Below are 144,179 nucleotides of genomic sequence, written 5' to 3'. Positions count from 1 at the left end.
GGTTCAGCAATTTGCCTCCTCACAGGTTCCTCAGTGACAGTGACAAATGCTGGAGCATTCAGCCAGGCTGTGTGAGGGGATCCGGGGCTTCCATGCCGAGATGGAGGTTGTGGGTTCACTGCCCTGCTTGGAATTGCCAGGACAAGATACATGTCCTGTTCCACCCTCATTCTTCAGTGAGTCAGAGGAAAATGCCACGCTGCTGCTGAGAGGATTAATGTCTTAAAGGTGTGAACTAATGTGGGAACGGGGACCATGTATTATTAATTAATTATTAAAGATAGTTTGGGAGCCTTCACTGCTGCTGGATGCCAGTACAGCCCCCCATCTGTGCCTTGCCAGAGGGCTCTGTCCCATCCAGCCCTGCTTAGCCACACACACATCACCTCTGGGTGTGAGTGTTCCTGCCCAGACCTGGGAACCAAGCCAAGGGAGAGGTGAGATCTTGCTCTGGTTTATTAACACACTGACAAGAATAAGTGCTTGCCTCGAACTCTAACAGTAAAGAATTCCTACATTGGTGTTTGGTAAATAAAAGCCAGCATGGGAGAAGTAACGGAGATTCAGGAGGAAACAAAAGGTCTTGGGGATTTTTCTATCTGATTCCCGAGTCATGATGGGATATTTTGGGAATGGACAAAATAGTGAAGTGTTAACAGTCTTCACAGCTGAGAACGGTGAGAAGCAGCCAAAAACAACCATTAAATTCTGCACACATTGTTTGTTTATTGAGCTAATACCCTTCACACTCTTCTTTCCCTTTTTACTTTTTTTTTTTTTTTTTTTTTTTTTTTTTTAATTTGGTAAAAGAATTGCTCTGATTGTCCTTATCACAGCTGTGTGTTAGTTTTGTGTTACTTTTCAACTTTGGTGTTCTCAGTCCTCTACCAGGTGGCAGCCATCATGCTCTTTATTCCATGCTTCTTATTGATTTGGTCAAAAGTAATTAAAGAGATAATTTGTTCTCAATTACATTTCCTTGAATTTCCTGAGGCTGGAAACTCTGCTCTCCAGCTGTGTCTTCCCCCAGTTCTTTCTCAAATTAACTTTGCTCTCACTCTGAAATAAAACAGAATAACATGTTCTTTTTTTGTTTGCTGCTTTTGGATTGAATAGAGAGTCTGTGCTGTAGCAGATATCGATCTGATAATTTTATTAGGTACTCCTGCCTTGGTTCACGAACTCTCATGTTTTTAGCATAACATTGCAATAAGAAATCCTGTGTTAGACTAGCAGAAGTAAGAAACCAATTTTTTTTCAAGATGTTTATGGATGTTTCTGCTTTCTGAGTGTCCTTTGTGCCTGAAGGGTTCTTTTCAGCACTTCTGTAATCTATTTTGAACTCTAATAGCAAGGGGCAAGTGAGCAGTATTATGGTGCAGATGAGGTTTTCTTCTTTTCTGTTTAACAGTGATTGCATTAATTTCTAGTAGAATGGGTTTTTGGCAATTGAAAATGGCTTTGGGGCATTTGGTGTTCTGGGAGATTTGGCAAGAACATTTGTAATTTTGACTTAACTGGGGGGAAAATATCTAGAAAACATTAGCTAATGCTGAGCAACATTGTCATTGCCAGTAAGCAACCAAAAATGTGCATAAAGGGCTTTGGGAGAGTTGCAAATATCTAATTTGTCCACACAAATGCACAATGTCCTAAGACCACAAAAAAGAAACAGAAGACAAAGATAGGTGGTACAGAGAGATGTCATATCTAAAAACCGAAGGAAACTTTTTTTTTCCTTCCTTATTTGTATTGACTTCCAAGGACACATTTTAAGATTTTTAAATCATCTGAATGAAAAGAGTTTACAAAGACTATAAGGATGGGAGATCAAATTATGTAGTTGTTTAAAGAGTTCAAAGTTACTGTAGGGTAAATGTGCTGATAGCAACAATATTGCAACTGTGATTCATTTGATCCAGTTATTTTACAAAACTTACCAACCTTGCCAGAACTAGTAGATAATCCTTGGAGACAAGAAAATAAAAAGATTTCTCACAGGAGTATGAGAAATAGAAGCAAATGGATAGAATAAACAATACCAAGATATTCAAGATGGTTTTATTATGAAAACAGGTTTTTTTGGACAGATGCTTTCCATGATATCCATATCAGAATGTTTTTTCTGATATCCATTATATCAGAATCCGTTGTGGATGTCCATGGAAGAGAAGTGTTTTAATTCCCATTTCAGGCACAGGAAGTGGAGGCACGATGAGCTGCGGAATTCATCACAGTCAAGAAAAGGCCTCTGCTAGCTGGAATAAGGTGCTAAATGTTTTATTTAGGGTGTCAGAGGAAATTCCTGACACAGATGAAATTGAATCTATTTATTCCGAGTTTGCTCCTCATGCTCTCGCTAGCAGGCAACCTTTGTCTGACTCCTGGGCTGTCTCCTTCCATTTGGCTGATGTGTCTCCACTGACAGTAACATGTTCATTGGAGTGCAGAGGGACACCCAACAGGACTGGAACTGCTTTACTCATTAAAACTGCCATGGAAAAGCAGTGGGATGAGGCTCCTTTCCGTGGGTGCTGGCACCATTCTGACCAGAGCAGCAACGTGGGAGCTGCTGCAGCAGCTCTTACCAAGTGCTCCCCTTGGCAACTGAGATCCTCAACTGCAAAGTGCTTTGCATTATTGATATGGCACAGCACAGCCTTAACAAATCAGTTGTTTTGTCTTTGTGCAGATTTAGCTATGGCTTTTCTCCCTTTTTTCCTAAGCACTAGAATAGTGTTGCTCTGAAAGAAATCTAAATTTTCTACAGTCTATTCCTTGTCACGTCCTTTGTCTTGGAGCCTCTTGTGTTTAATTGAAAATTCTCTTTTGGTCCTGATGTCTGTTCTGTGTTCCCACTTTCTAGTGAGAGGGCAGGATGGGTCAGTATTGAGCAGCAGCAAGAAAAGAGGAAATAGAAGAAAAACAATCCTGAGTGCTTGGTTAGATCACTGTCTTTAAAATTCAACATTTAGAATCCTGCCTGCAGAACTGCAGCAGCCATCTCTGTATGTGTTGCTTTACAAAAGCTGCCTAAACATTTTCATAAAATCAAAAAACACATTTTTTGAGGTCAGTCTTGCATTTGGGTGACTAAATGTTGTCTCGTGATGAGGCTGTGCTGATTCATTTTCAACAAAAACACATTCAGTTTGCAAATGTTATCATAATATTCCTGGTTGAGTGATATATTGTCAGGAAGGAGAGTGCAATAGGTGTGTCAATCTGCTAGTTTTGACAGTACATATAAACTTAATGAGTTACCCAGAATGAAAAAAAACATCATTAATTCAGAGGAAAGAGGTTCTTTCACCAGCTTAAACAAACAAACAAAAAAATTGGAAAAATCTCAAAACTTACAGAATGACATCTGCAAAGATGACAGGTGTGTGACACGGGGATAATGTTAACAAAAGGATGGATTTGTCAGAATTGAGCAATTTTTAACCTCCAGAATTATCTAGATGAGAAAGTGGAAGTATTTGGGAGTTGTTAGGGTGAAATCTAGAGTCTACAGAAGAGGGGTTTGACTGAAAGAAATAATTTTTTTTGATCCAAAAAAAAAAATTGCGGGAGGCTGCAATTTTCTTTCTAGAGGTGAGGAGGTCAGGGGAGGAATTATTTGAGGCAGGGAGCAGGAATGCCAGGGGTTTCTGTGAGCTCCGGTTGCCTGCAGGTCCTTGGGAGGGCACGGAGCTCCACCTGCTGCAGCAGCAGCACTGCAGCCTGGCTGCCTTCCTTCCTCCCACCTGCACCTGCTCTATCCCAATGCTCAAACATCACCATCATCATTCCCACAGAAAACTTTCAGGTCATTTCCTTATCTAATCTCTCTTTATGATAATGTCTCCTGTATTACTTTATGATTTTTTTTAAATTTATTGTTTCTCACATATGGAGCTGTACAAGCTTTTTTAATATATATATCAGGAAATGATCACTGCAACAGGCTTGAACGAAATTAGATGAGCTATAATGAAAGTCTTCTTAAGCTGAAGACACTTTAAGTTGAAGACACTAAAAAGAACCCCACCAATACCCAAGCTGCAAAGACTGCTCAGATTGTCACAATAATGTATTGTTGAGTTTAACAAACGAGACACTCCAGCAGCGTTCTCTGGCTTTATAACTGCACGGCAAATTAAAAAGAGAGAGTTCTACTGTTCTATAATTATGTCCCATTTTAAGCTGGGATTACACCTTTCCAATTCATGCCACTGTAATGACAGATATTATTGAGGAAAATAAGTTTTTTCCCTTCTGTTTCCTCAGAGGAAGGCGATGGAATCGCCCCCTCAGGGCCTGAGGGGGGGCACGGAGCGAGGGACCCTCCCTGAGGGAGGCCGGGGCGGTCACAGCTCTCTCCCCTTACCCAAGGCCTAGCAGATCTCGCTGGCCAGAGGCAGGAGAAAAGGAAATATTGAGCCTGAGAGAACAAAATTTCGATTTTTGTGGCATTAAACACTTTAAATGATTGCAATTAAACATCTCCAGCCCGTGCCCGTGGTCACCGGTACTTTCCCGCCATTGAAAACTGAGGGCTCCGTTGCGACCCACCCTCAGCCCCTCAGTGGGGAGCGAGCCTGACAGATTCTTAATTTGTATTAATTGTGTCATCAGGGAGAACTAATGGTACCTGGCTGCTGGCAACACTTAGCTGCTTCTGGAAAACAAAACAGAAAAATGGGGAAAAAAACCCAAAGTAGGTGTCATGAACAGAGCAGACTGGAAATTTCCTGTTCGTGAGTATCCAAGTCTGGTGTCTTCTAATATTTTCTTTAAATACAAGGTGTGTGGTTAAAAAACCCCCACAAAACTCAAAAAGAACACAACAAAATAACCAGTGCTGTGAGTGTCACTCTGTTCCATGCTGTTCCTGGAGCAGAGGTGATGAAAAAGTTGGCACAAGCTCATGGATTTTTGGGGGTGTTGTTACATTTTGTGCTGTGGGATGGGGCTGAGGAGGTGCTGTTCCTGATTACAGACATGCTAGGGAAGACAGCCTTAAGGAAATGGTAACTGAAAAGGAGAAAAAAGATCAAAGGGTGTTCAAATACTTAGAATTTATTGGATTTTTGACTGAACTCTCAAAAGCCATGTCCCCTGATAAAAGTTGAATATTACTCAAAATATGGAAACTTCCGTTTTTAAAACCAATTTGCTTCTGAAGCAACTTCTCTGAAGGTGTTCCACCTGCAAAGTCTGTTCCATCCATCTGGCACCTTTCTACCTTCAAAAGTGCTGTGAAATTTAGGAGGGCTTATCAGAGGAAATAATTATTTGTCTTTTAGCATTATTTATGGGTAGATCAGTTGTGTTCATGAGTGTACAGGAATGAAGTTACAAACATTTATGTTTTTATGCTGGAAATAATTTTTTTAAGTGCTTTGTCTAGTAACTAATTTCTAAAATCCAGTCTACTTTTGAAAGCCTATTTCCACAGATTAGGACATTTAATATTCAAAACCTGCTTTTTATTACAAATTGTTACAATAAATATCTTTGATCCTTGGGGGAAAAAAAAGTCAAATTGTGATTATTAAATTTATGTAATGACAAATACTTAAATTTTTTTTCTTACAGTTCAGTGTAAGAGATTTTCCATGCTGAATGTGTCCAGTAATCTCTGATTGGCATTTCCAGCAGGTGAAGGCTGGGTACCCAAGCCACTGCTCCTTACATTTTTAACATTTGTTCTGCTGAAATCTTAGATAGGAACACGATTTTTAAAACTTTTGTGCCTTCTTAAGCCAAGATTCCAAAAAGCAAAATGTTCTCCTTCATTTTTTTTTAAAGTACCTGAATGTTCTTAAGTTTTGCTCTGTTGTGCAAAAGCTACACAGCAGAGCAAATGTTCCAGCCACAGCTCTGAGTCTGCTGGGCCCTTTTTTGTGCATTTACTCTACCTGGAGTACATGGATGAAAGTTCTGAGGGCCAGGAGCTTTGGATTGCTTAGAATCAGTGAATGAGCCCTTTGATCTAAAACTAGTGCAGGAAGGAATTACTGTTTTCATGCTCTTTTTAGCCTGAACTCCAGGCACAGCTGAGTGATCTGAAGTCTTTTTTTATTAATCTACCTATATAATTTTTTTTAATAGGCAGAAATGTGTCTTTTTTTTTTTCCACTTGAAGAAACTGATGGTTGAGGGAGTTCCAAAATTGTGCTTGTGTCTGACTTGAGGGCTTTTTATGGGTCTGTGCCTTTCTTGGGGGTGAAGCACAGACCCAGAGTAGAGGTTTATGACAGAGTGCACCTTCAGGGAAAAGCAGCTACAAGTAAGTAATTTTCTATTCCCAGGTTTGGAAATTGGATATTCTTTTTATGTCAGACAGAGTAGTCTATATAATAGACTCTCAAGAGAAAAGTTACATTTCTTAAGCATTTAAGCATAAAAATTTATAAAGCATACATGCATTTTGCACAGCTACTTCCTATGTGAATCTATTTGTGCACCAAAGACACTTCCTGGCATACAAAGTTTCCTACACCAGACTTGTGGAGACACTTTTGCTCTAGTTTGCATCTCGGTAGAAAAATTTATTTGCACCACTTAGTTTTGAAAATTATGTGTAACTTTTGTAGTTTGTTAATCCATGAGCGCTCAGAGCAGCCATTCTTCAAGTCCAGGGCATTGAACAAGCTCTTCTCCCTGCCTGGTATTTTAATGAAGGTCGTGGTTGCTCAACTTCCTGCAAAGTCTCTGTCAAACTTGAGCTCAGACTTGTTCCCATGCTGGTGAGATGACACAATGCTGTCACAGGTGATGACCAGCTCAGAAAATATTTGGAACCCTGAGACTGCACATACCTTCTCTGTGCTGAGCTGTCCTTAATTAATGCTGTCATGTTTATTTTCAGTTTGGTGACTTTCAGTCTGATCCACAGGAACCAGGGAAGATGCTCTTCCCATAGAGAATTGGGAATGGATCTGAGTCAAGGGAAGGAACCCAAAGCACACAGAAACTTTAGTCAGCCAGGGCTGTATAAGGTTTACATTCTTTTCCTAGAAACCATCTTCTATTGCCACTAGACACAAGAAACCTCTGGTCCAGCAGGACATTTCTTGTGATGTCATTTCAATAAATAAATAAACATTAGAAACCAAGCAAATGAAACAAAACAAAACACCCACAAGCAGGGGGGTCTGTTGAGAGAGGCTTTGGCAGAGTAAACTCTCATTTAGGCACTGGTACTCTTAATATATAAAAATCTGTTGTCACCCAGGTGTCACCATTGTCACTACAGGTGGGGCTTAAGCTGAGGTTTCATTCTGCTTTTCTGTGGCACTCATAAGTTCTGCTTGCACTCCAAACTTCCCTACAGAGACCACTCACCCTGTTTTCTCAGAATTACCTTAAACACTTGCTAAACTGCATAATAAGCCTTAGAGTAGGTGACTCCAGGGTTTTTGAAATTTTTCTAGAAACTTCTGACTCCCATCAATGGATGGGAGTGTTAATCTAGGGAAAGAGATTCAATTGCAATTGAACAGCAAAGAGTACAAAAAGATGATTTACATCTGGCAGGGTTTACTTACAGCCTGCTGCAAATAAAACTGACAAATTACCCCTGCCAGCCCCAGCAGGGTACAAATTACATGAGTGTTTACAAGCTTCTGAGACTTAAAGTCTTTGAAGAGCATTCACTAGGGTGAAAAATTTGAATTAAAGCAAGCAGCAATAAGACAGACATCTATATAAAGGCTTAATAATTAGGTTAAATCTAAGCAAATGTGGCAGTCGAGACAACGTGGGATATTGTAGCAGCATAAGTTGGAGAAAAATTAAGCTCTTGCATTGTTTGAGATTAACTGAATAAAAGTCAGGAAAGTTAAACCAGTTTCTTTGCATGTACTACTGTAGAGAAACCAGAGCTTTACATTTCACAATAAAGTGAAATTTAGGTGGTTTAATTGTTCTAAAATTTTTATGTGAGAACAATTTCTAATTTTCATAATGTTTACTTGTGGTAACATTAGATTTCACATACTTCCCTTTCCCTTCTCTGCCCCCAATTATTTTTATTATTCACTTAGTCAACTGAATCAGTTTTAGTGGATTTTCCCTTGATAAACGTAACTGAAAATAGTAATAAACTGTAAACAAAATAATAAATCCTATGTATTTTGAAGGCTGGATAAGCCATTTTAGTAAAGCATGACTTGGTTTTGCCATAAATGCACTGTTAGTTATGTTTGCCTTCAGTCATTATTCTCTGCTAAGTTTCAGAGGGATTGTCTCCTTGAGGACAAGTTAAAGTTCTTTTGATGATAACCTGCCAAAGATCACTTTACTTCTTGATCTACGAGTTGCAGGTGCTTGGAGCTTGCTTTTGGTTGCTTTGCATTCTTTATTTTCAAATTAGTAGGAAGAGAAATAGCTGCAAGTGTTCTGTAGGATGCAAATTCCCCTCATTTAATTGGTATTAAAAGACCTGCTCAGCTTAAATAGTAACACATTGATTTGTAGGCATTTACATGCAGCAAGATGGACCCCTCATTTGAATGCAAGTTACAGGGTTTTTACACATAGGTAATACTTGTTATCACTATTTTAATTGAATTATTTCTCTTTTTAAAATCTTAAACTTTATGAGTGCTAATCTGATAAATCTTATAATGCCTAGTATTCAACTATGTGCAGGCATTGTCCTGTTCACCTCTGCAGCACTGATAGGTATTAGGTGGATAAATATTATTAATCTTATGGCTAAATTAAGGAAGTCAAATTGGGGATGTGAGATTAATTGTCACTTTTACAGCTGCAATTGGAACTTTGGGTGTCTCAGGGAAGTAAATACCCAACTCACCTTACTAATTCCTCTATACTTCAGTGCTGCCTCAGCTTCTCTGATTTTATTTCTAATTTCAAAGTTGACCTGCTAAATTAGAATCTCCAGGGAAAGACTTTTTGTGAGCTGCAGCCCATTACTCTGGAGGAGTGCTGTTGTTCTCTCTAACAGCTGGACTGTTTAGCCTGGTTTTACTGAGGACATTTGTTTCCTAGGCCACATTATAATAAATGCAGGCCCACCTTCCACTGAATTTTTAATGGTAATGCAATCTGCAAAATTATGTTAAACGTATATTTTTTAATGATGTGAATAGATTTGATCTTAATGTGTTTTGATGTCATCTTTTAGGACATATTTAAAGGACTGTGGTCCTTTATGTACATTATCAGCAGAATTGTCTGTTCAGTCCTGACCAGACCTGTCCTCCAACCCACAGAAGACCATGGGTTTTGTGAAGCTGTTCTTGGCTATAAAATTTGGGTTGCAGAATCCCTTTTATTCCTGATGCAGAAGATGGAAAGAGCCCAATTTAATTTTAACATCCCAAGCAGAGTTTGCAAGGCTGGTAAGTAAGAAACCCCCTACCTGTTAAACATCCCTTGGCCATCTTCTTCTAGTCCCACAAATTTAACTTGCAGCTGCATTTAAAACTAAGTCCACATGCCTGGGTGGAAACATTTCACAGTGAAATCATGTTAGCCATTCATCTTAAGGGTTTGTTACTTTGGCTAAATCTAGAAAAAAAAAGAAAGAGTAAGAATGGCAAAGAAATCAAACCCCACAGACATTTTAACCAAATATTGAAATAGGAAGTTGCAGAAGAAGGTAATTTCAAATAAGAATGACTATGCTGCTGGTTTGGATCAAAGGCCATGTCAGCAATGCTTCTTGTAATAATTTCAGACATTAAAAAGGAGAATGGAAAGTGCAAGAAATAAAGAAGAAAACTGGAGTTTTCTTCTCCAGGGCAGCAACTTTTAATCTCAATTAAAGCAGTCAGGCTAGCAGAGCAGCATGCTAATACTTACTACAGAGAGTCAGTGAATACAAATGACCTTCGTGGATTTGGTTTTTGCTGCTTTTCCTCCTGATTGAAAAGGACACCCAGCAGTTGTCTTAATTGGATGTTAATTGATACATATTCACAGGAAGTAGAGTCTGTGATCTTGCAGCTTGTTTGTATGAAAGAGTATAATGGAACGAAGTGTGAGGAAGTTTTTTAAATGATCACAGTGACATAGCAGAGTAGTAGGAATTATTTTTAAATTATCTCAGAAATGTTTGAGGAGTCATTACCGGAACAGACTTAGCTGCATTCGCGCAGCTTTAATATTCTGCCTTACACATTAAAAACATAATTAAACTAAAGATAAACCTTATAATTATGACCTCATACCTCCTGTCAGTAATATTCTCTTCCAGTTTCTTGAGTCCTCATGATGATATAAAAGAGGATGATGAGACAGGATGCAAGCTACTCATCTTTCAAAACTATCAGTCACTATTCCCAGGTATGAAGCATTCCCTGATGATGGGCACAGTCACTCCAGGAGACCCCTGTTCCCTCTTGGGTATCCTTCTACCCCCACACAGCATGGAAATATGGGAAGGAATTTGCTAAGTACTTCCCAGTGTTGGATTCAGTGGGTTGAATACAGTGTGGCAGGAAAGACACCACCTTTGTCCTTGAGCATTCAAATATCTGTGGCTTTGAGCTAAGAATTATGTTTTCATTTCTATTTTTACTAGAATTGAGTCAACTCAAACAGCACAGCCCCTTCAAAATGCCATTGAGCTCTGAGGGAGATCCTGTCTTATTGCTTTGTTCCAGTGACACCTGTAAATGGATCCAGAAATAATGTTAAGTAATCCCTGCTTGCATGAGGATGTACTGTATGAGAACCAAGAAAATAAAAATTTTTCTAATTAACAAATTGCAGAAGCATTAAGAACTGCTACACAACAAGAGAGACTACAAAACTATTGGAAACTTGTAGTGGTTAATCCATAAATAAAAGCAGGTTGCCATAAACCACTTCTGAGACCAACTCAGCCCACTAAGACTGTGCAAGTGTATTGGACATACTCCTGTTCACAAAAACTAGTATTTAAAATTAAGCATATTGCTTCAAATGAGACTGGCTGAAAACACCTTTTTTGTGTGTGTAACTGGAAACTTTGCAAGGACAGTCATCTAAGCACAGGTGCCATGTAAAAACGACAAATTGTGGTCATCCTCAGTGTCTAAGAATTGACCCTTTTAAGCTGCAAGCCCAAAGGGGAAGTGTCTGTGCTATTCCATGAGCCAGCCAAGCCCTGCAAAGGGCACACAGAACCTCTGAATGGAATTAGCCAGAGTCAGGGAAATGCCTCCTGTGCTCCTGTTTCCCTGGGCTGTGCTGGTTAGATAAAGTGAAATGTCAAACTGCTGGAAGTTCAACAGTGTTCAACCAGCTGCTTTTTCTGGTTTAAATTAGGAACTGGATTGCTGTTTAAAATGGTTTAAGTTTCCTGAAGGCAGATCTCTAAAAGTCACTCTGCATGCAGAAAGCCCAGCCTCTCCTAATCCTTCCTTTCTGCCTGGAACAACAGACTGACTGCAACCTGAAGAGCAGTTTCTCCTATTTCCTTTCCTGATAGTGGCTGTGGATCTCCCTTTAGTACAAAACCATTTCAATGGGATTGAAATGGCAGCCTGTACTGACAGACTTTAATGTGTTATTTTTGGAGTTCTAGTTACGACCTTGTCTGTCCTTACCTGTGAATCTGTCCCAGTGCTACTCTAATATATGCAGACAGAAGATGTTTAATGTTTAGGAGTGTGATAAGCTGGCATCCCTTAGTGCATATATTTACTGGAAGGTACAGTGGAGTCTATAGGAGCAGGCAGGAAAGCAAAAGGGAGAGCGAGGCAGTGCTGAGAAGGTGAAGTGTTTATCTGCCAATTTTAGTTTCCAGTGTATTTAATACTTTATAATGTCAGTTGCTTGGAAACCAGTGTTTTGTGCCCTTTTGCTGCTTGGCAGAAATCACTCTAATTGGCATGTTTCTAGCACTGTCACTGCTAGCAGTTTGCAGCATTTTTTTTTTCTCCAGAAGCAAAATTTTTCTTTTACATGAATGATGGCTCACATTAATTAGACAGCAGTCATGGGGAAAGAAAGCCATTTAAGTGTATGGATGTATGAACCATTATCTCTATCATCAATCACTGGGAAAGACTGCTATTCCTATCAGCATTTCTGCCTTTCCAGAGGCTGTTCCTTTGAGTCTCAATTCCTTTCCTTTTAGGCAAAAATACTTGTTTATGTTTGAGATTTCTTGAGTGGAAATAGTTCATCCTTATTAGATTTCACTACTTATCTAAACACAACAGTGTAATTCCACATTTCTGGTACCCCAATGACACGTTGTCACTGGATGCTAGAACACTGCTGACATGTAAAATGAGGTTTCCATTATTTAGCAGTAAAATGTCATTGCTCTGTAAATACCTTAATGTAGTAAAGCAAGACATTAAGTCATGAGAATTGTTTTCTACTTTCATATGAAAATCTTGAAGCAGCATTATTTCCTGGTGGAGGATCAGGGTTCTCACTGAAATTCTGCTTAACAAGAAGTGAGTTTTTATTGATAATATGAACATAAGGTCACTATTGTACATTATTACAGCTAGAAAATGGAAACCCCAGAAATTGCCTCGTGATTTTTTATTTCTTTTGAAGTTTTGGTAATAGCTTACCCACAGCTTTATTGAGAAAAAATTAAAGCTCTGAAATATCACAGGTTTATTATTTTTATGCCCCTCATCAATACAAAACTGACTTTTTGGTGCTCCTCTGGAAGCACTTCACCCACTCACCTTTGTTTATGTACTCCTCCTGAGACAGGTTTTGTATAACTCCTAGAAACCAAATGTCTTCTCAGTGTTAAGAGAACCTCCTCATTTTCCAGTGAGAGGTTCTGTCTCATTTCACAATGGAAGCAGCATCTATGTTTTAACATCTTTGTAGTTAATTGAAAACCACTCTGAGACACTTTAAATATGCAGCACTACGTGAATGCATCTACCTGTGACATCTCCTGTCACAGTGTGGGTGGTGTTTTGACTATTGAAGATCTTTATTTCCTGCCACACAACCTTCTGTGACTGTACCACAAATTTGCTCATGTCTTATTTGAACTTGTTTCTTGACTTATTTCCCAGTCAGATTTCCATGGATAATGTGCATCTTTCCCATTATGCAAATCCTGGTTTTATTTTTTAAACAGACACCTGAGTACAGAATATTGTACTTATCTGCAGGAGAATAAAATGGGAGTCAACATCTGAAACAATGTGGGTATTCCAGATTGTTTGTCTGTCTTCAACTATTCCACACAGATGTTGATGTGCTGCTACTTGAGTTCCTTGGCAGAATCATCAGTGGTTCAGCCTGGTAAATGATCACAGATGTCTGAGTTTCTGGGGGCTGGTACCTGCATTTAATAGAGTTTTAATGTTGTTATCATCTGGTCTTCACCAAATTAAAGAAAAGTGGGAGGATGAATGTTTACCCATTTGGTTCTTAGCGTGTAATTCTTCAAGCACTGATTGGGTGCAGTCCCCACTGTGTTCCTGATTCCTTGTGTGGGCATCTCTAACTTGGCTGTGAACACTACCAAACCAGAATTTTAAATTAATTTGCCTTAGTGTCTACATTTGAACTGGGAGTAGTTGCAAGCTTTTTCTGTCCACATGCTGAGCTTTGAGCATGACCCAAATGCAGAGCTCAGTAGTAGGACTTGCTGGCTCAGGCTCACTGCCACGTAAATTCAACTTCAGGGCTTTTGGTAATTTCAGAAATAAATTTCAGGATAATGTGTGTGCCCTGTAATAACTCACTGAATAATTTTAAAGTGAGCAATGCCCTAATTCTCCTTTACAATGAGACTGCCTTACACTGCTCAGGAAAGGTGATAGAACAGCCCTAATATAAATAAATTTGGGACATACTGGCATGGATATAAATTACAATGCTGAATGTAAGGCCCTGCACTACTGAGTGAAATGGTCAGCAGCTCCAGTATTTGCTGATAAGAGAATGGAACTGGTGTAAATCAGTATCACTGTTGACAGTTTACAAGAAATGCAGGGTTTGCTCTCCCATTGTTCTGTGCATGCTCTGTAAATAAGAAAAGCACTATGTACATATGGATTTTCTTTTACCTTGGCAATTCCTGCAGTTTCATAATTATTTGCTATTTAGCTGTTACAGCACCTTGTCAGAAAGTTAAGGGACCTGGAAGAATTGTTTTAGCCATTGGAATGCAGCAACAGCTCCACTGGAGTCTGATGTGTTCTAAAGCAGATACATTCAACACATATTTTGGGGACTGAAAGGATTAAAAATAAAAAGTGTCCTATTAAAAGTGAAACAGCAGTGAGGGCAGTGGTGTGTAATGAATTGAAATCTGATTAATGCAGTGTTAACACTTGTGCTCCTGCCGAGAATAGCCATGACATCCTGAATCCTTCAGCTTGTCAGAACTTCCATTTTAATATATGTTCAAAAAAACCAGGCCCTCCAGTACCATGCTGCCCCCAAAACTACAGAAGGGTGTGTAGATTTCAAGTTTAATCCAAATGAAGTCAGCTTTCTGCTCTCCCTGCTTCCTTCCCTGGATATCGCTTTGAAATCTTCAGAGTCCAGATGCTCACTGTCCTCATTTGAGATTTGTGATGGGATCACAGCTCATGATGGCACGGCTGCAAATGATGCAAAGTCCTCATTTAGAAGATTTGTAGTGGGTTTTAATACAGTTTTAGTCTGCTCAGGAAACAGTTCAGCTGTATTTGCTGTAGTTTCAAAGTTGCTGCCTCCTGCCCTTTCTGGTTTATAACAAAATGGATTGTTGTACTACATTTTCTGCCACAGAAAACACTTACGGGCAATGGTGGAAGTTGCAGTGTGGATTAAATTGCACTTGTTGTTCACCTGGGAAGCTCCTCTCCAGTTTGCCACTCCTTCAGCAAGCCAGACAGTGCCCAGCAGGGCCTGGCCTGGTGCCCAAAGAGGAGCTTTTATGGCTCCAGCAGGGAATGGCTGCAGATGCACACTGAAATGCTTTTATGAAAATAAAGGAAATGGCCTTAGCCTGTGCTCCCAGTGGCTTTCAGAGCAGTGACACACAGGTTTCATTTATATTTACAATTGGCTGTAAGCCTCTGGAAAAGGCTGGATTCTTTCTAACAGTGTCTGGAGCAGGAGATGTTGTATCATTAGCTTTGTTGATATAAAGGCTGATTCCATTAAAGAAAGAAAATTGAATAAGACATTTTATGAAATGGTGGCTAAAAATTTCCATGATCAGAGAAATACCTATGTATGCGTTGCTTGATAGCTACCTAATGACTTTATTTACTGCTTAAAATATTTGTTCACCAGGAATCTTCAGCCTTAGAGAGAGAATCAAGCTGGTGTAAATTGTCTGCAACTCCAGCCTTGGGGAATGGGGCAGAGGGAGATGAGCAGGAAGAGTGAGAGGCTGAAGCACCTGGTGACACCAGGATTGCATCAAACAGTGGAGCAGCTAAGGGCTTTGCAATTTTCTTCCCATTTTCCTGGCTAATCTGTTCAGGCTGGAGCCAAACCAGCCGAGCAAGGGGTTGGCATCACATCAGTCCTTTAATAACTATCTCTGCATTTGTTTCGGCACGCCGTAGATCTGACATTATCAACTATAAAATTTGATCTTTTGCAACAAATACAACCTTCCTGTGATTCCTGTGAAGGCACTGAAGATGACCCAGGGTACTTAAACAAGTGGAAACTATGTAAAAAATAAAAGGTAAATATCTAGCTTGTCCTTACCCTAATGAAAAAGTTTCTGACATTGCTATCACAGCTTCCTAATATTTTACCAGCATTTAAATGATAATGAAGACAAATTTAGTATTTCCTTTTATTTTTATGAGTAATTTCTTAATCAAAAGCACCAAGAATCTGAAATCTTAGCAGTAAAAGTTCAATTCCCCAACACTTTAATGGTCAATTAACTGATGACCTTGAGTCTCTAAAGGATTTACAGAGTAATTTGGGAAGTGCATAGTTATACCAAGCTCTGAAAATACTTGCAACCAATTTTCTGTATGTGCAGTACACTGCTGGGTCACTCCTTTGTGCATATCTTTGACCCTTATCTGTAATAATGTATTCCTGCAGAGAAAACTGGAGTTATTCCACAGTACATTATTAGTGCTCAGAAAACTCTTTTAATGTTCATGCTGATAAAGATATTAATGTGGAAGAATTAGACATATCCTTTTGTCTGAACGGCACTTGAAAATCTGTGTTGTGACTACAGTTGACTGAAGCTCAATTACTTTAATAAATGTATTCCAAATTTCACCTTGATTACATTTGCATTTTAATGAAGGATTCTCGCCTACTTGTCAAATAGGCAGCCCAGCTAAATTTATTAAGTTATTGTATAAACAGGTTATTGTGATGCCCAAATTTAAATGGAGAAATATTTGATGTCATGTTCCAGCAATATGTGGTAAATCTACAGTGTAGAAGAGTGCATTGGTTATCTCTGTATTTTAATTTTGAGTTTATTTTACTGGGGTTTTTAAACAGCCCATGAACCTTTAGGATAATTCATAAATACCCCAAAAAGATGAAATTATTGGTAGGTATTTTGGTGTATTTAATCCAGATGGTTATTACAGCTCTTTTATATGCTGCATTGCTGTTAAATGTTCTGGTTTTTATTTCTTTTGCTATAGTTGAGACGGAAGGAGGGAGTAAACTGCTTCCTTTGAGAACTGGGGAATTTAGTGCCTGAAATTGCAGAATCACAGAACGTGCTGAGTTGGAAGGGACCCACAGGGATCACAGAGTCCAACTCCTGGCCCTGCACAGGAGCATCAGACCATCATCATATCCTGTGCCCAGGAGTGATGAGCACCTTGTGGCCTTTGGGTGCTCTAACTCCTCTGGTAAGAAAAGAGAGTTATTACTTGTCAGTAAAACAAATGAGGCCCAACTTTCGAGCCTGGATTGTGTTTAAAATAATCAATACAGTCTGATGGCATCTGATTCAAAAGTCAGCAGCACAGTGTCTGCCGGGGATGTGTCCTGTAGTGTGGGGTAAGATGCTCCTTGGACTTGGATCTGCTGCTACATCCTTACTACTATTTTACTCTGAGGCTGCAGAGTACCTGTGTGCCAAATCCCTTTCACTGCCATCATCTATTGCTTGTTCTACTTCTGTTATTTTTGTAACCTGGGTTGTTATCCCACAGGCAGCACAGCATGGTCATTTCTTTATTTCCTTCTCCAGCAGAAATGCCCTGCCTGTTCCCTCCAGCTCACTGACAGGCTGCACTGGCACCTTCCCTTTTCCTCAACACTGCAGCCTTCCAAGAGCATGTGGAATTCAGCAGTGAGCAGGCAGCTGCAGGGCAGTGACAGCTGAGCTCACACAGTGAGGCCAGTACTGCCAGAAATTAGAATTAGGCAGGGTGGTTTTGGACCAAGGACTGGACAAAGTGATGCCAAGCTCAAGACATCCAATAGTTCTCCTGTGTGATGCTGAAAGAGATAAGGGAAAGTTCTCCCAGTTCATCTGGGGCATTGTTGTCCTTTGTTATCATAGTGCAGAGGGAGAAACTAATGTTGAACTCTTGAATATAGAAGAATGTGAAATCCCCTTTAAAAATTAGGTTGGTGGGCAACAGAGAAACCAATTAATTTAATAGTGTGTGATCAGAGCCCTGCCCAAGCTGTGATGAATTTTGGCAGGCTCCACCTCAGTTCTGTGAAGCAAGGTGGAGAATACTTTCATATCCTTGGTCAGGAATCGCTGAGGAGGAAGAGCACACAGAAAGCACCCAGCAGGCTTGGGGCACGTGAGAAAGAACTGAAGTCCAGCCACCCAAATATTCCTCTGATGTGGAGGAGTCAAAGGAACAAATAAACATGTAAGTCAGCTCAGAGGCCTTTGGGTGATCTGAGGGCAGTGGTTTTCAAAAGCAAGTTTCCAGTTTCTGTCATTCCTTGCTATTGAGGCAGTTCCCCTGGATGGACTTGAAAGGGATAATGCTTAAAGTCTGGGTAAGTGAGCAGCTGTAAACTTGGCAAGCGTGGGGGGAAAGTGCTTGAAGTGGTTTTAAAAAGACCTTTAGAAGGCAGGAGGAAGATGAGTGAACTCTGGAGAGGTTTCATAGCTACCTCAGAAATGAAGAAAAACCTGGTGAGCTTGTGCCATGCTTTTGTTTCCCCAGTGTGGGACCCCACAGCACTAAGAATAAAATAGAATTATACTCAGCAGAAGTAACTGGGTTTCTTCATGACACCACACCTTTTGCTTACAACCTTCTTCAGTTTTCTCTCCATTTGATCACTGAATTGTCTTCAGTCCTTTGGCTCCCACTGCACCTCTAATGCCCACTGTAACACTGGAGTTGTCCTCCACCTGCCAGCCCTCACTGGGTGATGATTAAATCCTTGCTCAGCAGCACAGGGGGACTCTTCTGGAGGTTATAGACCTTTGGGGCTTTGGTGCCTCAAAAGCTCATCCATCTCCAGCAGTCTTTGCTCATCACTTTGCTGTGGCTTTTGTCACGCCCAAGTACCACCTTCCTCTCATGAACTGACTCTCACCTTGGAAAACTGACTCTCAACTTGGAAAACTCACTCTCCACAGTCATCAGAGATGCCATTATGCTCTAGTCATGAACTGAGACAACAATATGTAGCCATTAATAAAAAATAAGAAATAAAATCTCTCCTGAGAGTACAAAAACAAAAAAAACAACCCAAAACAAAACAAACAAACAAAAAACCTGACAAAAACCAGCTCAAAAAACCAGTCTAGCAGTACAGACAGGCTGAATACTTCTCAGCAGAAAAGTATCATATTTACTAGAGTGACACTGAGTATCCAGTGTGCCAAATTGGTCCCTAATTGAACAGTTAGAAAAGGTGGGAAAGGAACAAAGTGTTCCTGAGAGACAGTGTGATGGAAGGAGAAAACAGGTCAAAGAGCCTCATGCAGTGAATGAGCAGCACCCACAGCCTGTAAAAATCTCAGCTTTCTGTTACACTCCTTTGGCCAAGACTCTTCTCACTGGGGTGAATCTTTTCAACTTAATATTTACTATTTCTGTGCTGACAATATGGTAACCCAGGAAAAACTGAACAGAATTTGAAGCACATCTTGAAACCCTGGCCTCAGGTATATAATCCTACCACCTCCAGTGGCATGATTCCAACAGAAAACAAGTGAAAACAAAAATGGAATGCCAGCAGTGTGTCAGCATTTGTTCTCAAACAAATCAGTCACATTATTTCCTCTGCCTCCAAATGTGATTTCACATAAATGCTTAATTGCAAATAATAAGCAGTAGTATAAATTTGTGGATACAAATAATACTGTATTATAATTTATAAAGTACTGTAAGCATATTAGAAATAAATTAAAATTATATATTGTGATAAACATAGAACTATCCAACTCTCAATATTAATAAATGCTAATAAGTGCAGTCACTAACAATTTAGAAATGCATCTAAGTATTCTTTGAAAAGCTAAGAAGGGGAGGAGGTGTGATGAAAACAATACACAGTTTTATTGGCTCTGCCTTCATTTCACATACCACTTTTTTAACTTCAGTTTTTCTTCTTTCCCACAGGAGACAGCCACATGAGGAAGTCAGGAAAGAAGACAAAAAATGACTTTACAGTGGTTTATTACTGTTTATGCCAATGTCTGGACTCCAAACCACCCTGGAGCATAAAGGTAAGTTTGAAGGAAGATTCATGTCCTGCCCTCCATGGTATGACATGAGTGAAACCCACAGTGACACAAACCCATCACAGGTACACCCAGAGCTGCTGCTCAGCTGCTGAAATTGTATTCTTAGAATTTCAGGACTTGGTGGGGATACAGTTTGTCTTTACTGGCAGCAACTGTCAAATTTTAACATTAAATGATTGAATCCTGAAGAGCACCTTGTGTGTGCACATGTGCAGAAGCACAATCACATCATTTGCCTTGCTGCCACTCACTCAGCAAGTTCTAAACTGCATAAGGTGTTTTATGTGGTAAAGCTTTCAGGATTGGGCTCATTTTGAGCAAAGGCTGTGAAAATTAAAATTTAATCAGCCAAGGTAAAAGTGGGCCTATGAAAGAGAGAGAGGAAAGTGCTTGTACCATGTTTGTTTCTCTGTACTTTGGATTAGTCACTAACACACAATCTGGTCTGTTCTAAGTTCATTAACCCAATTGCTCAGCAAATGTGTCTTTACATATTTACATGGAACAAGCTGAATGCCAAAGATAATCTTGGTTTGGAAAAAGATGAGCTCAACGTTTTAAATTTGCACACTGTTATTACTTAAATGCAAACCTTAGAAGCTCCTGTAGCATCCAAACCCCCAAAAATCCACAGCATAATGGGATAAATGTCAGAATTCTCCTAAGTTTGAAAGCACTGGGCATGTCATCATAAGCCCATTGGAAATTTCACATCCCAAAATATTCTTTGAGGACACAGAGTTATGTATCAGGACTAGAAAAAACCTTGAGAGGTGCCTAGAACCCACTGGGACAATTAAAGCTCCTGCTACAGAAATAATTGGATGTGTCTGTTTAAGCCCACATGGTGCCAGCTGGGCTTTTTCCCTGCCTAGAATGTAACATGTTGGTTTCTCCTCTTTCCACTGAACACCTTCTCCAGCAGCTCTGTGCCACATGCTGGCTTTTGGAAGCTTTGGCTCTCAAATCCAACACTTTGACCCATTCCATACTGACCTACTGGAATCCAAGGGGAAGGAATGAGGTACTGGGGATCTTTTGTCCTTTGTATGTTGTTGTTTCTCTCCTTCCAAGAAATAATAACCATTTCAGTGGAGTGTTATTAATTCAGTACTATGCACCAGAAACAAATCCTGGATTGGCTCTGTCCCTGTGCAGTCAGCAGGGAGTGGTACAGTCAGACCTGCAGCACAGCATCCTCCTCTCTTATTGCAGCTTGCAGAACCAGGAGAAAACACTGAGATCCCTGCCAAATCTGTGTTTTCTTCCCTTTTTCTCTTTTGGCTAATAAATATGCAAATTAAATACATTTAGTAATAGATGTATGTATATTCCCACAGCCTTCCCTTGAAGGGTTATCCCACTGAACTCAACAGGAATTCCATATACATTATCATTACAGAACAAAGCCAGCTATTAGGTGATATTTAGTAGCTGATTTTATTCTATCAATTATGTATGACAGTGATGGGTATTTTGTAAAAGATCTCTTGCTTCTGAACTTTTATACTGCCAAAAGTAAATAGTAATTTAGATTTTCAACATTTTTTTAGTCAATACAATAGTGTTGACATAACGTGTATTTAAATTATTCATGAGTGGTTGGTAAGAACAGTGAACAGTGTATGCTCTGACTTGCAGGGTAAAGCTCTCCAAAGCTGTTGTGTTTTCTGTCTGTGTTCTCAGCCAAGACAAAATGTGTCTGTGTATAAGAGAGGCATAAGAGCAGCATTATGCAGAATTAGCCTGATAAATTGGAGGACAGAGGCAATCCTGGTGTGTGTGGTGAATGGCTTTTTGACCCCTTTACATATGGGGACCAACCAATAGACTGGGAGAAAGGAGAGTTTGTCAGCAAGACTCCCAGGTACAGGCAGGCAGCAGGGTATAAATGCACAGAGCCCTGGATTTTCCCCAGGTTTTCCAGTTCTGCAGCTTCTGCTTGCAAAATTCCTTTTGCCTCTGACCACTTGAGAGACCTGACAGAGTCTTTATCTGTTGGCTCTCAATGCAGCTCACTACAAAACCAGATAATCTTAAATCTTTTTGTTTCCTTCCAAGTCAAACTGGACCAGAAAGGCACGTTTACCATTTAGTACTACTAATTCCTTTTTAATTGATATTTATATTATCATTATTAGGCTGACAGCATGCTCTACTACGCTCTAAATTACCACTCAGGAAGGAGCTCTTGGAGCCATTTGGGGAGAGTTCTGGGACTGTTCAGGAGCTGTCAAAAAGGCAAGAAGAACACTAAGAACAAAGAGGAGGCAAAAAAAAGAAAGTATTTATAGCAAAAAGAGAAATATTTTTAAGTGCTTTATCAGTTCCCATCCTTCCCATTCACCCAGGCTGGTTTCACAAGTAGTAAAGTTTGATTGAAAAAAAAGTGGTGAGATGTTACAGATTTGAAATGACTTCAACATGAGAAGCACTTATTCTGAGGCTCTTCAGGGCAGGAGAGAAATGGCTGGAGACAAGGTTATGACAGATCTCTCTAATGTCATGGAGTGCATGGAAAAAAAGTGATTAGAGTGGTTATTCACAAGTTCCCTTGACACCAGATTTATTGCACACCAAATTAAATTATCTGGCAGAAAATTTAAAGCAATGGGAAGTGTTTTCAAGCATGATTAAATTTAGGAACTCATTGCTACAATATATTGCTCAAAGTACATTCAAGTGCAAACACAGTTTAACAGAATAGAAGGGAAAACAATTAATGGATTACAAGTACAGCTGCCTTGTATCCTCATACCCCAAATTCACAGATCTTCATGTAGCTCATAATTTTGAGAGCACACACAACCCTAACCCACATGGGCACATATTTATATTTCAAAGCTGGGAAAGAGATTCTGCAGCAGGCAGATAATCTGTAGATACAGCTGAGCGTGACTCCAACAGAAAGATTTCTTTTAAGAATTCATGACTCAATACAAAGCCTTTTGTCCAGTGGAACCTTTGCTTATACAAATTGGATTTTTCAGTGCTTGGTGGCTGAGTGAGGAGCTGCATTAGTGCAAAGGGTAAAATGTTACATCATGCTGACAGAGGTAAATGTTGAAGCTGCAGTGGTGGCAGCTGTGCTAGAACAACAGGTCACTGCTGAGGAAGTATCATTTATCACTCAGCCCCCACCCAATCAGTCACAGGTTTTACAGAGCAGATTAGAGTTCTGAGCTTGCTTTCTTCACCCCATTTTAAGAAAAAATAAAAATCTCATTTTCCATAGACAGGGAGTATGTGATCCAAATGTACAAAATGCAAGCCTAATTTTTCATGGCTCCTGTGTAATAAGCAATGTGTGTGTGCAGACCAGTTCAGATGACACACATTTCCTTCACAATGCAAAGGAAAATGTGGGACTTGTATGAGAGATTAAACACTAACTGCATATATTTTCCCCAAAGCTTTCTAGACAGCAGTTTAGCTTCGCCTTCTCTGTAAAACATGTATTTTTAAAAGGAGGATATAAGTATTGTGCAAAGGATCTTCCTTCTAAAACTTATTCCTGAACTTGGGGCTTTTCTTTGGGGTTGATCAATGCCTTTTGAACTGATTTATCACTGTTAGATCTCTGCAGAACAGGTAAATATAGTACCCCATTTCACAGATGATTAACTAAGGCACAGAAATCAAAGGCAGGTGAAATTACTGAATCCTTCTTTGCTTTTTTCTCTTTTCTAATTAATGTCTGATTACCTCACAGCTATGGAAGTTAATATTTCAAAAATATTATTATTAATACAGACAAGCTTGATTATTTGCATTTAGTTTCTCCAGGTGGAGATGAATGAAGGGACTGGGGTCTTCCCAGCAAGGTCCTGACTTTTCCCATGTAGAAATAGCTTGGGCTGCTATTTAACACAGCCACCATTTCCCTTCTGTATGCAGTCCTTCCCAAAAAGAGAGGAAAAAGACTTTTTGAATTTGGGGATTACAACTTCAAGGTGTTGTGTGTTCAGGGAAATGTTACTTATTGCCATGTGGGACACACCAGGCACCTCGGAGGATGATTTAGGATTTGACAGCTGACACTGGGATTTCTGCCAAGGAGCCTGACAGGTGTTTTACTGCACGAGTGATTGGAGGGGATAAAACAGAGAAAATGGGTGTGTCTGTCTCTCCAGGGGATTGGCACCAAAGCAGCAATGAAACAGCAGTGGGAAGGACAACAAAGATGTTAATTTGAAGGAAAGCAGTGAGTTAAATTAACTTTGCAAGTGTTCCGGGGATGGAGAAGAAAAGCATTCACCTTACAGTGGGAGGCAAAAGCAGTAAAGGGTATTTTTGGAGAGAGATCTGCTCAAAGAGGGGGAGTCTGGAAACTGCAGCCAGTGAAGGACTGCTTGAGGGTGTCTGGAGTGGTGGTGGAAGCTGATAAGGAGACACAGAGATGTAATTAGATACCTGATGGTGTTAAATGCATTAAATTCCACATGACATTTAAAAGAAGAATGGCAAAGTGATACAGTGGGTTTAGGAATTCACCAGGCTTGACAGTTATGCCACTATCACAGCATGGCACTGAAAACAGACTTTCTTCATAATTTGTTCAAATCTACCTTATTTTCTGATACACTATTTTTATAAGCATCTAATGTGCAAAATATTTAGTGTCTTCTGCTTAATGGCTGGGTCTTTTCACAGCTGAAAGAACAAAGCTTATCTTTTCAACAGTGATTAATGAATTGGGTGTATTTGTATTTGGGTACCTATCTTGAAACCTCTCTAAAAATCTGCTTTTCTTTGAAGAAACTTTAATTTTCAGGAATACTAAGTAGCAGTTTATTTAGGATGTCTCATTCGGGGCAGCATAAGTGGCATCCTCTCTGGAAGGGAGAGAGCAATCACTACTGAGTTGGCAAGGTTTTACAGAATAGTTTTTGTCATCCCTACAGGTAAAACATGAAGAGGTGTCAAAAGGTGTCCATAAACAAAAAGTTGGTTAAGAAGGTTGGACTGCAGGTATGTTACCTGATGGGTTTCTGCAGGACAAGGGAAAACAACTAATCAGAATAGTTTATGTCTGTTTTTCTTTTCTTTCTTTTCTTTTCTTTTCTTTTCTTTTCTTTTCTTTTCTTTTCTTTTCTTTTCTTTTCTTTTCTTTTCTTTTCTTTTCTTTTCTTTTCTTTTCTTTCTCCCCCCAAATAACCTAATTCAGCATTCAGTAAATTCAGATAATATGTGCAATTTTTTTTGCACGGGTAGCAGAATAACCATTTTGCTGCTGTGCAAGCAGGATGTGCTTTCTGGAAAATACTCCATAAATCTTGCCTTTGCAAATGGAAGAAATCCTGTGCTCCAGCAGCTTTGTAGAAAAAGCAATGTTCTATCTTATTCCTGTGGAATTGTTTCTATTTCCACCAGTGCTTTTTCTCTGTAGTCTCTCTATAACATTTCCAGCTAACATGAGGTGTGTTCCCTCATCACTCAGCTCTGTGTTGGTTTCCATTGCTATAAAATCAACATGACAAACCATTCTTACAAACAGACTTTGCTGGAGGTTTTTTTTCCCCCTAGAGGTCAAGAGAAATAAATTTTACACCTGGATAGCCCCCATCAAGTGTGCAATATTAATAGGGTTTTACCAGAATGTCTCACTCCTGGAGAAGGCACAGTGTGCATTATTTTAAAGGTGGTTATGTCCTAGGGTCTGCTGCCAGAAGAACTGCAGGGTGAACTTTCCATTCATTAAGGACCATGAGAGTGTAGCACCAGGGAAGCAGAGGCCCAGAAGGGAGGGTGAGGGCACAGAACTGGTTCTGAAGCACATCATGTGCTCTACAAACTCAGCCCTCTCCATGCAAAGCACTTGGCATGCAAATGTCAGGGAGCATTTTCTGACACGAGAGCAGCACAGGCCACGGAAACCTTGCAGCACTTTTAGTACATCCCAGTGCAATGTGAGGGCACTTCCCTGCCAGGATGTGATTGGGGTGAAAGATGATAGCAATCCAAATTCAATATAATTTGCCTTTTTTTAATACCTCAAATTATTTCATAAATTTGAGTTTAAAAGCCCCACCTGTACATTATATTAAATTTCAATTTTTAGTGAGAATAAGAGGTCTTGCTGTATGCTCTGACCAACACTGGTGCTTGCCACAAAATGGTTACTACAGGATGTCGATTTCTTGCTTTAGCTGTCCTGAAAGCTCTTCCATTAAAAGCAAATCCATCTCATTGCCAATATGAGGCAGAAGATCATGAAGAAGCAGCTGGATCCTTACATGACACCCCAGTGAGCCTTGGGAGGTAGGAAGAGATTGTTTTTGTAACTCTTGTAACACAACTCAGCTTCCTTTTCACCAGATTTTGTTTTCATGCCTTTTAAAGATGAAGTTATGTGATTTGACATTAAAATAAAAATACAGGAATGATGATGGACAGTTTTATGACTGTACAAAATACATTACAGGTTAACTGTAATGTATTACGGCAGTGGTTTAGGGTTATTTTTGAATGATTTTTTGGGCATATACAGTGGATATATTTACTCTGGACACTGTAATCCTTTTCACACAAAACCTGAGTAATAAATTCAGCCCACACACAGTCTGCAGTTTGACTCTGAAGATTTCCTTACCTACAGATATAAAATGTAAACACTTTTAATATATTTGTAAAATGGGGATGTGTACAGGATACTGCAAAATCTGGTAGTAATGCCCACAGGCAGAACATAAAATATGTTCTTCATTGTTTTCTGCCTTCCTTAGTGTCTTCCCAGTTAACTCTGCAGAAGTATGAGCATGTTTAAAACACAGCTTGTTTTTGGTTGGTCGGGCTGGTTCGGTTTTTTGCAGCAGGCAGGAAGGGTGATATTGACAGGAATAACAGGCTCTGAAACAAATGAAGGTTTTTGGAAGTGACACGGAAAGATTAAGACAGCTGGGCATGAGAACTGAAAGAGAACGTGATGAAGATGGACAGAACTGATAAGGAGGCGCAGAACCCCCGGGTAGCTTTGACTTTGCAGCAGAGCACAGACGTGTTCAGCTCCCTGCGCAGCCCTGCCCTGCCGAGGGCTGCCTGTGAGGGCTGGAATCCTGTTCCTGCTCCGACAAGGCTGGTCACCCCTCTCGTGGAGACACAAAGCCATGACAGAGGCGCTGCTTTCCCCAGGCACTTGTCTCGTTTACAATGGGGCTGGTTTTTCCATGCTCTGCCTGCCAAGGAAGCTGAATCACAGAGGAACACTTGACTGCTGCGTGCTGCTTGTCTTGGCTCTCTCGTGAAGTGAGAAAAACAAACAAATATGAGCAGTGCAGTGTAAGAATGCACAGAGCAGAACTTCCCTTCTCAAAATAGTGCATGGAGGGGCTATAAAAGGGCTGTGTGTGACATGATTCCAGTTACCTGGATAATCCAGCCAGGGATAATAAGGATTTTGCTGTACATCCACACCAGCAGGACACTACTAAGTGTAGAACTGGCCCAGCTGAAGCTGAGAACCATGAGTTTCCTTTTCTACTGCTTTAATGAGGAAATTTCTCACCCCTTTCCTCCTATCCCAGTAACATGTATCCTAAACTGGTGGGAGGCAGCTCTTCCTCATGATGTGCTGCCAAATCCTGTGCCTGTGCAATGGAAGCCACAGCCCAGTCATGCACAGACTAGAAAGGTTTGGAACATTAGTCTTCAGGACTGTCAAAGCAGCACTGCAGAATTTAGACAGAACATTTAAAAATGGCAGTCTTTTCACAAGAGTTTTATTTTTATTGTAAGCTGTAATTCTCCTCCTGTATCTCTGCATTCAGAGTGAAATGGTAAAGGCTGCGTATTGCAGAGCCCTTACATCAGTGAGATTTATCTCAGCACATGGAGAGAGGAGAATGATGATAGCACAGGGAAAAGGGATAGTAAAGACAATCAGAAAGTGTGGCAGAACAGGCACTGATTGCACTGGGAAATCCATAGAGGCCAAACAAAATAAATAGAGAAAAATGAAGAGGACAAATCTGTAGTAAAATGAAAGCATTTGTTGGGATTTTATTATTTCCTTTCATACCCAAGTTTGTCATCCAGAATTTGATGAACAATGAAGAAGCCCTGATTTCAATGCTCAGCAAAGGGAATTGGTGCTCAAGTCCAATAAAGTAAAGCTCTTTGGCATTACTTGCTTTAGAGGTGCCTTCCAACCCAAAACATTCTATGATTCATTCAGAATTACAGAGTGCTGCATTCCCCAAAGAGCCATTTTTTCTGTGGAACTTATGGAGGCTGTGAAGTGGCAGAAATGCCAGGCAAACTCTGAGTTATTAATCAGACATGCATTTGTTCCCCAAATCTTCTCTTTTATTGCTGCTCTTTCTGTTAAAGGTTTCTTGCATTGCTTGCCTGACTCCCAGAGCGTGTGAAGGGTGACAAATATGTACAGAAAGACTGGAAAAATATGGAATAATCCTGATTTGAAAATTCACCCAGACGCCTTTTTTAAGGTTCCTGACTGGAAGAATTCTGACTTGAAAATTCACCCAGACACCTTTTTTAAGGCTCTGGCTGCCTTGCAGGTGTGTTCTCCAGATCTCCTGCAGCTGTGGAGGTGAGAGGAGCCCAGTTCTTGATTCCCTGTGATATGAGGGTGGGGAGAGCAGGCACCTGTGGGTGAAATCCCTGCACTGAAAAGTCACCAGATTAAATAATTTAGGATCTCATTAAATGAAAAATAAATTTTTACAGTACATCTTGAACTCTTCAGAGGAAAGACGTTATGACAACCACTGGCTTAATAATCAGTATCATTTGGTTGTTATGTCATTGTTGATTTATTTACCACCTCAGTGTAAGTGACATCTGTCATAAAGTGTTAGGACACTCGTGGAGAAACATTACCTTGAGCTCTGAGAAGGGGAGCTGTTCCCAGTCATCCATGAGCTAGTCAGGTTCTGCAAATTGTCCAGACACCTTTTGCTTCAGCAACGCTGAAAACAACAACAGCTCCTTCTCAAGACCTTAAGTTGGGCTCAATTCTTTTTGTGGAAGTTATTGTCCGGCGAGGAAGGACATAGGGAAGGGAGGAGAGCGCACCGACAGTGAGATGTACCCAGGCACCTCTGACCAAATGGCAACGATGCCACCTCGTGTTTGCTGTTCTCATCACAGCTGTTCTGTTCCCCTGGCTGCGGGACCGAGAGAAATCTCTCACCGGCAGCAGTTTATTCTGCATTTTACACATACCGAGTGTCATCGTGCCTTACAAAGGCAAACTGTTAGCACCCAACACATCCAGATCAGTTTCTCTGCATTGTCTTGATGTTTTACAACGTTCCTGTAACAATACCTACAGTATAGGAAGCATCTGCTCAGTACAGATATCACGATTTCCATCTCTAAACAGCATTGACTCTATCTGCTCTTCAGTTTTGCTCTCCTTTATACAAACACAGGGTAGCTGTAAGATTTAAGGCAATTTTTTTTCTGCATTAATTATTTTATTTTTGTTATTCAGATGGAGGGGGCAGTTGGCATTGAGTTTATTCTGGAGTTATTTCCTGATTATGGATTAATTCTTGCCTTACATCAGTATTGAAACACCAAGCATCATTAGATGCATCTCCCGGGTTTCCAGCTGAAGGTACATTTTACATTTTCCCCTGATTACCTCAGCATATGTTTGCCATCACTGTGCAGGGAAAGGCAGTAGAATGACGCACCTGAACTTGTAGACAGTGATAAATATGTGATATTATGAACCTGTCTGGGCTCAAATGTGTATTTCCTGGTGGGTCACAGTTGCTGGATGATGGAATTGGTGACCTAGTGATTTTCTTAGCTGATAATTTTAATGAACTGCTTCCCTGCCTGTCAAAGCTTCCTGAGGGCACACTGGGAAGAAATGCTGCTTATCCTTCAGCCACAATAAGGGGAAACAAGGCCAGGTGAGCACAGTGACCACTGATGTGTAATATTTTACTGATTAATGGCCTTATTTTGTCCTTCCTCATTATCAAGAGGTAATTGTTTCTCAGGGAAAAGAACCAAGAGCACAGATTTCTTTGACTTACAGACATTAAAGACAAGTAAGTTCTTAAAGTTCTGTACAGCTCCTGCTTTCCTCTTTTGTATATGGCAGTGATAAATTAGCACTTGTACAGGTAAAGAAATCATATTTTCCCCTGTCCATGCTTTTCCTCCATCTCAAAATCCAGTGGAAAAGCTTCCCTCCACAAACTCTGTGGGCCTGATCTGGTGCTCAGAGAAATCAACTGCAGTGATTCTGGCAGATAAGCATGACCAGGTCTCCTGATCTCTGAAACCCCAATTCCAGCATTTGTTTCTATTTCTTTAAACTTTCTTGCAGCCCTCAGCAGGTTTTGAGAGCCCCCAGTTCTGTTGTTCTTCTGGGATTGTTTCACCATGGTCTGGGTCAAGTTTCATTGACAGGGCTGTTGTGTTACCCTGTGGCCAACAAAAAGAAATCTTAATTTAGCAGCTTGGAAGCTCCAGGTTAAACTGTGGTTACAGAGGGTGAAACCTTCATCTCAGTCCTTCCTCACTGTGTGCAGGCAGAGTTTGTGAAATTTCATTAATAAATGAGATTTATTTATATATCACATATAAAAATAATGGAAACAAAGGGGCTTGTCCTCAGCTAGAAGGCACGAGCCATGCTGCCAAAATCCAAACTTTACACCAGCTAAGGAGGCAACCTAATGTGTCTGCCTGCATGTAAGATGAGAGGATTGTGCCAAATGTAATTAGCTAAAGTCTGAGCAGCCCTGTGAGCTCCCAGAACAGGATGCCAGTGTGAATGTTAGGAGTTTCTAATGGTTTTCTCTTATGTATGCTTTTGCTTGATGATGGCTCTTCTCTCTCCTATTGCCACCAGGTTTTTCTCTAAAAAGAAAGCAGATTGTCTTTTTTGTTTCTCCAGCATCAGCATAATGAAAAATTTTCTGCTTCTTTCACTCTGATGTGACAAAGAGCTCCTCTGGAGCAAAAATGCAGCTTTCCTTTCCCTGCTTCCTGAAAAGCTTGATTTCCTCAGGCAAGATCCTCAGCTCTAGTGAAGTCTTCATCTGCCAATTTAAAGGACTGAAACAGAACACTGAGAGGGCCATACCCAGATAAAAGAGGATCTGAGCTCTTTAAACTTCAGAGGGCTTTTCCCTGCAGATATCTTGGATTCTCCCAAATACTTCCATGAACAATCTCACAGCCTTAGACTCTCAATTTCAGCAGCCCCTTGCAAGGGAGGTTCAGAGTAACCCATTTAACACCTGGAGATGCACCAGGAGCCCAAGCAGCTTGCTAAAGGTCACCAGAGTGTGTGGTGGAGCTGCTCAGATCAGAGTTCTGTCCCATCCTGCTCTGACCCTCTGCAATTTCAGCTGATGGAGCAGTCACTAACAAATTCCATTAGCCAAAACAAGCCATGAAAACCTGGGTTGGTCACTTGCTTGGAGGGGATTCAGACAATGAACTCTTTCCTGCTGTCCATTCCCAGTGTCACCCAAACCCTTCCCTCCTCAGGTTCCTCCTGTGACACTGAAATAAGATTTACCTGGGTGGCACTGGGCAGAAAGCTCTGGTTCCATGAGAATTTCCTGGGTTTTAGGCTGGCAACTGCTACAGGAAAACTCATCAATTCAAAGAGTAAATAATGCTTCTTTCAGCACTCACCCTTCCCTTCTGCTTCACAAGGGTTCTGAAATTGTCATCTCTATTCTCTTTTCCTAGGAAAGATTTCACTATGGTAGAAAATAAGCCAACCATCCTATTCCATCAACAATAGTCCCTCTGTGTTTTATAAACATAAAAAGCAGCATCTTATAAACAGGGATTATAAAAGAAACATCTCTGTCTTGGAGATAAGCTGTTTTATGGGAAAGAAATGTCACTGGAGGGGTATTCACAAACTGGGGTGCAAGTAATCAGAATTTCAAGTTTATATATCACCCCTCTGTTCTGCTGTCTTGTAAGTTAATGGTACCACACCAGCACGTTAAAGAGATGGAATTATATTTAGCCTGGCATACTAATAACAACAATTCTCTCTGCTAAGTTTCAATCAATATCACTGCTGTAGCATTGCAGAAGATGGAAAACTCAGGCTTACCACCTCCAGGATATTTGGGATCTGCTCCAGCTCCTGTTAAGGTCAGTGGAAAGATTCTTGTTTACCCTGATGAGTGTTGATGACTGTAAAATCAGAATAGATTATTATCACAAGTGCCATGGCTGATCTTGTAACCAGCAGCTTGATCTGATAACTGGGTCTGTGTGGGCACAATCCTACACACAGAATACATTTCCCAGTAGGAAAACTGACCCACCACATGAAGAAAATTATCAAAGACAGACAAAGATGGGACCAAATGCAGCTGGGAAGAATTCTCAGCTGCCCCAAGCTTAATTTTCTTATTTTGAATCAAAACCAGCTGATCATGAGAAGCTGGGAGGAGGTACCAGGGCCTGAAATACCCTGAAATTGCCCTGGTTTTGTACTCTTCTTAATCATCTGTACATCAAAAAGGGGCTGTAGATGCATTTTGATCTACCTGATGTAGTATAACTCATTGATTATTCTGCAGTCAAAAAGGGAAATAAAGGGTCAATTCCACCCGAAGGGAAAAACTCACTTTTGCACAAAGTACAGCAACCTTGAAACTCTTTCCCCTCAGAAGGTGCCTCCCCAAGGAGCTGGAATGCTCCAGCTACACAAACCTCCTGCAGCCTTTGGGCTGATGGCTGCAACAATCCCACTCTACAACATTATTTTTAGTGGTGTCAGTCCTGATTAACAATGCCCATTTTCAAGATTCTGATTTTCCATTGTTGATGCAGATTTCTGCAGTGCACTTCACAGGGGCAAGATCAGACCTGAAGTAGGGGAAGGCTGAAAAGAAATCCTTTTCTCATTGTTGACATCCTAATTTTTTTCCCCCCCTGGCAAATGGTTGTTTCTTTCCCATGTAAATTATATGGCTTGTTATTAGGGTGGCTGTATTTTAGTACATTACATTGTAAATTACACCCTACCATTACATGATAGATTTGGTCATTGTGCCATTATTTTAGCAGATTTTTAAAAGAAGTTGACCACTCCAGCATCTAATGTATTTCCAGATTGCTGTAACAGTCATCAAAACATTGAACACAGAGAGTTCATTAGGACATTTCTCAGAATATTCCAGCAAATCCTTGCCTTTCAAAGGCTGCTGTTCCTTACCTGTGGCCCTTCAAACCATGCTTACAGAGGAGGGCAGGTTGAAGCTAAGGGAAACACACACATTTTGTAATGAAAACTTTGCATTAAAACAATGTCCAGCTGTTCCCATTTCTTGTAGGAAAGGAGGAAGAGCTGTGACACACATAACCTAAGTGGCTGAGAGAAAAATGGCAGAAAACCAAGCTTTTGCTCCTGTAAAAAAACAGACTTGATTAGCACAGGCTTCTTTTTGAATCCAGGGCTTGAGCAAGGACTGAAAGTTGTTCAACTTTTTGGAAGCCCTCTACAAATTCCACAGAGTTATCAGATTTTCTCGCACATGAAGTGTCAAAGGAAAATACTGGAATTATTAAACAAGACAACCATTGAGCATGGAAGCTCTGTGGGGATGAGCAGTGGGCAGTCAGACTCCTCAGTCATGGACAAGGAGCTGTTAATCTTCCCCTACAATTGCAGTTTCTATATCCAAAGGGGAGCAACTGCCCCTCGCCCTCAAATTCTTACAAATTCTAAAAGCTCCAAGGAGCTTTTACCCTATGACAACTGCACCTGTATTTTTGACAGTCATGCAGCACAGCATGGCAATTCTGTCCCAAACCAGAATGTTTTGGCATGTTATTTATAAATTTGATTTGCTGATGTCTGTACCACAGCTTGTCTTGGTATCAGAGGGCAAACACACTGAATTCATGCATTTGAACTTTTTAAAATTGTGATAAATGTATAAATGAGGAAAATAATCAAGGTCCCGTTATGTTTACAGGCAGGTTATTTCCTGGTGGGTTCCTATCCCACAAAATGTCTCACTTGCTTTTTCCTCATTAAATGATCTCTGGCACAATAATTACCTGAGCCCTGGGCCATGTTCACCAGTGCAGCCAAGGCCACTGCAATTACATTGAAATAGAGCTGGAGTGGCACTGATCAGCCAGATGCAAATTTGATGACTGCTCTAATTACTGTATTTGGGAACCCTTAATGAAAGAAGAGTACTGGTGTGTGTGAGAGAGAAGGAAAGATGCCTCCTTTGGGATGCCACACAATGGGAAAGTGCTAGGTATATTAAATATTTATAGAACAATTAGTATTCAGCTCGTCCCACAGGTTCAGATGTGAGTCCAGATCCAGACTTTCCCTAATGGGTGTATTTAGCCTTTTGTTCAAGATTTATCCTGCTTGTAACATAGCTATGCACTGCCCTGCCTGTGTGTTCCTGTTGCTTGTGTTGTGTGAAGCTGGAGCTGACCCAGAGAAGTTCATGAGAAGATTCCAGGCTGACTGTGGAGTGGGAACTAATTAAATTAATTGTCTGTGTCAAATACCTTTATTAATGGAATATGAGATAATATTAAATAACCCCAAAATATTTCCATAAACACTTGAATTTTTGAAAAACATTCAAAAGAGTAATGTTTCAATATTTGCCTCTACAAATCAGTTTGTAATTTCTTTAATGATAGAAATACCACTCAAGTTGGCATAATTGTTCAAATTCTTAAACTAACAAGTTTGTTATGAATGGTTTTTATGAACTCATAGACAATTAATGGTCAGTAATATTTCCAAAAAGGCTGAATTCACAGCACTGCATTGCACAGCCACATCTGAAATTAATCCTCATAGCAGGAAATCTGGAAAATTAGGTGTCCAGTGTAAAAAAAGCATATAAATGAGAAGGTATCTGCTATTAAACTCCCTGGTAGTAACTTTCCACATAGATTCTGAAGGAAATTTGACTGAGCTGGGCTTTGATGCTCTGTTTTCAGAGCATTAAAGTGAGGTAAGATAAACTCCTGCCCTTTCAGTACTACGACAGACTGTCTTGGCAGTCACAAGGAGAAAAAACTTTGAAGAACATGAACTGGTTTGCAGGGAAGTGGAGCAGTGAGGTGAAACCAGGGCTCCTCCCAGCACAGCACAGGTCACCCACAGCACTGAGCAGATGCCCACACTGCCTGAGCTGCTGGAACTGATCCTCTAATGTTGATATCTGACTTCATCACACAGGTCAGAAACCAGGAGACAGCATGGAAAAGGACAGATCATGGAAAACACCCAAAGACCTCTTCACATGTGTTTGAGCTCTTGCACAGTCAACTTATTTATTGACTTCAAATTGTGATAGAATTCCAGAAGGTTATCACAGGATGAAAAAGCAATCTCAGACCGTGAAGGTAAATTTCATTTTTATCTGAACATTTCACTGGTCGCATATTTATTTGCCATGAATAATTTAGCATAGTTAACAGCTCATGACAAATCTTTGGTGTTTCCAAAGCCACAGCCCTCAGCTGTGGCCCACAATGAAAAAGGGGAATCTGCAGCTGCGAGGGTAAAATTGCAAAGTTTGGTTTAAACTAGGAAAAGCATTTATCTCACAATACCTGTTAGAGCATCAGTGTACAAGGTAGAGCCCCACAGCCACTGCTGAGTCAGTAACACAGAAATACAACAGCAAAACCAGTCCTGATCCATAATTTTTAAGGAAAGGAATGTGCATCCTTCCAGTCATTACAGTTTCCACTGCTTATTATGCCACATATTAAACTCTGTCCACATCAAGCGCAGGAACAAGGAGCTGTTTCCTTTGCATAGTGTTGACAAGCAATTTGATTCATATATTCATTTGGAATTATCAAATGAGAAGTAGTTTAAGCAGCCTCCCAAACCTCTTCCTTTTCATTTCTCCTCATGCTTCAGTTTAGTGCTCTCAACATGTCTGAGCAAAATGCTTCTATCTACAAGCTTCCCTTTACAAACAATATCATCACCTGAAGAGCAGCTAAAACACCTAAAACCAAAGTCATAGTGGCTATTTTCCAAAGTCTGCCAGTAAACAAAACTTTAACAAACCAAATTGTGAAGGTATTTGTGTTTAATACCTCAGGGGAAGAAAAAGGAGGGTGGGATGGAATGTTTTCTGCAGCTGAAGTTCAGGCAGAAGTTAAAGACAGTTCACCTCAGTTCACTATAAATAGAGGCTTCCAAGCAAAGACCTATCAGTGCAAAGCAAATTTGGGCACCAAAATGTACCAAGGAAAAGACTGATTTAGCAGGAGACCTGCAAAGAGGAAAAGCTGGAGACAGTGGTGGCTGCCTGGGGACAGACAGGGAGCCATTTCTCTCCAGTGGCTCCTGGGGTGGCACAGATTTCCCTCCAACTTCACAGCACTAAGAACCAAAATTGCAGCTCTGGCTGTGCTCCTTGATAGCCACAGTCCCTGAGTTTGGGAAGTGCTGCTGAGGGGCCTGGCAGTCCTGAGGATGGGCAGCAGAGGAGGGAGGTTCCCACACTCCCCCACATTCTGGCAAGACAAGAATGACTGGATACAGATTTGTCTTTGAAAAGAGAAGGGTGGGTTAGTTTTCCACTGCTCCCCTGCCGAATATTTCTGTAGAAGGACGTAATAAACCAAGCCAAAATACTACTTTTTGGAATATGGGAGGCCTCCATCCAACCAACCTCCTGTGTACCATCTCCAGGTGATCCCCTTTTGGGTAAGGGGAAGTTATATTGAGCTATGTGACAGAAGGAACAGCCCTGCTGTGTATGCATATTTCAAACCCCATGGGCTTTCCTCCAAAATGGATCTTACTATCATGAGATACTGTGATGAAGTATATAACAACTTTAAATTACTGTGCAATGGATGCAGTATGAGAATTTTAGGCACTGACTTACTTAATTTCCAGTTTATATTTTTTTCTTCCCTTTGAAGGCAGGGAGGTTCTCTGTTCTCTCAGGAAGACAAAGCATGGCTAATGTTGGAAGTTGGTGAGAGTACTTTTTTTTTCAGGTAAGTAGAACTCAGCTTGGAGCCTGATGTGCCCTTTGGCTGTTACTGTTTCGTGTCTGGACATACATGTTAGCCCCAAAGAACCCCTGGGCATTAAACTGCCATTTTTGGTGTTTATGTGGACTTGTGTGCAGACACTGGAACTTCTCAGCAGGGCCACTCTGGGCTGTGAACATGCCTTTGAGAAGAGTCCTCCCAGCCAGGAATACAGCAAAATGTGGAGACACCATATTCCACCGTACAATAAATCCTGCTGGGAAGCCACAGCATCTGAAATCAGGAGACCTTTACAAAAAAACCATTTTGCAACTGTCATGTCTCTGGCCCATCTGCTTTGCCCATCGTGATAAGCAATTTATCCATGATCTTGCCTTACTCATATCCCTGGAAAAAATTGCAGAGTGATCAGTTTCTCTTTCAAGTTTCAGCATGAAGTGCAAGGCTGTAAGCAGCAATATTGGGTACTCTGACTCATTCCCTTGGAAGGCTATTTTTATGATTGTTCATGGAACTATATCTTAAAACTCTCAGGCCACGTTCTTAAATCACTTTCACAGCTGCCGAGCCATCCCAGCACAGCGGTTCTCTCCTCTGAGGTTACAGCCTCTCCAAGGGCTGGAACTGCCCTCCCTCTGCAGCCCGAGAACCCAAAATGTTGGCTGAGGACCTCCTTCCTTCTCCTCACCTCGGTAAGTGGCTACAAGTCAGTGCCGTTTAAAATTTAATTAGTCTCGTCCTAACAGGACACAGTTCTTGGATTTTAACCCATCTTCTACACAAACCACTAAATTCAGCCACACTAACTGCCTCTTGACAGAACCTTTATCTCAAGAACCTCTTAATGAGCTCTCATTAGCACAAATTGGCCCTGAATATCTCACCACTTCCTATCTCCTGCTTTCTCTGCAATCCATTAGCATCTGTTAGCAGCCTCGTTTGAACAATTAAACTTTACGGTTTCTAGAAACACACAAGAAACACCAGGTTCTACTGTTAGACCTGTGACTTTGAGAGACCTGGGAAGGGATTCACACGGCCCAGCTTAACGGAGCCCAAATTCCACCTCCACTTCATTGTCCTCAGAGGAAGATTTAACACAGGTTGTTATGTCACTGGTGACTCTGCCAGTCTCTGGATCACTCTCTTGGAGGTCCCCTGGAAAAGCACTAAAACTCGATGTCTGGTGTTAAACAGTAAGAATCTACATCTTTTCCTCACAGCCCAGGGTCATGTTTCTCTGGCTGATCTCTGCACACACCTTTGCCTTCTCCTTAGAATTGATTTGCCACAGCTTTTTGCTGTCCTTGTTTATGTCCACCTTGAATGGCTCAAACTGCCCTAAGCAGCTGGATTTTCACAGTCATGAGATAACAAATTCTTATTAACTGTGTTTCAACCACCAGCAGGCAAACTCAAGCTCAAACCATTCTAAGCCATTACAATGGGTCCTGAAAGTGTGCCCCTGGATTAAAGGCTTGAGGGGCTCAGAAGATGCTGCTCCCTGGCAGAGGATATGGACTCCATCCCTACTGAAATCAGCCCCAGCAGTAATTGTGTGGTGTGATGTGAATTGTTTTTCCTGCACTTGTCTGGTGACTGTGTTTAAAGTCCCCTGAGAACAAACAGATCAGAGAGTTTACAGCTGCACAGAGCTTGTGCCTGAACATTAATGGCTACGTTGGCAAGCAGATGGGAGCTGGTCTTTCTTACTCTTTCCCAAAGATGTACTGTCTTTTCTTTTGACATTTTGATAGATCAGCAGATTCTCACTCTGTGTTATATTCCAGGCATGCAGCTGAGAGACGATTAATGCCTATGAAAGTGAAAACACTGCACCTTTATTCCTTATAAAAGTCTCTAATGTGTCACACGTTGTAGGATAACATCCAGAACAGGGAAACGGTGGCTCCATTCAAGTCTATTGCAAAACTCCCAGGGATAAAAGTCTCTCATTCATAAAGCTGTAAGCACACCTTACTATTTTTTAAAACTTTAATTAATGAAATGCTCTCAGGACAAGCCAGTGAGAGCAAAATCTCAACTTCAGCCTTCATCTGACCAAAAGTCTCTAATTTACTGATACAGGTGTGAAGATTTTTCTAGGACCACATAGCATAAACAGCCTGTTCCTTTCTCAGTGTAGGCTGCCGTGTCACTCCTCAGTAAATTGAAAACCATTATGGAAATAGATCTTTATTTACTTGGGGTAAATAAAGATCTATTTCCATAATGGTTTACTTGGGGTAAATAAAGATCTATTTATTTTGGGGGTTTTTCCCCCCTATGTTGTTTTAGAGATAATACTGATTTCCTGGCTCTCTTTCAGGCTTCCCCACAGTAGGTTTCACCTTACAGATGTCATGTTCAGTAATAACGGAATAATTTGCTAAAAAATTGACCCTAATGTTTTAAATTCGTTAGTTTCTGCTGCTCTTCAATGCTTTGGCTAAGTTCAGCAAGAGGCTGAGACGGCAAATTCAGTCCAGGTGCGAGGAAATGGCTTTGCGGGCTTTCCCCCGCTTGCTGAAGCGGCTCGGGCACTTGGGAACGCGAGTTTAGGAGCGCAGCGCGGTTCTGCCGGGGGCTGTGCAAACTCGGCTCAAGCCCTTTAACTGCAGCAGCAGGAGTCGTTCCACAGGGGCCGGACCAGGCGCGGGTTTCGCTGCCCGGGGCGCTCCCGGGGCCGGGGCGCTGGGAGCCTCGGCGGGCGGGCGGGCGGCGTCGGGCTGGGCGCTCTCCCATCACCGCAGCCCGTGCTCGCAGGGCCCCGCGGCAGCCCCCCCGCCCCGCCCGGCCCCGGCCCCGGCCCGGGGCGGCTCCCTTGGCTCGGCGCCGCTCGGTCCCGCCTGCCCGGAGCGCTGGGCTTTCCGCGCCGCCCGCCCGCCGCAGCGCAGCCCCATGTCCGCGCTCCCCGCCGGCGCCGACATCAAGCGGGCTCTGGAGAACAGCCCCGAGACCAACATCGAGGATGAGCTGCCCGACGAGCCGCCGCCGCCGCGGCCCAAGAACTACCTGCTCCTCAGCATCCTCTCCTGCTTCTGTCCCGCCTATCCCGTCAACATCGTCGCCTTCGTGTTCGCCGTCATGGTGAGTAGCACCTCCGGCTCGGGCTCCGAGCGGCCCCGGCAGGGACAGGGGCATCGGCCGCCCTGGAGCCGCTTGTCCCGGAGCCTGCGGACACCGGGCGAGGCAGCGAGCCTGGGAGCATCCGCAGGCGCGGGCAGGGGCACCGCCGAGCTATCCCAGCAGCGATGGAAAGCGTGGAGTGAAAGGCAGCTTCCAACAAGTTCGCACTGTCAGGTGGCGGGTTTATTCCAGTTAGCGGGGTTTGTTACATCAACTAAGGCGCACGCTGAACTGGACAGAGTATCTGTGTGAAAGTGTCAGCTGGAGAACAGAAATCAGATTTGGTTTCTGCTTTAGCTAATCAAATATAATAGGAGTGCCTTTTTCCAGTAAACAGGCTCTTTGATACTATTTGTTAGAATAATACAGATTATGATAACGATTGGCAATTGCCCGTGTAAATTGAGTATCAAACACATTGAGAGAACAGCCTTACTCCTACAATCTGAAATTGATACACGTTGTCCTTAATAAACCAGCAATCCCCTTAACTTCCAAAGGATTGTTGGAACAGAATCTCCTTCTCTGGGTTAAAAGTTGCAGAGTCAGATCCAGAGTTTTCTCGTTCATATACATGATCGGTGTTATCAGTAACACTGCAATGTATTTCTGTTGTTTAGGAGCTGAAAAAGGTTTAAAACATGTTGTGTATTTTCATCCTTTTCTCTGACAGCCAAGCTGAGAAGGTAAGTAAAAATGTAGTTATTTCTTTTTGCAATTAAGTATAAGAATAGCTAACTATGTCTAAAATATCCCAAAACACACTCTTGTAAAGAGTGATGAGTAAAGATTGATGAGAAATCACATTGCTGAAGTTTGAAAACTACTATTCTAAAGCCATTGTTTAAGTTTTTGGGGTTTTGTGTGGTTTTTTGTTTTGGTTTGGTTTTTTTTTTTTGCCTTTTTTTTTTTTTTTGTGGTTAAGTATTAGCTGTCTTGTTTCTTTCTTCTTCTTTTTTTTTTTTTTAATTTTCTTCCTTCTGCATTTATTTCCTTTGTTTTTACCTGAACTATACAGTATGCTTTTTTCCTTATTTTGGGAAGGTTTGGTTCTGCTGGTACTCAGCATCCTTTCCGTCCATGGGCACAGAGGGTGCTATATAAAGTAATGAGAGCTGGTGATCTGGGGCTGGGAGCGTCTGTTCCCTGTGACACTGCTTTCATCAAGGTGCTGGGGCTGTACAGAAGTTAACTGTCAAGGACAGAATTTGGCCTCTAAAGATTTTTGCACCCCATATGGAGAAATCTCCACCCCCAGCCTGGTTGAAGTTCATGCAGGCTTCTGGAGTCAGGCATCAGTAGCTGTTAGCAGGGGGTTTGAAGGAACCAGGGTGGGAAGAGCACTTCCTGAATGCTGAACAGCCTGTGCAGGTCTCAGCTGCCCACTCCCTTACAGGGGAAACAAAAACCAGACCAGTGACCTCCCCTGTCTGGGAATAGCTTCTGTTTCAACACATCCTACCTAAAACCTCTCCTTTTCTATAAAAATAGCATGTCCAACTTCTTTTCCACAGCCTGACCCCCCTGCCTTTCCAAGCTGCAACCTGTAACTGCTGCATTATCTTCAGCTGCAGGTTCTGCATTTTAGCCTGGGCTGGTTTTATTTCCACTTCTGCTGGGATCTGCACCTCCCTCCCTTTCTCAGCTGGAGCTGCCAAGGGTTAACACTGAGATACAAGGGTGGGTTATTTTCTTTTCTTACAGAAGACACCTTTACGGTCTGCAGAGCTTACCTGAGACTCTGGGTCAGATTTAAAGACCCTCAAAAGTGGATTTTCTACAAATTTCCACTTCATAAAATGGACCTAAAGGGAAAAGACCTACTGGCTTCTAGAGGGGGCATGGTTCAGCACCCTGTGTACCTGTGTCATGCCCTCCTTAACTGTTCTAAATTCAGACAATGTTTTCACTCTAAAAGTAGAGTCTGGGCTCTAACACACCCCCAAAATAAGTGACAGATTTGTCTTCAGTCTCTTCTGTCTCTTCTGCTGCCCCATTTACAACTCCAGCACTGGTTTCCTCACTCCTTTCTCACCTTTGGAGGCTCAAACCTCACCGTTACAGATCTTACCTCCTTTACTTTATTTTTAGAATAAACCTTTTGCAAGTTCTCCTTATTGCAATAATAACTTTCCTTGCTCCTTACCTGTTTCTCATGGCAGGGGTCAGAGGAGAGCTTGTAGAAAGGGCATTATTGCCATCACTGTGTTGCCATATTGGCATTACAAGAGCACCCCTGGCCACTTGCAGGGTGAGCACTGCTCAGCATTTCTGGCAAATGGAGTTCTGTTTTCCCCAAGACTCCTGGCTGTAGGATCACTGCTCTCAATAGCTTTGTGCAGCCCCAGATGCCATCATTTCTGCTCCTTGTTGCTTCCAGCAGCTGTGTCACTGTGAGCAGCTGTGTCACACTGCTCTGCCATCAGTTGGCTCAGTCAGCCCCAGGGACACCTCCCTCAGCTCTGCCCTCTTCTTTCCCATACAAGTGTAATAACCACAGGCAAGAGTTTTGGGGCAGGACCAGGTCAGGAGGCTTCTTGTGGCTCAGGAGATTTCTCTGGTGTGGGGCTGGGGCTGGGCACTGTCACTGAGCTCTTTGGCTCCTTCTCTGCAGTGGTGAGCCCAAAGAGCTCTCAGTGAGCTGCCAGCTGTGCCTGAGACCTGGCTGGGTGGACTGGCTGTGTCTGGCTCATGGGGTCACAGCTAGAGGGGGGCTGTGGAATAACTCTGGGAAATGAATCAGATATTTTCAATGCCAGCACTGAGGTCTGACAATTGAACACGTTTTGTTGGCCCTTCTCATTGCCCCCCTTCAGCTGTCTTCATTTCAGAGATCTCTCACCTGAGAGATGTCAGACTAGTTCTGTAATTCCATCGGGCTTTACATTTGTAACAACCTCCAAACAGTCTCTCCAAAGCTATTTCTCACTGATTTTTGCTCCAAACTCCCTTTTGCTGTTGACACATTTGTGTTTAATCATTTCCATGCTTCAAACAACATATGTGGTCAAGCTGTGACAATCTTGGCTCATCTGCCTCTGATAGTAACAAGTTCTTTGTCTGCATTTGTTGCTGTGGGATTCAGATGCCTTGTCTTTATATGGGTTTCCCTAAGCAGAGACAACAAATTAGAGGGTGGTGGAAGCCTTAGGGACAGGAAAGGATGGACCTTGCTTTCTCACCTCTTTTAATTGGGATCCTAAGGAGCCATGTGCAGTGTGTTGGCTGTGGCCAGCTCAGTGACCAGCAGTGACCAATGTTTCTGTATTTAGAAAGTTTGCTTGCAGAGTTTATTATTTATACACCCCTTGTTAGGTAGCTTGTAGGTACCTGGATATCTAACACCATATGGGACAGCCTGAACTCACTTCAGGAATATTAAACAGCATATTTAATATTCAGGAATATTAAACAGCAGGGCTCAGCAGCTGCTGTTAAGGCATTTTTGCACGGCCCTGCCTTTGCAAACTGGAAGGTTTTTGCTCTTCCTCAGCAGCACCCTGCAGAGCCAGCTCCCCTTTCACTCCCCTGCTCAGCACCTGCCTGTTCTGAACTGCTCCCCAAGCGCCCCCTCTCCTTTGTGTTTCCCTGGGAGCTGTTCCTACAGTGAGGAGTCACCCTGAGTCAGCAGGTCTGGTTCTTCCTTAGCTCTGAACTAGAGAGTGTCTCCTTTCCAGGCACAGCCAATTGAGGTTCACCCAGCCTGCCTTACAGAGCCTAGAAAATGCTGATCAGAGAACCTCAGTCTGCTCTGCCCAGATCTGTAAAAAAGTAGAGGAAGATTTCTGAAGTAACTCAGTGTTCTTTCATGGTTTTGCCATGGTCAGTGCTCTGGGGGTGTGGAACAAGAAATACACATAAAAAGGGATTAATATTTTATAGCTAATTCAGACCATTTCTGTTCACATGAGTTTAAGTCACTTTATTGTTGAACTGAGAATGTTTTATAAATAGATGTGTGTGAACCTGGTGAAGTCACTGAGATTACTCAAGTAAATAAACAACTGCAGAACTGTGGCTTTAATTTACATTATGACTTCATAGCCAGTGAGGTAGCAGAAACCTGAGAAATCATATGGTGTTAGGCTGAAAAGGGCTGAAATTTGTTTTAAAAGTTGGACAGACCTCATACAGATGTTGTGTTTTCAATATATTGCCAAGCCCTTGGAAATAAATAGATGTAACAGTTAAAGCTTTAACAGTTGTTGTTATCTCTGTCTAATATTGAAAACTGGAAACTTGACCAGGAGCCCTTTGAAGCAGATGGAAGTAATGAATTTCAGAAAGCTTTACATCAGACCCCAACCACTCCCTCAAACCTCTTATTTTTTTATTGAATGCTTTCTAAGTTATTTCATTTAATTTAAACCTCTTCATAGAGAAACTTTGGTCTCCTTCCTGACTCTCCCAAATCCTATTCTTTATCATTAATGTTGTTTTCCTCCTCTTCATCGTGGATTTATATTAAAATGGCATTATTTATTAAAGTTTGTATGGTGAATTATTTATGCAGTACCTGCAAAAATCACATGGACATTTTCCAGACTTCCTAAATACATTAGTAAAATGACCCAGAACTGCAAGCTGATGCTGTCAGGTCTTGCTTACAACTCTGTCTCACTTTTGAGACCACAAGCTGGGGAGCTGAGTCGATGGTGTCTGCAGAACCCCCCTGCAGATGCCGTGCCAGGGGAGTGCTTTGATAAGAGGTGAGCACAAAGTCAGGGCCAGGGTGTCTGTGCTGCTTCTCTGTTTCTCCCTGCAGCCACAGTGGCATTGGTGGGTGTTGGCACACACAGGAGGAGGTCAGTCTGCTCAAGGCCAGCTGAGCTGTGTTTCTCCTCATAATCCTTTTAAAGACCTTTCCAAATGTACTTGGAGAAAGCTCTTCTGCAGCCAGGTCTGCTGGGGACAGTGGAGTGGCTTTGGTGACAGGACAGTGCCAGCCCCTTTGTAGCACGATCAGGGCTGGCACTGTCCTGTCTGACCATGTGCTCGTGTCCATCTCTCATTTCCATCTCTTCCCTCTTTCCCCATTACGTGCTTTCCAACCTCAATGAAATCTGACAGCAGAGCAGAGGTTTTAGTGATATTCTTTGGGGACACAAACCAGAGAAATGTTTAGGCATGTGGGCTTCCAGGAAGGGAAGAAATGTATCAGTGCTCTCTTTAAGGACATGAGTGCATCAGCATCTCAGCCTTTTGTAGGCTCCAGAGAATAAGTACCTGCACTTATCCTTGAGATGCAGTTCTAGGAACGCAGGCTGTGTTGCTTTGGGACTGTCTGGGCTGGGCTGATGCTCCTGCAGTGCTGACACCACGGGTGCACCCAGCCCATTAGCTCTGCGTGCTCACTAATTGACACAGCACACACATCATGCCCCTCATTGCTTTCCTGCTTGGGAGAAATGGCTCTACAGCAGTGCTTGGTGTGCTCTGAACTTCATCCCTTTCCTGCCCTCCACAGTCTCAGCTCTTCACTCTGTTGTTCTGTTTGCTGCAAAAAGTGATTTATAGCTGAAGCACTTTCATTTTGGCACTTGGTGATACCTCATACAGTTGTTTTCTAGAGACATCTGAATTCTCTAGTCCAGAGAGCAGTTAATTTGATCAGGTCCCCATATCTCTCCCCCTACTCTTCCCATTTCTCTGATACCTCCTGAAATATATACAAGATACTAAAAACCATGTTGTGACTAATCTGATTCCCTGAGGAAGTATGCTGAGTTCAATAGTGAAATCTGATCTAGAAATCTGGACTCAGTGTTATGGCTTATGAACTCAAACTCTCATGATTTTACAAAAGAATTCTTAGGAATAATGCCCTTTTTAATGCTTTGATAGCATATCATTCTTGGGAAAAAATTCTACAAACTGTGTTTAGACTCCTATGCTACAGCACTTTGTGTGGTTCACTGAATCTTTTCCTTTAGAAATGGTTTGGTTAAACCAAAAATTAATTCAGAAAATCCTACAGTCTGTCTCACAGAAGTGTAGAGGGTCAGAGTGGTCCTATCACACATTGCAATCTGAGCATGTAATGAATGTACAGCATCTGCTAAGCCATGGGTGGGTAGAGAGAAACTCGAGTCTCTTGAGATAATATAGGGATAGCTGATGCACACCTCTGGATGGATATGATCATAATTATCAGTGTCTATGATCATAATTATCAGTGTCTATGATCATAATTATCAGTGTCTTCCAGAATGCAAAGGAACACAACTTCTAGCCCATGATGATGGCACTCAGATGTTTTGTTCAGATGCCCTATATTTTTTCAGTCTGTATTTTTCCCACCACTAGCAAACTACCCATTAATTCTTCAAACTTTGTTTGGAAAAGTAAAATATTGGAAAAATAGGTAATTAGTAAGCCTTTTAGAGTTTTGCTGAAACTTTCTCTCAAAATGCAGCCTGTTTATGCTCTTTTTTATGCTTATATCTTGTAAAGCATAAGAATTTATCTCACTGCTAGTGAAGTGGCAAATAATAATTCCCATATACCACAAAACTATTTCCAAAAATAAAAGCCACTGGTTTATGCAAGTGGGTTGATGTTGGTTTGACAGCTTTTATGCTGGTGTGTGTGGTATTTTTTGGGTCCCACGTCATTGGGAGGAAAGATGAATCTGACTTCATGTTCTTAGAAGGCTAATTTATTATTTTATGATATTATATTATATTAAAATACTATACTAAACTAAACTAAAGAATATAGAGAGGATATTTACAGAAGGCTAGAAGATACTAATGAAAAACTTGTGACTCTCTCCAGAGCCTCAACACAGCTGGCTGTGATTAGCCATTCAATTAAAACAATTCACATATTGGATAAACAATCTCCAACCACATTCCAAAGCAGCAAAACACAGGAGAAGCAAATCAGATAATTATTGTTTTCTTTTTTTCTCTGAGGCATCTCACCTTCTCAGGAGAAGAATCCTGGGCAAGGGAATTTTTCAGAAAATATTACAGTGACAGGTGTGTATCATATAAACAAAGGCCCACCACTGAACAAAAAACAAACAAACCACAAAACAAACAAACAAACAAAAAAGAGCTGTAGCTTCAATGAAAGTTACTGAAAATTGTCGGCAATGGAGAGAGATGGGGAGACTGACTTGGTGATCAGAATTCAATTTTATTGTGGGATACAAATGCTTATATACTATTTCAGGGAGACTAGTAATGTGTACTACAATGATTAGGTTAAAATCACATACACAAACTTATGCATATAACAGCATCTCTTGCTTGCAGAGTTTAATGGGATTTTCTTTTTCTGGTAAACTGTTTGATTTCATCTTCTTGCAATCCAGGTCTAATTTTCAAAGTCCTGTTTGCTTTTGCCAAAGCATCCTGTTATCAAATCTCTTATGTTTACCAGGTCCAAAGTCCATCATCTGTCCTGTGTCCCCCAACATTCCAACAGAAAATGAGTGGAACAGAAAATTGGACTCCCTGCTTACCCTGACAGCGGACATTGATTTGTTCTGTTGGTTCAGCGCTGCCGTGCTGCTTTGCCTACAGGTTTGTGTTTGAAGGGCAGAGTGTGATTCCCTGTTTGCCCCCTGCAGGCTCTGAACAGTTACAACCAGGGGGACATAGAAGGCTCCAAGCGGCTGGGTCGCAACGCGCTCTGGGTGGCCGTGGCCTCCATCATCATCGGCCTCATCATCATCGGCATCTACTGCGCGGTTCACTTCACAACGGTGAGCAAGGGCTCCCACAGCCCTCCCTCAGGCACTGAGGGCTGCCACAGCCACCTCTCTTTATCTATCTGGGGATGCATGTATGCTTTCCAAAAGGATTTTATTGTATTCTACACCTTAGAAAATTCTGTTGTCTGTGGTTAAACACAAGCGGCTCTGTCTTGGCAGCAGGTGGTTTTCTAGAAGCTCTTGCAGCTCCAATATATTTTTCCGATTTTGGCCAGTTGGTTTTGGGTTTTCTCCTCCTCAGCTTCACCATCTTTCATACCAAGTGACCTGAGATCTTTAAATTTCAGGTAACAGAGTCCCCAGGTGCTAATTTTCAGTCTCATGGTCTGGCCAACAGATCTTTTAGCTCTGCAAGGAGGAGACAACAGTCAGTTACTCCTCTACTGTTTGACAGTAAAATAGATGACCAGAACTATATCAAAAGTGATCAAAAATGTCATTCTGACTTGTGTCTCTGTGGGGTAAGGCCCTTCACTCTCTATGCTGTGTTATTGTCCTCCCACACCTGCAATAATAGAAACAAACAAATTAATCTCTGGGGTTACCCAAATGGATTACTGGAAAAGAGAACAAAAGCAATTGAGGGTATTGATAATCTTTCTTAAGGTTGTGCAACAATGTATTCTTTTCTCCACAGTACTGTGCACTTCCCATTAAAATAACCAATTTAAATGAATTTATTATTGGCTGGTTTGGTTGGAGGGCATTTCAGTGCACTGCACAAACTTATGCATAAGCTATAAACAGAGAACACCCCATTTACCACTGAAATGAAGACATCTCTGAGGAGTGGAATGCAGTAACTGGTTAAACGTGTACAGCATTTTCATACAAAAATTGAAATACAACATATTGAGCTGCAGGGAAGTTACTGGACAGGGGGTCCAGCTCTGTGGGACATTATTAGATGTTGTTTCAGACTCTAAGTGTCCTGTGCATTCATTAATTTTCTGTGCATTTTGCAAGCAGGAGTCTTGGTTCAGCTTGTGTTCAGCTCATTCAGCACTGGCAGATTCAAACCCAAGGCTCTTCAGGCTGGGGGTGCCAAGTTTTGTAACTGACAGCAGCAGTAAATTCCACCTCCTTACTCATCATTTCTCAGGCAAGGAGAGCAGCTCAGTTATTTTTTCAAAGTAGGGGAGGGAAGGGCAGTGTGAGGAGTGGCAGACAGCACTGGCCAGAAGCATTCACAGTGACCAGGCAGCAGTAAACCAGTATATTACAACTTTGTTTTTCCTTTGAGGACTTTTTAATTTGATTTTGGTTCTGGGAGGTTTTTTTTTAAGAGAAAACTCTCTATTGGGTAGAAGGTGCCTGGGAACCCTCAGAACACTGCTGAGATATTAATTTCTGTACATAGTTTCCACAGAGCTTCCTTGGCCAAATGGTACCATGACTTTTGTGAGGAGTTCAGGTTCACTGGATTCACTCTGCTCTCTTACCCTTCCAGCCTCTTCACTGCTCCCCTTCTCCCTCTCACTTGTCATCCTCCAAAGAGCCTTTGCTTCTAGGAAAGGATTTGATGGCAACAACAATCTTTTGATGTGAAAATGAGTGAACAGAAGCATCCAGCTGGTCTTTCGACTCTCCATGCTTACCTGGGTCCCCTCTGTTACCTTACTCTTGGACCTTTTTACTTTATACTAAATTGTCTTAGTCTGACATTCCACTGCTGTGAATGGCTTTTCACACTCCATTCAGTGACCTCACACCCATTTGTGCCTTTCTCATGATTATTTACTGACAGCCACTCTGCTGGAGTGATTGTAAATTAGTTCTATGCTAACTTTAATATATGTTTCAATATTAGTAAGGTAGCACAAAATAGCCTTGATACAATAATATGGCAGATTTATTTGATCACCATTAAGCACAGATTTAATGTTTCCATGACCTACACATGCATTTTTCCTGGAAGTTAGACTTTAGCAGTATGTATGAAAAGCTTGACCCTTCCAAGATTAATTCCTGTACTTTATCCACTTGAAATTAATCAGATACCACCGTACCCAGTTCTTTCTGCTGACATTCCTTGTGGCTTCTTTTGGTCTTCAAGGGATAACAAATCTCACTGCAAATTACCTTGGGGAGATACTGCTGCCAGCATCAAAAATGCTAAGTGTACTGAGAACTTAAGTTCTCTTCCACAACATCCAGCCTCTGAGAGGCAACAAAAGTGAGACATCCAAGTCAGGTTGGCAGGGGGGAATCTCCATCAATTGTTACACAACTTTTCTTATAGATACAGGAACTTGAGTCAGGCTCAGCTGGCTCTGAAGCCTCCTTCAAAACAACTCCACATGCCCCAGCCAGGAGAAGAATATCTAGTCAGGTGTGCTGAGGGCAGAAATGGTAGAAGTTGCAGAGAGAGGAAGAGCAGGAAATTCCTGCTTTGAGCAAACAATGATTTTATACCACCAATAATACCCCCAAATGTACTCCCAATAATAGTGCCAGACTTGGGAAGAGGAAGACCCTTTCACTTTTCAGCAAACCCCCACTTGCAAGTGTCCTCATGTGCCGTCCTTGGTTGGTTCAGTCACAGAGCAGCAGTAGCACAGGAGTAACAGCAGCCAACACCTACACATCTACTGCAGGGAAGAAACAGCCTTGACTTCTCATTTTGAGGATTTACTCAGAGCTAAGTCAGTTTGGGGCTTCTCCTGCTGCCTCAGAGAGCCTCCTTTGTCTCAAACACTGGCATGTTATCTTTAGCTAACATATATTAAGATATGTAGTGATACATATTTATATCCTGGAGTAGGGCCCACCCAACACTTGGGAACCATCTATGATCTGCAGCCATGGCCCCAAATGTAGGCAAGGGGAAGCCATCACTTGCATCACTGGAGCTGACAGCCCAGCAACAGAACTTGTGTGTCCTGATCAGTGTGAAGTGGCATGTCCCTCATCCTGCTGAGGGCTCTGAGTGCAGAGCTGTGCTGTGTGTGAGATCAGGGCTGGGCCTCATTCCACACTGGGCCAAATTTATCCTTACTCTTCCCCATTTGCTTTTAGCCTCCCCTGTCAGCTTCCCTTGTGCCCCTGCCTCGCCAGTCCCGAGGGCTGAGTTACATTTCCAGGGCTTGCTCAGATGTAACTTTAGCTGGCATTTGTGTCACCACAGTCTGGCCCTGCATGTGTGCCTCAGGCATGTTGTCCATCAAGGACTGCAGTGAGAAATGGGATGTATTTGCCTTCCCTGAGGGGACAGCACCGTGACCTGGAGCAGGGCAGGGCTGTGTGCCACAGCCTGTGTGTGCCATACCCTGTTTGCTCCCACCCAGTGCCCCTGTTATCATCATGCTCCTCTCAGAAACCTTTCCCCAGACTTGCACAGGCTTGCAGTCAGCCCTCCCACCTGTGGGCATTTTGTTCAGCAAAAGGTGGTGATCTTGTCAGTCATTGAGGGCTCTCAAGTCATTTACAATCTGTTTTCAGAGCAGCACCAACGTTTTTGAAGCAGATTCCAAATTCTGTTTTGGTTTGGGTTTTGCTGACATGAGACACCCTTGCATTACATTTGAGTTCTGCTGGCAGGGTTCAGGGAAACAAGAGCCTGGGCTGGATCCTCCTTACTTAAGTGAAGGAGATCCTAGATATCCCAAACCCTATTCTTAAATGTATCTAAACATGTCATGTTCTACTTCATGCTGCCATGTGAGTAGTTCAGAACACTAGTCAGCTCCCCACAGCGCCTTACTAGACCACCTCTAGTGTCTGAGTGACACTTTGCTCACATGAGTTTTGCCACCCAGCTGAGCCACGAGGCATTTCATGTACAGCCCACATCTTCTGTGCTCCTCTCTTGTGGACTTCTGCAGTCTGGACAAGTAGGAGTGAGCCAAGCAGAAATGTGGAGGGTGAGTGAGAGGTGTTAGAGAGAAGTAAAAACTCCAGTAGACTGAGACAGCAACAGTTTTGCTCTGAGGAAGGAAGCCAAAACGCTGTGAGTTTGGAATTTTATGCAAACCATTATGGTATTTCAGTGCTTTCGTAGAGGAGCCTGAACTTCTGACCCCTTCTTTAATCTCACTTGATTTAGAACTTCACCCCAGGGAAGCCACAGAAATGCCACCTGTCAGCATGGCTTCCAAGGAACACAGAGCCAGCCAGGCTGTGAGGAAAGCACCAGCTTGCACTGCTCAGAATCAGAAGGGTTTTAAATCAAGCTCATGTGCAGTAATGCAGCATTGGTAATTCCAGGTAGGAGGAAAAGGAGAAGTGTTTAGACTGTGCAGCTGTGACAGATGTACACATACAGTTTCCTCACTGACTTAGAAATAATTCTTCAGGAGGAAAAGGAGTGCAAGTTTATTTTTAGTATCTGTGCTGTCCTGTTCCTGAAGCTCTCAGAAGCCTTGAAGGCATTCCACTCAGTGACTGCCTGTCTTTCAGAGACAGGACAAGATGAAGACCAGCACGAGGACAGGGATTACTCAGCCAGCCTCCAGATCTTTACACTGGCCATCCTGTCCTCTGCACCTTACCATAAAAATAAACGAGTCAGGGTCTTGTGCTGCAGGGACTGGCCTGCCAGTAAGGGATAGAGCTCCAAGCCTGAAGTCAGGGCATTCCTGCTCTATAATTCTTGGTGTCCATCCAGCCAGGGAGCTCATACTGCTGCTTTTCTGTGGTAAGGGCACATACTGGTTATTTCCTTGATCCTTACCTTGTTTCACTGGATTTGTGAAAACATAGGAGCCTAAAGTCCTCTACCTGTTTCTCAAAGTGTTTGCTCCCTCAGCTGGAAGGCTGAGTAGTGGCACAGTGTGCAGGTGCACAGACAGTGTGGTTACATCAGCCTGACTTCCTTAGCAAACCACATGAAGAATCCTGGTCCAGAAAGAGCTGTTTCATCTGTGCACAGAGGAGATGTTCCCACAATGGATTCTACCCAGTGGAGCCATGAGTAGCATCCAAGAGACAGTCAGCAAAGTCATCAATGCTGTCTGCAGGATATATTTACTGGGCAGTGCCTTGAGTACCAAATCCCTCCTTGAGGAGCTGCTAGAGTGTATCTGCCTGATGAGGAGATCCCTCAGACTCCAGCAGAACCCAGAATCCAGGGAGATTTCAGGGCATCCATGGCTATTGACTGAGAGCTTTCCCCTACACAGGAATTTGAGGGAACTCCTCAGATCTTTGCTCTCCTAGTGCACATGCACAGGACAGGTTTCCCAGTCCTTTTAAAGCATGTTGAGTGTTACTGTGGGATTTACCAAGTTCTCCACTGCCGGAGGGTTGTTCTTGTCTGACTGCTTTATGTACCACTCCAAGGAAGCAGAGATGCTGTTGACCTCATGAATCTTTGTCAAGTGAGAGCCCATTTCCTGGAATGGAAGGCCCTGATTTGCATTGATTCAGGTAACCCAGTTTAAAAATTCAGTTTGGATTGACAGATGACCAATGCCATTAGAAACTCAGCTCTTTGACTCAAAACTGTATTGAGCTGCTAGTCTAGAGGGATGTTTGTTAAGAGAACAAGTACCACTAATGTGGCATAATGTATCCATTAGATCTGTAGAATTAATAATTTAAACTCACAGGGCAAACTCTCTGTCTTCTCCTCCTTTAAACACACATATTTCTGTGTCCTTGCAGCATGCTATCTGAAGACCAGGACTGCACTTGGATGATATCAACATGTAAACCTCTGAAGGGGGGAAAAAGAAGAGATGGAAACCATTCCAGACTGTTAGCTCTGACCCTACACGTCTGCAGAGGCATGTTGCTGGTGAATGAACTGATAGCCCAGTTAGTTAATCAGCATGGCGTGACCAGGTTTTCAAAACTATTTATTTATAAGACATCTCAGTATAAAGCAGCATTTTTTCTTTTACCCTAATGTATAATGAGATCTTGCCCTAAAACAAAATCCCTTTTCTTTCTCTTTTCCATGGAATGTATGCTGGATCTGTGATGTTCCCTGGCTGACCCCAGCCACACAAAGCCAACATATCCAGACTGTTTATGGTGCACAGTGTAAGATCTGATGCACAGCCCACTGAAGCTAGTAGGAGAACTCCTGTTACTTCTGGCAGATTTTGGATCAGGCCATTAAGGATTTGTCCATTACTTTAAAATAGTCTCAACATGACACAACTGTACCCATGGGTTTGTGATTTTACCCTGCTCTGTGATTTTATAATGCTGTGGGCGCACTCTGACTCAGCAGCTGCTTTCTTTTGTCATCCTCAGCTTTTAGAACTTTACCTTGGATTTTTAAACACCTGGGACCGATTTCAATCACTTGATTATTGAGAGAGACTCTTGTTCCATTGCATCCATGTTTTTCTTAATAATTTATTTTTGTTTTGTTGTCTTTCATTGTTGCACTCCCTTGACTTAGCTCCTGTCCCGCATTAAATTTGCACTGATCATATTTTCCTCTTTAAACCTCACATATGTAAAAAGTTCCTATTTTTTTATCTGACAAAAGATCTTCTTTTTAAACAGATGTCCTTCATCCCTTTGTTGTTGTGCTTCCAGCAAGGCACATAGTTTCATTGTGTTCTGCTTTGTTCATGTGGGTTTTGTTTGGCTCATCCTCTCATCTCTATGACTGGTCTGTGTATCACTGCAGTTAGAGATGGACAGACTTCTGCACCTCTGCCTAGTTACAGACACACTTCCTGATCCTTAGACACTACTCAGCAAGCAGCCTCAGGTTCCAGAATGGATGGCCTCTAAATTACTGCAGTTTCTTGATACCTTGTGAAAATCTAGCATGGGACAGCTGTTTTCATTAGCTGTTTCACAGAATACAATTGTTTTGTCACACAAATATTCTACGTTAAAAGGAGTGAGCTCTGGTGAGCATTAAGATGTGGCTACACCCTCAGCAGCTGCTGAGAGCTTCTGAGCAGCTTCAAGAGAGCTGTGCCAACTTCCACTCCCTCTCCCTGCACCAACATCAACCTGGAGCGACTGCCCAGAAATCCAGGGAGTTCTGCAGGTGCAGGTGAGACAAGAATCATCTGTCAGGAGTTCAACAGCCTATTAAAAACGAAAAAAAAAATCCTCCCAGAAACCTTTACCTGTTAAAGCATATGCCTGGAAGTAGCATGTATTTTTTGTGCCTTGATATTATATTTTCAATGTGCTTTTTCGCTTTCCTTCCTGCCAAATTCTGTTTTTCATTGAAGTCAGTGAAGCATTACCTCTCCTTAATTGCTGCAGTATTAAACTTCACAAACACTGGTGAAGTCAGCTGATTTATTAAACATTTACACTGATCAGATTTGTCCACATGGGAATCTTGCCACTGATTTTGATGATCCCAAGAATTGGCTGTTCTGTGAACTCCTCTTTGGTTTTTGAATACTATTTTAATGGTCTGATATGTCTTGTGGGACTTTTAGTAGCTTGCCTTATTATCAGATATTATAGAAATGTCATTGACAAGTGAAATAAAATTACTTTTAATTCATGTCTATTCTGGTATGTGGGAAGTGTCTTTTCCTAAGTTTTGTTGCCTCTTCTATTGGAAAGAGTAATATCCCTTTTTCTAAGCCCTTGGACAGTTTCAGAATGAGGTGAATCACAGCAAAAGGAGGTTTCCAAAGTTGTGTGGGCACCAGAGGATAGGGATAGGCAACTTGAAGTATCTTTTAAACTGCCTGACAAGGGTTGAGATCAATAGGAGCTAGGCACCCGACTTGTTCAGAAGCTTTTGAAAACCATACTGGAAATCTAACTTGCATCTTGTTCCTCATAAATATCTTTGAAGTCTCACTCTTAATACAATTGAGAATTGAGCCATTGTACCTTCAGTGCTTCTGAAGATAAATGTTGGTACCTTACAGTGCTATTGATTGGTATAAAAATAAAGGCTTTATATTAAACCACTTAATGTGACAGAGAGGAGAGAATGCAGCAATTCCTCTAATGTCCTTAGTGCTTCTGTGTCATAGGTAATCTTATTTTTGCTTTACTAATGTATTGGTATTGGTTCTCTTCATTTATTTATGTTTACATAAATTTTCAACCATGTTTGGGAAGTGCAGCTTGTGCTGGAAAGAGGTCTGGTCCTTGTACAACCACATTGTTCTGGCATGTTCAGGATGGCAGAGACATCCCAAAGCAGGCAGCAAACACAGGGAGCATAAATGACATTTTAGTGCCCAAATCAGCAAGGCCCTAGTGCCAGCAGTGGATGTGGAAGGCAGAATGCAGGTGTCTGACTGAGGAATTTGTGCCTGCTCCATATTTAGAGGGGCATGTATACAAATTCCATTATCTCTGAAATTCATTGTTACACATCTAGATTTGGATTTGATCCATTATTCTGCATTGGACCCTCCTTATTTGGTAGGAAAAAAACCCCTGTTATATTATATATGTGCTGAATGATGTTATTTGATGAAACAGAGGGAGATGGGAAGCAGTAAGATGTATTTCAACTCAATATCTGTGTCCTGGGTGCATGAACAGAGTCTTCCTTCTGCAAAGCTGCTTCAGGCTTCCATTTTTTGGACACAGTGTCCTCGCACACTGAAGGCACCAACTAATGCCTCAAGTGCAGCTCCCTTTTCTTTCCTGCACATATTACAGGCAGAGACAGATGGCAATTTGAAATTGCTGGCCTCAGCTCCTGGATCATGTTGGCACCTTTGGCTTCTTACAAGGCAGCTGCATTCTGCAAAACAGCCCAGTGCACGTATCTTGATATGTAATCCTAGAAGAGGCTTCTAAATATAAGTGGGGGTTCTTTGCTGCTGTATGAAGGGGGTCAGCCAGATACTCAAAACGTGGTGTAAGTTTCTTCAGATTGCATAAAAAACAAATTATCTCGGGGATAATATGAAATTAAATTCTTGGGGTGCCTTCCTGCAGGCACAGCCAGGAGTTTACAGCCTTCCCCAGAAGATCAGCACTGGCTCTTCAATTTATGTTGTTGCAGCCAGGGTCCAGGAGTGGTGAGGTTCCAGAAGTTGTAGCTTTTGGACCTCTATCTTTGGATATGTGCTCACAGTGTGTTCTGCCTCTCAGCCTGGAAATAGGTTGTATCTGTTTGCTGCCACAGTGTCCCTCACTCTCAGCATCTGTTCAGGTGCCTCTGCTGAAACAGTGGGCAAACATCTCTCTCTAGGCTCATTTCCTCTCCTGCACCTTAACTTGATCTGCCAGTTATTTATTTCTGATTGCCTCAGAAGGGGGAAGATGGAGTCATCTCCCCCCTTAGTTTTTACTTTGTGTGTTTGTGTGTGCACACATGCAAGAAGAGTTGAAGGGTTGAATTCCCAAAGGCCAGTAAGATCTAAATACAAGGAAAATTCACTGGATTGATGGGGGCCAAGCTGGTTAGAAGCATCCTGGTTACCTGACAGCTGCTCAGGAGCCTTTGTGGAAGGTGGAGTCCATATCACCAAACCTTGAACAGATGTGGAACCTACCCTGGCTTTGTAGGAGACAGCTCCAGGCAAGGCTGGAGCCCTCAGGGCTCTGCAGGGCTGCTGCCTGACCCCCCCCCCTTTCTGAGACAGCCCTCAGTCTCCACAGGCAGCACCTTCAGGCTCAAAAACTACCTAAATGTTGGTTTCCTCTTACAATCCTCCCCCCTCCAACCTCATTTTGATTTAGCAGGTCTCAGGAGGTGTGCAGTGTGGGAGCAGAGGAGGGATGCAGTGGTGTGTGAGGGATTTCTTCTGTGCACTCCCAGTTTTCCATTTCCCAAGCACAACATCACGTTCTGCAGCTCAGCAGGACACGTGTCCCTGAGAGGGGACTGAGCCTCTGAGGAGGCTGCCCAACCTCCTCTGCTGCACTCCCTGCCAGCCTAAGGGGGCTAAACCCACAAGGGACCTAAAAGGAGGAGGGGGCCTGCAAACATCAATCAGCCACTGCAAAGATGGAGGAATAAATTTGGGACTCCAAGACAGCAAGAAATTTACCCTGTCTGGAACTCTGGGTAAGTTCTGTTCTGCTCCCACACAGCTCACTCTCCACAGCACTCAAGCTGCAAGAAGCACTTGCTCATGTGTCCTTTATAATGTGATTTATGGCATGTGTGAATCTGATCTCCCAGCTCACGTCTGAGGATGGCTCCTCTGCGTTTGTCATCTCTCGCTGGAGGGCTGAGTCAGCTTCCACACCACTTGCAGTGACTTCTCTCTGGCTAAATAAGCTTGCATCATATCAAGGGAAAAGAACTTTGCCAGATTTCAATGGATTCTTCAGGACTTTGAACTGCACAGCATGAGGCTGAAGGCAATTCTTTTTTGACACCTACTCTGAGGTAAGAGAAGGGGAAACTCCACTGGAAGTGAAGTATCCAGACCAAAGCAGGCTCTGTGGTCATGGTGAGCTGTGGCAGCCTCGTGTTCACTTTTCAACCAGTATTGAGTGGAGGCTTAATTGCCTTTTGATTTTAATCAAATAACAAGAGAGATAATCTAAATAGTGAAAATGAGAGCTTCTGGCCTAGAGCATGGTGTTTGGTGAGTGCCATCCCTGACTTCTGGGCCTGAAAAGCTTGTAATGTCACTCTTCACTCCATCTAATCCAAGACATGCATTCTCCTAACACAGGTCTGTCCTGACCTCACACCTCTCCTCTTTGGTCCTTCCTCTCTTTTAAAATGAGTCAGCTGATAGAGAGGGATGGTAAGTGATATCTCCAAGGGGGTAGAGTGACTCAGTAGCAAAGATGTCACTTCACTTGACCCCTCAGCCTGTACAGCACCCAAAGTGCTCTGTAATGATTCCCAGAACTTTGACCAGCTCTGCTGAGTCTCATCATTTTAAGAGCCAAGAACCAAACTACCTTAAAGTTAACTTCTGACTAAGAAGATTTAATAGTCAGGCCAGGTCTAGCTCATGTTTACTAAAAAAGGTAGGTGTGAGGGGAGGAAAAAGGACCTGAGCTTTGCTTGTGGCTACTGACATGGCAACTAACAGAGACCACAGAGCTCTTCATATCCTGCAGGTCTTTTACAAGCCTCTGCTTTTAAAACTTCACATTGTCCTAGGAGGTGTTGTGGCACAGTCATGACACCAGATGAAACATTTCATCATTACTGTTATCTTGTTTTATGGGCTGTGAACAGTCTGAAAGAGAAATTTGGTTTTGTTTGTTTTGGGGATATTTTGTTTGTTTTTTTAAGGGAATTTCTTATTCAGAATTAGTCACTTGTGTTTTCCCCTGCTCCTTTTACCCCAACGGGGGCAGAGGTAGAAAAGGTATTTTGTAGTCTTCCTTTGGAATGTGGAGGCTGGTTCAGATGGGGTGGAACAGGGGGAGTTTTTATGCCCTTCAGGCTGCAGAGCATAAAAGGAGGCAAAAGTCACAGATGCTGTTAAAGGGAGGAGCAGAACTCCAGGGTTCCAGAGAATCAGTGGGAGGCTGAGCTCTGCCAGGGCCTGTGGCTTGTCTTTAGCTAATCCCTCACTTCCCACATCTCCTGCACCAACAGCTGTGAGGGAATGGGGCTCCCACTCAGGCTGAGGGGAGAAAACAACACTCCAGTGAACGCAAGGACTTGCACACAGGCGTGTGTGAGGAGGTGGGGGATGATTTAGGTGTTCATGGTGGGATGTCATCCAGCCCTCTCAGGGAGCAGCACCTGACAGAGTGAGTTACAGCTGAGTGCTCCAGGAGTGTGCTACACCCACCTGTCAGGGTGAGGAGAGATAAGAACCAGTCCTGAAAGGGAGCAGACACAGGGAAAACAGGGAGAAGGCACAGTGAGGCTGAGATGCCTTGTCCATGGCCTCTGTCCTGTCCACAGGCCAGCAGTTCCCAGAGCTTTTGGCATGGAGCACACCCACGGATGGCTCATTGTCGGGTTTTCAGGCTGTTGCTGTTTAGGTGGCCTGGAAAGGCCCAGGGATGGCCTTGGAGAGCCGACGCTTCAAAGAACGAGGAGAGACTTCTGATCTTGTCTCGGTCTCGGTGTTTATTAATTGTTTATCTAAAAGATTTTCTTTCAGCCCGACAGAGGTCTGCACAGCAAGTCAGCCATGGGCACACTGCAAGCCCCCTGGGCGGTCACTTATCTTTATACTCAAAGTTGCGTATACAATATTTACTATTTCTCCCCAATACCTTCTACTCTTATTAACCGGTGCACTTTTAATAATGACCAATCCCAAAGTGCCACCACCACCACAGAAGATGGAGGCCAAGAAGAAGAAGAAGAAGGACAGGACACGCCCCAATTCCTCCATCTTACTTCTTTAGACCCCCCTGTACCAAAATCCTAAACCCTGTGTTCTACACTTTAACTAACTTATCCCTTCACCATTCACCCAGTGAATTCCTCCCAGCCCTCATACAGGTCTCATCTCCTGTGTAGGATCAAAATCCTGCCACCAGACACTTCTGGCAACATTCCAGGATTCCCGAGCCCCCCAAGGGTGGTCTCGGCCTCTCTGCACCTCCATCCTGAGGTGCTGAGATCCCACAGCTCATCACCATGGAAGGGGGAACCATCACATTTTAACACCAGACTTTAAAATGAATGCTTGTACCTACCACAGAGTAGTTACCACAGCCTTATGATCTGCTAGCAGGCCTTACCCTGCAGTTTGTTACCACTCTGCGGTTTCTAGAAAAACAAAAATCATTGCAAAGGCCAGGCCCCAGATGAAGGTACTGTGGCCTGTAGTGGGTCTATGTGGCTGCTGTGCAGATCATCACAATGGTCCTGGATGGGCAAATGGTGGGCAAGACAAGGTACCCTGTGCTGCAAACAGTGCTGGCCAAGAAAACTGGGGAGAACAAAACAATTGGGGTTGGAGACAAGAATTCAGGAGGACTAAAAGTGTGAAATGTCAAAATAACAGCAGCTGCATTTTACAGCAGGGGCTGTGTGCAGGGCTGGGGAAGAGCTGCCTGCACACACTGCCCTGGCAGCCTTGGCAGCCTGTCCTGGGCAGGGTGTTCGACCCCAGGGGCAAAAAGGGAGCAGCTGTACCCCGAAACACAGCGGGAGCCAGCGCTGCACTGGCACAGCCATCCCGGCAGAACTCATCCCACAATGGTACAGTGTGTGGATGCTTCCATTTGGTAGGAGTCCTTCTGTCTCTGTGCAGGTTGCTTCTATTTGTAATGTCAAAAAAGCAATTTACCTGTAAAGAGAAGGGTGACACACCTGCAGGCCGCAGCACTGTAGCAGTGAGGAAAGGGGAATAAAAAACCAGTAACAGCTGGGGGAAAGCCAAGGGTAAAACCAGACAGTGTGAGTGGGGAATGCTTTGAGAAATGTATCAGTGTCATTTCAGTTGGGAAACATTTATCATTTAAGGACTTGGCCTTCCATCTGTACCTCCTCAGACGCCAGAGCTGACTGTTCCTGCGTGCTCTGACCGCCCTCAGGGACGCACCATTGCCCGAGGCTCCCACACTGCCCTCAGGCACTGCCCGGGGCACAGCGGCTCCCGGGGCGGGCACGGAGCCGTGCCCGGCAGCACTGGGGGCTGAGGAGGCGCGGGGGTAGCCTGGCCTGGAGCTGACCATGGAGCCTGCCCTGGGGCACCCCATGGAGCCCCCCATGGAGCACCCCATGGAGCTCACCATGGAGTTCACCATAGAGCTCCCCATGGAGCTGACCATGGAGCCCCCCATGGAGCCCCCATGGAGTTCACCATGGAGCTGACCATGGAGCCCGCCCTGGAGCGCGGGCCAGCCCGGAACGGCAACGCCGGGCTCGGTTCCCCCCGGCGGGCGCGGGCCGGGCCCGGCGGAAGCGGAAGCGCGGCGGCGGCGGCGGGAGCGCGGCGGGCGGTGGGTGCGGGCCCGGCGGGGCTGGGCAGGGCAGCGGCGGCTCCCGGGGTCGCGCTCCCGGGGCTGCCAGGCCGGGCTGGGCCCCCGTGCCCCGCGGGAGTCCCGGTGCGCCCGCGGCCCCCTCCGTGCACACCCAGGCGGGGCTGGGTCTCTGCAGGCGCTGCCGCTCCCGGAGGAGAGCGGGGACAGAGCGGGACTGAGCCGTCCCAGGGAGCGGTCACAGCCCCCAGGCTGCCAGAGCTCCAGGAGCGCTGGGACACCGCTCTCAGGCACTGGGTGGGAGCGTTGGGTGTCTGTGCAGGGCCAGGAGCTGGCCCGGGTGGTCCCTGTGGGCCCTTCAGCACGGGACATCCATTCTGTGATTATTTGTTTAGAGCCCCCCTCAGCTGCTCTCAGCATCCTCAACAGGGTGAGATAACTTACTCGAGAGCGGTCACATTTCAGGCTGGCTGCTTTTGGAGCAGAAAGTTCCCCTGGTGTTGCAGCTGGCGAGGTGCAGCGCTGTGTGCGCGGGGGGCAGGAGGCAAAGATCGAGCCCTTGGCTTGCGGGGGCACAGCAGCTCCGTGCTGTGTGCCAGGGACCTGCTGGGTCAGCTCCCTGCCTGGCTGGCTCCGGTAGAGCTGCTCATGTAGAACATCAGCAGCAGAGGCTAAAAACTGTCAGTGCCTTTGTTCAGAGCGTGGTGTCACTTCACAATGGGTTAATCACGTTTCTGAGGCTGTTCAACTCAAAAGCACAGCCCAAGGCTACTGATGAGTTTCCTTTCCTGCCTGCTGGTGTTCCAGCTGTGGGAGTGCTGTGCTGATCCGGCTTTCCCTGCTCCTTTAGATCCACGGAAATGGGGAACACGAGCAGCGAGCGCGCGGGGCTGGAGCGCCATGGGCACAAAGGCACCCGAGGGGACAGCTCAGGAGGAGCCACCAAGGAGGGAGACAGACCCAAAATCCTCATGGACAGCCCTGAAGATGCAGACTTGTTCCATCCAGAGGAAATGAAGGTATTGCTGGTTTGTTCTCCCAGCACTGCTTGCTTGGAATGGGGCTGTTTGGAACCTGCAGGGATTTGTCATTGAGTTTACACAGAGCTGTCCATCCCCCTTCCTTCCCATGCCAAGGAGAGAGTGAATTGGTGTTCAAGCAGGTATAATTGGAGGGAAGAGCATTATTTTGCCTTCCACTCTTCCTGCAGATTTGGAAGGCTTCAACACCTTTGCAGAATTTGTGCAAATGAACTTGTGAACAGTATCTAGAAATGCATTTTGTATTCTGCATCTGACAAAACCTGCTTGTAGTAAACTTAGAGAATCCTGCCTGAGGGCAAAAAAAGCTTTCAGTACAGCACAGGTTCTCTGAGTCTGGCAGGAAAGAACCTTTTTTGATTGAGACATTGTGCTTGCAGGCTCCATTGGAGAAAGAGGAATTTCTAGCTTGGCAGCAGGACCTGGAGGTGAATGACAAAACCCCCACTCAAGCTCGGCCTACGGTGTTCCGCTGGACTGGAGGGGGGAAGGAGGTTTATTTGTCAGGGTCCTTCAACAACTGGAGTAAGATTCCTCTGACAAGGAGGTAAGGGAGTGCTGCTGCAGCGTGTTCCCCATGGACTGGCAGTGCTCAGAGCCATGAGGGAGGTGGGCAGCTCAGAGATGGGATTGGGCTGGGTTTACCACTGTCCTGCCTCTCTCCTCTGCCCCTGATGACAGAGTGGCTTCTCCATTCTTGGATGGCACAGGGTGGAAGCTGAGCTGTGTCAGTTCACTGGGCACAGCACACAGATAACCCCAAACTGTCCCTGCTGTGAGCCTGGAGCAGGGAAAGGAGAGCTGGTTCCATCACACACAGTGTCTGTGACACATCCTTGCCATGTCAGTGGCTTTTGCCCAGCTCAGAGGGCCCAGAGGCCTGTTGGAGCAGCATCAAGTGTTACTCAGCTTTTCTGAGATGCTTCTAAAGCCTTCTGAAGAATCAGGGACTTCACAGCCCTGATTCCTCACAGAGTTTGGAAATTGCCAAGCAGCAGCTCTGCAGACCCAAAGTAACCCAGAAGTATTGAGTTGCTGCTTTTATCTGCTCATTGTTCATTTATTTCATGGGCATTTGGGAAATGCAATTTATGATGGCAAATACTGAAAGGCAGGGAAATATGAGAAAGCTGATCTTATTCCATCAGCAGATAAATGAGGTCTCCCGTGCTAACAAGTAACATGAAGATGTGAGAGTGACTTTACAAAAGCTCAGTGCCAGTTATGGGATGTCAGGAGTGTGGGGGGACTCACTGTCACAGAGGAAATTATCATGAGCATTAATCATCATTTGATTCCTTGCCTTTGGATTGCATCAGAGATTCTCTGCCTGTTTAAGGTTTTGCATGAGGAGGCTTCTGCTCTGTGTCACAGTGTGTGTCACAGCTTAGAGACCAAGGCACTGCTCAGAATTCTGCAGGGCTGATTGTTTGTCTTGAATTCCAGTCACAATAACTTTGTGGCAATCCTGGACCTGCCAGAAGGAGAGCACCAGTACAAGTTCCTCGTGGATGGGCAGTGGACACACGATCCTGCAGAGGTGAAGTTTGCTTTGAGTCTCTGCTTATTGATTGAGGCATCTGAAGAGGAGAAGGGGGCTGTTCAGGCTGGTGACAGAGAGGTTTCTGCTGGCCTGGGTGGCAGCATCAGCCTGAGCTCAGAGGGCAGGAGATGCAACGAGGGACAGGATCTCTTGGCCACTGGTTCATAAGTGATGCCAAGCTTTGCTTGCCCAGTGCCAAACTGCCTTTTAGAGCATTGCAGCACTCCTGGCAGCCCAGAGCTTGCTGTGCCTTCCTGGCTCTCTGTGCCAGCATGTTGCTGTTGCTGCTCTAGATCTTTTCACAGTCCAGTAATTGTGCCAAAATCTACCAGGCCTGTTTTTCCTCCTCTGCTATAAAAAGAGCTTTAACCCCAGCCTGCCCAGTAGTTCCCCACGTGCTCAATGTCCAGAGCTGGAGTTACTCCAGGTGACTCCAGCCCAGACTGACCCCTGCCTTGTCTGGAGCCCTGTGGGCTTGGCAGGTTCAGTTGGCATTTTCCCCTCCCAGCCCTGAAAATCCTGCACTTCCTCTTAACCTAACACTCATTGAGCTCTTCTCACATCTGGTTCTGTCACATTTCAAAATTAATTGTACCTCATTCTTGGTAATGTTAATTGTGCAGTTCTGAGAATCTATTAGTCCCACAGGCTTTTTTTATTCTGGTTTTTCTGTCTTGTCTTTTGGCAGCCAGTAGTAACCAGCCAGCTGGGTACTGTCAACAACATCATCCAGGTGAAGAAAACTGACTTTGAAGTGTTTGATGCTTTGATGGTGGACTCCCAAAAGTGTTCAGACATGTCTGGTATGAGCTCACTGGTAACTTTGCATCACATTTTTTAGAGCTGTTCAAAATTGCATTTTCCCTTTTTATCTGAGTTAAAGCTCCAGCAGAGATTAATCTCCACTTGTGTCAGGCCCTGGGATGTGTGCAGGAATCACGAATGCCCAAAGGAAGAAAGTGGAATGCACAGAGGAGGAAGCCTGTGACAAAGCAGCACAGACCTGATGAGGAGGAAGCCCTGGGTGCTCAGTAACTTTGTTTGCCCCTGCTGTGTGCATGGCTGGGTTTAGGGCAGTCACTGGTGCATCAGTCTCTGCTTTACCCCATCAAACCAACGTTGACAGCCTGCACGGCTCCTAATTCAGTCTTCTCTGCTGAGGAGGTGGCTGAGGGGGTCAGGGGTTGCACTTTAGCAGGGAGAAATTAGATGCATCTCAGTCATAACACAGGCTGGGGAGTATCCTCACAGTGTAGTGTAAATTATCTACCTAAGAATAATACAAAAATGCCTTCAGTTTCACGTTCCAGTGTAATAGGAGGGAGGTGGGGTTTAGCTTGAGCCATGTCTGAGGTCAGCCCTGCCCTGTTGGCTGCTGAGCTCTGTAGGGATGGAGGCCATGACTGAGGCAGCACCTTCCACCCTCCTTCAGCAGACCTTTGAGCCTGGGGCAGGAGGTGTGCTTGGGTGTGTTTGCTCTGTGTGACTTTGCCCTGGACAAAGCCTTTTTGGAGGAAGTGTTGTGTGATTGTGGGGCAGGCCAGGAGGAGATTCTAGCAGATGCCTTCCCCCACAGGCTGTAGCAGTGTTTCCTTTCCCTGATCAGACTTGGAAGGGCCCTTCCCACAGCCCAGCCTGCAGGGGGGAGCAGTTGCCTTTCTCAGGTGCTTCCCATGTCCTTGCCCTTGTAGGGCAGCCTGCATTGTGGGCTGCTAGCAGAAGTGCTGGGCAGAGGTGACAGAGAAGTTCTGAAGTGCAGTTGTGCCCTCAGAACTCTGCTGCCCAGAACCTCACAGCTCCTTCCAAGTCAGACTTTGGGCACCTTAAATCCCCCTTGGGCAGTGACTGATCCTCTGGCACTGCACCAGCTGCTGCAGTTGTACTTAAGTGCCATTGATTCCTTTAGGCTGCATGTACCTATAAAGAGCAGATGTTCTCACAAAGCATTCAGGATGAAATATTTACCATATTTACCATTTGATCTCTGGCAGAGCTGTCCAGTTCACCCCCAGGACCATACCACCAGGAGCCCTATGTCTGCAAGGCAGAGGAGCGCTTTAAATCCCCCCCCATTCTCCCCCCACACCTGTTGCAGGTCATCCTGAACAAGGACACAGGCATTTCTGTGAGTGCATCACTTTGGTTCGCTAAATAATGCCCTTGAGGGTGGAAACAGGTGGGGAAAAATCTGGATATGGGCATGGGACAGCTTAGGAAAAACCTTAGGAGAAGTTATTATGCTGGTGAGTTCCTTATTATATATGTCCACAAGGATTCATCTGAAGTAATTCTATTTTTCTCGTTGACTGTCTTTAAAATGGAAAACTAGAATGTCCAAAAGCTTAATCTTGGTAACTGTTAAGACACCAGAAGCACATGAGGGATAATCAGTCTGATTCATGGTGCTGGTGAGGATGCAGAGGGTTTTACCCTGGGGTTGTTCTGAAATGGTGACTGTGTTTGTGATGGACTCAGTGGCTGGTCACAGATGCTGCTTGTCACCCCTCAGCTGTGAGGAGTGAACTGTCACGCTGTCTGTCACACTGTTACTGTCACACTGTCCCTGTTCTCTGCAGTGTGACCCCGCTCTGCTCCCTGAGCCCAACCACGTCATGTTGAACCACCTGTATGCACTTTCCATCAAGGTGAGAGCCAGGGCATGTCGTGCCCAGGGGCAGCCTGGGTGTCTGGCCGTGGCACTTGCTCACTTGTTTTCCCTCCCCTGTAGGATGGAGTGATGGTGCTCAGTGCTACACACCGTTACAAGAAGAAATACGTGACCACTTTGCTGTACAAGCCAATATGAGCATCACAGTCATTTGTGACCAATTGTTCTGGGCCAGTGCAGTCTCAGAAAAAAATGCTTCACTTAACCAAATGTACTTCTGCTCTGTGCTGTAGCAAACAAACTCTGATTTCATATTTTTCCTGAGACTTCCAGGTTCTCCTGTATTTGCCTTATTTTGTTAGCCCCACCGCGGAAGTTCTTGGAAATGGCAGCTTCACAGCACCCAGACAGGTGGCCAAGGTGTCAGTGCCCCTTGTCAGCTGAGTTAAAAAACCACCAATTTAATTAGGCTGAATAATGTCAGGGCAGCAAGAGATCAAAGAGCTTTAGCAGCAAGGCAGACTGGGAGTCTGCCAGCCCAAAGTCTGGAAAGTTCAGGATTCTTGGGGAATCTGATTTGAGCATAACACTCAGCAAAAGCAGGCTCATTACTGCTTCCATTGCTCATCAAACACTATTTCAGTAGCAAGTTCCAAACTTGCCTGGCTGAAGTAAGTGTGAATATTGATGATCATTTTGTAGCAGCCTTTTCTGGGCAAAATCAGCAACATAATCATCACTACAAGCTCATTATTATTTTACGGTAGAGTGGGGTGCACTGTTTCTACTGTGAATAGCTCTGTAGTTTTTTCTCTTCATGAGAACTGAAATACATCTTTTCCCCTGTGGAATTTCTGGTAAAGACAATTGTTTTTAATGGCTGGATTTTTCTGTAAATCATAACTGTGTCTTGCAGTAATCTGCTTTTGGAAAACTGGTTTCTCTTGCTGTCACTGATGAGGACTTCCTTAAGCTGAGAGAGGAAGGAGATAGATGGATTCAGTTTAGGGATGAGTCCCTCAGTAACAGCCTGAGGGTGACTGTAAGTCTCCTGTGTCCAGTGGCCAAACTCACCCCTCAGTGTCAGCAGAGTGCTGGATGCAGCACCCTCTGTGCCCAGGGCTGGAGCCAGGCAACTTTTTATTCTGTTTCTGTTTTCTAAGTGATTCTAGTAATGCCAGGCTGCCTGTCCTTGGTGCTGACAGCCTGTTTTATCCCAAAACAAATGCAACATTAATGCAAACCTGCTGCCAGTGTGCTTGTTGTGGTGCCTGGGGCACCGTGCCTGTGCCAATGACAAGCAGCCCCTCCCAGCGTGGGGGAAGCACTTTGCACAAGTCTGTGAGGCCTCAGAGTGGGGACAGAGCTGCAGCAGCCAGCGTGGGGTGAGCCACAGTGGGAGGGTGCCTTGCCAGCCTGGGGTCTGTTCACCAGCCTTGTTGCAATATCTTCAGTAGCTGAGTAGATCTGGGTCTAGTGCAATGGTTTTCTCTGAAAACTCTTTCTTCATTCTGTGCTATGGATAGTATTTAGTATTCTGAACTACAGAATTGCTTGTTTTCAACCTCTTTAGAAACAAATAAAACATTTTCAAGAGATGTGGGTGACTTGTCTTGTTACTACCCTTCCCTCCTGTGGTAACCTTGCCTCAGTGAGTTATTTTGTTATTACATGTGATTTCCTGATTGCAGTTTTATGCCTTGGTGGGTTGTACAAGCTTTTCATTAAATGATGCAGACTGAAACACTTTCTCCTCTTGCACTCAGTCAGTGAACAAGACCAAGGTGTTCATGCTTATTTCTGATGTAAAGTTTAGAGGAAGGACAAGAGTCCAGTTATTTAAAAGCTCCAGCAGCAGAGCTGGAAAGCTTGGGATGGTTCTTAAGCCTCCTGTCAGCTTCTCTTTGTTCCAGCAGCCACTTCAAGCAGACCTTTTTCCCCAAGCCTTTGTCCTCACCAGGGTGACTCTGCAGGTCCAGCTGTGTGAGGGACAATCTGTGACAGTTTGTATTTCTGCAGTGTCCAGGGAATGCCAAGGCTGTGGGGTGTGTGCTCAGTGCTGGTACCTGCAGAGCATTCCATCTTCTTCAACAGTGCACCAGTTATGGTGGAACCCCAGGACAGGAAAAATTGCTGTATAGAAAGCTTGAGGATTTTTAATTTTGATTTTTTGTTTGTAACCCCTGGCCCTGTGTCAGCTGGCAGAGGGCTCAGTACAGAGACTGCAGCCACCACTGCACCATCAGCTTTTGCAGCCCCAAAGGTTGGGAGCCCAGGGTGGGCCCCAGGCTGTGGAGGGCCTGCAGGAGGGACCCTCCCTCTGCTCCACCCTTCCCTCCCCACAGGGACCAAGCCCAGCTGTCCCCAGGCCTCCCCAGCCACAAGCAGCAGTGACAGAGGTGAGCTGGCACCCCAAGTGACAGTGCCAGGAGCCACAGATCTCCTCAGGTAAGCCTCTGCCACCCTCAGCCCCCCAAAGCCCTTTCTCTCCAGCAGGATGAAGAAGAGGAAAGGTGGTTGGTTTGGTTTTTGCTGGGGGGTGGGTTTTGGGGTGTTGCATTAGGGTTTTTTGCTGGGTCATTTTCTGCTTGACAGGTGAATGAATTAATCACTTTGTGTTCCCTTATTGCTATGGGATGAATCAAATCCCTCCAAAGGCAGAAGCTGGATCAAGAGTTGGATTTATTAGCTCACTTACATTCCCCACCCACAGCTCACAGTCTGTGCTGTTATGTTTATTCTTGGCTGTTGCTAGGAGAGCACATTTTTTTAAAGGTAGATGCAGACGCTTTTGTTACAGTCACTTTTGGGGACCCTGGAGTAAACCAGTACAGGAATAACAAGAGCTCCCTGCCCTCCCCAACCCCCTGAATTTCAGCACAGCATGTGGGGGTCAAGCTGACATGGATTTGTGTAGGGTTCTTGGGAATCAGAAAGCTCAATAAATAATTTTTTTTTACTCCACCAGTTTCTGGATTAATTTAGTTTTGTTACAATTCGGATCATGCATCATAGGACTGCAACAATGAGCTTTAAATAAGTATTGTTTGTGCACAGTAAAAGAAATAAAGGAACATTGAACAAGTCAGCATTTCATCATATACATCATAGTAGGCACAATAGATAAATCAAGCAGCTCAGGGTTGATGGAGAGCATGTTCATGGAGAATGTCATGTAGACCAAATTGTAAGAGGAGCCATTGGGTACCCACCCCCAGAGCCTCCACCAAGCCCTTTCTCAGGGCTGAGGGGGTGGGTATGTGCACAGAACCAAAAACACTCAACAGTAGGAGGACAAATTAAGTTACTGTAGGCAGCAGTGTGAATATTAAAAACCTCTTCCTGTGAAAGAATACTTCAGCCCCTGTAAAAACTAGTTCAGTTAAAAATAGATGTATTTACATTTAAGTCTGATCTAGCAAGTTTTCCCAGCAGGTGTAAGTTGAGCTGTACAGTAACTGCAGGTTGTACTCAATCTGACTGGATTTGTGAATGGTCTTTTTTTAAAGTTGCAGCTATTAGGCCTTAAAGCACCAGCATTTTACAGCAGTGGGATGAGGAACTGCCTCCCTCCACTTTGCTCCCAGTACACTGCTGGGATAAGTCCCAAACCTGTCATTAGATCACACTCTTGTTAATTAAGAAGCCTTTTTTCCAGCTCAAGATGTGTGGGGTCACTTACCAGGGCAAGACTGTTTTCCCAGACACTCACAGGTGCTTCAGCTCTGCCCCTGTCACAGGTGAGGCAGGACTGAGTGTGGGTGCTTGCAGTGACTGCTGCTCTAGTGAAGCACCTGGAAAAACCCACCTGGGTCCGTGCATGTGAACATGCCTGGGGTTTGTGAAGCCACTTATGCTACTGTTCAGGGAATGAAGAGTATTAAATGCTGAATATTGCCAGGGTTTGCTCTGGGGTCAGCTGTGACACCGAGGATTCCCCAGAGCCAGGGAAGGGGCAGGAGGGGCAGGGGCACTCCAGAGAGAAGGAAGCCGTCATTTCACCATGCCAGGTAAGATAGTTATTTGTTTTATTTGGTTATTGTTCAACAACAAAGTTCAATACTTTCCCGGTGGAGCTTTGAACTGTCCCTCTGGTTCCCTCCCTTGTCAATAATAAAAAGGTAATGAAGAAAAATCCTGTACTTTTAGAGACCTAAAACCTCATTTATGCTAACAAGCTTCAATTGCAATTTAATGTTACAATATTTCTTCATGGGAGCAGGAGGACTGAGGCGAGGCCCCTCCAGTGTCTGAGGATGGCTGTCCACAACCACCAGTAAAACAAAAAGCCAGTGTTGAAAAACGCACAGTTTACAATAAAAAAGTAGAAACCAATTCAATTCCCTTTTGTTACGAATATAAAGTTTCTTGTAAATATGTACAGTCCTTTGAGCTATTTCTATAGCAGGAAGCATTTCACGAACAAGACACAAGATATACACTTTCAGGACTCAACAAGCCCATTTCTGAGGTCTTGAAGATCTTCCATGAGATGCAAAGATTTAAAGACTGATCTCAGTGACCTTTCGAAATATTCAGACCAGGAGACAAAAACTTTCAGCAAATTTCCTGCCAAATCATCTGACTGAAAATAACCCAACAGACAAGAGAACAGAATACAATATTCATGAAACTCGCCAAGGGACACTGACAAGGCATTGGAATTTTGATGGGTTTCTAGAACAGGTTAGCACAGGCTTGCAAGGGACTAGCAGAAGTTTTAAGTGTGGCGCCAAGGGACGAAGACTGGATGCAGTTTTGCTCTTTCCAGTTGTAAAGAACATGGTTGTTCACTTAGAATGTTGCTATTGCAGAGTGAATGGTCAAAACCTGCTTTGAAAATCATTTGCTCTCTGCTTCATGTTCACAGCAAAAGAGAATAGGAAGCAATAAAAGGCTCGAGGTCAGACACGGGGAAGCCAAGGTGTGTCAGCAACTGCCAAAGCTGCTCCCTGTGGGTGTCCTGTGCCAAGACACCAGATCTGATTGCACCACAAGCCACAGCTCACGGGAGGAGCCAGCCCGGGCTGCTCCCCCTGGGGAGCTGAGGCTGGCAGGACTCATTGCTGAAGAGACCATGTCCAGTGCTGAGAGGAGAACACAAGTGTGACTGTGATTCTTGTCATAGAATAAGGCTTGTTAACTCTTCGGTGCCAAATTTCCAGAGTAATTAACGGCTATTTGCAGCGTAATCTAAAGGTTTCAGTTAATTTACAAGTGAGGTACAATACACTACTCAGCAAAGCAACCTAAAAGGAGAGAGCCAGTGATGGTGCAGCAGCATGCAGTGAACTGTCATGCAGAAGACCTGGATAAAGTCTTACAACCCAGTAGCTTATAGGTAATGCACTTTGTCTCAGGGCCGGGCAGGGGGCTTGGTTAAAGCAGGGTTCTTCCCTCCCCATCAGAGCTGCTCTAAAGCGATTTTAGTGAGAACAAAATAACTTTCAGAAGTGGCAGGTGAACAGGCTAATCAGAAGAAATTTTTCATGTGTTCTGTGGAGAACATCCAACCACAGCTCCTATTGAAAGACTCACTCACCTTGGCCCTTCTGTTTCCAGGCCATCAGGGGCTCCCAGCACATCTCAGAACTTTGACCAACTCTCTGTTAAGGGGTGCTAACCACAGTGATGACCTGGGGTAGGACACAAGTCCCATTTCCTGGATGAACTACTAGGGACTAAAGTGGATACAAAAAGTTCATGAACTGCTTGAAAGAGTAACAGTAGTACAAAGTGCAAAAACAGGAGTGCAGGAAAGTGCAGAGAAATTAACTGAGCTGCGAACGGTCTTGGAAAGCGTCACGGCTCCCGCTGCGGAGCGAGCTTTGGCCCAGGAATGCTGTTTGGGAGCTGGGCTGCAGACAGATGGAGTGCATATACTCAGTATATTTCCTTTTTTTCCTGCAGGTCAAGACGAGTAACTTTGTCTAGCTGAGACTTACACTGAAGACTGGTCCCAGACCTGGCAGGGAAATAAAAGGACAAGTTACAAGTCACAGGTGCTTCTCTTCCAGGCAGGAGGTGGTGGGAGCAGTACATTCATCACCTGCTGCTGCCACAGAGCCAGGGCTCCTGTCATCCACAAACACTGACATGGCTAATAGGAAGAGTAGGCCTAGGTTAAGGTCTGCTAAGGGGAATGGAAGGGGCAATGGGGTTCAGGTTGAGATTGCTAGAAGTAAGGCTTGTATTGGGGTTGTGATAAATAAGATTGGGGAGGATGTTGATGGTCGAATAGGTTCTTTGATAGTTTTACTCCATCTGCTAGAGGTTGTAGGAGCCTGAATGGGCCAACAATGTTTGGGCCCTTTCGGCCTTGTACGTAGCTTAGCACAGCAGGCTCCCACGTTCCCTGCTGCAGCTATTATTCCCCTTCAAGCCCTCTATCACTTGCTAGTAAATGCCCAATTGCTTTCATCCCCTTCTAGGGTCAAGCAGCTTTTGCAGTGCCAGAACCAGCCTAGGGCTGGTGGTCACAGGGCCAGTAAATGACTGACACCATGTGGGCTGTGCTCCAACAGAATTTGAGGAGCAGGAGGGTGAGATCTGATCTGCTCTTGAGCTTTCCAGTGCCACCAGCCCTTCTGCACTACACCTCCAAGCCCTTCCCTGAGAGCAGACATTCCTGCAGGCTCCTGCCTTACCTTATTGACTTGAGCAAGAGGAGTCCTGGCCCCGCTCACAGGCACCCTGCCTCGGCCGCTGTCCTCGAAGAGCCGTCCCGGGGAGCGCTCCCTGCGCGTGCTCAGCAGCCGCCCCGGCGACTTCTCCCTCTCCAGGGGCCGCCCCGGGGACTTGTCCCTGCGCAGCTCCGTGCGGCCCTCGCGGTACCGGTGCGGGGTGCTGGGCTCCCGGGGGTGGCTGGGCCCTTCGGGGGGCCCCGGGCTGGAGGCCACGCGCTTGGTGATGTGCTCGTTGTACGTGGGGGGGCCTCTCTTGTTCGGGCTGCTGTCATTCAAAAATAATTGACGCGAACCGCTGAGTGACAAAAACCTCCTGTCACGTTTTCTTTTAGCAAAAATGTAACTTTTCCCCCAGCACCCTTCAGGTGAGGAGCATCAGCCCCTCCCTGAGGCAAGATGGAAAATGCAGAGGTATTTTGGCAGCTGGAGTATCCATCACGTGAGCCACGCTGGCAATGTGCCTTAATGAATTGCCAGTGTAAGTCATGTTCTCTGGCCTGTTCTGTACACAACACCTTCTCATACACTCCAGCCATATGCTTTTCCATATAAAAATACACTAAAATTTGATAAATGTGTTTTCACACAATTTTCTGTAGCTCAGGGATGTTTAGGCCAGGCTGGGATGAACTACAAGCCTCAATTTCAGTTTCCTGTGCACACAGTGGCACCATCAGCCCAAGCATTTAATTACCTGTATATCACATCACAATTTACCAGCACTAATCTCTCTAAGGCAGACCCATTATTTGATAGAAAGGGGCTCTTGCTTTACATCTTGTTACAGCCAAGCCGTGTTTAGTGTCATATCAACAGTATCTGAGCTCAAAAAGCTTTGAAGCCAGAGCTCTATCACAACATCAAAGCAAACCAGCGCAAGGTCACAAAGCATTTGTGGAGATTATCCCCATCTAGAGCTGATGTTTGTTTCCTTGTGGATATTAAGCCATTAGTGACTCTATTACAGCATTACAGTAACAGTCACTAGGCTCTAAGAACAGAACAAGGGCAGCCCACCACAAAAGGCATCAGGAGGGAAGTTTGCTCTTGAGGCACCCAGGGACTGTAACACCCCAACACTGTCACCATGACACGCGATGTCCCCATACCTGCGCGTGGCAGAGGAGCCTCTGTGGTGCTGTGGTGGCTGCTGCTGCTCATTGTTGGTCTCCTTCACCAGGTTGCCCTTACAGCAGATCACCCTTAGCTTGTCCTGGTAGGAGGAGGCCAAGTAGATGGCTCCTGAGGAAATGGCAGGCCCCAGGTACCGCGGGTTCGGGATCTCCAAGTGGGCTCGTGCCGGAGTCCTGGGGAAAATTGCAGCAAAAAGTCTTTACAGTGGCAGCACAGTACTACCTTTTCCTGGCAAGTCCATATATTTCTGCAAAACAGGCTGCTCAAAGAGATGAAAAGAGAACCACTTACCCTATAGAAGCTCGTGCCTGAATCTCAATCACTTCAAGGGAATTGAAGTGGGTCACAAACAGATAGGGCTCCCTGTAGGCTGGAGGAGCAGTGCAAAGGCAGGAAAAATCACAAAATACAGTCTCTATTAAAAACTTCTAAAACACAACAGCAAGCACAAGAGAGGCTGACAGCCCTGTGGGAAAACTAAGGAATACATTATATGTAATGACACAGACACCATCAGTATAGGGGGAGATGCAAGTTTAAAGAATTGGTGCTTTGAAACTGTATCTCAAGGACTTTACTAACCAAAGTATCATGAAAAAGGCATTAAAGCCAGGCTATTAACTGAACAAAATCCCATTAAGCAGTGCAAAAGGCCTGAGGGAGCCATGCTGCCCTCATATACTCTTCACTGTTTCAGAAACTTAGAGCATTGATAAAAATTCCAATAGCCAGTGTCGGACCAGGAACATAGAGGAAATGGAATTCAGTTTAGTTTTCCTTAAATTGCTTATATTTCAGAGGGTTTGCCATCTGGATTTAGAATAAGCTTAAATAGTGGGAAAAAGCTCTATAGTTTCTGGAATAATTGGGAAGGGAAAAGAAGACAGAAGGGCTGAGTGCAGAGTACCCATTCCACAGGGATTTTTCCTGTTTCAATAATCTCCACAATCCAAGGGGTTTTCCCTCAACACTTACCAAAAGCTAAGGGCAAGCGGTTCCATTTCAGGTCGTCTGTCCTACTGCGTCTTCCATAGGAATCCACAAAGACACCAAACTCTGCCAAGAGAAGCCACATCAGGTCATGAGCATCTGCCTGAGTTTTATTCATTTATTTCAGAAGGGACAAAGGCAGTTGTTCCCATGCTTTTTATCAGGGATATCTTACAAATCCCAGATTGCCATGAATTACTCTAAATGCCATGGAAGTGGTTGGATGTAGGAATACTGCCAGGCCAAAAGGTGCTGTGATTCCATGTCTCTGTTCCAGCTAAACTAAGGTCATTATTTAATCTACAGTTGGGCAGGTGATGACATTCCTCCCATTACTCACCCAAAATTACTGCTAGAGGGCTTTAGAAGGTTTGTGCATTCCCATGACAGTATACAAGAGGGCAACAGAAGCAGCTATCCAAAAAAATAACACCCTCTCTTATTTAATCACCAGAAGGTTAAAAAGTCTCATCTGTCTGCACAGAAACCAGACAAAACCCAAGCCTGAGAGCCCCTGAACATCTTATCAGGGTAATCAAGCACCTGTTTGCACTTTACACACTACCTGCAGTCCTTCCCTTAGGCACAGAAATCTTGTGCAAAAACTGATCCACCAGGCATGGAGAACTTTTAAACCAAAGCAGGTTGTCCAAAATTCAACAGCATTTGGGTACCTTCTGCAGCTCAGAGAACAGGAGTAGTGCAACACCTGCACATCCATGCACCACTTACCATGGAAACACAGCAGATACTCCTCCCTCTGCCCTGCTGGGTTCACTTGGATGATACTGACTGGGAAACTGTTGGTGGAAGCAGCAAACACAGCAGAGGCCAAAGTGTGGTCATTTTTATCCAAAAACTCTGCAAAGAGAATGGAGAAAGGCTTTGATTTGCACCAACTTTTTTCAAAACTGCTTTCAAAAAGCTTTACAAAAGAACCTGTGGAGCCACTTGGAGCATTCTCAGGAATTATCTCCTACCCTCCAGTGTGTACTGCTTCATCTCAATTTCATAGAACTTGTTGGTTCCAATGATGATGCTGTAAGTGGTCAAATGGATGCAGCTGCAAGGCTCAGAGGTTTCAATCTCCTGCAAAAAAGGACAGCATAGACAGATATTAGTCCCCTGTACCAGCTTACAGATAACACTGAGTCTGGAAAGTTGGATATTGCTACATTTATCTTTACAAAAGGGAGAGGTGGCAATCTCAAAGACCCAGCAGTCTTTCAAAAGCATGTGAACAAAAACTCTTCCTAGAAGAAAGTTTTGTTTTGTTGGAAGAGATGCTTGAATGTAGACTTGTATATCAACTCGCCTCTGGAGAGATTCTCTTCCTTTTGGAAGAATACACTGTTCTGGAAGATATTCTTCTGCTCTGCAGCTCAGATTTCTGGAGCAGCAATGAGCAGCTCCCTTGTAGACCACAGCCAATCTTCCTTCCTTCCTTCCTTCTTTGTACATGATAGAGAGATGCTGTCCACCAGGACCTGCCTTTTGACTGAAGAGCTGGGATACTCTGCAGGTTCGCCTGACACAATGCTCAGATTCCCAGATCTTCTGAGGACAAGATTCCTTACATAAATCCTACTTTATCTGGAAATTTTGCTGGCAGAAAAGAAAGCATATTCTGGGCTTGCTGCCATCTTGTTAGGATCTAAATTCAGTTGTCTGGATTAGTGGAGATAAGGAAAACCTGCCCTCTAAAACATGCCTTTGCATGTTGTGCATGTAAGCCCTTGTCAGAGGAAGGGCTGCAGACCCTCAGTGTGAGCACAAGTTGGTGTCAGCTGCAGTGCTTGTAGAAATTCCAGGTGTGCCCAGATCTCTGTCAGTCATGCCTTTCCTCCTGAGGAGGCCAGATCTGCATGGCTGTGCCCACTGCTCCCTCCAGCAGCCTCAGTCACACTGGAAAATGAAGAGGTGCCTGCAAAGTCACCTGCAGGGGCTTTCACCCAGGGAGGTGTAGTTTGACTGGAACATCCTTTAGTTTGTGCATAGGAGAGAACACGAGTTTCTGGGTCCCAGATGTTTTAAGGCAGCTGGTGTTTAAACTTTTTGTCCTGAGGAGAGATCTCTGAGGGTATGGTTACAGCTCAGCCCAATATCTCAAAGAAATCACAGTTCTGTTCTGCATCTCTCCAAAAATGCCAACTCTTTTAAAGGAAATTGCTGCCTACTCCACTTTGAGTCAGTGCACAGTGCAATTTGTTATCATTTTAGCTAGCAAACGAATTTTCTCATGCTCACAGAAAGGTTTTAGATGTTTGCTCCAAAGCAAAGGCTTAGAGCACAATGTGAATTAACCTCAACTAGAGCAGGGAGTTACTAAACTCACCTTTCTGATACAGAACTTGCTCAAGCTCTCGTTGTATCGCAGAACCACCACTTTATTGGGCATGGCTGCACAGATACAAAGACTGTTCTCAACCTGTGAGGAAGATAAAAAGCATAGTTCAGGACAGCAATAAAATAAATTCTATTGCTGAGCATGTGAAACAGATCTGAGAACCTCTTGCCACAAAAAGAACTTTGCAGAGATAAGCAAGTACATTTTATTAATAGGGTAATTATTGTGAATGCATGAAATAATGAAAAGCCTCTTCACATTCTCAAAAAAGAACGTGAATTTAAATGGCTTCTATGATTTCTTTTATGCTTGAAAGACGTTAATAAAATATGAGAAGGTTTTGCACAGAAAAGGGATTGACAAATTGAAATAGGTTAGGTCTACATTTTAACCCCTGAAACTTATCTTAAGCATCACTTTGAAATGAGTGGTGCTCAGTTTGTTACCAAAGTAGTCCAGAGAAGTTATTGTTAATGAGAATTTTTGCTGTGGTTAAATGCTCCATACTAAAACCAGTAATTTGTGTAAATGTTTAGAATTAAAGTGACAAAAACACCTAAGGAAATTTACTAACCTGGAAGCATGATATTCAAGAACAAAGACTGGACATAATTCACTAATTAAAAACTTCAAAACTGTAGTCAATAGTGAGGAGGCAGTAGTATCATGCTATGCTGGATTTCTTACTGTCTAGCAGTTTAGGCTATACCACCATGGCATCCTGGCTGAACTGATCCAAATTAACAGCAAATCCCCCATTCTGTCTCCAGCTCAGCCTCTCTTCAGCCCATACATTCTTATTTGAAGAAAAATATTCAGAGCAAGAATACAGACCTTGGATGTGTTGCCAGTGGAGTAAAGATGCTGATTTGTTAATATTAAACTCAGAGCAGTCTAAGGGGTGGTCTGGGGGCACGAGGGAGCTGTGACTTACTTTGCCAGCAGCAAAAAGGTGACATCCTTTGACAGCCTCAAAGACATTTGGTGAGACATCAGGCTGGGCTGGGAGGTGAGACTGGGCTAGGGACTGCTTCACTTTCTTTACATCAACAAGACACAGAGCCCTCTCCTCTCCTGGAAACAAAAAAAGGGTGCATTTCATCAAGGGAGAACTCCCTATTCACTACAAAAGTCTTACCTAAGCAGCAGCTCATTGTTACAGGCTGTTACTGTGGAAACAGTCACAAGGTACCAAGCAGAATTCATTCCATATTATTCCTATTCAAACTGAAACAGAAAAATTACAAAATCCCAACCCTACAACAGGCAGCAAATCCACCAGGAGAGCAATCATTCCCTGTGTGGATTATTAGTGTTGCTGAAGTCTAGCAGTACACAGTAATTGTGGCCTCATTAAGACATTATTCAAAATTAGCCAGGAAGTTTCATTTTGCCCTTCAGAACTTCTTCAAGTACAAGATGTTTTAATCACTCTGTGCCAACAAAACTGGCAAGGGATTTCCAAGAACTGCCCTAATGAATTGCATTACAGCCCAAGGTCACTTCCTTTCAGAAGCCCAGTGACAGACTAACACAGCTTTCTCATTATGTGTGAGATTTGCTTTGTTCTCTACTACCCTGGCACAAATAGACCATGGACATCTTAAACCTTTACCAGGAAAAACCCACAAAACTAGCAGAACAGGAAAGAATTTGTTTTTCATTCCCTGCAAATGTCATATAGACACTTGATAATTTGGGCTTTCAGATGAAGATACAGCCTAATGTTCAGCATGCCTACATCCGTGTGGGAAGGATTATCTCTGGAAAACCACAGATGGAGAGATTAAAGCTGGTATTCCTTTCATAAAGAAATCTTAAATCATGACAGGAGTCCCAGCTTTGTTACAGGGCAAGAGAGGGTAAAAGTTGGCCCTATGCCCCAGTGATCACATAGTGGTCCTCAAATGGTTAATTACATTAAAAAGGTTATGCAATAATTAGGAAGAGATGTTCACTGGTTAGCTCAGCACTTTTTAAAGTGAACTTAAAATGACAACTGACCTCTAACCTAGAAATGTTTTGTCTCTGGTTGTTCCCTCCCTCAGCTCTGAAATCAGTTTCTTGTGAAGGTTTAACTGAGTGCTCATTCACACCATCCCTTACCAGCCAGCCTCAGACAGGACTGTGTTAACCACAGCAAGGCATTCCTGCCAATTTGCTGATTAAAAAAAAAAAAACAGACAAAAGCCTGGAACAAACCCAAAGGCAAGCAGGACCTGGCAGCACAGAGCCACTGCAGGGCCAGAGGGGACACACAGCCCTGTACCTGCTATCATGAGCAGCTTCTCCAGATCCTTGATGAGGTGAATTTGGAAGACAGCTCCCATTCCTGGGATGTGTGTTAAGGAATTCTTCAGTACATTCAGGGCATAGAGACCTTCTTCAGCACCCACCAGCACTACCTACAATAGGGGAAAAAATAGCTCTATGTGAGGAGAACAAGGAATGCTCCAACAGCAGCTTGGGTGATACTCTTCAGCAATGAAGAGAAAAATCAAACCCACAAACAAGTGCATAATTACACATATTGCAATCAAGATACCATTTCCCTGAATCAATTATCCACTTCTGAGAAAGACCAAGTGCACATGAACATTACCTGGTCACTGAAGGGCATTGTGCAATTGATATCCAAACGGTCTTCACCCTCCAGCTTCAGCAGCGAGTTCCCCAGCAGTTTCTGTAAATGACAAAAATAATTTTTTTCTTGTTGAGTTAATCTTCATCTCTTTATCTGTGGGTATTTTAACAATGTAAGGTCATCATTTCAGACAGGCAAAGAGATTGGCATAGATTTCTTTTTCTCAGAAAGCTAAAAGTTGCAGGGATGCCTCCTACAAAAGAATTAGTAAACTTTTATCTACTTTAGACACAGTAAGGCAAACTGATCAGAATTATCCTAAATTCAGGCAGAACCTATTGTTGTCTCTATCCTTTCCATTTTCCCCAACCTCCTAAAACAGAGCAGTGGAATTTTCCAAGGGGAAGGATTAAAGAAAAGTATAAATGTTGGTGGGAGCATGTTTTTTTCTCAGATACAAAAGAAATGTGAGCCTGAGGAAAAAAGAGTATTTCCTGCAGTCAGATATTCCCTACCTCCACAGCTAATTCTCTTATGCAATGCCACAGAATCCAACCTCCCTTTGTCAGAAAATAGAGTTATCAGTGTAACAGTGTGAGAAAGGCTATCCAAAACCTAAACAAATCTGTATAACCTCTTATTAGGAATAAAACTTAAATTAAAAAGTACACACCCACACACACCTCCCCCCAGCAAGAAACATAAAACCTCTGGCTCTCTAAGAATGGGAGGGGAGGGAGTTTTTGCTTCTTTTAAGGTTTGCTAGTTCCATGTGGTACCTTATGAGCAATGTCCTAACTGCTCTTCCTTCCTCTGCTGGAATTACAGAGATATTTTGGGATTCTCTTACTACACTCCCCAAGTCTAAAGAAGGGTATTGTAATACACAGCATCATTCTCACAGTGAACTGGCTTCTGGTGCTCAAATCATAAAGGCAGAAGCAATAACTTACCTTCAGTTAAACCTCAGTATGTCAAATACCGAAAAAATATTTTTCAAAACTCTGCTCCCTCCCAGAATATTTTATTATTAAATGAAACTTTTATACTCACAGCATCAGCCTCAGCTTTTTCTCTGGAAACTCTCCCACCTGCCACTATTGATTCCAGTGCTGTGACCCAGCGCTGTTTGTCAGGGAAGCTGGGTGCTAACAGGTAGAGTGTTCTACCAGGCCAGCAAGTGGTGTGTGGATGAGACTCCAATTTTAGGATATATGGCACATCTGAGATGTTATATAGATAGAATAAGACTTAGATTAGTTTTTGGAATATTGTCAGTGGACTTAAAATCAACACCTTTCAGCCTCATTGGAGAGAAGTTGTATTTATCATGACGTACCATGGCAATTTACACATTGGTTTCTCCTTTACAGGTCCTGCACAGGCTAGCTACTTACACCTAAATATTAGCTGGATGTATGCAATCCATACATACAAGGCTGTCTTTAACTCAACAAAAATAATTTCTTGCCTTTTATTCAAAAGAGAAAGAAATTCCATTGTGGGGAAAAAAAAACAAAACAAAACCAAAACAAAACCAGCCACTTGACTAAAGTTTTCCCTGTACTGATTAAGGAAAATCTGTAAAAACTGGTTATGGAAACCTTTGTTTTTAACAGTCTGTATCCTTTAATGTAACAGTCAAGACATACAGAATCTTATCCATCAGTTCTCTTCAGTACATACAAATCAACACATCAACATTTTTTCATAATAAGAGACTGTATACACCCCACAGCATTTCTAAGTTAATGGCTTTGTGGTCAGAGCACAATGGTGGAAGAAGTTATGATACATCACAGTTAATAGAGAAGAAATTTAAATAAAGTGAGTGTTTATGCTACAGATCTCTTAAGATTTACTTCCATTTGGCTTGATGACTATATTAACCACAGTTCTACCACGACAGAAGCAACAGCCTGGGTGTAACTAGGTCTGGAGTGCTCAGCTACTCCCTTAATTCAGATGGAGGTAAATTACAGCATTACACAATGAAAGCTCGAGGGAGGAAATTCTGTTCAGCCAAACAAGGCTAACTGATGGCAAGCCAGATGAAATCCATTTGACCTGATCTACGTAATATTCTCACCTGTCTTTGCTGTATTGGTAAGCTCAGTAGCTCCTACAGCTCCATGAACAGTTACATCACCATCAGGAAGGCAGAGCTCAAATTCCTCCAGAGGCCTCTGTCCAGCTGCAGCAGAATAGGGAGACAGATTAGGAACAGACAAACAGGCAGCAAGAAAATAATTGTGATAGCAAAAGGAAGTGGATGCACACTGGATGTTTTCACAGCTGGATTATTATGACATGCCAACCAATAAAATGGCTAAGAGTCTAGGAAAAAAAAATGTTGCTTTATCACTGAAGATTTAGCTAAATTTGGTACAGCGATAGGAAACAATAATAATCTTTAGGCCTCTCAACCCACCAAACAATATCTGAAGATTAAAATATATGTTCTTGCTAGAAATTCTAAGTTACCTTCTCTTGCTTCTGCATCATAAATGAGCACTTTGGTTCCTTCCAGGACAATATACTTCCTGTCCCAGCCCTGTTGCCCACGTTTATTATTCCTGAGGAAAATAAGCACAAAGCCATGTTGGACTTTCTGCTTGGATTCTATATAAAGCAAGCATGCAACTCCTATAAAAGAGAAATTTCAGCAGTAGCAACTGTAATTATAGTGGTGGTAATTGCAATGCCCATGTAATGGGCCTTTCTTAATTATCTCATTGTAAGAGCCAGGGTAATATCAGGCCAAATATTTCAGCACCTGACATAGCACCAAGAGTCCTGTTTGTACCTTGGCACTTTCATCCACCCTTCCAGACGCAGACTGGTGCTTGGCTCCTTCAGCTGCAGGCCAGGGGAATTCATCTTATCCCGGCAGAACGCTTCCGAGAAGTGTGTGGCATATTCTGCTGGCAGCCCACAAGTAGCTGGCAAGCAAGTTGAGCATTTTGGGTGACACATCACCTGGCATTCTGACAAGAGGACAGGGAAAAACTTCTGTTAAATGACAAAAAAAAGAAAACAATCATGACACAGCTGCCTCAACTTCTAACACACAAATCCCAGCTTCTCCAAGGTTCCCCTTCCACTCCAAATCATGATGTTTTCTCAATGTTTGCATCAAGTAGTTTCAGAGTCTTCACACTGTCATTTCTTTCCCTGCTCTAGATGGGTGATGCTCTCTGAACTCAGAACATCCCTCTGGGTGTCCCAGAGTTTCCAGGACCCCTGCCAGTGGGCTCAGAGACCCTGGCACACAGTCCAGAACACCTGTGAGTTTGATTATGGCCCATGGAGCAAATTACCAGCTTTGTATGAAGACCTGAAATCCACAGAAGTTTAAATAGTGTAATAATAAAATTATCACTAGGTGAAAAAGTAGATTTTGGGGTTTTTAGAATGAGGGTTTTGGGGACAAGATGGAGGGACTTGGGTGTGTCCAGCCTTTCTTCTTCTTCTTCTTCTTCTTCTTCTCTACCTCCATCTTCTGCTGTGATGGTGGCACTTTTGGATTGGTTTAGAGTAGACACTCACTGTTTAACATAGGTGATAGGTATTGGAAAGTAATTGTAAACATGTTATACATAATTTGTAGTATAAAGAGATAACATCGCCCCAGGGGCAAGCAGTGTGCCTGGAACTGTCCTGCTGGACGGACCTCGGCAGGGCAGGAGAAAAATTTTTATAGATAAGAAACAATAAACAACTCTGAGACCAAGAACTAAAGAACTCCAACTCATTCTTCAAATGTGCAGGCCAAAACAGAAACTTTTCACGTGAATCAGGACTGCAATAAACTGCAACCTTCCGAGATGATGCCTCTCCTCCCCCCGAGCTGTGCTGAGTTTTGCCCTTACCCAGACACTTGGAGGCCTGCCTGCCGAAGTGCACGGTGTCCAGGCACACGGCACACTTGGTGGCCCTCATGTTGAGCCCCACGTTGAAGCGATGGGGGATGTTGTGGTGCATCCGCTCCTTCAGGCGCCGGCTGTACTCTGCGAGGGACACAGATCATCAGCAGGGTGAAAACTACATCAGTAAAGAGATGGCGTTGCAGGGGAAGAAGAAGAGGAGGTGAGCAGAAGCCTACCCTCAGGTGTGGAGGATTCCTTCCGGCGGCTGGAGGGTGGAGCCAGCAGGCTGATGGGCGTGGGCTGGTGCTCAGGGGAGCGCACTATGGCAGACATGATGATCTGCTGCCTGGCTGTGGCCGGCGTGGAGGGGTGAGGGTGGTCCGATATTTTCCGATGAGCAGCTACAGACAAGACAAATGTCCCTGGTTAATGTGACCAACGTGGCACTCTGGTTCCTAGCAGGGCTCTGTGTGACCAGTCTGCAGTTACAGCCCACAGAATCAAGTGTAGCTTTATTGTAACATCACAGCAGTGGTAATAACATATGTTGTTTAATTATTGCTAGAGTGGCACACAATTAAAGGCACATTTTCAGACCAAGAACGTGTGCCTCCTTCCAGATCCACCTTTTCTGTTAACCCCTACCTTCTTCACGAGCAGATCTGAGTTCAATGCGTGTTTTCTGTAGAGCCTCCTCCAGCTCAGCAGAACGAGCCTTCTCCTTCTCCAGTGCCACTTTCAGCTCATTGTATTGCAGGGGAACCTGTGTGGGTAAAGAAGGGTCCTCTTTCCGCCGACTAAACAGGCCCTAGCAACAGAAACACACAGACAACTCCTAACTCCTAGCAAGAGATGGCTTAACCTAGGCAAAGTGACACTAGCTAGTGGCAGTCCGGCCAGAGGGCCTAATGGCAACTCTGTTATGTGTAAGGATGGATTTTTAGTTCATATTGGCACTGGAGAGAAAAATGTCAAGATATGGATTAATTTAAAGAGGAACATACATTACCTGTTAGTACTCACACCTGGAGTCTCTGAAAGCATCTAAACAGAGGATCTCAAAATATGTGGTTAAAATTAAATTACTTCATTCAAAGTGACAGAACAGCTTATGACAAAGATGTGACACGAGTCACGTTGCCTGACTGCTCCATCCTATGCTGTGACTAAAGGACAACCACTCTTGGTACACAATAAGTTTGTACACATATACATACTTAGCATTAAAAAAACATGCTTAAAATTCTGTATTCCTACAGCTTCACTGAGGTGTAGCTACTGGGTTGTAACCTAAATGTTGTAGGAATAACTAAATACCAGAAAAGCCACAAAGAACACATTCTGCCTAGTAAAGTTTGTGTTCACCAACTCAGAATGGTCTTAAATGAGGACAACATTTTGTTACACAAAGGAAGATAAAACAGAATATTAAGAATACACAGCACATAACTAATTACAAAACCATTCACTTCCATGCCTCTCAAACCTTCTTCACCCACCTTTTTCTTTTTTGCTGGTTGGTCCATCTTTGCCTGCAGGAAATCAATGAGTTTAGTTTGCTGAGAAATAGTGCCCTCCATTTTCACTTTTTCATGGGAATAGAGAACCTGTGAATCACACACAGATGCAAGAAATTTCATCTTAACAGAAGAAACAAACAAACAACTTGATAGCAAAACAGAACTAAAAAATACCCTAAAGAAAGTATCACACAAACTGTAAATCACATCCTAAAGCCTCACAGGGAATGAGGCAGAGCACTGCCCTGCTTCCTCACCCTCACCTGAATGTTTTCCAGCTGATATTCCAGGTCACTTCTCTCAGTCTTCAGAAGATCTGCTCGGTCCAGAGCCTCCTGCAGACCTTGAGTCAGGCGGAAGATGTGATTCTTCTGCAGATCCATTTGCTGCTGCAGCTTTGCCTGCTGTTGAAAGGAAAACAAAGGCCAGGGTTTTGGGTTTGTTGTCTTCTTGTTTGCAAGGAAAAGCTATTAAATGTTGTCACTCTTGTAAAATAATCATCATTGCAGAACTTATAAATAAACATACAATTCTTCAAGAACTGGAAAATGACAATACTCTAGAAGATTCTTCTTCTTTCAGACTGCATTATGACTAAACAAGCATTTCTGTGTATTTATATTAATCTGTAGCAACACCATTTTCTCAAGCTCTCTGTACAACCACCAGAAGTCACCTCAGTACTATGTAAAAGTAAATTAAAACTACAATCTTTACTATAAACCAGGACAGTCATAGTCACATGAGATAAGGAAAATAATGGCCAGCTGTTTGCATCTTTCTCTCCAATTAACACCAAAGGAGGGCACATGACAAAATACTCCTACTTCCTTTAGAATTTACACTTTCTTGACAAGGTCCCTGACTAGGAAAACCATGAATGCTTGCTCCTATGTTACAAAGTAAGAGCCAGGAATCTTTCCTGGTGGTGCACAAAGGAGTAGGCAACCTGTCAGTACCCCAAGAATACCAGAAGGCTCTAAATGCCCTAATTGTCCCTGAAATCCTCCTCTGGAGCCTCTTCCCCCACCACCCACAACTGGTTGCCTGCATTCAGTTACTCTCTGATATGATGCAGGTGTGTGACCTTGTATCAAAACCTGTGACCCAAATCAATGATGACAAGAGCTGTGAGAGAAGCCTCACCTGTGGCCTCCAGGTGTGCACTGTCAGCATGTTGGCTCCAGAGCTGGTTTTAAGCTATGGCCCTTGGCCTGGTCAGAGCTATGCCTGGGGACAGACCTGGCCTTGCAGGGCTGACTTAGGAGCTGCCTTGTGACTAGAGGCTTCCATAATGATCACTGGTATCTTCACTGGTCCTCTTGTTCAGGTGCTGTGGGTGTGAGCTTGCAGGCTGCAAGGTCCTGTCCTTGCCTGGCACGCTGTCCCCCTTGGCTGCCATCTCCCCTGCCCCTGAGGAGCAGCTCACTTTTATTGCTCCCTGACATGGCCACACACTCTGCAAACTTTAGTGAAAACAACTCCCCCAACTCGATTAATCTCCCTAGTTATATAGAAGAAGGATGGATGTGTAACTCTTATTCACACAACCTCCCCTCCTCAAGATGTGGAACCTTCTGAAGTTCTAACATGAATCTCCAAGGTTACCTCCTCCAGAAGCCTCTGCTTGAGCTCCCTTTCTGTCTCAAGCTTCTGCTGTAAACTGCGGGCGTTCATCTCCAGCATGGCATGCTTCTTCTCCAGGTCATTGAGCTGGGAAAGAGGGTCAGAGTAACATTGAACACTAATAAATATAATTCCACAGTCTTAAATCCAACTTCACCAAGCACATGTTGAAGAAAAATGATACAATTAGCCTTTGGTTGCTGGGGAAAAACCAGGCAAAAGATATTTTGGCTTGTTCAAATGCAGATACCAAGTTATTGAAGGACTTCATTCCAGGCATCATAGCCTGCTGTCTGCTTTAGTCTTTTTCAAAGAAAATTTGAGGTCTTTGGTTTGCAGATAGAATTCTATTCTATGCCCTCCGGTCTTTTTAATTTGTCTCTATAACATCTTGAAAAAAGCTGCTGAAGGCCACATTTCTAAAAGTAATATCAGTGGAAAAATATTTCATCTCATTATGAAAGTCTAGGATTGAAAGTTACTTACCTTATCAGAAAGGCTCTCTGCTTTGAGTTTTTGTTCCTTGAGTGCTTGCTGCAGGGCCAGAATCTCTGCCTTGTGTTCCTTGACAGCCAGTTCTACCACCTGGCGAGACTCAGTAATACGCTGATCTGCTCTCACTCTGCATTAAAATGGAAAATAATGTTACCTAACTCCTTGACCTCTCCCTAGCAGGCAGTGGCATCAATAACTCTTTCAGAGGTTGCCTCAAATTCAAGATGTTACATTAGAAAGCCAGACTGTTTGCTGCAACACTTTTATATTATATAATCCTGTTCCTGCCCCTGCTAGAACTACAGCCTTAAAAATTTCAAGACCCCACAGGAACAGTCAGGAGCAAAGACTATTTTTTCCATAAAATAAAATAGAAGATAATAAATCAGGACATTTTATAAGTTACAATGATAAATACCACTCCCCTTGAATCTTTCACTTGCAAAGAAACAAAAGGAACAATATCAGTGATGACTATTAACTAATAAACCATTTTTAGAACTACCTCACAAGATTTTATATTTAGCTCCAACTCCCATATCCTATGCTAAATATAATTTTTGTACTAGCTTCTATAGAGAATTTTCATAAAAGTTCATAAAAGGGAAGGAAGAGACAGAGAGAGACCTGCTCTGTTTCTCAGTATCCAGCATCCTCTGCAGCTCTCTAACTCGACATTCAAACTGGGACTTCTCATCCCCTAGAACATTTCTCCACGCTTCCCACTGGCGCTCTTTCTCCAGGAGTTCATCATTCAGGGCCTCCAAGTCCATTACTTGCTCTTCCAGCATCGTACATGTTGTCTTCAAGGCCTCCATAGTCTAAAAATAAATCCTCCTATCAATTCTCACATCCCACATCAAGCGTGCACTCTCAGCTTCAGCCGTAGCATTTCGATTACAGTACATGCAAATCAGCAGCCAGCAGGAGCTGGGAAATCACAGCCCATTTATTTCAAGGCTCCTGTACATTCACTTGTGATCCCTGATAATGTCAGGTCGAGCTCATTATGAACATTTTGAGATTTCCAGAGCCACAAAATTAAAATGAGTAATTCTAAATGACAATGCCTTCAGAGTGCAGGATTGCTAAATAAAATGTTGTAAAAACACGATGGGAAATACCAAAAATTTCCATTCACTCAACCGCCTTGGGAAGGAAGGCTTAAATGCCACTGCCCTTGGAAGCATCATCACTTCTCATGGGTTCCCAGATGTAAAAGGAGTTTTTGCCAGCTCCCACCAAGGCTGCTGGGCAGACCTAGAGAGCCTTACTTGTTTCTGGCTGGTGAGCTGCATCTCCCTCTCGGTGATCTCCCGGCGGAGATGATCGACCTCGCTCCGCAGCTGCACCACCTCGTCGTTGGCCCCCGAGGCCTCGTCCAGTTGTTTGGACAGGAAGAAATTCTGGTTGTTCAGCTCTGCATTGTCTTCAGTGAGCTGGTTCAGCTGCTCTTCCAAATCTGAAATCACCTAGAAAGAAAAATAAATTACACGTGAGTAAGCACAGGTTTTTGAAATCATCCATTCTTCTATATAACTGGGGAGATTAATCAATTCACACAGAATTATTTATTTCCAAGCTTTTACATTTTTTCTAATTCAAAAAAGGGCAGCATTATAGTGGTAGGTATTTTTGCATAGTAATGTACTTGGATTAGTAGTAAAGTTTTGTGTCTTAGAGAAAATAGCTTTATTTTTTTAAATCTGGTTCAGAGCATAAATATGCTGCAATGTAATTTATTATTTGAGTGACCTGCCATAGTTAAAGCATTGGATTGGGAGCCAGGAGTTCTGGCTGGATTCTCAGCTCTGCTGCTGACTTACAGTGACCTTTTTTTGCCTCAATCTCCCCTAAGTGCAATGAGGCTAATCACTCTCAGAAAGCCTTTCAAAGTGTGGTACTGAAGAAAACAGACCAAGAGGTGCAGTGCAGGCAGTGCAACCTGATGGATATCCCTGGGAATTGCTTATATTATTGTTTATAACACTGGGTATAACCAGGAAAGGCAGAAAAATGTTCAGAAATGCATTCTATCAAAGTAACAGCATTATGGATGGCAGCTGGGTACACAGGAGGGAAGAAACCAGTGTGGTAACACAATATGGAAAATCAGTGAAAAGCAAAAACTCAACAAGGCCTTTGCCAAAGTGGGAGCATCCATTTGTTCAGTCAGCACTAACTAAAAGCTTTCAACCACAGTCCCCTCCAACTGAAGGACAACTATAAACAACAGTGGGCCATTTTCACAGTTGGTTTTATGAATGAAAGGCCTGAACACCGGGTGGATGAATTTGTACCTCCTAACTCAAAACCAATATCACCACAACAGAAGAGAAAGAAACCTCAGTAATTTTGAAATCAGCTTAATAAAAAGAATTTCAGAAACTGGTAAACTCTATACAATTCACATTCAACTCTTAAAAATATGTTCTAGAGGCTCTTTTGCCTGGATGTCAAAGAAAAGTGAATAAGATACTTCATTAAATGGGAAAAAATAAAATCTCAGAGCACAGTTGGCCACACATTCAAATGTAAATGTTCCAATTTCCTACAGAAGCCAAGGACTTAAATATCTAAAGCAGTAGAGGATAGAGCACACAGCTCTTCTCAGCTCTCTGGAAAGATGACAACCACTTCTTTTTGAAGAATCTGTAATGCATATTTTGGCAGCCTTTTACCATGCCTCTCCTAGACCTAAATTAACAGTATTTGGTTTTTAAACTGTGAGCAGGAAAAGTCCAACAGCCATTACTCCCTGCTGGGTGAAGGGGAGTTCCTGCCACCCATATGTTCAGGGTCAAATCAAGATGATTCACACTTCAAAACACAACATTTCTGAAGAAATCTGATCATGTGCTTGTTTCTGAGCACTCTCCCTGCCCTATTGAAAATACACATTTTCCCCTGCATTGTTTGCACCAAGCTTTCAAAGAGCAGCCTGGGTTGTAAGGACATGTTAGTGCCTATAGTGCTACAAAAATAAGGACTTAGATTTGTTTATACAAACAAAAAGGAGCAAAAGAACATTTGTTTTCACAGTGCTTTACCTACTGCTCTTACAACAGCTGATATCTCTACCAGATCAGAAACTCACTTTTTCTTCCATTTATTTTAATTTTATGTTTAACCACACCATGTATCTAGGCAGTTTCAAGATATATTTTATACATTCACTAGTACAAGTAATTTCTATTAAAAAATATTAAGCTAGTTTTGAAATACAAGAAAATTGAGATGAGGGAAACACAAAATGGATAAAGTAATATGCAGAGTTAATATGTCCAACTACTTAATTAATTATTAAAACTGGCTGTATTTCAAGTTGATTTTATTCCTTAAGGGCTGGAAGTTGAGCTCGCATTTTCTTTTATTCTAGGTTCTGAGATTTTGACTTCTTTCCCTGAATACAACTAAAATTAAACCAGATCATATTATATTTCACTGCTATATTTTATCTAGTAGGATATTTCTGGAAAACTTCAGACAAATAACAAAGCAGTTAACAAAGAAAGGTTCCAGAAGACGTGACATGATTTCTTTCCTTCTTCTAACAGTGTAGTTACTGACAATTCCAAAATACATTGGCTTAAATTCCAGCTATATTAAAACCTAGATAATGTAATCTAGATAGATACAATTTTTTTTCCACAGGAGAAAATTTATTCCTCTTGCTACAATCTTCCATTTTTTCATGGGGAAAGGGGATGGTTTTTAACACATCCAATAGCTATCTACAGCTATGTATAACCCAACAGGATTAGAGAGTTTATTAACACTAAAAGCCTAAAGAGTAATAGGTAATGCTGACACAGGAAAATGGGATGTAGTGTGATATAAATGCCTTTCCTGGTTATCAACAACAACAACAAAAAAACCACAGATTAAAAACCCCCCAGATTTAATTGGAAATACTGGCTTGGGCATCCATACAACCTATATCAGAATCCTGTACCTGGAAAGATTTAATAGCTTTAGATATTTTTCTTTTCAGTTAAGGAAATCCCCAGGTAAAAAAAGCCCCAAAAAGTCCCAAACAAGTCAACCAATTCTGAGCTATTCTCGAGTAAATGGGAAGTATATTAATGGGAAGTCAGTAAGAAAATGCCATTATATCCTTTAGAAACCCATAATATAATTAGAAAAATCTTCACATTTTAAGTTTATAAATTAAGCAAACACTTGAAACCTTGGAAAAGCAATTCTAGACAGCCACTGTATCTGTGCCACTGCATCACCACTCAGAGCAACTGGAATTTTCTCCTCTATTTATGCACATCTTCACCACAACTAATCCATAAACCAGAGATATCATCTAACTACACAGATTCTTCACTGCACACCACATCTAAGGACACAGCTTATCTTTATCCTGATGCAGAGGACTGTATCTCATTTTTAAATATTGCAGAGCAGCCCAAGCACAGCAGCTCCTCAGCAGAAGGGGCCATATCCAGCATAATTCCCTCTCCACTGAATAATCTGAGGAAAGCAAAGTATTCCTCTGGTGAGGCTGAGCAGATTCACAGCTGTTACCCCTGGTCCTACAGACCTCTCCAGCCATGGATTAAATCAAATATCAGAGCAACAGACAGTCAGGGCCTTGATGATTTGGTTTGCACACCAGATAAAATGTACTAAATTTAATCCATATGCTCCACATACCAAAACCATAGGCACAATAATGAGGAAAAGGATAAAAATAAGGAGTTTTATTTATATACCAATAATTGCAGCTTGCAAACTTCCCCACACCCTATTCCTTCATAAAAGTATCTCAGTTTTCAGATGCCATCAACAAACATGCAGGAAAATGCAAGGACACAACAAGGGAAACTGTTTTGGGATGCTATCAACAGTGTTTTACTTGGAGTTTAATGTAATTCCAGACTAATAGTGTTGCTCTATCCATTACCACTGCTCCCCATCCCCACTAATCTTTACCAGAAAGCTACCTGTCAGAAGTAAATAGGAAACAAGAAAAAGCTGTCTCTCAGCCCCAAATTATTGTGAGGAGGAAGTGAGAGCAGAAATCAGACTCCTTTTGTCTTCACCTACTCTCTGAGACAAAGCTTTTCAGGCAGAGAAATCCCAACACTGGGAGGCTGAGGCTCTCACACAGGGCTGCAGACAGATTGTATCTCTGACTGTTCCATCAATACCTCACAATAAATCCCTCACTTTCCTCCCTCCCCATAGTCAGACAACATCTGTGCCTTGAAACACACCTTAGACATGGATCTCAGTCTCCAAAAACTCTTCATGGTTTATCTTGAGGGACATTGCCCATTGGACACTGCCCAGACTGCATTCCTCTCCTCCCCACAGCAAGGCAGGATTAAAACACTCAGTTCCTGTGTTCCTATCCTAGGCCCCAGAAGATGAGCTGCCTCTCCCAAACAACAGCCTCTTCCTCAAATGCTGGTGATGTTACCCACAGTGAAGGTCTCATTAACCTCTCACAGCAACGCCTCAAAAGTCTCTGATTTTTTGTCAGGCTACAAAAAATACAAAACTCCATTTCTGCCTGTAACTGGTATCTGCCATCATATTTTCTGTGAAATGGGAATCAAGGATAACTCCTTCCACCCAACAGGAATTTTTCTTTTCAAAAAAAAATTAAGAAAGCCATATAAAAATTTTTGCCTGGGTATTAGCCTTGTCATAGTGGGCAAGATTCCTTTACTCCGAAAGACAGTTTAGCATCAAAGTAACATCCCTGAGTATTATTTTGGAAGCTCACAAGAATACAACTTATGTCAACTAATGAAGCAAATGTGGAATCAGGAACTTAGACTGAATTCAGCAGGAATTCACACATCAGATAGGTATAATTTATGGGCTCACAGATTTAATGCCTCAGTATCCAATCTCTTGCAGATCAAGCCTGTTAATGTTTAAGACTGGAACACAAGATGATGACAAAAGAAACTCAAGAAGGGAAGATAAACTTTCTTTTATAGGGGAAAACTTGAATAAATGGAAATGCAATATCCAATTAGGAATAAGAAATGCCACTCATTGCTAGAGTAAAAGCAACAGCCTGTACCTGAAAAACCCAGGTGGCTCAGATGGTTGTTCTCTGGCATTTTACTAATCTGAGTGCAAGGCTTTTATAGGACTATTTCCTGCTAAATATTTAAAGACTTTTATACCTGCTTAATGGAAGTTTCCTTTTGGAAACAGTTCTATTATTATTTAGATAACTTAGTTGTATTTTTAAGTTTAAACATGCTGCTGATCTCAGAACAAGCCACAGTTTGCAGGTATCTGGAGACAACTGACAAATATGTACATTTTCCTATTTAAGAATGCCTTTTATTTCTAGATCTTGCTTGATTGCCTGGAAAATACTTTTAACACTCAAATGGGCCATTTATTTCATAGAATAAATGTAGGGAAGTAGTTTTTCTCCCTCAGCAGATTTGCTGGATGAGCCATCATTGTGAGAAGGTTGTGATAAGATACGACTCTGTGTGTGCCCACAAGCACATGTGTGTTCAGCAGGTAGCACAAGCTACAATTTTTGCTGTAATTATGTATTCTTTTATTTCTTGCTCAATTGAGTGAAAGAAAGCATGAAAAAGGGGAAGCTAAAAATGCCTCCTTGGTCAGAGACCTCAGCAAAAGGAAGACCAAGTGTGCAATGAGGATACAAGGAAAGCAGACACAGCCTTCTCTACAATCAGAAGTTGTGACCTTTGTGAAGCTAGAGAAACAGGAACAATACCAAAGAAAGTAGATTAAGTATTTTTATTTATCTTTTGAAGACTGCAAAAGTACTGAACTAATTCAATTTTTTAATATTTTTTTCCTGTCTAATCTTATTTTTGTAATTCTTATGCTGTTTGAGGCTTCTCAATAAGATCAAATAAAAAGTAATTCCCTGCCAAAGTTTTCCAGACTAGTTCAAGGAGTTTGTGTCAGCTTAAAAAGGATCTCTCTTGAGAACTTCCTGAAAGAATAAATCCATCCTTTATCAGGCTGTATAAGTAGCAGCATATTACAATTATTCCCTTGAAGTGTTGTTGGATTTTAAAAGGAGTATAAATTATAATCACCTTCAAGTGGAGTCACATGGTCACCAAAAAGCACAGCCTGCATCATACTGGTACCATCAGATAAAAATGAGTTTGGAACATCTGGTGAAAGCAGTGTAATTAGCATTTCTTGACCCTCACTGGCAACAGAATATTGCCCTGATTTCCTCATTCCTCGGGCAGGATGGACAGCCAGGAGCAGTCCTAGCACACAACATGAAATTATCTGTCCATGGTCAATTAAATTATACATGCATTCTCCTGGGCTGCAAAGAGAATGTACCATGGGCATGTATTATTCATTTAGGAACTATTTAATTAATCTCTTATTGATGAGGATGTCTGATCCCACTTATCCCACTGGAGGGCCTTACAATGCACAACACTTTTACAAGTCCTTTGAAGCTCTTGACATTCTGGAAATGTTATGGGTCATTCTGCACTGCTGGAGCTTGTTCCCCACACTCAGAGCTGAAGTGTCACTGGATAATGAGTTACAGCTCTGCAAGGCAGCTGACCCTGCAGTGAACAGAAGCCACAGAGCTTCCCCACCTGGTTTTTCCCTGCATGGAGATCACAAAAGTGTTTTCCCAGAAAGCTGTCACTCTGAATGAAAGGCAACATCCAGAGCAACAGGAGATAGCTCTGGATGTAAGATCATGATGACACATAGGGAGCTAGACAGTCAATCTAAGAAAATGAGGAAGGGAACAGAAAGTGAAGTTTCTTGTGTAGGATTTCTTTCAGACACAGGTTAAAGCACTTTGGAAAGCTGTACTTCCTCACTTCTTCCTGTCTGGGTATTCCATGTCCAGAAGAACCCCCTTGCTCAGTGCTAAAGAGCAGTGAGGAAAACAGAAAGACTCTCATGCTGAAAAGATATTTTAAAAGATGAAAACTGACACATTAGAGACTTACTCCTACAGCATGAAAAATTACATTGGAGGAAATCACTGGAAGCAGGGAAACAATCAAGATAAAAAGTCCCAGCAATTAAGCCCTGCTCACAGTGTGGGGTAGAGAGAAAAAGCCCAGAATAATTTACAATCACTGCTGACCAGAGGACTGTGGTCCTTATCCAACACTTGTGTAATTCATGTCACTGGAAGGCAGATACTCTCCATCAGCTGCCATGAACAAGTGAAGATAGTGTTAAACTGCAAGAATCCCTGTGGATACACAAAGCCCTTGGAGATGTGTCCTGGACTGATGAAATGAATCTGAAAACATGTCAAAGATCTCAGGCAACAGAAGGTGAAAATTCAGATCCCGGAGTTCTCTCTGCTGTATGTCAATGTATTATTTGGAACCTTAATACTTCTTGTTTCTTCAAACAGTGTTAAAATCCTCCTTAAAACCCACTCAGGCCTAGATCTACAATGCAGCTCAGAATTTGGACAGGCACATCTTTCCTTCTTGTGAGCAGAAAAGACCTTTATCTACAGTCATTTTTTTGCAGCTGCTGCACCATTCTTATTAGCTGCACTGCAATGAGATATTTTAATTTACTTTCTTCTCCAAAAAGAAGAACAGTGACAATTTCATGATCAGACTAAAACCTCAAAATTGAGGTTTACCTGAAACCTAAAAGAAATCCAATCCAATCCATCCAGCTCCTACTAGCACCTTGAAGCCAGAAGTCCACATTATGAACTAGTGTCATCAAGGATTGAATGAGGAAATTGTTTGTTTCATTATCCTTAATTTCAAAATAATTCAATGATCTGTATTTAATACTCACTGTGCAGCTATTACGAAGGGCTTCAAATTTACGCTGGATTTCATCTCTATGTGCCTAAAGGAGGTAAGAAGTTCATCATCAATTTTTAATACATTAGAATTCGAGAATGCTGTTGCATTTGTTGCTAAACAAACTGCAGAACAATCTACCAGCAAGCAAAGTTTGGAAGGCAGATGCTGCAGGCTTTGAAAGCACTTTGCAGTGGCAAAGAACTGATTAGCAAAAGTCCCATCTACTTATCAAAATACACTTCTGCTCCCAAATCTGAGGTGCTTTAGGAAAATATACAAGCTCAAGAATGGAATTATGTAACAGGTTCCATCTGAAATGGGCACCAGAAGACTTGTTGATCCCATGTAAAGTTTTTACATTCTTAACATTTTAATTTGAGTTGGTTTCATTTCCATATTTGGTGTTTCATAGAAAATAAACACTGCACACAATTTAATGCTTGCAAAGAAAAACTATAGTGATGTATAATGCAAGCTACCCCAAACAGCTCTGCCAATCTACCTGAATCCTACCATAAAGTCACATTTAAGCCTGAGCCTCCCTAAAAAGCAGTGATAAAACATAATAATCAATTCTTTGAGGACAGCATCTAAAGTACAGAAAAGTTCAAACACTCATTTTAAAGAATGCAGTATTGCATGCACCATTTTTATCCCCTAATTTACAAGCAAAGCATGACAAAGCAAAAAGTTCTTGTTTCAGCCTCGTGGCCTCTCTCAAAATTCAAAGTGATTTAACAAGTGTCTAATGTCATGTACTATGTGAAAACTTAACAAAGGAAAGGTTACTGCTCAAGCATATCCAGCCACCTTTCTTCATTCAGAACATTTTCCTTAGAGCCAAGAGACTAAACAGGAAAAAAAACATTCAGCAGAAGTCAAATACGAGAGCTTAAAAGCTATCTTACCACAACAGGCAATGTGAGAAATAAAAGTATGTAAAAAACTCCATGGCAGGAATAGCCCCAAGCCTGCTTGGCTGGAGTGCCTGACAGCAGCTGGTCCAGCACGACCAGTTTGCCCCATTAACTGGAGCAATAACTGAGTGAACACAGGTCATGAATATTCATCTGTTTCACTGCTGGTAAGGATCCCAAGTGCATTGCCAGCCCCCTGGCAGTGATAGTGGCTGTTATGCAAAGCTTTCAGCTGGGAAGGGACTGCCTCAGTTCTGAGCAAAAAGAACCCAATGCCATCTCTATTCAGTTATTCTTAGGCCTTGATGCTGTTGCTGCACTTGCCCAGGCTGTGCCCACTTTAGAACTGAGAGAATGGTTCTGCCATTCATCTACCCAAAGCAGCAGCATAATACCAGTGCCCATGCCAGCTGAGCCCCCCTCCCCTCCCAAAAACCAGCAATGGCAGCAATATTCAAACAGTTCTTTGATTAAATGCCACTGGAGCACATTTTCAACACTTCCAAATGACAGGATTTGAGGGTCATTTCAGGCTGCTGCTCAAGGTGGGGTTAGCTGGTAGCAGGTCAAACTCTCTACCCACAACCCTGGGAATCTTTCGTGAAGGAAATATTTCTTAAAATCAAACAGTTTGAAAGCATCCTTTTGTGCTCAAGAGACAGCAACCAGCAGCATATAATCTAGAACTCCATTTACAGGGGTTGGGGTGGAAGAGGGTGGCAGGACTTGAACTTTGTTTTCCTTTCTATCACTCACACACCTCACCAGACACACATGACAATTTTTAATGAAAGTAGCATTGGGATACAATTATGTGTTGGAAGACTCTTCCTAGGAATTTGGTAGGAGAATTTAGTATACACACCCCTAAATTTGGTATATATACCCCTGAATAAGTATCCTCAAAGCAGGGTAACTGATAGGAAGAAAAAATCATCAAAGCATTTATAACCATCAAGTACTTCCAAATTCATGAGCTATTATTTAAATAAGTAAATCACAGAGTTAAACTCCTAACAATACCAATTTCAGATGCAACTTTTACCTCAAAACAAAAGTAATGATTCTCCTACAAGCCATCAGTCAGTTTAGGCAGCAATGATCCATTACTAGGAAGTATTCAAATACTTAAAGGTAAAATTTGACATTTTACCCTATCAACACAAGGCACAATTCACACCCATTTCTGAAAATGAAAAATTAGATCATATAAATTCCTTTTAACCTCTTTATGAAACATGCACCTACATAACTCTAGGGTTTATCTGCAGCTCACAGACAAGGTCCAGGGCTCACCGTGAGGGCTTGGATCTCCTCCTCTGCCTCGGCCGTGGTCTCCTCCAGCTCGGTCTTGGCCTCTCTGAGCTGGTTCTCCAGGGCTGTCCTTGCAGCCTGCAGCCCAGTGATCTGGGATTCCCTCTCCTGCAGGGTCAGCTGCAGCTCTGTCAGCTGCCTCTTCAGCTCCAGCTTCTGCTCTTCGTGCTCTAGGCTAACCTGAAGGAAGTCACAGTAGTACCCAAGTGTGAGTTACTAACAAAGACATGACAGGCAATGGAGTCTTGTTTCACAGCCCACTTTAAGATGCCATTGCCATGTCTGTTCCCAAAATCACATCCTGGCAGACTGCTTAAATCAAGGACACAGCTTTGTCTACTCCCTAAAATCTACTGGTTTTTTTGGAAAAAACTACCTGGCATTTTGAAACAACAAGGGCACAAGAATAGTTCCAACTGAAACTCAAACATATCAAACACTAACATAAAATGTTGAAGTAGTTTGTGATGAACTTTCTTCACTGAAGCTGAGTCTCTAAGGATCTTTATGTGGGAATCTCTGGGCATACATTACATACATTTTGCAATTCCATGTTTCATCTTCCCTTCAGATTCCTTTTATAGAAACCTACCAGCTCATCTGGCTCTGGGTTTATTTGAATGGCTTCTGATGAAGGTTTTCTTGCAGCACACAAAGGGAAAAACATGTCACTCCAGGGATAAGAAATAAACAACTAAAACACATCTCAGTGTTCAAAATCAATTCCAAACCTTAGCACCTTCTTCAGGCTGCCTGCTATCCCAAGGGAATCTGTCTGTTGTGCTTGAGATGTGTGACAAGGCTGTCAGAAACCTTACATGGTCTCAGTCAGCTTCTGGCCAAAGTAGGACAGGTTGGTCGTTCAACAACCTCAGCTGAAGGCAAGATTTCAGCCTTAGCTGAAAATTAGTGGACTGAGACTGGAGAAGAATTTGTAGAACCAAACTAGTTAATACAACATTAAAACTGAAGTACAGCTCACAGATCTTTAAGAGTATATTTCCATATTACTGTTGGGTTTTCTTTCCAGAAAACTCTGAAGATGGTGCCTGAAGCAGCAGGTTCCTTTTTTCGTGCAGCAATTCTGCTGTGTCCTTTGCTTTCTAAGCTGTAAACTCTAAGGCTACAGGTTATCTGTCTGGTCATTGTACATTGCTGAGCTATTATTCTCTACCCAGAAAATATTATAAGGGTATTGAACAAACAAACACAGAAATAGAATTCTGAAAAAGCAAGATGATCTAAAAGCTCAGATTCAGCATGACAAGTCCTTAATACTTACATTTATCTCCTTTTAGTGAGCTTTTTTCTAAAATTACTAATACACTTTCAAATACCACTGCAACAAGTTAATCTAGTTCTCACTGTATTGACAAAATGGGGTACATTTAGGAAAGTTTGTTGAGAGGGATCAGAGCCATGTTTTCACCTCTCTGAGCCGTGTCTCCAACTCCAGGAGGCGGTTCTTGTCAGTGTGATCTTGGTGACTCATCTTTTCCAATTGTTCTTCTAATTTTCGATTCTGGGCCTCCAACTTTCCAGCTTGTGTTTCCAAGTAGAACTTCTGTTGCCTGAGCTCTGAAATCATCTCCTCTTGGGCTTTCCTGATAGGAGAAATGCACAAGTGACAAACCCAAAATGCCCTTAACATATATCCTTCCACTGGGGTCAAGTAAGGAAAATACAAGTTTGCTGTGAAGTTAAGCTCATGGCTTAAATACTACATCCCAGCTAAAAACAAAAAATACTAGTGTATTCATCAACATATGCCCAGAGCACTAAAATTCCATATTTGCCAGTTGCACAAATGAATAGAGGGTAATCTGGAATTTAAGATACAATTAATTCTACTAATTTCATCAGTTGTCACATGTTTTTCTGTAGTGGAAAAATAAATTCTGAGAGTTGCTTTCTCAGAGTGTATTTCCATGAGACAAGAGGAACCCCATGCTTTAGGATTGGGAGTAGTGTGTTGGGGTTTTGTTTGGGGCTTTTTGTTGTAATGAACATAGAACTTGACCTACACTGAAGTGAAGCTTTTGCTGTCTCTGATCAAAGTCTTAATCCATAAACTGAACAAAAATAATTATTTGTTCTCATAAGAATTTTGAGAGCTGGCAATTATTAATTATTATCATCTGAAATTGACACCCTAAAAAAAAAAAAAAGGGTATTTCTGCATTATTTACAGTTCCTGGAATTGTGTTATCATGCATTGGAAAATTCTGCCTCATAGAGTGCTTTCTACTTAGAAACCTCACAAAGCTCTACATATATTAATGAATTAATATTTTAAGAAGTTCACTGTGAGATAAGCTGTTATTAATCCTATCCCAAAGAAATTATGTGGGTTGCCCAAGATCAAATAGGAAGACTTAACAAAACTAAAAATAGGACTTAAGTCTTCTGACTCACATTTCTGTGCATTGCAAGCAAAAACCACCCTTTTACCCTCTCTATTTTTTTAATTTACCTCTATAGATTATTGCCAGCCAGAACTGTCAAATGGTGTTATTTCATTTCCTGCTGTTTACTGGGCTATCTTCTCAGGAACCTGATAATCAGTGGTTTCCTCAGATACTGCTGGAACAAAAGCTTGCAGAGCTCCCCTCTCCTCTGAAGAGTTTAATCACTAGCTCTCCTCTTGATGCATGCTCAGATTAGCTGCAGCTTTTGTGGGTTCAAAATGCAGTCCAACAACAATTTATACATTTTCAACAGCCCAATTCACAAAATAAGCACAAATTCATTAACTAACTGCATGCATAATTAGGCAATTTTCTCTCAAAATGTTGCTAATTCTATACTGTCTCCTACCAATCCTGCAAAGTTCATCATTTGACAAAATGGCTCTCAATAATCTATTTTAAATTGTATGTTGAAACATTATTATATGTTTTTCTTGTTTTCCGTGGCTCTCCAGTCAAGGATATGGCTCCCAGAGGATGCTTTAAGTCCTTACACTCAGTTCAGCACCCATGACTGAGACATTCAACCTTCCCTACACTGAACAGCTCCACCTCAAGACATTTCTGTTTTATTTTAGACTGAAGGTAAGTTATGGCTTTTGCTGCCTCAACAAACTCCCTGGGTGATTAACTGGAGGTCATCTGGAGCATTAAGCAACACAATTAAGTTCCCCAGTTATTTCTGTGAATGTTTTTGGCTACAAAGGCTAAAATAAATTGCAAGATATTTGAAATGCAATGAAAATTGGAGCCATTACATATCTGGAGGCATAATGACCACAAAAAAGGACTGAAACCAAAGCAAGTCTTTGCCAAAACTCATCCTTGTCTGATTCTATTCAATATCAGAGATGCATCTATCCAAGTGCTTCCCACAAAGGCACTGCCTGATGTTGGATCCAGCAGCTGTAACCTTTGTGGAAACCAGGCTGGTGAATGTCTGAACTCAGTAAGGGCAAATTCTGTTTTAGCCCTGCCCTACAGGAGGTGTCAACCAACCCATGCTTTTCCTACACTCGAAGTAGAACACCTCTATGTCATTTACGAAGGATATACAGCATTGTAAAGATAAGGAATCTCAGCTAAAATCTAAAGAAAAATAAAGTTTGGGCACACAAAAGGGTCAGAAATAGAAGAATTCAAAAGCATGCAGAGAAATTCTTGGCTTAAAAATATAGTGTTCTTCCTTGTTTTCTCACCCATCAAGGCATGATGGAATGTTTGTGAGTGAAGGGTGTTTAATGTTTTCAATTACAAAATCATGTGTCAGGGGAACTGAGCAAAATATAAATCTATTAGCAATGTTTATGTTTAAAGAAGGAATGTATGCTTCTCCAGGGGTATTTTAGACATAAAATTATTAGTATTCATTTAACATATCTGGCAAACCTGCACAAATCACCTGCCTTAGGAAATGCTCCAAAGTAAACACTGCAATACAAACCAATTTTCCCAGTCATGTTTGAGAAAACACAAAATACACAGCAAGTCCCAACTATTTGAAGAAGGGAGAATATTTTTGAAGGGCTATCAGTGAAAAACAAGCAGGGAGCAGAGCAGGCCTGCAAAAAAGAGCCACTTTTACATGGTGAATCAGAGAATCACTTCAATTGGAAAAGGAGTGACAGAGCTGCCACACTTACATGTTCCTCTGGGTAAAGAGGCTGCTATTTGCTGCCAGTTTGTTGGCCTCAGACAATTCCACAATTCTCTGCTCCAGTGACCTGATCTTGGAATCCATTGCATTGATCATCTGAAAACACAGCAGTGAGACTTTGAGACTGCACAATGCAAGCAGTTACAAAAATAAAGTTTATTTTAAAAGTCTGAATTTTTTCCAGAAACAAAAAAGGACTAAAAGAAAACTGATCAAATGGCGAAAATGAGCAACACAAATGCAATTACTGGAGCTATTTGCAGCTGCTTGCTACTGCTTTAATGTTAGGAAAAAGCAATCATTATCAAGACCCAAAATGAGGGGTACACAGCAAGCTGTATGGCTTTTTTAAAGGAAATATTCTTGAAGACAAAAATATTCCTGAATATAAATATTCAAATATTCTTGAATTAAAAGAAAACCCATGTCTCTTAAAATTCATATTAATCAATGAATTTTTTTCAAAGCAGCTCAGCAGCACTACAGAACCTCAAACAAGATTATCTAGCTTAAAATCAGCTTTAGAAAGCTATTCTTTAAACAGCTTTGATTTCCAGCTCAACACCACATACCGCCTTCTGTTCAGCCAGAACTTTGCATTTCTCACGTGCTTCTTCTTCATGTCTTCTGAGCATATTCTCAAGTGCTTCCTTATCTGCAAGATCCTTCTTCATCTGATTTTCCAACACCTAAATGAAGACATTTCTTTTGTCTAAATTATATCTGTTTCACTGGGCAAAGGGCAAGCAGAAAGAAAATCATCAATATAGATTTTTTTTTAGTAAGCAATTGGTCATATCTCAAGCAAAATGAAATCCATGATGCAATTGCATGAAATCCATGGAAGAGCAAACTCCAAAAAGAGCACTCTCAGTTATCTCTGAAGACTGAATTTAACAATAAGATTTTATAGAGATATGGAGATACTGTAGGTATTTTATTTATTATTTTGAGTCATATAAACCGTGTTGAATAACTGTTTCAGCCTAATGCAAGAGAAACAGAGAAAAGACTCTCTAACCCAATATGTACAGCTGAAGAAATAGGAAAGTGCCCATCCTTTGGCTGCCCTACCAACATGGCTCATAAGTAATTTGTGAGTTCCATAGGTATGGATGAGAAGGCAACTGAGACCACACAAATTCTTCCAGTCAGAGACAAAAATCTAACAGCAAATTAAAAAACTTCTTACTGTGGCACAAATAGCTGCCATTGGGAACAGGACTAAAGTAATGAATTGCTACATTTTGCTAGAAATGCATGTTGTGTATGTATGACCAGAGTTATAAATCAGTTGTTAAATTGAAGGTCTCTTCCTTCAAAGAAAAGTTTATCAAAGGCACAAATTCTGCACCACAGGATAGTTTTTACTTTTCCAGTTACAAAAACTCCATGTGCTGTTTTATTCCTTTGAACCTCTTTCACCTGGCTTCCTGATTTCTCCTATTAAACCCTACATCATAGAGCCCCAAAGCTTATACGCTTTTCCAGTTTTTATATCACCACTTATTTCTCAACATCTACATCTCATCTTCCTGCTTCCATCACTCTCCTCTCATTACTGATAACCACATGCTCTGATCTGCCAGCATATCTTGTTTTTTCCTTTACATTTCTCCCACAGAAATTTCTTCTCTCCTCTTAAATACTACATCCTCTCACATTTCAGCAAAAATGTAGAATTAAAGTATTAGATAAATGTACAATATGAAGACTGTTCCTACTGAGAATAATTTGTTCTTATGAAAGATTCTTACAAAATGCATTTACTGGCTGTTATATTGCAAGCTCTTTAGAAAAATCCTTAGCCAGTGCACATACTCCTATTTGCCAGCTTGTTTTTACTAATTTTAGATGGTGCCTATTTCTAACTGTTTGTTAATGCTACCCTGGAAAAGACAAAAACAAAGTGGGTGGTTTCTGTGTCTTCTTGGCAGATGTTCCAGCTCCAAGATGGAATTTCAGAAATGGTCTACTATTTGCTGCATTTAAATCTTGCAGGTAGGCTGAGTGAACACTCATAGAAAATCAGTGGGAACTGAAAGCTTCTTCAGGGTGAGAGATCCAACAGCATTAACTAAGTATTATTTAGTCATCAAAAGTCAAATTACAACCAACAAATGCCTTCCTGTAGTTCTGGCTTCAAATGCTACCTCTCCTAATCCAGTGCCACAGACAGATAAGGTACAATGGCAGAAAAAAACAGGAGAAAACTGATTTGGATTCCACTAAACTCCCTCAACATTGCAGCAATGGCAACAAGAAGGCAACTCACAAGACAAAGCAATCAGAGCCTAAAGGCAACTGTTTTTCCCTGAACTCATTCTACCCACAAAAGCTTGTAGGAAGAGAAGATATTTTTACTTTGAGTTTCTCCTCATAGAATTGTTCCTTCTGTTTCAGCTGCAACTCCAGATGTTGTGCTGCAATCTGAGCCTCACGGTGCTTTTCCTCCAGCTCCTAAAAGCAGCAAAAAATCATATTCAGAAACAAGGAAATGGCAGGTGCTGTGAGTATGTGTTACAAAGATACCAAAAATTCATTCTCTTTTTTAAGGCTTCACACTATAAAAATCCCAAGTCCAGGGCTGTCATGGTAAAAAAGAAAGGCATTATGAGACCTGAACATTATCAACTTTAGGTTTGCATATTGCTGCAGACCCATCTTCTGCAGAGTGGGAACACTGCTAAGGACAAGGATTTCTACTTCCATGGTAAGAATCTCCATCTCCCAGTAAAATATACCCGAAGATAGGCCAAGGACATTTGGTGAAAACATAGTTATAAACATTTTATAGCTGCAGTGGCATCACAGGAAGTTCAGATCTATTTTTAACAAGGTCTCACTTGTTTTCTTACAGCAGACCTCAATAACGGGGTACTGCTGTCTGTGCTTTTCATTCTGCATTCAGAGGGGGAATAGCATTTACTTTGCTGTATTCCTTGGACAAATGTTGTCAGAAATGCTATTTATAAATGGCTTCAAAAATGAAAAGTGCAGGATGCAATATATGTGGTGGAACATTCCAGAATCTTTCTAGCCTCTTTATTTCACATCAGATAGTTTCAGTCATGTACAATAAGGACTTAAATAATTTGTATTTCAGAAATTAGCTATTTCTGCAGTCTGACTGTATTATTTGGGGGTCTATCTATAATAACCTTTCAACAGGACACTTCTCAAGAGCCAAGCTTACAACTTTATGCTCATTTATTGTCATATTTGTCATTCCAACAATTTCTTTATAACAGGATCAGGTCCAGGTCTGTCATTCACTACCACTGGGCTGACTCTTGCATAGACAAATTCGGGTGCTGAGGGGCATCTGGACCTCCTGTTTGCCCTCATTACTGCACAGAACAGGAAAATTTCCTGATATTTGTATGTGTTTTAGTACTTTACATAGTATTTTGATATGCTTTTTCCTCATCTTGTAAGCTTTTTTGCTCCAGTAATTGCAATAGACCTCCTTTCCAGAAGTGAGAATCAAAGAGGAGGTTCACCAAAAGTAGGTCATCAACAGTGCCTAGTCCCTGACACTCCTGCATGGAATGGAGATTGCTGCTTTTTGCAATTGAAATATGTCTCCCGGCAACAAGAGGGACAACTCACCTCCCCCAGAAACCCACACGTTTCAGGTCCTGGCAGAGAATCAGACAACCAGATCAGCAGCAGCTCCAAAGCTCCCAGCATCAGACTGCTCATATTGTAGCAGGAGCTTCACCAGTTCCTGCAGTGGCACTTAACAGCCAGTGTGGGCTTGAAAAGGTAATTTCCTACCATTGCTGCCCTCAGTCAGTATTCTCTATGTAGCACTGACTTTGTTATTGGCATCACAGCAACGATCTGCACTTTCAGGCAGGCAGAAGTATCTTCTCTAACTTGTTTCTTACTTCTTCATCAGTTCCTTACAGACAGATGAGCAGGTACTTCTCAGGTACTGCTCCATGAGTGTACATGAAAACCATGCCTTTATTCAATAATTTCCATCTTATTCTATGCAATTCTGTATCTTCAACTCCCCTCTTACCTCTCCATACCAAGAAAAGTAAAAAATGTTTGAAGAGACAGCTTGAGGGAAGGTACAAGGTAGGAGTGGAGGAAAAAAGAACACCAGTACCCTGTGCTCCCAGATCAGTTGCAAGGGACTAGGAAAGACTCTATAGGATTACTTCTTCAATGCCTGTTTGACTTTTTCCATAAAATACCCCTCCAACATTCCGTCAGGACTCCATGGAAACTATCTATAAGAAGAGCTAAGCATATCCCATGGTGTAAAACAATTAGCTGATATTTCTGCCTTCCCTTCCACTTTCTCCTCCACAGAGAACATAATCAAAACCAAGGAACAATCCCCAAATATACACAAGAGGCTTATGAAACAATTCAAAGTTTTACACTATTTCTAAACATAAAGTTGGCTCTCTGCCCAGCACAACCATAGTCTCCCACTTACCATGCACTCCTGCTATCAAAACAATTTGAAAAGAACAGCACTACTAAAGAACTTATTCTACCTTTTCTTGACAGTGCTCAGCATACTGATGCTAAAGTCTATTCACCCAGAACAAGCCTGGGTCATCTGTTGACTCCAAATATGTTTAATTTTACATTTTCATTTGGTCTTCCTCAGGTGTGTCTCAGCTTGGGATTACTATCAGTAAAATGTAATTCTTTTTTTCCTTGTCATATAGGCAACACACAGAGAAAATTCATGAGGAAGGCAAAATAAATTTAATTATTCCAATATTAAATTATGCTTTCTGTCCAAGGGAAGCAAAAATTATTAGAAACACCCTCTGCTTGATTCACTAGAGACTGACATACTAACTTGCCTTAATAGTTTTAACCAGGAAAGAAACAAGAAATTGCAAACAGAGAAGTTATGTGGGTGCAAATGGTTTCCTAACAAATATCTTTGGAGATGAACAGTTTGGATGACGAATTTCTCTCTGCTTCAAAATGTAAGCACTTCTAATAGATCTGACCTCTAAATTCCTCTGCAATTTACTTAAAAAGAGAGATGTTTTTGTTATTGCCATAACCCACCCTCAGAATGTTTTACCTCTGAAACAATCATGAGGTAAATAATTTAAACATTACTGTGTTGATGGAAAAGTTTTCCCACTGAGGTGACTCCAGCTTTGAAGCACTATTAAGACTAAAGGCACAATAGAGAGTTTGTAACTAGGGGTACAAATGGTATATGAATACTTAAGCTTTCTGCTGGTACAGGAAACAAATCCCTTTATTCAACAATTTCCACCTTATTCAACGCAATTCTACATCTTCTGATTCTTCCCTACCCCTTCCTTACAAACTCTTACCCTCTAGGTTTCATTTATCACCTCTGCTCACCAGAATTTTTTCTGCCATCTGTTGAATCTGTTGAGATTTAGTTTGAATATCTTCTTTTAGGCGGTTTTCTCTTCGTTCCACAGTCTCTAATCTCTTCACTTGATTCTCCAGAGAATGGCGCCGTTCCTGCAGAGCAATCATGAGCTGCTGGTTAGGCCACTCTGCACTAGCACAAAGCAAGGAGTAGTTTCTGGAGGAAACAGGCTGAAGCAGTCAATATAAGGCTGGCTTTCATATTTTGAATCCTCATCACACCCCAAATCCACCAGGCTGACCGCATGTCCTTATCCACTCCTCACTGAAAATAAAACCCCTCAGTTTTCCTCCAAAAATATGTTTCTTAATTAAAAATGCTTTAAAGTCCGACAGCACTTTCCCCTGAAGAATTACTACAGGAATGCTGTTCAGAGCCACCCAGGTGAGGGTTCCTAAACTAAGACACATCTCAATAACTGATTTACTCTGGACATACTCTGCACTCACCTCTGCTTCAAGCAATTTTTTCTTCATGCTTTCATTGGAATCTTCCCGGTTCTGCAGTTTCTCCAGCTCCTTCTCAGCTCTCTCCTTTGCCTGACGGATATTCTGCAGGAGCTCAGTTGCCTCTGAGCTGGCTTTCACAGCCTGAAGGTCAAGAGAGAAAAATGAAAATATATTATATGAAAAACACACACGCAAATTTGGTGTATGAAAGGTTCAGAACTTCAAGATGGTCAACATTCTCAATAAAATCACTACAGAACTTTGGTTTAACAGTTTAAATTAACATGTGCATGAGTCCAAATAACTTCCAAAACATAATTTTGACTTCTATTTCACAAAAAAAAAATTAAAATCTAGGATACACATATTTGTCTTGCTATATTGCAAGTTAACTTTCAGTATATAGAGTCAAGTAAGTCTATCCCAAATTCAGCCCAAGTTCTTTAAAAGAACTCAGAAAATACTCTTACTACCAAAGGACAAGGAGAATAAGCTGTTGGCCTACAGATAATTCCTTGGCATTAATGCAGGTAGAAAAGGATACAGGGGATTAAAACATGAATGTTTTGAAATATTAGAAGTACTATTTCTATGTAGTTTTGGCCTCCATATTCATGATCATTAACCCTTGAAATAGCCCTCTCTCAGCAGGTGCCAAGTTTGAAAAGCTCAATCAGGGGATTATTATGACAACCCCTTTCTTTCCTGCTGAAGGATTCCACTTAGAGAAGTTCCCTGACTGTTCTTACAGTGAGACCTGAAGTGCCAGACTGACCACGACAGCAAATCTTAGATATTCTGCACCATTTTCAGCAGACATTGATAAGGTGTTTTAGTTCTGTTGTGAATCCTTATCATTCAACATTTTTGCTGTGAAGATCCTGGGAAGAACTGAACTGTCAGGTGATTAAAGCAGATTATACTGGGAGACTAAACCAAGTCCAACATGTGTTTTAGTAGTGAGCTAAAAGCAGCTGAACCCCTCTTCAGAAGCAAGGGGCCTGTGCAGTGTCCAGAGCATACCCAAACAGGCCTCCAAATGAGAATTTCTCTACACTACTCCAGTTCTGACTCAGCTTCATTTGTAAAAATAAGCACTGTTGACATGTCTCAAGAGCCAAAAGCATATTGAGAGCACCAGTGATTTCAGATACCAGTTCCCACCCCCTTTTCCTTATCATCCCCCATGCTATGACTAATTCTATTTTTGAGGGTAAAACAAAGTGCATCCCTCCTCTTCATTAAGGTTTCACTGGGAAATCTTGTGAAAAATCCACTTTCACCACCCAGTCGTTACCTTTGTCAGCTTTTCCTGCAGCTCCTGGATTTTGGCTTGCTGCTCTGTATTGATCTATAGTTAGATAAAAAGATGGAGGGAAAGAGTCAAAACCAAAGAGGAGAAAATGCTCTTTGCTTATGATACCACATTTGTGCTAATTCGCTTCCCAAAAATCTTGGTTTCCCCCTGTAATCCCAACACACCAAAACACCCCTTGGCAAATCCACTCCCATTTTGCTAACTTCCAGTTGATTTAATATTTTAGTTACCAAGAAGATTGTTCAGTGTGAGAACACAGAATTCTTTTTGTTTTTCACTTTGCTGTTCCTTCTGAGTAAAGCAAACCCTGATGTAGCCCCAGCCTGACTCCAAACTTGGATGACACATAACAGCCTGTCTTTGCCCAGCTTCTCAACACAATCCATTAAGAACAGGTTATCCAGAGACAGCTTTAGATCAAACAAGAGAGAACAGTGAATCACACCAAGATGTCTTAAAACATAAAATGAAAGGAGGTGGGGGCTGTGAGGCCATGCATGCCACTGAGTAGCCACAGTTTGGTTTCTGTGCAAAACATGAGAGACCCAGGAAGAAAAATCTAGAACACTGAAGTAACATACCTTTTCCAGTTTGGAATACAACTCTCCTGCCTCATTTTTTCCTTGATCTTTAACCTGTAACTTAAATATAAAATATATGAAAACCTCAGGAAAAGCTAGGCTTCTATCCAGTCATCACCTCATGCAATTTAAACACCAGCAGTTACACAAAGCAGAACTCACATCATACAACACATGTTGTGTTAGTTGTAGGAACCACGCTAATCTCTGAAGGGCACACCCACAACTTGTGTGTGCATGTGTCAAGCAGCACTAGATATTGCAGCAAGCCTCAGCCCCCTCTCCCATGGAGCCTAGACTACCTTTTGCAGTTTGTTGTGGCACTCGGCAGCTTTACGTTTGAACTCCTCGGCTGCCAGGCGGGACTCCCTCAACTCCGACTCGTAGAGATCGCTGCGCCTGCGAGCCGAGATCAGATCCTCCTCCAGCTGATTCATCATCAGCCTCATCTCTTCCACTTGAGCTTGGTATTCCTGTGGTTGGGGTGCAAGGGAAGGAGAAGGGGTTACAGTTTAGAGGCAACAGGGGAAATGCTTGGAGCAGCAGATTCCAGAATACTGACTGCAGGCAAGAGATGCACTTAAGAGTACGTAGAAGGAAGGTAAAGTACAAAATAAAACAGTAAAAACTAACTAAAATAACTAAAATCATGGTGTTGTGGTTTGAGTCTTGCCACTTTCAACTCAATACCTCCAAATCAAAACATTGACTTTTTGAGAGTGCAGGAACACATACGTACATCCACATACAAATGATAAAAATTACTTACATTTCTAATTTCTGAAACAGAAATGTGCCTTTGAGTTGATGTCTCTACTAAATGCCCAGATGCTCCCTCAAGATCTATTTTCTCAGGCTGATACATGACAGTTATCACAGATCTGCACAGCTTGGGTAAAAGGAAGAAGGAGAAGCAGAGGGGTAGCACACTGTGGCTCGCAGCCATCAGATTTCTCTTGACGGAGTTAAAAAGGATCACATTGCTCAGTATGGGAGACAACCTAAAATCAAACATTATCTTAGAAAAACTATCTAAAACTCACATTGCTCATAGAAGATATTTGCCTGTACAGGCAGAAATAAAGATTCCCCATGTAGGAGACTACAAGACAGGGCATTTGGAAGGGGAAGGTGGGAGAAGAAAAGAACATTTGAATTGACTATCTCAATGAGACTGGGAACTCAAACTGAGACTAGCTTGAGAGATTGCTTCACATCTTCACTGAAAGACAAGAATTTAATTATGTTTAGCATTTATTAAGTCCTGCAAGTATGCATTTCATGAAATTATTCTAAAGCAAAAAAACCAAAAAAAACCAAAAAAAGCCCTCTCCAAAATTGAAGTATTTTTTACGAAGCTGAGAACAAGTAGAAAACATGCACATCAAGAGTTAGGAACAAAGATTGTGAAGGACTGACAGTGGGGGAGTCTATCTCTCTTTCCATTTTAATATCTTACAGTATGCCTGACTACCCCCATATTGAGAAGAGTAACTGTCTCGTGACAGAACCAGGTTTGTCATCGCTCCCTCCAGACAGGCAGCGCCTTCAGCTCGATGAGAGCCTGCTGAGCACTGACCCTGATGGCAGCCCCTCATCCTCCAGCATGGAGAGCTTATGCAGATGGTGAAAGAAGCCAGGCCTTTAGCAGATTGCTTTACTGTCCCTTACAGGGAGCAAAGAATGGCTCCTTGGCTTGTAATCCCAAAACTGGTTCTCCACTTTGTAAGCCAGACAGGAACCTACTCTTTCCAGTTTGTCTCCTGTGCAAGGATAATCTTATTTTCTTGCTGGAAAAAAATTAGATCTTTTTTCCTAATAACTAAGCATGTATTAACTTAAATATTCTTTTTATACAAATACATCTGTGAACAAAAAGGCAGAATGGTTTGAAAGAATAAATGTTCTGCTCAGAAATCATAATTTGTTTAGACTTCCTAAAATACTGGGCTTTTATATCAGCGAACACTTGACCAAAGAATTAAAGGTATGACAATAGTTGCCACTGTTACAACGAGCATTTGGGAAGGGAGGAAAATGGGGAGGGAGAAAAGAAGAAAGAAGAGGAGATAATTAGTAATATTTCAGGTTTTCTTGTTTCATCACATTTGCAAGATTGTCTTTGAATAAGTCCCGAGATAGATCAGAGGAACAGGCCACAGCACTCAAGGCAACACAGAACAATCCTCTGGGATACGCATTGCTCAGAGTTCTAAAATACCAAGAGATATTTAAGCACAGATTACTAGACAAGTTCAGGGCATGTATCTGAAGCAAATCACATCAGGGAACTACACAGACATAAGTGAGGCTTTCAGAAAAATACAGATTCTGATTTGTTGCAAGTTTGTCTGTTAGTACGGCTCTTCATCAAATAACGACCAGAGCACAGCTTTAGTTAAAACAAAAAAACAAAACAAAACAAAAACCAAACACACACCCCAAGCAAACAAAAAACCCCACAAACCCACCATGCTCTTCTATCCAAGTACCTGAGGTTAAATTGAACCTACAGCCTCACCCTGAAAATATCAAATGCCTAATTATTGGGTTTTGAAGATCCTGATTTGCTGTTGATTTGACTCATTCTCTCTCAAGCCTCAGGTTTCGAACAGCAAAACTCTAAGGGGCTCTTCCAACTCCCAGTTCCCTCTGACTTAAAAATCATGGTCCAAGTCTTTAATGGCCAAAATCCACCTGCTGACATGAGTCAGCACAAATTTCTCAGCATTTTTGGTTGCAAGATTCTTGAACACGTGTTTCAGGGAGCTCAGAAGGCCACCACAGACATGAAACTCTGCAGGACTCATTTGTTGAGCTAAGCAGCCTCTTTATGTCATTGTGAATCTCCACAAGCCAAATTAAGAGATTCTGGGACAAAGTGTTTGATTAAAAATTACTTGCATTATGTTTCCTCTGTTACATTTGTCTGTACTGCCTAAGAATCCGTGGATATTTCAAATCATCAAAAATGTTCCCCATTTCAGCATTTAAAGCAACTTTGCTAGCAAAGCACCAGAAGAGAGAGCAGGGAGCTTTAGATCCCTTGTATTACATAAAACAACCACCCAGAAGAATGCTGGGGAAGTCTGTGGAGGACAGCTACATCCAGAGGGTTGGGCTTGCATTTCATTACTTTTTTATATAAGAGCTACTCATGTCTGGAGAATTATTACCAAGGTTTCAGGGCTTCCTTGTCTCAGAGACTTTGAAATGAGTCAGTTAATGTTTGTAAAGTGCTTTGAAGATGAAAACCAACAGATAATTACAAAGAATTGTTTGAATGCTATAGCAAATTTCAGTTCCTTTTTCTCAATGCAGTATGTTGCTGTTAATTCATAAAACTGAGTGGGTTCTCCCTTGCAATGGCCACATTTGTCACAATGTTTTCCTTTAATTTTGACCTTTTTTTACTTAAGGGCAACTATGTGAATTAGTGAACTTTCAACATTCTTTGGGTGGAAAAGAAAATTATTAATTTCTACTTTGCAAACAGATCAAATCAGGAAAAAAATAGTACACATTCTATTTTGAAACACAATTAGGCATTTTAAATAGTAAGATAAAGAAGAAAAATTTTTAAAAATACCAACACAATTCAGGTTAGCTCAGCTCTCTCCCAGGTGAATATTCATTAACTTGTGACATTTAAAATGGATAGGTCATTTCTACTGCAGCATGTCACTAAAGCATTGGAACTTTCTCCTAAACTGATTGTACAGATGAAGTACTTTCGGGACTAGGAAAAGAGAAAGGTGAAGTCTGGAGTTTGTGCTTACTTGCAAAATACACAAGTGGAATTTTGTAGCTTGCTGTATTGTTCAGGAACCCCTGTGAAATCACACAGCTTGGGAGTTATCACAGCCCATCAACACCGAGCGCAATCCTGGCACCAGAGCTAGAATGTGCCAAGAATGCCTATTTGTGGGCAGTCACTCTGCTCCCCAAAGAAGCAGGAATACCTGTTCTTTGATCTCTTGCAGTTTTCGGCTTTGCTCTCTGATATCATGAAGTAGCTGCAGTGCCTTATCATCTTCCTGAGACACCTCCATCCGTGCCTGCTCCAGGCTGCGCTTTAAGCTCTGCAGAAAGCAAAATGTTCAATACATAGGCTTTGGTTTCTCAAATGGTTGTATAATGAAGATCTTTAGTTACACAAATGCCTCCTTGACTGCAGTGAGGCATCAGAAAAATGGAGGCACCAATGATGGAATCCTAATGAAATTCATGGCCAGTGCGGCTCCTATCTGAACAGAAGCAGCCCGTTTTACAAACACTGTTTACTCAACTTAAATCTTCGTTCAAATCTCCACTTCCTCACATCAGGTTTAGAGACAAAAACCAAACACAGATCACAAAAGGCATCCATTATTGACAGCATTTATCTATATTTTATCCAGCACTATTAATTCACAACCTAGATACAATCCTTCAACTTCATGTTACTTACATTTTTCTTGTTGCTGTTAAGTGAGTCAAATGTTTTAATCATTGTTAAATTTCTGTAAGGAACAGAAGAGCTGAGTGTATCTCACCACATGCCTTACCTCCAAATTTGGAGTCACCAGTGGAGTGGTGCTCCTATTAACTGAGTGTTATTCATCAACAGGAAGATATAAACTGAATTTTCTTCCTTTGCCTAGTAGCATTCAGTATAGGAAAATCACTTGGCCCCATTTTAAGATGTCCTTCCCAACAAACCAAGACATCAGAAATGGTTTTCAATTCTCTGGAACAGAGTATTAGCTGCATTTTTGCTCTTGGTACAAGAGAGGAAACATAATTGTGTATCTAACTGAAAATACAGAGACTATCAACTAGAATGAAAATATCCTCACTGGAATATTGCCAGTGACAACTGGGCAGACATTCCAGCTCTCATGAAAAATGATCTCTGAAGACATGGCTTTACAGCCTCATTTTTGTATTCTACCAGAAAAATAGCACCTGACACTGTGCTGGGGAACAGGATGGGTCTGAACTCAGGACACCACAGATGGAGGCAACACCACTGCTTCCTAATCCTATTTGTTCTTGAAGATTTCTGTCTAGGCACTGATTAGGCCCCATCCTCTTCCAGCTAAGAAACCTTCCAGAAGTACAAACCAGGCATGTTCTAGCACAGCCAGTAAGACAAACATCACAAAGAGTTTCAGCAAGACCAGGACAGTAGTCACTCCTGCATGATCTAAGCACATGACCATGAAACAACATCTGAATAAAACTACCAATCAAGCTTGTGCAAACACTTCAGGGCTCCATGTTCAACAAATATCCTCTCACATAGTATTTTCTCTCCATCAAGTACCCCACTGAAAGCATGATGGAAGAGAAAGACAAAGACCACCAGATTTCAGGCCTTCAGAGCTGAAAGGACTGGGGTAAGGGCTCACACTGCATTCTGTGATATAGGTGGCCAGGTCCTGCTCCAGGAGGGATCGCTGGGTCTCAGAGGCTTTCAGTTCCACCTCCTTTTGGCTAAGTACAGCCTCCACCTCTGACACTCTCCGGTGCAACCGCGTCATTTCCTGCTCCATCTGCAATAAATATCAAGAGGTTATAAAGGAGGGCTTCAAAAGCTTTGTTAACTGCTACTTTCAGAGCTCTCTTTGTAAGAAATTTGTCTCCAAGAGACTTCTAGCTATGTTTCTCCAAATGGTGTTTAAATTCCGATACCATTGTCTCTGCTCCAGGAATGCACAGTTCTTCTTAAGGACAAAGTAGTAAGTCTAAGTCACCCCATTCATTCAAGCTGCTTGTTCATATTCAGTCATTCTTCGAACCCCAGTTAGCAAAGAAGACACAATCATTTTTCACCTGACTTGCAGAGATGGGTCACTTTAACCTTATCCCAAATCCATGCTGGACCAGAAGATGGTTTCCCCCCATCTCCTTGTCAGGAGCAAATGGTCAAATCCAGAACCGAGCAGGGAGAAAAGTAATGGAACTCTCATAAAAGTCTCAAAACAAGCAGTAAGTGTTAAAAGACTCCACCAGGTTCCCTTTATTGGAGCACAGCAACTGTTACAAGACGTTCACCATAAAGCAGTGACGTGACAACAGTTATATAAGCAGGAGCTGATGAGTGAGGAAGAGCCCTCAGAACAGTACTGCTGTAATGTGTGTCTGATGAAGAGGCAGGGCCTGCAGGAAGCAGCAGTCGTCTGTGGCACGCTGACAAAAGCACTGTTTAAAATCCAGAGCCGCTTCTTGTTAAGTTAAAAGTATCTACAGCAACAGCATGGCCTAAATTCATCTCCCTTTGTACTGGACAGGAAGCCACCTCTCTGAAGGAAAAGCACTTTGCCCACCACGAGTCTGGATGATCAGCAGCATCTGACAGATCCCTGGACATACAGTGGTTGCAGATTCCTGGAGCAATGGGTGTGGCCAATCGCATGAATAAATACCTTGTGACACTTGTCCTGGGCGTCTTGGAGCTCTTTGCTCTTGAGAAGAAGTGTCTTTTCCATGGAGCTGACCTTGGCTGGGGAATCCACACTTGAAAAAACAGATCTAAAAGAGCAAAGCCAAACAGCACATGAATATGGGTAAAAGGTACAAAAATCTGATTTATGCAGCCCCTGTAAAGTCATTGGGTACTTACTTATTCCAGGATAAAAGAAATGTGATTGTGCAGCAATCACAGCCTAACAGCCATCATTGCAGATCAAAGGTACCATAAAAGCTAATGACAGTACACCATTATTAAATAATCCACGTGTACTTCTAGTTACAATATTCATATTTTCCATCAGTGGCTGTGTCAGAGTGCAAAACAATAAATCACAGCAGCAGTTTTCCATGATTTGTAGGGATTTATAGGTGCAACAAAAACAGAGCATAAAGTCAACATAACCATTTGGAAAGATAACAAATTTTCAGAGAAATGCTTTTTATTTGGCGCTTTATTTTTAAACAGGTTTTTAAATTACCATCAAAGTATAAAAGCCCTACAAACTTCAACATGTCATAATCTGCACCACAGGAAGAAGAGTTTAATATCCTTAGTTACATTCTGTGAATCAAAATTGAAACTTCCCTAACCCAATTCATATGATCCCTACAAACCCAATCAATATCAATATGATTAGTCACACTGCAGAACTTCAGAGTTCCACTTAAAAGTAATTTTTTTTTCCTGAGACACAACTGTACTGTTCAAAACAATTTGACTCCAGAAGCCAGGGGAAAATATTTACTTGTTCTTAAGCTTTCTGTCTAATTGGGACTCAGCATTTAAGGAGTTTACCATTCCTGTTAGTCTAAATTTATTTTAGAAGAGGATAGGAAGCCACCTGATGTTTAGGAGCATATTTTTAGTGCTTTGCAAAGCCTTAAATATGCAATCTGCAACCAAAAAATTAAGTACACACATCAAAACACAATTTTAAAAATCACATTCTCCCTTGCATAAAATGATTCAGACTAGAGACTGGAGCAGTTAATGATGGAAGCAGTGTTAACTGATAGATGAAAAAGCAGCAGTACAATGAAGGTGCTAATAAAAGGTCACACAGGCTGCCCACACGTTGCTTTCTGCTTCTCCTGGCCACAGTTTGGTGTGCAGCCAGTTATCCCCACGGAGAGAAAGGAGCTTTGAGCAGCTCTCTGCATAGAGCCAGACACCCACACACAGCAGCACAGGCTCCTCTCAACACCAAGGAAAGTTTCATTCCATCACCACCATTTTCTGAGGAAAAATCTACTCCTTAATCCAACTGGATATGCAGCAGAGGCACAGAAAGATATACATGGATTTTTACAAAAATGCAGCAACATTTCTGGATCAAACAGATCTTCAGCACCAGCACCTCGAGCAGTGATTAGGAAAGGCTGTTTTAATATCAGCAAACAAACACAGCAAAATCCACCAATGTTGCCTTGAAAGGTCAGGTATTAATATATCTCTTCAGAAACCTGATATGGAAAAACTTAGAAAAAAGAATCCTGCATGTCAATGATAGAGATATGATCAGGACTTACTAAAAAAAAGTTTAAAATTAATGCTTTTATACAGCATTCCTTTAGCCCTGGTCCAATCAATCTGATCCGTCAAATTACCATATTTAAAAATCAATTTATAAAGCGTGTCTATACTCCTACAGAGAAAAAGCAACCATCTGAGAAAGATGCATATTAAATCCCATAACAGCTGGGTGTACAAACAAGGCTAAAAATGAATAGTTGAGAAAAGCAGTCTAAAAATACAAATTAAAGCTCACATTAGCTAAAAAAGACACTAAGGAATCTGCTTTCAAATGTTAATCAAATATATGTAAATAGCTGCAAATATGTACTGAGACAAATCTGAAAATCTTCTTTTAATAAAAATTTAGTTTTACAGGTCTGAACTGTATTGGCTAAAGCAATCTTTTTTTATTATTATAGTTTCAACCTTAACCACCACTTTTTTACTTCCATTCTTTTCAGATCTGAAGCATTACCTAAGAAAACTCCAGCCAGTTCTCACAGAGCTGGTTTTATTTATGTCTTCTATTCCACCTCCCCAAAGGAGCTCATTTTATTTGTCATTTTTGCTTGTTTATTTTATTTGCTATTAAAAGAAACAGAGCCTAATATTACAGGCACCATTTTGCATTTCAAAAACTTCTCATGGTGAACCAGCTGAAAGCATCCCCAGGCACTGCAAGGCAGGCAGGAACAGGAGGGATTCAGGGAATGTGGAGTTCTGCAGAAGGTTCGGGTGGGATGGGATGGGACAGGGCACAGGAGACTGCCCAAGTTTGGATTTCATGAGGTGACTGCAGAGGGAGCTGCTCCTCAGGGCTGGTGTTGGCTTTGTAACAGGAGAGAAGGCTGCAGACACAACTCCAATCTTTCTTCCCCATCCCTGTCCAAAGTGAGGAAGAAATTCCTTAAAAATATATGTGCTGGTGACACGGTGATTTTCCTGCCATGGAAACAGTACATCTTATCCCCAAGGGAAGCTGATCTCAGTTAGCACTGGACACAGTTTTTAGGAGACAGGCTCTCCCAGTAATTCTTTCCTGTGTACAAATTGTATTAGAACAACTTCCTGAACATCCATACAACCTTCAAAGTATCAGAAAGGGACAGACAGAGGAAATCAAGAGAAATGGAATACTGGCTAATCTAATAAGCCTTGTCATGGTGATAGAAGCTCTCAACAGAGCATGACAAGGTGGAAAATACCCACATTTCTGGGGCACTTATATTCTTCCTCAGTCAGCATCATTGCAGAAATTAAACACACACAATCCAACATATAAAGCCATGATGTATAGCTATCATTCAGGATGGGACCATCTCAGAGTATTTCATTTAATTAACTGCTACATCTGGATCAATTCTCTTAGCACAACAGAACAGTTTCTGCTGTTTCCTCTCAAGTGTGAAAAAAATTATTAACAAAAGGTAACCAGCTCCACCAACAAAAAAATGGCAATAAAAGATTAAAAAAACCCCAAATCCAAGTCTAGAGTATCAAGCTCTCATAGCACTGGCTGTGCCAATTTACTTTCCAGAGAAGCAGAGCCTGCATGACTAAAGGCCAAGTTAACTTAGAGCTGACTAGTGATTTCACAGCTAGATCAGCAGCAGCCTCAACCAGCAGAATGAGCAGAAATGGGGCTGCTTGTGTAAAAGCTCCTCCAGTCCTAATGTGGCTGAGATGAAGAAGAAAAAAGCATTGCCATGGGAAAAGCTCCAAGCTGATTCTTGGTGTCCAACTTGTGCATCCCATCACACTTTGTAACTTCCTGTGTCCTTTTCTGCCACTGTCCTAAACCCCCAACTCACCTGTGCTTCCTTCTCACAAGGATTGGCACCATCTGTCCTAATCCTGGCCCCCACACAACATGCTGATAATCTCATCCCCATCCCTCATGCTCTATTCTTTTTAGCATTATACTCATCTGTACCTTCCACCCCCTCGTAAATGCTTGCTCAGGCCTAAAAAAAACCAACCAAAAACAAACAGTGATACCATCAATCTGTGAATAGAGCTTGCTGAAGCAAAGCATATTTTTGGTATGCTCATCCTGTGCTTCCTCTTTCATCTATCTTTGGTGAAAGAGCTTACCAGAACCCAACAAACTGTTGGAAGAAATCAGTAGAAATCCTTCTTTTTTGAGGAATGGCCCATTTTAACTCAGTATTTTATAATGACAGTCACAAATCCATACCAAATTTTTTAATTAAAAAAACCCCTCAACCTCCGTAACCCCAAAAAAACCAGAAAACAAAACCCCAGAAATCTTGAGAAAACACCATTTCTTAGGACCTTAGAGAGAGAACATAGGCAGGCAAAATTCTACATAATAAACTATTTTTAATTAGGCACTTATTTTTTTATTAGGTATTTTGATATATTTTATTTGGTATTTATTTTTATTTGGCACTAATTTTATAAGGTATTTATTTTTATTTGGCACTAATTTTATTAGGTATTTCTTTTTATTAGGCAGTTTGGTATATTTGGTTAGCCCTGGATTTATAACATATTTATCTTATGCTTTCCTCTAGTCACCTACAAAAGACAAGAACAATTTTCTTCCACCACTTGATGCGTATTTTTGGCAGCTAAGGGTTTCTGTCACTTGTTCTAAGCACTGGAGATCAGCCATGGTTAGGGACAGGAAGTAAGGTGGGGCTGGCTTTTAATGGAATTAAACTCTTGGTTGCCTCTTATCTTGTCACAGTCACACGCTTGCAGCCAAACCAGCAGCCAGATTTGCAGCCAGACAGGCTTTTCTCCCCCACATCCAGAATTCAGAGGCCATGATGAGAGAAGGAGTTAGCTGGTCCTACTCTGCAGCCTCAGCCCAGCTCTTCTAAGAGCAGATTTAGCTGGAACACTTTAAGCAGCCCACAACTTAAACAATGCCCTTGATTTCTCCTGATTGCTTCCTATGACACATTATTGCTGTGTCTTTTGCATTTTTGATAAGTCTCACATTTGTTAGAGGGACACAAATTCCTCTAAAATCTCATGGTATGGGGCAGCAGACAGAGCACTGTAATCCAATGGACCTTTCTGAACCACACACCAACCATGTAATTTCTGGCAACAGGTCTAAGTGACTTAAAGAAGGAAAACCCTTCTAGCCCAAAGTCATTGGGATTGGAAAAGAGAACTTCTGTTATCCTTCTTCTGTCCTTCCTTAGCTGCCTTGTCTCTGAAGTATTTGAAATATCCAAATACCCACCTTCTTACTGTCCAGTGGACAAGGGCAAAGGATAACCCTGACCTTCAGAGTCTGACAGCCCCCAGATTCAAAGTGCTGAAAGTTTCAAGGACCTCGTCACCAGCACTCTGCAGTTGCCTGGCCTTACAGTAAGCAGCACTAGAGGGTTCGTGCTGCAGACAGGAAAATAGATCTGCATCACTTAGCAACCATAAGGAGAGACTTTCACAGGAAAAGGTTTTTTTAAAAAAATTCTGGACTGATAAACTTCATGACTTAGGACCTTCCAGAGAAGGCATCCCAAGATTCACAGCAGATAAACCCCCTCCACATTTTATTGCTCTTCATCTAAGAATTTGATTTTCAAGGCAGTGCAGACAAACAGTACTCTATTTCCTCAAGTAAAACACACACCAGACAATATTTTATAAGTAAGAAGTTATCTTTGTGACCCATTTGCAGTGGTATTGAGAATAAACTAATCACTGCAATATTTAAATACAGGTATTTTAAAGTCTCCATAAGGGCTTTGCCATACTTAAATCACCTTCTTAGAACAAAAGGCAAGTATTTACTGCTAAAAATAAGTGCATTTATCTAGATCTCACTCAAGAAAAAGAAACCATTATTATTCAGGAGAAAATATCTATAAGATGATTTTCTGTTCCAGTTTAAGAAAACACAGGCCACACCAAACAAATTTTATTTCAGTCAAAATTACTGCAGAGGACATTAATCTCTATATTCATTTGCTATACCTCTTCTCACCTATTCCCAAAATTCAAATGTAACTTCCATATGCATTTTTGGTAGCAGCTCCACAGAGAAAGCCCTTCAGTCCATCTGCTCCAGCTCTCTCAGCCTCCAGCACAGTTACACCACTGTTCTGAGACTTCAGCCCATGCTCCTCTTCAGTTCTAGTCCTGGGCCCAATTGCATACATGTTTTTACCACACATATATGGTCACTGTTGAGGCTTTCCTGACTGTCACCTGAATGGCCACACAGACCTGGTACATGGATTGCAGTTCTCCAGGCAGACAAGAGAACAGCCCAAGTTATCGCACTCATAAATTAAAACAGATTTTTAACCCCAGGTATCTACAGATCTAACATTCCATCCTGCTAATGATATTAGATCATTTCACCAAAAGAACACTTTCTGAGGCTCTATATCCTCTCCCTTCCTTCCTCTTTTGCCATAAAAGCAACTCTGCTGAGGAGGGAAAGGCAAAAATTCCCCTTTTATTGCTGGCATAACCATCATATAACCTTGATTCACGGTGTGAGCAAGATCAAAGATGTCAACAGTATCACCAAATTTGGTGACAAGCTTACTGCAGAGCAGCTATCACCAATATGACATAAAATGAAACTCAATTAAGACAGATTGACAATGAAGTCCCAGAAGGGAGCAAACCAGCAGCAGGGAGTGAGGGTTGACATGATAACACAGTGCATTGAGTCACTAACCCAGCCAAAGCCACTGCGCTCCTGAGAGGCCTCCTGGTCCGGAGCTGAGGACTTCCCAACTTAACACACTGCACTAATACTTTTTCAATAGCTTTGTCATCAGAAACCAACCACCCACCACACCAAATGGTTTATATCACACTATTTATATTCTTCTTTTTCTCTGACTCCCTTCTCTTGGAAATCATGTTTTCTTTCCATTGAAAATCATTTCTCTGAGGTCTTTACATCCCTCCACACACATGGCCACTGCATATTTGATCCAAATCTCCAGTGTCTGAGCACACACCACAGCAATGTCCAGTCCTCCTGTTTAACTTGACCCAGCAGCACAGAGCCAGCTGCCATGCAGCTCCTTCCCTTGCTCACTGACCCATCACTGCACATTCCCAGGTTAATGGAGCTCCTTTTCTATGGATCACTGATTCAGCCTTACACATTCCCAGCCCTTGGTGCCCACTCTGTGACCCAATAAAATAACACCATCCCCTTTTTCCATCTCTGAACTCCTCAGTATTCTGCTCCTTGCAGGGATCTGCAGTACCAGAAATGCAATCACCTACTGCTCCCTGCTAAACAGCAACAACTAATTCAAACTATTTGAACTACAATTTTAATAATAACTGATTTAGAATTAATCTTTTTACCCCATTTCCTCCCCCTCATCCCAGAAATAATCAGAGAACAGTAGGACATGCACAAGACACAGCAGCAACAGATAAAACCCGAATGTGGCAGCTTCCCTACAGCAGAGTACAGGTCAGTTAAAACAGCTTTCCCTCTCACACACACACCATCCTCTCTGCAACAAACCTACCCATTTTTCCAGCAGTCCTATCCACCTGAGCAATAATTTCTACTTACTCTGGTCTGAGTATCCCCAAAGCCTTGATGAATGAAAACCCCACAAACGGCAAATCTTCCCCCGAGAATCCTGCTGGGTTCAACTGGCGCGTAGAGGATAAAACCCGCGAATTCTTCTCTGGTTCATCAAAATTTGAGGTGTCATCATCAGACTTGAGAGTAGGAACGAAGGGGGGAGGAGCTGGTGGAAAAAAAGCAAGAAGAAAAGATAAAATTCAGCTACAGTTCACTCTGCAACAGTCCCACTCATTCAGTGCTTGCAATGGCACTGCAGCTCCTGCTTTTAATCTTGCTAACACAAGCAGACTGAGCTGCTGCTCTCAAAGCGTATTACAGCAACAAGAGATTAACCCCTGAGCTGCCAACATGGCTACCACTCTGCAGGCACAGCATCTCCCACACTGATCAAACTGAGATTTAGCTTGGGCATTAGAGATTCTGGGTTTGGGTTTTTTTCAGGTGAGGATGTTGGGGTTTTTTAACATATAAATAATAAAATCAAAGCACCAGGCTAAGAAAATCATTACTGTAATATAGCCAGCAGCCTGTCAATTCTGATTCATCTTGAAAAGGAAAATGTCTCCAACCTGTCCAATTAGTGACACTACCTGAGAAAGAAGCCTGATCTTGTGCTAGTCAGCTAAGGGATATATCTTACCCTTTAACACTAACAAGAATCTTCCCAGCATGGGTTTCTAATCAACAGCAAACTGGTCTTTCTCCTGGAAGGTTCTAATAAACTATAGCTACTAAAAGCTCAGTGGTCTGTAGGAAAAGAAGATTGATTTTATTTCTCTAAACGAGCTTGCTTAAGATCTGGAACTCTTGCCGGGACACCACTGCAGTCTGGCTCTGATACAATCAGCTCTGAAGAGAGGTATAAATAGCAGGAATTACAATGTATTTCTTACTATAATTTCTAAATTGGTACCACTTAACTTGCTAAGCAGTTGTTTTAATTTCAGATGATTTTCTCGTGCTTGCTTCAGTTTAATTAACCTAAGGAACAAAAGGACAAGTTCTTCTTGGTGCTGTGCAGCACCCGAGCTACCTGCTGGCTTGGCTACGTGTGGGAAAGGAATGAATGCAGAAGCCCTGCTGTGCAATCCCTACCTCATTAAATCACATTTCCTAACATTTATTTATTTAATTTCATCACTCGGCTCCCCACTCACTGCAACTCTGAGCTCAGCAAAGGGGAGACAGCTCCTCAGCCCGCAGCTAGAACAGCCCATTGTCACCAGCTGATGGAAGTGGAGTGTGCTAAAACCGTTACCATGGATCCAGTATGGATCTCCCGTAGCTGAAGGGCTGCTGAGGATTGAAGGACTGGGAACAAACATTCCAACCCCTGCAGTGCAGGCTCCCTGCTCCCGAGCCGGCGTTAACCCTACCTGCCTGCGGCGTGACAGCCGCTGCCGCCCGTCAGTGGCAGGGGCACCGCGAGTCACGGCGGGAGGCTCTGGCTCCCTCTAGGCTGCCAAAGCCTTCACTGCCCGCCTTTAACTCTCCATTCCTCGCTGGAACTCCCCACCAGACCAGCGTTAATAGACAAAAAAAAAAAAAAATTAAAAATAAAGAATCTGTCTCCGTCAAGTGCCAAATCCCAAGTACAGGCGCGGGCTTTGGTAGCAGCTCCCTGAAGAGCCATCCTGACGCTGCTCCCAAGCAGGGAAGTGAGAAGAAATTCCATGAAACAGATGCTGCTCGTGTACTGCAGCTCCAAGTGCATTAGAATGAGATAAATGGGGAAAATACACTAATTAAATAGGTTCTGTAGTAAGCAGTTTCAGCCTACTGGAACTTACAAGCTCCAGAACATTTAAAATGTATGTCAGTATCACAGATTTATTAATTTCTTCTCTTTAATTGGTCATAATAAAAAATATAACATAATGCTGATACTTATGCAACATAAACATAATTTTGAAATATAGATTGTTGATTGGAATATGTATTTCCTTTAAAAAAAATCACTTAATATCAGGATAATGTCCAGCTACTCTTACCTATGTTCTTAATGATTAAAAACAGATAGGTAACAGAAAACAATTTGTAAATTAATTGCAAATACAAGCCTAAAGTTGTAGTTAATTCACAGCAGAGAAGGATCAGTTCAGGAGCAGTATTCTTTAGTTTCAGGACCTTTGCTGAAAGAACTCTGCACTTTCTCTCACAGAAGGGTTGCTGTGGGATTTTTAACACTGTTTTTGAAGGCAGACACTGTCTATGAGGTAAAGTAATAGAGAAAACAGCAAACTCTTCACTTCATCTGCAAAAGTCTAGAACATTTTTAAAGAGGTAGCAAAACCCAATTTAGCTACCTTTTTATAAGGGTACAAGCACCCTATTCTGTCCTCCCCAGAGCCTGCCAGATATAACTTCATCTCTGAAAGAGACACCTAAAGTCTTACTTCCCCTCCAGAAATTAGCAAAGAAGATCTTAAGAGTCATCTTCAAGGTCTTGTAATTAAAAACAAAGTTGTCCCTCTTACCAACAATAAGAATTGCTACTCAAACCCCATGCATAAAAGAAAATATCATTTAACTATGCATGCACATAAAAAGATGAAAAAGCACTCAGTGGGGGAACAATGGATGCACAAAGATAAAACTGAATGTGAGACAGAGCAAACCTTTGGGGCTGGTGGAAACTAGTTTAAAGAGCACAATGTTTTACACTACAGCCTCCTCTGATGTTTAATAAGATATGAGAACGAAGAAGAGAAATTGTGAATACTAGATTAAAAAATAATGAAACAATCCTTTGCCCTCAATTTTGCATTCACTAAAAACCATGACTAACAGTCCAAAATCTCTGCAACTCTGCAGTATAACTTTGTTACAATATTTGTATCAAGAAGTAGTAGCAACTAAAGAGAAAACTTGGAACAGTCATTTGACAAAAACACCTCTAGATGTTAAGTGGTTCTGAACTTGTCAACAGTGGCTGAAAATGGGAAGCAGAACTTCTGAAGAAGTTTCAGCTGTTGGACAAAAATATCACTTATGGGTAAGAGGGAATAACTGAGAAAAAAAAAAAGCTAGATCCACTCTGTCTGATGTTGCTAATTAATATGGTAGCTTCCTCATAGATTTTTTATTCTTTAGACTAAGGAGTCCTTTATCGGATGTCCAAATTAACACAGAAAAAACAGAGTAAATCTGAAATCAAGCTAAAACAGACAAGCAATTTTGTTCTCAAGGGTGGGTCACGCCATGGCATAATGTCTAGCTAAGTTATTATTTATTATTTCTTGCTTAAAATCAGAAAGCTGTCACACAACCATAGCAATTTCAGAACAAGATGAAGAATGGTAAATGCAAATACATTGATGTGCTTATCAGTTTTCTCTTTAAAGGAAAGGATCCTTCAGTAGAGGTCAAGAGAAGCCTCTGAGAAATGAATGTGAGCACCAAGCCATCACATCTGACAAGGTGACAAATTTGCACTTTTCTCAGGCTCACCCCAAAGTATTACTCAAGAATCAGTAAACCCAGTGCTTCTACTCTCACAAACTGGTTGGGTACAAAGAGCTCCTTTTGTCCCCGACACGTTACAACAACGTACATGTTCTGTTTACCATTTAAAGTATCTTGTGGAGAACTGCATGTTTTAAAAAAGCCAATTCCTTGCCTAGATACATCCCCACTTGTGGAAGGATGTAACCCTCTTCCATCTGTTCCAAAGAATGACTTTCAGAGGAAAAGGGGGTGTTGTAGGTTGCTAAGTTTAAGCGGAAAAAAAAAAAAAAAAGAAAAAGAAAAAAGGAAAAAGAAAAAAGGAAAAATCCAAAACCACCACACATACTCCAGTACTTTAATCAGTTTATAATTAAGATTAGATAAAGTGTCTCTTATGGAAAAAAGCCTTTTTTTTAAACTCTGCCTCAGTGTGTGTATTTATGACTGGTACAAAGAACATTGCCTTAACCAGGTCTTTCCATCCTTTCAAAATATTTTCATGCAAATTCAGAAAAGAGAGACTGCATTTCCCCTGGGACAGTGAAAGACTCAACTGAAATAGGAAACTTAAAGGCAATACAGAATGTTTCTTAAGGATAAAAATGTGTCTCTTCTTGATCTACAAGGTGATCTATAAATGCTTTCTGAGGAAAAGCATCCACACAGCCTTTTTAAATAGGTTAGGCATTCCTCTTCCTCAGGCTCTAACAGACCTATTTGAGAAAGTGTTATGAAAGAAAAAACAGACAATCCCAATGATGAAACTAAAGGAAATTTTTGCTAAGACTACTTATAAAAAATGCACTGTGCTTGTTCTAACCTATCATTACAATATTATCTTAACACCTTTAGTGTTTTGTCAAGACAATGATCCAACACATACATTTCTATTAATAAAAGTGATTTCCAACCTGCAGTGCAAGTGATGTCCACTTCAAGAAACAAGTCAACACATTTTTCTGAAGACAAGAATTTAAATGAAACACTACAATGTGTAACTGTTAACATCCTGAATGACAACATGGTGTTCATAAGGAGAAGTGTCTTGGATTTTTGAATAATGAGATTTGGGTCCTGCCTCTTTAACAGCAGAAAACAGTTTAAAAATCAGTCTTTAATACTTTCTCGAGTTTTTCTGTTTGCACAAGACAATAACTCTTGTCTTTTCATATATATAGTTTCCATGTGCAAGCCCATTCCATTTTCAAGACCTCTTGGATTGTAATTACAAAGCAATTCTTAAAATGAAAGGCTCTTTATGCTGATACAGATCAAAGTTTTCTGACCATCTCCCAGCTAGACTTCAGCAAGCAGATTTTTGATTCCAAATTAAAAAGCTGATGTAGTTTATGGATGTCAAATAACAAAAGACAACCAAAAACTCCCAAAATTATACAGAATGCAGCCTTGTTGCTGATAACTCAAGTATGTCATTCCCACATTCTCTACCTCTGATTTTAGATACTTCTTAGGTACTCAAATGGTTCTGTTATCAACTTTCTAGTGAAATACCTGATCATCACAGAAATATGCTTATTTCAGGTAAATAAATTCCAAAATACTTTCAGAAAATTCTTCAGTGAGTGAACAAAAACTTTTGAAAGTTTTAGTTTATTTTATTTTTGGGGAGGAAGTGCAATGGTATCTGTTTGCAGGTGGGTTTTTTAAATAAGCTTTAGAAGTCATTAAATAGCAGAAAAAAAGGCAGAGAGCAACAGAGACCAGAATTTCTGTGTGTTTCAGTATAATACTCCAACAAAGGAGAAAAATCACCTGTTGAGACAAATTCAGATAAACCTGACTTTAGGTTTAATTGTTTGATTCTGTTTCTGTAACTTAAGAGCTGCTTTTACAAATACATTACTTGGACCTCGGGAAGTTGGGAGCTTTTTTTAGAGGCAATGATCTTTTGGAAACGGGTTTACTAAAAAGTCAAGTGTTTCATAGGTTACCATAACAACAAAGTGTAACACTGAAAAGCCCCTTAATGACACATTCTTAACCATAATCTGTGTATTAAGAATGGCTATCCTGGAGCTCTCAGCATGATAATTAAAAACCTGCAAGGCAAAGGTACCAATTTTTTTCCCTACCTTGCTCAGCCTGAAATAGAAATTACATCACTGCCCTTATAGACTATAGCAAAGTCTGATTATACTGACACAGAATTTGTCCAACAATTGTGGATCAGAGTCACTTCAGTTGGGTTTAGGATCACCCAGCCCCAACACTCCATAACCTTAAAGTCTTTCACCAGATTAACTTGGGGTAGTGAGATTCTTTAATGTAAATCTAAATCCTATGACCTCTTCCACCACCCATCTTCTCAAGCTGCCATTTCTCCAGCTAAACACCTCTATCAGCAGAGGTCAAGATTAGAAAGAAACCTTTAGCTTTTAGATAGCTCAGGTCAAACCTGACCTAGGTTTTGAACAGAATGACAGAAAGACTGCTCAGAAAAATCAGCACAGGGAGAACCACTACTGAGAGCAAAGCAATAGGTGATACATTGAATCTGCTGCTTGAAGCACAGACACTGCTGTGTTTTGTGCTAGTTACAGTGGGGGTTTATCAAGTATGAGGTATAACAACAAAATGAGGGGTCAAAACTGCATGAAACCTCCCAGTAGGTAGGTGTGGATATTACAGGGAATGATGATGCAATCTGCTGGCCAGCTGCAGACAGAAATGGGATTTTTTTAAACCCCAAATGATTATTCCAACATTATAACCACACCAGGGCTGCCTAGTGGCTTGTCCATCAGCATCACTGCTGTCACACAAATTGGCAAAACGCTCCATTAACTCCTGCAGCTGTGTGAATACTAGACAGGCAATTGCCAAGGAAACACCAGAACATATGCTCACATGTCATTCTCCTCTCTATATCTGAGGCAACATGATATAAATGCAACACTAAATTCAGGAACAGAAACTGGTGGCTGAGGCAGGGCTCTAGGGAGAGAAGGCAGAGAGCACTGGGAAATGTATGCTAAAGTGATGAAAAGGGCTCGAGGCTCAATGGCTCTCAAAGGGCAGAAACAATGGAATTTAACAGAACAGCAGCTCCACAAGTTCAAAATTAATGAATCGACAGAAAAGTGAGCAAACAGTCTGTGGAGCTGACAGCTGAAGTGCTGAGATAGTCATCAAAAGGAGAAGCACTGGCTTAGCAATTTATCATGGAAAATGGAGCAGAATCATTCCCTTACAGCATATTTGACAAAAAACATAAGGCAGACATGTTGCTCGCCCAGATAATCTTACAGTCCAAATAATTTAAAATACTCTCCAACACAATCAGATCCCCACACAGAGATCACTGATGAACTGTGAAGTATTTGCTTTTGCCATGGAGCTGGTGCCTCAGTACTTCCAAATACCAAATTCCATTGCTTGCATAGTATTATAAACAGTTTTCTGCATAGAGAATTATCTGGTTCACTGGTTTTATTCTATTCCTGGTTGAATGAACAGATTTTTCACCAAAAAAAAAGCAATAATACATTATCCCCATTGACTTTGACAAAAAGCTCCAATGGCCCCTATGGCCACAGACATTTCATCACCTACTGGAACTACAAAAAACAAACCAACCTTAAGTAAAGTTGGTTCACAAGTTACAAAAGAGAAATGTGAAGATACAACAACAAGAAAAGATGAAGCCAAAATTTAGCAAACTGAAGTGGGAAAGGCCTGAAAAAAAATTCTGATGCCTTTTAATCTGAAGAAGGACATGGAAAGGATCATTTTGATTTTCCAGTCTAGTGCCTGCAGTAATATGGCAATTGCATCAGGAATTCATGTGGAGTTTAATAAAACATCCTCTACCTTACAATTTTTACCTGAGATGTTAACATGGCCTTTGCAAAAACCAAAATGAGCTGTTTTGTTAAAAACACCTGCTCCAGAAACCAGTCCTGTTTCGTTAGGAATAATTCAGATCAAACACTCTTTAATACTCATTGCATAAATTTTCCCAGTACCAAAAAACCCAGAAATTGTTTCTAAAAGCAATTTTATTCTACTTACAATTACGGATATTGTTCCAGTCAATTTTAGAAAAAAATGGATGGCAGCAGAGATCCTCATAACCCAGCCTTTCCTTCTGCCCACAGAGCAGGCTCTGGATCAGGTCAAGAAAGTCACTGCTAACTTTCCCATCCTCTGGGAACTTCAGAAATCTCTGCATTAGAAAGAAATGGATTTCTGCTCAGTAGGAAAACAGGCTCAGAACAGGAAGATTAAGTTTCATTATTCTGAGATATGTCAGGTACAAAGGATGAATATTTATAGCACACAAATAAAAGCATGGTGCATTTTATCCAAGTAGGCTTTTATATGCATTTACTGCAGTAAAGATAAGAACACAGGAACAACCATTCCCACCCAGGCAAATGGTATCCCAGGTCAGCACCTTGTGCTGAACAATGGCCAATAGCACACACAAATGGAGGAATAAAACAAGACATTTCCCCAGAAAATTCTCACAAACCTCCAAAGGGTGGGTCATAGCATTTTTTGAATTGGGAATGATGACACCTGTTACAAAAAATAACTTGACACCTATAATACCTATATAAATACAGCACAGTGCATATATTCCAAATATTTTATGACAAAGTAAGAGACATCCATAAACTTTTATGCAAAGCTGAGAAAAACAGCCTTTTTACTTGAGAACAGGGAAGGAGATCTCTCTACCTGGAAGTTCATGATGTTATTGAAAGTCTTTGCTGAAGTGCCCTCAGTGAAGGGAGACCTCCCATAGATCATTTCATAGGCAATGACTCCAAGGGACCACCAGTCACACTCAGGGCCATAGGAGGCTTTGCCATCCCCTCCCAGCCCTGTCAGCATCTCTGGTGCCATGTAGTCAGGTGTGCCCACAGGGAGCCTGGCATTTACCTGGGAGCAAAGATAAACCAAGTGAAATTACAGCACTTTCTGTTCAATGGCATCTTGGTAATAAAACAAAGGTTTTCTTTTTCCCCCCCCACTCTTTTTTTATTTTTTAAAAAAGACATAATTTTCAGCCCTCCATGTGAATTTTAAGAAAGTAATTTTAAGCAAAGCTGTTTAGCAAATAAGCACCAGGTTAAGAAAACTGCTGGTAACCAAAGGGATTTGTTTGATATATTTGATATAAAGAGTCAAATTATCAGAGCTAATTGTTACTATAAAATACAAACTACTAAAGTAGAAAAGTAGCATCCCAAAAAGCACAGAAATACTAAGCTGATGTTTGTTTTAACTCTGTTTCAACTAGTATTAACAGGGACATCATAGCTGAAATTTCAAAAATGGTCAAGTTCAGACAGAACTATTTCCTGCCCTCATTACATTCCCTGTCATCCTTTTTACCTAGTGTTCATGATCAGCAAAGTACTAAGATTTGAATTTCTGGACTGCTTAGAAAAGGTAATGCAGGAGCCAATGCTACAATCATTTTTGTACTGAGTGGCATAAAGAATGAAACAAAACAGCAGGCAGGCTAACACAAAAACCCATGAGTGACTGAAGAGATAGTGTGAACAAAAAGTTTCAAAGGAAAATGCAATGCAGAGAAGCACTGAAAATGTAAGAGTAGGGAAAAACAGGATATTAAGAATCACATTACAAAGAAAATGTTATGGAAAAATAAAAACTGTAAAACAAGACAGAAATATGGTACAGAACTTCATGTTCTCACTTAGACACATTTAAATTTTAAAAATTTTCAGTGGAAGTTGTGTGCAGTTACCAAAACTTACAAGCAACTTATAAAAAACTCCACTGATTTAGATTTGATGCAGTACTTTGTGGTGAGTGAAGCCCAGAATATTTAAATGTGACTCATTTTGATCAAGAGCTCCCCAGTCTTCAAAGTTATGTGAACTTGGTTACAACAGGCACGATTTTCATTCCAACTATGAATCCATGTCCCCTTTAAACACAGCATTGAACAGCTGTAAGAACTTGTAGAAATATGATTTTGTGCCCAGTGCAGCACCATGAGAAAGGTAAAGGTAAGTCTGCTTTCTTGTTTATTAATATTTTAATAAGTAAATATGTATTTGCTGAGGGCTGAACAAGATACTTGAGCTCATGCTTGAAAAGCCATTCACAAATGGAAAAACACAATTAGATTCCATAGTAGACAAGAAAGGCAGAAGAGAGAAGAGCAAGGTGTAATCAAAGGACAGATACTGAGTTAGTTTTCCCTTTTCAACTGGACTATCCAAACAAGGCACAGACAAAGTTGAAATCCACATTATTACCGTTTTGTTTACTGTCATTTTGGCAGCTGACCCAAAATCCACCAGTTTAATGTGTCCTGTTCTGTCAATAAGAACATTCTCTGGTTTGATGTCCCTGTAAGCCAGAAGAAAGCAATCAGAACCTTTCCAGACCATTCCCTACAGGCACACCCAGATAACAGGATATCCCTATTCAACCAAATGCATAAAGCCTTTCAAGTAGGAGTCTTTCCAAAAATTCCCTGTTTCCAAGCAAATATGGAAGAATTACAGCTCCCCTTATTTCATGGAAGGTTAATAAATATTGACAGTAGATGAAAAGATAAGGTGATTTTGCATCTTGACCACATTGTAACTGACTCACAGTCAAGTACCTTGTAGTTTTCTTCCCAAATTCCCTCAGAACTTATTCTTCACATCTTCCAAATTCAGCTAGTGACCTTGCATTAGAAAGCCACAGCCCATGCTCTAAGTGCAGCCATTACAAGCTCTTGGAACATAATATCCATCCACACCCTCAGAATGGAATAGTTTTTTTAAATACCATTATGATTTGGAAATGCACACAGTAACTGTCTCCAAGCCCTGAGAGAAAACTCTGTGATATTTAACTACTCCAACATCCTATACTGCCCTGTTCACCAATCAGCACACAACCATTTTTAACAATTACATTAATTCCCCATAGGATTTGATGCCAAAAGCAGCAATCCATGGAAAATATTTAAATTTTTTATAGGGCAACATTGAGGCTTCTTTTTACTGAGCCTCCAGAAAAATATATGTAACAATCCTTTCTTGATATTGGTCTGAACTTTACATCAAAGTCAATGCCCTGAGCTACAATTATAGTTGGAAGTCTGATTAATTTTCTAATTTTGTCCTCTGACACAGCATGTGAAATACTGAAAGAGGACAGGATACAGAAGCACCCAAAGGAACCCTGACATACCGGTGGACATAACCCATCTGATGGACACTGTGAATGGCCAAAACCAACTCTGCAAGGTAGAACTGCACCATGCTCTCATCCAGCTGGTCCTCATATCTGTTTAAGAGTGACAGCAAGTCCCCTCCAGGCTGATACTCCATAACCTGCATACAATTTTAAAGGAATAGATATACAAGATATTCCATTCAACTCCCCGGTATGACACTGGGCATATATCAAACAGTGCAGGAAAATTTACAGAAAACAAGCACATTTCAACCATCACATTATTCTTTAAAATAAACCAACAACAATGGTGTTCAGTAGAGGAGAAAATCAAAAACTAGGCATTACCAAGTAGAGATTTTTCTTGTCTTGAAATGCATACTGTAATTGTGGAATCCATGGACTGGTGCTCTGAGCTAATATGCTGCGTTCTTCCTCAAAAAATGACACCTACCAAAAAAGTGTTCAGTTACATCATGATGAGAGGGAGTGAGAATACATTATAATCCCCTAGTTTTAGAAAAACTTGGCACACATCACAAAAAAATTACACAGAAATCATTAAGTGCTGTTTCCTGAGCAAGTGCCATGTGAGGGTAGCACCATACTTTGCTTTCTTGTCAATCTGGGCCCAAAAAGGGTAATTTTAGTCGGGCTCCATTTCTCCTAGCCACAAACAATGCTGAGGGATATCAGGAGCAACCTTGGTGCACCATGTATTGGGAACAACTGATGCAGATATTGTATAAATTCATGAGGTCTCTCATGGAGTATCTCTGTCCTACTTGTCATCTCATGTCAGCAAAGATTAACTTCTGTTTCTCACCAAACTATGAGAACAACCTCCATTATCCCTTTTTTAAGTTTCCAAGTAACACATTCCTCAAGCTAGCGAGAGGCTCTCCATAAAAATCCAGTCACCACAGTTTGCCTTCACACCCACTCCTGACATTCTACTTTGCTCTTTAAAATTTAAAAAAAAAACAACTTAATGAATAGATTGTCTGAAAATTCAAACCATCTTCAACAAGATCAATACTGATTCAGTGTTTTCATCATCTGTTTTTCTTTTCTTATAATTACATGGGAAGCTCTTTACAACAAGGGCCATGTTTTGGTACCTGAGGATGGCACCTCATCCAACAGACCCACAGACTGTCACAATGGCTTTTAAACACAGCAAAACTACACACAAATTTATTGCTTCACTCAAACGCAGGATGAACTTTCTCAAGATATATTTTTAACTCAGTTCTAATTATAGTGACAGAAAGGAAGTGTTCAACAAATTGCAATTTATCCTCCTAGTCTCATCAGAGAAAAATATACATACGTGCTCCTGTGCCAGCAAGGACTCCTTGCTCATCACCTTCATGGCATAGACATCACCAGTGACTTTCTCCCTCACTACTTTGACATCTGCAAAGTGACCACAGCCAACCACACTCTTTACTTCAAAGTCCTTCACACTGGGTTGCAGTTCCTTTAGTTCAGCGATAGCCTCTGCATCTATAAAAATAAAATACTTGTTTTTACATTTGGCAACTGGCATTTCATAAAAAAGAGACAACATAGAAACTGGGGAATAAAATTTAAAAAGCTCCAGCAAACCAAAACCAAAAAAAATCCCAACATTCAGTTCCAGATTCTCAAGAAATGTTAAATCTTTCCAGAATATGCTTCTTAAAAATAACAGCATGCATCAGAACTAGAAAAAGACTGTATCAATGCAGAGTTAAGTCTGAAATATGGTACATACAAAAGGATCAGGAAATGCTAAGACAGTTCCCATGGCAACCATAATTCTGTCCCATTCATAACATCAGAGCCTGAGAAGCTCTTTGGTTCCTAATTTCTTTCCAGCCATCCTTTATCAATACAAAGTATATTCTCTAAACATGAGGGCTTTACCCAGCAAGTTCCAGTCCAGGGGCAGGGTTTGCTCCTCTGCCTGAGGGAGGCACCAGTCTATTGTCTAACAACCAACCACAGGCATTTACTGCAGATATTCAGCTCAAGTTTCCCACTGACTAGTTCCAGCCAGCATGCACTGTGATTATCAGTCACTCACAGGAGATTGTTCTAAAAATTCTTCAAACTAGCAGAAAATTTCTGTCTGCTAATAATACTACAAATCATTGGGTGGAATTATAATGGGGGACACAAGGTGTTACTTGAAATCCAATGTGTTTCTGCTACATTTTAATGGAAAAATTGATGGAAATTTTCTTTGCTCTTCCTCAAAAGGATTCTGGGCACATTATCAATAAAATATTTACACCTTTAGGACCTGCATTTCTGAAGCACAGAAATACTTCTTTACAAGTTACACATGCAGAACTTTGGTAACACATGGAATCCAAAAGGTATTTTGAAAGAGCCAGAGATTACCAAGTTTCTCTCTCAAATCTTTTTTTCTCTCAGAGTCACCACCCTGCTCTAAACTTCTGACATCCTTCTGTGGTGCACACTCAGAGCTTTGCTGTAGCCAGTACTCACTTTCCAAGAAAGCACCTCTTCAAATATAAATACAGTACAGACTAAGAAGGAGGCACATTTGAGTCACAGCACTTCAAAAGCCACTTGCATTTGATCTTCTTGGACCTGAACAAATCCTTACCAAGATTGCCAAGATCCCCTTTGCAGAGTTGAGTCTGCCAACAAAGAATCAGATGCTCAAAGTCCTGGGTTACAATCAAAGCAACTAAAGCATTACTCTAACATCCAGATTCTTAAGAACTGTTTTATAAAGTGACACCTGAAAATTAGTGTAAACAAACTTACACTTCTTGACAAAGTTGCCAACATGTTTAATTTTCATTAAAGCAGGGTTTCTGCATTCTTCAAAAAGAACAAATAATGAATCAAGGATGCCTTCCCGGGAGAGAGGAGACATCTGCTGTTGAGTCACAAAGAGTGGCTTCCCCTGGAAAAAAAAAGCAGCAACAGCAGATGGAGTCTCAGACAACAATGAAAAGCCTCAAATCAATAACAGATGTATAGAGCAGATAATATATATCCATTTTAAAATCACTACTTCAGAAATTAAGCAAATGATACAGAAGTGTGATGTAAATATATCAACTCACTAAGTCCATCTGTAATAGCTGTTACAGGTATTTTTCTTGTAGACAAAGCAATCCTTTAAAGTTTCAAGCAACTAAACTACCAGTCTCAAGAAAGCTGTTATTCAAATTTTAACAATCTATATCCTCCTGATGACTCTGATCTGACTGGCTTTTTCCTTGACACTGCATCATGCAGGTCTTTCCATGGTACAAACAATTGGAGAAATCAGCATCAACAGTAGCTCTGGAAGGAAAAGCTGTTGGACCTCAGATGATGAAAAAGCAGCCCCTTAGGTAAATTCATCTTGGGACAAACCCACAGCTTCTTCACTCATGAAAAAAACTAAATATTACAGAAAGCAATATTCCATATTTAAGTGGAAAAATCTATCCGGTTAAAACATCAGCAGATGCACAAAACATTACAGCAGTTCCTATCAACTGAATTTTGTGCAAACCAGGTGCACCTTGAGCTTCACCTAGTTACCCCAAAGAATAACACAGGCATGGTTTCAGCACCCAAACAAGCAAAGCTGTATTTTGAGATACTGGAGATCAGGACAAGAACAAAACCAGGATCAGCCTTTCCCAGGCCAGATGTCCTTCACCTGAAAGAGCAGATTTAGCCGAGACACTCGGCTGGTGATGGGCTCCATCGGTCCTGCCTCGACTGGATTTCGGGCTCCACATTTAAACTTCAACATCTTTAGAGCTTATCTCATTGAAACAAGCACCTGAAAAAGTGAACAGGGACATTCAGGAAGCACTTGGCTGGCTGACTCTAAGTAAAAAACATGCATGAGGGGGGATGTAATCTAAGTAACATCTACTTTTCCTCGGGGACAAAATTTATAAGTTTAAAGGCTGGGAGCACCCCAGCAATAAAGTGGGGAGAAGCACAGAAGCAATTACATTGAAGAAGACCCTCCGAGACCATCCAGTGAGCGAACCCCACCGTGCCACCTTCCCTGTGGCACTCAGCACCTCGGCCAGCCTTTCCCTAAACACCTGCAGGGACAGTGACCCCACCGCCTTGCAGGGAGGGCACGGAGCCCCCCAGACCCCGGAGGTTACAGCGGGCGGACCCGGGTTCCCCTCAGAGCTGCCCCATCCCAAGCTCCGATCCCACTCAGAGCTGCCTCATCCCGAGCCCAGGGTCCCTCTCAGAGCTGCCCCATCCCGAGCCCCGGGTCCCTCTCAGAGCTGCTCCACCGCAAGCTCCGTTCCGCCCCTCAGGGTCGCCCCGCTCCCGGAGCCCCCTGGGTCCCCTCAGTCCCCGCGCGCTCCCCGCTTTTACCGCCGCCAGCGTTTGAACGGCGCGATGGGCGTGGGGCTGCTGACGTCACTTCTGGTACCGCGGAGCGGGCCAATCGCAAGCCGGCGGGGCCGGAAGCTCTGCCTGGGTGTGGCGGCGGCCCCGTGAGGGCGGGAGCGGCCGCGGGCTCTGAGGGGACCCTGAGGGGACCCTGAGGGGACTCTGAGGGGACTCCGGTGCCGCGGGGCTTCCCCAGCTCCGGAGGGAGCACAGGCAAGCCTTCGGACACCGCTGGCGCTGCTCTGCCCTCACGGGTTTGCTCACGCTTGTCGAGTATTTCACGTCTTTTTGTTTGTTTGTTTATTTTTGTGCCGAATCGTAAAAGGGAAAAATGACACATTCCCAGTGGTTCTGAGTGGAGCTGGCTCAGCCCTACCCTAGACGTCATAGTTGGCAGCAGCTGCTGCCAGGTAGGGCAGCCAGAGGGGAAATGGAAAGCTTTTCAGAAGCTTTAAATTTCATTCTGTAAAATGCTTGTCTGACCTTTATGACCCTTTCTATACGGCCGTTTTATTCAGATACAGAGTGATTAACTTTAAAGTGAGGCACTGGTGAAAGGCCTCCAGCTCGGCAGCCCTGTGTCAGTGAGGCGTCAGCAGAAGGTGCAGGGGGATGCGGGATGAGCTTGTGTAAGGAGGGATCCGATGGATCCGTGCGGAGATATCCGTGGGACATCGGCAGGGACCACTGCTGAGACCTGCAGACATCGCAGGGCTGCAAAACACAGCCCCTTGTCAGACAGTGCCTGGGCAAGATTTAATCTGGTAACAGAAATCTACGTGGTGTGGCCCTTAAAAGTAATCGTGTCGTATGTTTGGTCTCTTACATTCATTTTAATGATACTAATGCTGTTTTGGCATCTTGCTGATTAAGTAATGCACTCATGGATTTATTACAGTTGACTTCCTACAAATCATTTTACATATTTGTGCTTCCTTTCACCTCCCCCAGTCCACCCCTGGAACACTGACATATTTGTGGTGTATTTCTCATCTGAAACTTACATAGCTGGGTTCATTTCAAGTTACAAAGCCTGAAAGAGTTTTTAAAATCTAATTTATCATCCACTACCTGCACTGCCAATTTGGTTTTGGGCTCCACTCAGGACACTGTGACTGGCTGTGTCTCATCCACATCCGCATTTCCCAGGGAGATCAGCTCTTAAATAGAAATGCAGTAAAGAGCTTCCTGTGCATGAACTGGGCAATTGCCATGGTCGTGCATTTTAGTAAAATGCCACATCCTCCCCTGATATTGGAGCCCTGCCATGTCTAAAGGTGCTCTATCCTAGATTTTGAACAAGCCTGCCATCCAAACTAAGAGAACTTCAGGCTCCTCTATCCAGCCTGTCTCCTCAGCAAGTATCATTAACCCGCTCTGTTTTAACTGCCAGAATTACTGTTAAATATCCCCACTGTTTCTAATTCTCTGGGGATATCACCATATCTGCACATCAGTTTGGATTTTAAAAATGGGGGCAGCAGAAGACCTGGGTTGTCCTACACACTGGGACAGGAGATGGCTCATAAAGGGTCCCATCTCATGTACATGAATGCTCCCCTTTCGCTTCAGAACATGAACACTGGCTCTGGTGTCCCACACAATATCCCAAATTTCACCAGCCAGGTGAGCTGCTTGGCTGGACCACAGGCCTCTCTCAGCTCCCCAACAGGTTCAGCAATAGCTTCGGTTTACTGATTCACAGTAAATTAATTTCTAATTATTTTTTCCAAATAAAGATTTTTTTTTAGTGTTTGCAAGCAAAGAAGCTGGCTCTTAAAACCCTTTGGGACAGACACAGTTTTCCTCATCATTTAGATGAGGACTCAAGTTAGATTAGTTCCCTTTAAGAAAGCCTTTAAATGCATATTTTGCTAGAAGCAGCCCTGTGATTCAAGATCACATACTGGTTTTTTCCTTCTTTGTTGCTCTGTAGTTAGGTAAACAGGGAAGTCTAGCAGCAAAATGAAATAGTAGCATAAAAATGCAGTTGCACTAGAACTGTTATTAAATGGTGAGAAAACAACTGAAGTGGCAGATGAGGGGAGGAGAAGAGAAAGAAAAAACCTGCAGTTTCAGTGCTAACACCTCGATACCCATCTCTACTGTCTCAGGTAAAAAAGAAATACATACCTGTTCAGGAGAACACATATTTTCTTTTTGTTTAAGTTGAAGATCTGAAGCTTTCAAAGTGAAAGTGATGATTCCTTCCTACCTTTGATATTTTTATCAAGAGGAATCATAGTGCACCAGTCCTTTGTAACAGCCAAATTATGGATCACTCCTTGAACTTGACAACTGCTCCTAGGTACAACCTCACTTAACTGGAAGGAGCAGCAGCAGATCTGCAACTGTACAAAGCAAGGGCTCATTCCTACTATTAAATTAAATTAATAGGTTGTTCAAAAGTGCAACAGCATAAATAGCACTCTGATTTTCCCTAAGCAGGTCCCAATATGGTGCTCAACATGTTTTGACATCTCACCATGCACTGAATTGGTTACCATCTGTTTGAACATTATTTTATTATAAGAGTTGGGGTTTCCCTTTGTTTCCTTGGCCCAAATTCTCCTCCCTCATGCTGCTGCATTGTGCTCCAAGGTGACTGTTCCCAGGATTGCTTGTCACAGTAACATCCTTCAGGCTTGCCTGAGGTCTAAAATACCCTGTAAATGTAGAGGTAAACGACCAGGCAGGCAGGTACTCCAGGTTTTTGCCAAGAGCCTGGTGCTCAGATCCTCATCCTAACTAACCTCACCATATTTTAATGGGCACAGAGCTGCCAAGTCCCCCCCAACACCATCTGGCTGTGAACTTCTGTATTTACAGCAGCATTACTTGGAAATCTCTTCATCTGTGGAGCACTGAGCACTCGTGCCTGTGCCCAAGATGCTGATGAATTTATATATGCTCAGAAAACAATAAACAGGGCTTGTGCTATCACAGTGCTAGGAGCTAAGGATGACCAAAATCTGGGGTTTTGTCCTGCCTTGCAAATCTTTCCAGCTCTGTTCTTTCCAAATTGTGATGCTGCACATGCAGATGGGTCTGCAGCCAAGGCTCCCAGGGGATGTGGATGCCAGAAATAAATCATGCTCTTCAGCAAGGCCTTTACCATAGCTAATCTATATGTCAATCTATAATTCTATATGAAAACAAAAAATGAATTTGCCTTTATCAGCTCTATCCCTTCCTCTAACTCACCAATATTTAAAAGAGGTTTTAATAAACCAAGCTCTTTTTCAGCCCTAGCCCTGATCACACCTGGGTTACCACTGCATGTTTCAGAATAAAGGGTTTAACTTGGCTGACTCCAATGCTGTCACAAACCCTTACTAAGTGTAGCTCTCCCCACTGCTTAATGGGACCTAAATAATTCTTAGGTTCCTGACACATTTTGTTCCACTTTCTTTTCCCAAACTATCACAAATTATCCAACCTGACATAATAGTTGTGCACACTACAGGGGATGGGAATATTTGCAAAACACAGATTTGGGAAGAAGAGTTATGGAAGAGGGAAGTACATTCCTTATCAAATATATGAAGGCAAAGAGAAATAATCACCAGGAAAACAATTACTTTGTCTTTCCTTCTGCAGTATTTTTAATTTCCTCCTGAGAATTTTTGGAAAAAGACCACTCTGCTGTCATCCTCCTGGGATAAGCAAAAAGGAAATGAAACTTTAAAAGACCTGAAAGGCTGTTTGGTGTTTCTTCCATAGACTTTCACTAGAAGGTAGGCACAGAGATAATATTCTTCAAGGTTATTTTGACTAAAATATTAAAGGTCTTTTTTGTTTGTATTATTAATATGCTAATAATTGTATTATACAAGTGCTAATGTTCACTGGGGGTTTTTATGTATTGCTTCTATTTTCTTTATATTTACAGAAGTAAAATCCATTAAAAGAGTTTTTAAAACACATCCTATTAGATACATAGTTGTCATCTCCCTTTTGATTTATTCATAAAAATGCAAACAGACATATGTGGTGATGCTCTTCAGACCAAATCCCAGTGCTGAGGGTTCCTCATTCCAGCACTCACTGCTCAGTTGTGACCACACTCTCCTAACACAGCCATATGTTTGAATTTCCCTGTAAGCCAAAACTTAATCATGATAAATTTCTGGTGTGACCAAAATGAAATAGTAACAGAATTGGGTCACTAAGAATCTTTATGTGCAAACTGAGCATTTAACCTCATGAAAGTGAAGTGCTTTTTTAAATCCTAATTGTCTTCTACATTTTTTTTATATTTTGCCTAAAACAAATCCCTCATTACTTTCCAGAGAAATAATTTATTAACTTACAGATGCAGTGAAAAGCAAATGATATTTTAGATATCTCATCTTCAGGCTTCCTTTGTGCTATCAGAGGAACATCCCTGATTCCACAAAAATTATTTTATAGAAAGCAATTTATTAAACCTCCCAATCTGTCAAGAGACATGAATATTGATGTATTCACATTAACTCCTGGAGCTGCTGAAAACTGCATTTGTCATGACTTAATAGGAATTACATGTTGCACAGCAACAGGTGACAGGAGCTTAATTAAAGCAAAACTGATAAAGTATCTGAGGCATTATAAAAAAATGTTTTGTTTTAAATGTCCTAAGGAACCACTTGCATGTTTTCATTGATGGGAAGGGAAGGCAACTCTGGTTTACAAGATAAAACCTAGAATAGGACAGGGGCTGCTTATCAGATGGCAACTGCATCTAACATAACACTCAATTACTCTGGAATTTACATAGAATAATCATGTAAAAATGGCCATATCCAGATATATTTTATTCAGATTACAAGAGAAAAAAAGAACAGCAATACCATTATGATGAAGAGACAGAATTCTTTTGAGAGCACAATTAAACTTATTATTAAAATTTAATCATATGTTGGTCCTAGGGTGAATTAATTCTAGATGTTCACAGCAGGACTCTTTTCTTTGCCTTAAATCAACAAATCCACAGAAAAGACATCCTTTCCTCAACTACAGCAATAATTAGCTTGTTTGTGGGATGGGGCATCAGTGCCCAGGTATTTTGTTACAAAAACAAATACCGTCAGACTCAAGTATCAAAATTAAGTATGAAAATAGATTAAACAAAATATGTCTGTTCAAATTATGCCAGCTTTTTAAAAGAAAACAAACCCAGTCTTTACTAACTCTAATGATTTA

The 144,179-nt window shown here is 42.0% G+C and overlaps 3 protein-coding genes across 5 annotated transcripts; 2 read left to right on the top strand and 1 right to left on the bottom strand.

The window, feature by feature from the left end:
• The first annotated feature begins 39,475 nt into the window (after positions 1–39,475).
• Positions 39,476–54,858, top strand: TMEM233 (transmembrane protein 233). The gene is made up of 3 exons (XM_058816856.1): positions 39,476–39,664; positions 47,283–47,417; positions 53,031–54,858. The coding sequence occupies exons 1-3, from the start codon at positions 39,476–39,478 to the stop codon at positions 53,040–53,042; spliced, it is 336 nt and encodes a 111-aa protein (XP_058672839.1). The 3' UTR covers positions 53,043–54,858.
• A 6,245-nt stretch (positions 54,859–61,103) lies between these two features.
• On the top strand, positions 61,104–67,922 carry PRKAB1 (protein kinase AMP-activated non-catalytic subunit beta 1). 2 transcript variants are annotated; one of them, XM_058816676.1, is made up of 8 exons: positions 61,104–61,154; positions 61,984–62,152; positions 62,554–62,720; positions 63,620–63,713; positions 64,405–64,519; positions 65,708–65,841; positions 66,293–66,361; positions 66,445–67,922. In XM_058816676.1, the coding sequence occupies exons 2-8, from the start codon at positions 61,994–61,996 to the stop codon at positions 66,520–66,522; spliced, it is 816 nt and encodes a 271-aa protein (XP_058672659.1). In that variant the 5' UTR covers positions 61,104–61,154; positions 61,984–61,993; the 3' UTR covers positions 66,523–67,922. The 2 variants fall into 2 exon arrangements, with proteins under 2 accessions (XP_058672659.1, XP_058672660.1); XM_058816677.1 differs by lacking the exon at positions 61,104–61,154 and adding an exon at positions 61,326–61,563.
• Positions 67,923–70,335: 2,413 nt separating this feature from the next.
• On the bottom strand, positions 70,336–138,686 carry CIT (citron rho-interacting serine/threonine kinase). Of its 2 annotated transcripts, XM_058816422.1 has the most exons (48): positions 138,593–138,686; positions 138,289–138,414; positions 137,397–137,538; positions 135,946–136,121; positions 134,961–135,062; positions 134,628–134,770; positions 133,697–133,790; positions 132,141–132,344; positions 131,469–131,622; positions 123,972–124,152; positions 116,874–116,979; positions 115,857–116,000; positions 114,426–114,545; positions 110,766–110,936; positions 110,464–110,517; positions 109,862–109,915; positions 108,565–108,705; positions 108,082–108,207; positions 105,088–105,183; positions 103,296–103,412; positions 102,710–102,819; positions 100,028–100,202; positions 98,581–98,778; positions 96,357–96,410; positions 88,850–89,047; positions 88,203–88,396; positions 87,567–87,702; positions 87,063–87,167; positions 85,718–85,858; positions 85,434–85,541; positions 84,580–84,742; positions 84,171–84,335; positions 83,938–84,075; positions 82,872–83,052; positions 82,550–82,641; positions 82,155–82,259; positions 81,119–81,288; positions 80,084–80,164; positions 79,751–79,886; positions 78,416–78,555; positions 77,470–77,562; positions 76,115–76,223; positions 75,867–75,995; positions 75,120–75,200; positions 74,436–74,514; positions 74,120–74,317; positions 72,972–73,275; positions 70,336–72,289 (listed from the first exon to the last, which is right to left on the bottom strand). In XM_058816422.1, the coding sequence occupies exons 2-48, from the start codon at positions 138,382–138,384 to the stop codon at positions 72,266–72,268; spliced, it is 6,228 nt and encodes a 2,075-aa protein (XP_058672405.1). In that variant the 5' UTR covers positions 138,385–138,414; positions 138,593–138,686; the 3' UTR covers positions 70,336–72,265. The 2 variants fall into 2 exon arrangements, with proteins under 2 accessions (XP_058672405.1, XP_058672406.1); XM_058816423.1 differs by lacking the exons at positions 131,469–131,622; positions 132,141–132,344; positions 133,697–133,790; ... (4 more) ...; positions 138,289–138,414; positions 138,593–138,686 and adding an exon at positions 125,366–125,375 and having other exon boundaries at positions 110,464–110,523.
• Positions 138,687–144,179: the final 5,493 nt, after the last annotated feature.

Source organism: Ammospiza caudacuta, chromosome 18 (genome assembly GCF_027887145.1).
Source record: "Ammospiza caudacuta isolate bAmmCau1 chromosome 18, bAmmCau1.pri, whole genome shotgun sequence".
Lineage (NCBI taxonomy): Eukaryota > Metazoa > Chordata > Aves > Passeriformes > Passerellidae > Ammospiza > Ammospiza caudacuta.
Note: the sequence above shows the minus strand (reverse complement) of the source record. Positions and strands in the feature narration are given on the sequence as shown.

Excerpts from the sequence above, each read along its gene's own strand:
- PRKAB1 (XM_058816676.1), top strand. The coding sequence starts at position 61,994 with ATGGGGAACACGAGCAGCGAGCGCGCGGGGCTGGAGCGCCATGGGCAC. Across the intron at positions 63,714-64,404 it reads GGACACACGATCCTGCAGAG|CCAGTAGTAACCAGCCAGCT; the intron begins GTGAAGTTTGCT and ends GTCTTTTGGCAG. Across the intron at positions 65,842-66,292 it reads ACAAGGACACAGGCATTTCT|TGTGACCCCGCTCTGCTCCC; the intron begins GTGAGTGCATCA and ends TGTTCTCTGCAG.
- TMEM233 (XM_058816856.1), top strand. The coding sequence starts at position 39,476 with ATGTCCGCGCTCCCCGCCGGCGCCGACATCAAGCGGGCTCTGGAGAAC. Across the intron at positions 39,665-47,282 it reads CCTTCGTGTTCGCCGTCATG|GCTCTGAACAGTTACAACCA; the intron begins GTGAGTAGCACC and ends TGCCCCCTGCAG.
- CIT (XM_058816422.1), bottom strand. The coding sequence starts at position 138,384 with ATGTTGAAGTTTAAATGTGGAGCCCGAAATCCAGTCGAGGCAGGACCG. Across the intron at positions 136,122-137,396 it reads TGGCAACTTTGTCAAGAAGT|ATGCAGAGGCTATCGCTGAA; the intron begins GTAAGTTTGTTT and ends TTATTTTTATAG. Across the intron at positions 109,916-110,463 it reads TGTATTCCAAACTGGAAAAG|ATCAATACAGAGCAGCAAGC; the intron begins GTATGTTACTTC and ends ATCTAACTATAG.